The 144,179-nt window shown below is 38.0% G+C and overlaps 5 protein-coding genes across 11 annotated transcripts; 2 read left to right on the top strand and 3 right to left on the bottom strand.

The window, feature by feature from the left end:
- Positions 1-35,274: 35,274 nt before the first annotated feature.
- Positions 35,275-63,974, bottom strand: LOC127640855 (neutrophil cytosol factor 4-like). Of its 2 annotated transcripts, XM_052123528.1 has the most exons (10): positions 63,627-63,974; positions 61,909-61,993; positions 60,974-61,127; positions 57,884-57,954; positions 53,715-53,842; positions 52,806-52,854; positions 42,940-43,038; positions 41,071-41,237; positions 40,825-40,890; positions 35,275-35,637 (listed from the first exon to the last, which is right to left on the bottom strand). In XM_052123528.1, exons 1-10 carry the CDS (start codon positions 63,656-63,658, stop codon positions 35,433-35,435), a joined length of 1,056 nt encoding a protein of 351 aa, XP_051979488.1. In that variant the 5' UTR covers positions 63,659-63,974; the 3' UTR covers positions 35,275-35,432. The 2 variants fall into 2 exon arrangements, with proteins under 2 accessions (XP_051979488.1, XP_051979489.1); XM_052123529.1 differs by lacking the exon at positions 61,909-61,993.
- On the top strand, positions 42,959-84,763 carry LOC127640857 (parvalbumin-7-like). Of its 2 annotated transcripts, none has more exons than XM_052123531.1 (5): positions 42,959-43,145; positions 78,839-78,907; positions 79,622-79,754; positions 82,715-82,824; positions 84,288-84,763. In XM_052123531.1, exons 2-5 carry the CDS (start codon positions 78,847-78,849, stop codon positions 84,311-84,313), a joined length of 330 nt encoding a protein of 109 aa, XP_051979491.1. In that variant the 5' UTR covers positions 42,959-43,145; positions 78,839-78,846; the 3' UTR covers positions 84,314-84,763. The 2 variants fall into 2 exon arrangements, with proteins under 2 accessions (XP_051979491.1, XP_051979490.1); XM_052123530.1 differs by lacking the exon at positions 42,959-43,145 and adding an exon at positions 74,241-74,336.
- A 1,777-nt stretch (positions 84,764-86,540) lies between these two features.
- Positions 86,541-99,418, bottom strand: LOC127640853 (brain-specific angiogenesis inhibitor 1-associated protein 2-like protein 2). The gene is made up of 14 exons (XM_052123526.1): positions 99,365-99,418; positions 97,195-97,270; positions 95,834-95,920; positions 93,413-93,474; positions 92,964-93,035; positions 92,778-92,867; positions 91,584-91,715; positions 91,353-91,457; positions 89,559-89,640; positions 89,247-89,454; positions 88,780-88,842; positions 88,296-88,698; positions 87,106-87,152; positions 86,541-86,616 (listed from the first exon to the last, which is right to left on the bottom strand). The coding sequence occupies exons 1-14, from the start codon at positions 99,416-99,418 to the stop codon at positions 86,541-86,543; spliced, it is 1,557 nt and encodes a 518-aa protein (XP_051979486.1).
- A 2,555-nt stretch (positions 99,419-101,973) lies between these two features.
- LOC127640850 (85/88 kDa calcium-independent phospholipase A2-like) lies at positions 101,974-129,610 on the bottom strand. 5 transcript variants are annotated; one of them, XM_052123522.1, is made up of 18 exons: positions 129,499-129,610; positions 128,390-128,604; positions 123,255-123,470; positions 122,667-122,847; positions 120,145-120,332; positions 119,848-119,944; positions 119,587-119,769; positions 117,960-118,068; positions 115,294-115,410; positions 113,688-113,778; positions 112,920-113,083; positions 112,193-112,343; positions 111,965-112,101; positions 111,697-111,771; positions 111,330-111,484; positions 105,175-105,342; positions 104,904-104,977; positions 101,974-103,114 (listed from the first exon to the last, which is right to left on the bottom strand). In XM_052123522.1, the coding sequence occupies exons 2-18, from the start codon at positions 128,596-128,598 to the stop codon at positions 102,970-102,972; spliced, it is 2,460 nt and encodes an 819-aa protein (XP_051979482.1). In that variant the 5' UTR covers positions 128,599-128,604; positions 129,499-129,610; the 3' UTR covers positions 101,974-102,969. The 5 variants fall into 5 exon arrangements, with proteins under 5 accessions (XP_051979482.1, XP_051979483.1, XP_051979478.1 ...); XM_052123518.1 differs by having other exon boundaries at positions 102,984-103,902; XM_052123523.1 differs by lacking the exon at positions 111,697-111,771.
- Positions 129,611-133,425: 3,815 nt separating this feature from the next.
- On the top strand, positions 133,426-142,050 carry LOC127640854 (chromobox protein homolog 6-like). The gene is made up of 6 exons (XM_052123527.1): positions 133,426-133,532; positions 134,173-134,216; positions 134,720-134,785; positions 135,128-135,194; positions 135,855-136,859; positions 137,323-142,050. The coding sequence occupies exons 1-6, from the start codon at positions 133,464-133,466 to the stop codon at positions 137,323-137,325; spliced, it is 1,254 nt and encodes a 417-aa protein (XP_051979487.1). The 5' UTR covers positions 133,426-133,463; the 3' UTR covers positions 137,326-142,050.
- Positions 142,051-144,179: the final 2,129 nt, after the last annotated feature.

The raw sequence follows: 144,179 nt of genomic DNA, 5'->3' as shown, positions 1-144,179 counted from the left end.
AAAGTGCTCAGCAGAGAGAAGCCCACTCAACTAGAGTCAGAGACCTCTCAACTGCACAATGCCTGTCAATGTGTGCATGTGTGTGTGAGAACCTTCAGTGCTGGTGGTCACAGTAAAACACATGCCCATTCTCTCTCTCTCTCTCTCTCTCTCTCTCTCTCTCTCTCTCTCTCTCTCTCACACACACACACACACACACACGCATTGGTGAGGCTATCCCTATGAGGACATAATGATTTTTATATTGTACGAACTATAGATTCTATCCCCTAACAATAAATCAACCCCTAAGCCTAAACATCACAAAAAACAAAAAAACTTTGTGCATTTTTACATTTTCAAAAATACATTGTTTAGTATGTTTTTTAAGCGATTTGAATTATGGGGACACTAGTAATGTCCTCATAAACCACATTTATAGCATTGTAATTACCAGTTTGTAACCTAAAAAATTTCCTCATAAACCACCCAAACCTGCCCACACACACACACACACACACACACACACACACACACACACACACACACACTGCAGTCTTTGCACCTGCTACCACAATTCTCTTATACCACACTTCTATATACCTCACTCTTGCTCTGACAGTTCCTGGCACTGTATACATTTTTTCAAAATTGTGTGCATGTGTTTGTCCATACTTAGCTACAGTTAGGGGCCAGAATTGTCCCTAAAAGTGAGCAAAATCTGAAAAATGTGGGGACATTTGGGGATGCCTGTAACTGGAAATGGATTCAAAACACACGTACACACATGCAGTACACACATGCAGTATACACACACACACACACACACACACACACACACATACCTAAAAAAAAAATCTAACAAAACACACAAAAAAACAAAACAGAACAGAACAAAAAACAAAACGAACAAAGCAAAATAAAAAAAGGAACAGAACAGAACAAAAAACTAAAACAAAAACAAAGCAAAAAAAGAACAGAACAGAATCAAAAACAACAACAAAGCAAAACACAACACATACCAAAAACCAAAACAGAACATAAAAAGCACATAAAACAAAACAATATAAAACAAAACAAAAAACAAGTAAACCATGTTTTATTGCTAAAAGTTTTCTTTTAGGGGTACACTAAAACAAAATCCTGTTGTTTTTACAAAAATAATTATGTAAAAAATACAGTTTAAATATAAACCACTTTACAGATCAACCTGTACATTTCACAGTTTAAAATGGTTGTAATTTACATGCTGGCACTATAAAAACAAATAAAACATTATGTTAAATTTACAGTAAAAAAAAATTCATAAACATGCCTTCTGAAACTGTAAAAAATACAGAAGGTCACATGATGACATGAAGTTCATCAGTAGTGGCTCTTCCAGGTGCAATGACCAATAAACGTATTGAGAGACTCAAACAAACACTAAACACCATCATGTTAACACATGTGAGATTTAAATAATGCAGTAAACATGAACTAAACTACATCAAATATAACACAAAACACCCCAGTGTACATAACTGATATTAAAAATATGATGAAACATAACTATTCCCATAAAATATAATGAAATGTAATGGGTCACGCAGGGAATTGTGGGAACACCCGACCGTTTTTACTGTAATTTTAACAATAATTTACTGTAAAAAAGTACATGTACTCTCTTGTTCTTTTTTAACATTAATTATACAGGAAAATCTTACTTTTTACATTGAAATAATTACATTTTACATCATTTTATTGTAAAAACTACTGTAACATTTTATGTCTGTAGCATTTTTACAGTATTTTACTGTTAAAATTACAGAAATTTCTTACAGTGTAGGATTGGGTTTTGGGTTATTCTGTAGCAATTATAATTAACTTTATATTAAAACAATAGAAGTTTATTGTATTTCCCCATTTAGATCACTAAATAAACTTGTGTGCATGTATGTTTCGGTAAGGGTGGTGTTTTCTCCTTTTACATGTGTATTTTCATTGGATATGTCACAATCACTCACACTCTCCATCAAGAAAATGCTGAATGAAATGTTTTACACTCAGCATTTACTGCAGATTCCCTTTTTTCCTTCCCCTCTTTCGAATACACACCAGCACACACTATCAAAACATATACAATTGAACACCACACATAATGAAACCGGTCTAATGCATTATGATTAAATATCTAGTATTGAAAAAAAAAAAAAAACACTTCACAATGAGGTTTTTGAAGTGTTATTTGTTAAATGCATAGATGAAATGATAGTGCTTTTACACCGCAGGCATCAGCACTTCTGAGACAGGTTCTGGTACCATGGAAACCAGGAAGTAATCACTTTCACATAAACAATGGTGAGCGCGATGCAGAAGTTGCCTTTCCATACATTCAACAACACTCTGAGCTTTGGCCAACACGTTTCAATGGTGGATATGAACAGCGCTGCAGTTTTAATAATCTATACAATATTATATAATGTAATAATGTTTGTTAATGTAAATAACATTTATTATAAAGGGATATCTATGGTTTAGAGAGAAAAAAATATATGTATTTTTTTCCTGCACTATCAACAAAACAAGTTTTAACTTGGTTCAATATAAATGTATGATTTTGTTTGACATGTAATAGGATGATGAATGCACATCCTTATATATTTAACACACGTTACATTATTTTTATTTGCATATTCTTTTACAAACAGTAGCGTATATGCTGTGGCGGTGTGGAAGGGGTCCCGTTCGTCCCATTAGAGCTTCCATGGTGGTATAAGATATTTTAGCATTTACTGTAAATATGAATAGAACTTCTGTTTTGCATGAATTTAAATATTACGCCTCTCTCTAATGTCATTTGCTATTGGTTTCCCACAGTCAGAGGACCATTTAAAAACCCAAATAATCTGGAATACTTCATTGGAATACTTTTTTCACATGATCGCATCTGTCAATTTCCAATCTGTAGTGCACAATCATTTGGTCAGGATCTTGAATTATTGGTTGCCTGTCAAACCAAATAAAATGTACTTGTAGAATGGAAAGTCAGAAGGCCATCTCAGTTTCCTTCTCATTTTGTAGTGTACACTTCCTTTCATCCTGCCATCCGTACTTCTTTGAGAAAGGAAGATAAGCCCTCTCACGCAGTAAACAAACCCTTGTTACAAAAAAGCGGAACGTTTCCAAAAAAAGACTCTTTCGAAATGTTTATTGTGAAACAGTCGTGTTGTCCCTCCAGTCCTTGGCTGTTGTTTTATTTAGATTCAGGTTGCTATAGAGGCGTCTGGCGTTAAAATACGCTGATGGTTTGAGATATTTGAACCTGTCTGAACAGAGTGGCTGGTGTTAATTCTCTGACCTTCTCTCACACTCTCTGTATTTATCTGTCTTGCAGTATTCTTTGTCTCGCTCACTCTGTGCTAAAAACCTCCTCACACCATCACCTCCTCCTCACTTAATCCTGAGCTGTCAACGGTACTTCCTGTTAGTGGCAACATTAGGCTGTAATTCACTCTCCTGTCATCCCTTTCTGTTACTAGGCTATGCTTTCTCTGTTTCCCTTGTTTTCATTTGACCATGTCTGGATATTTCTGGTGTGTGTATTTTTACGTTCACTATGTCACATCCACTCCAGAAGCTAATTATGTGTGTAAATATGTTCGTGCGAGTCTCTCATTGGGCTGCTCATCCACCATCCAGTGACTCAGCTCAGTAGAGCTGACTAATGAAGTGTCTCAGCAAAACATATTTTATGACAGAGTGATTACAGTCATCTCTACACACAACTGTCAAACACAAAGAATATAGGACAGAACTTTCTTGAGACATGCACATTCTATCACTTAAAACGACTAAAGGCCATGGCTAACAGAAAGATCAAGAATCAGATGATAGATGAACAGACAGACAGACAGACAGAGAAAGAGAGATATAGACGGACTGACGGACGGACAGATAGCTAGATAGACAGACAGATATATATAGAGACAGACAGACAGATAAATAGAGACAGACAGACAGATAGACAGACAGGCAGATAGATAGAAAGAGACAGACAGACAGATAGAGAGAGAGAGATACGGACGGACGGACGGACAGACAGATAGATAGAGACGGGCAGACAGATAGAAAGAGACAGACAGACAGACAGATAGATAGACAGACAGATAGATAGACAGACAGGCAGACAGATAGAAAGAGACAGACAGACAGATAGACAGACAGGCAGACAAATAGAAAGAGACAGACAGACAGACAGATAGATAGATAGACAGACAGGCAGACAGATAGAAAGAGACAGACAGACAGATAGATAGACAGACAGACAGACAGACAGAGAGAGATACAGACGGACGGACAGACAGACAGACAGACAGACAGATAGATAGATAGACAGACAGGTAGACAGATAAAAAGAGACAGACAGACAGACAGACAGACAGACAGACAGACAGACAGACAGATAGATAGATAGATAGATAGATAGATAGATAGATAGATAGATAGATAGATAGATAGATAGACAGACAGGCAGACAGGCAGACAGATAGAAAGAGACAGACAGACAGACAGAGAGAGAGAGATACAGACAGACAGATAGATAGATAGACAGGCAGACAGACAGACAGACAGACAGATAGATAGATAGATAGACGGACAGATAGACAGATAGAAAGAGACTGACGGACGGATAGACAGATAGACAGACAGACAGACAGACAGATATATATAGAGACAGACAGACAGACAGATAGATAGACAGACAGGCAGATAGATAGAATGAGACAGACAGACAGACAGACAGACAGAGAGATAGATAGATATAGACAGACAGATAGATAGACAGACAGACGGACGGATGGATAGATAGAAAGAGATAGACAGATAGACAGACAGGCAGACAGAAAGAGACAGACTGATGGACGGACAGACAGACAGACAGAGGGATGGACAGATGGACAGATAGATAGATAGAAAGAGACAGACAGATAGATAGACAGACAGGCAGACAGATAGAAAGAGACAGACAGACAGATAGACAGACAGGCAGACAAATAGAAAGAGACAGACAGACAGACAGATAGATAGATAGACAGACAGGCAGACAGATAGAAAGAGACAGACAGACAGATAGATAGACAGACAGACAGACAGACAGAGAGAGATACAGACGGACGGACAGACAGACAGACAGACAGATAGATAGATAGATAGACAGACAGACAGGTAGACAGATAAAAAGAGACAGACAGACAGACAGACAGACAGACAGACAGACAGATAGATAGATAGATAGATAGATAGATAGATAGATAGATAGATAGATAGATAGATAGATAGATAGATAGATAGATAGACAGACAGGCAGACAGGCAGACAGATAGAAAGAGACAGACAGACAGACAGAGAGAGAGAGATACAGACAGACAGATAGATAGATAGACAGGCAGACAGACAGACAGATAGATAGATAGATAGACGGACAGATAGACAGATAGAAAGAGACTGACGGACGGATAGACAGATAGACAGACAGACAGACAGACAGATATATATAGAGACAGACAGACAGACAGATAGATAGACAGACAGGCAGATAGATAGAAAGAGACAGACAGACAGACAGACAGACAGACAGACAGAGAGATAGATAGATATAGACAGACAGATAGATAGACAGACAGACGGACGGATGGATAGATAGAAAGAGATAGACAGATAGACAGACAGGCAGACAGAAAGAGACAGACTGATGGACGGACAGACAGACAGACAGAGGGATGGACAGATGGACAGATAGATAGATAGAAAGAGACAGACAGAGAGACGGACGGATGGACAGATAGAAAGAGACAGACAGACAGATAGAGGGACGGACGGACGGACAGACAGATAGATAGATGTATTGTCTTGGTAAATACAGTATACATTTTCACAGTTAACTTTTAGGTAATTCATATTATTAACTTTGAAAAAACTACATTTTCTAATATATTTTACAGTAAAAATACTTGTCTTGTCTTCTTAAATATTATTTACATTTTCAACATTTGATCTGGAACCAACAATCATGCCATGCTCCAAATCAGTGAGATCACTTTTTTCCCCCATTCTGATGGTTGATGTGAACACGAACTGATGCTCCTGACCCGTATCTGCATGATTTTATGCACTGCTGCCAAATTATTGGCTGATTAGATAATCGCATGGATGATTGTTGGTGCCAGATGGGCTGGTTTGAGTATTTCTGTAACTGCTGATCTCCTGGGATTTTCAGGCACAACCAGGGGCGATTCTAGGGTCAGAGCTTTAGGGGTGCTGAGCACCCAATGAGCCCCACTGCAACCACCCACCCTCTTTTCACACAAAAACAAAAAATATGTCTATTGAAAAATAACTTTATCATTTTAACATTGGTTCAACTAACTCCAAAATCCAGATTTTCTTTTCTTTTTTTTTTTTTAGACCTTTTCAGAGCACTAATTGTGAGAGTTCACACAGACAGCCCCCTGTAACAAACACAAAACCTTCTTCACTCGGCTGCTTTTCCTGACCGTTAACTCCATGTGCCTCCTTTTGTATCAACAGTCATCAGATTGGTTAGATTAGATTCAACTTTATTGTCATTGAACAAAGTAACAGGTACTTGGACAACAAAATGTAATTCATCTTCTGTAAATTATTTACAAAAAATGGTTCTTGAAAGGCTCTTTTTTGTGTGCCAAACTGAGTATGAGGGTATTGAGACAGTTTTAACTGTTTAGGACCAGTGTCCTTATCCTCTAAGTCTGAACAGCCCTCTTCTGTCTCTGCTGCTTTGGCTTGGTGGTCTCTATGTTTCACTCCCTCTGTCTCTTCATTTCTTTCACTAGTCAATTCCCTCTCATCCCTTATGGACTCTCCCTGTTGTTTTCCTCCTCCTTTATTATGAAAAAATGTGGTGTAAAATAATGTTACAAAAAGTAAATGTAATATAGGCTACTTAATGCCAATAAGTTAGTATAGGAGTATGAGTAGTTACTGTTTTGCTTGCCACTATTCACTATATGTCAATTTATTGTTGTTGTTTCCTCACCTGGTTCTTCCTGCATGCTCTCCCTTTCCCTTTCTCCTTCTCCATCTCCCTCTCTTTCCCTTGGCACTGACAATCATACACAAATATATTGTAGGCAGGAGAGTTGAGGTCAGTTTGTCATGTCACAAAAACTTTTATGGAGACCATTTACAGATTCTAAGGATGTGATCAAAAGGCACACAGAGGCGTGCCATTTTAAATGTCTTTATTATTATTGGGCTTAGAAACTTTTTTAAATCACAAATTCCTTTCACAAGAGAAGCTGTATTCTCCATTGTAGGTTTGAAATAAATAAAAAAAATAAAAGCAGGGGACCATTGCCTAGATAAGTAATTTGATACAACAACAGATAGCTGGTTTGCATTATCTGTTACTTTAGCTTAACACTTTTCAGAAGAAAAAAACCACAAAAAACAAGACAGAGGTCATTATGGACTGTCCATAGTCTCTCACCTGAATCTGTCTTTTTTCTTTTAAAGAACTGTCCTATGTCCATTGCTCACTGGCAGGCCACACACACACACACAGAGAGAGAGAGAGAGAGAGAGAGAGTAATGCTAGGAGTTCAGGAGTTAAGCCTGGTTCAGGTTAAATCCTCTGTGTGTGAGGAATGAATCAATACAGCAAAAGAAAAACATTAAACTTTCTTTTATTGTCTAGTTCAGTGGTTCTCAACCTTTTTTGAACAAACGCCCCCCTGACTTCTTCATGATCCTCTTAACGCACCCCCCTAAAAAAAAACAACAACAAAAAAAAACACTTCAGAAATACTATTACAGCCAAACAATTGCAACACTGATACCTGAAGCCTGAGTTTTTGGTAAAAAAAAAACTGAAACAGAAGTTTCTTATTGTATTTAAACTACATGTAAAAGCCTCAAGTTGAGTAATATTGTGTTTGGAAAAAAATGCAAAAACACATGGATTGTTTGAAAGGTATTGCAAATGTATTTAGAAATTCAAACAAATTCAGGCTCACACACAAATTTTTTTAAGATGAACCAATCACGTGAACAATAATGTAACTAACCTAAATGGCCAATGAAAAAGCAGCGGTCGTTCGCGCACTCAATTAGGCAATATATACTAGGCTTCAAATTTGAATAGCCTACAAACGGAATTTTAGTTAGGTGCTCCTTTAGACGGGACGGTTTCATTGCCTCGTTAGAGAAAACCTGCTGGCAAAGCAGGCACATCGGGAGCTGGATGTTCGTTGGTGAGGGAATAAAGCCATACCTAATGTACTCAACACTATACCGTCTGCACTTCTTCTTGTTTTCCGCCATGATGTTTAAATGTGTTTTGATCAGTGTTGGCAACTATTTTCAATGGAAAGTAGCTAAAGCCTGGTCGAAAAGTAGCTAATTGTCGCCAGATGACGTCATGCGTCATTAGCATATTAATGACGTCATCGCGTCGTATTTGCATTCTGCCTAATTTGTCGGTACTGTAGCCTACTTCAGTTTATAATAACGGTTGTCTCCCCTAAACCGTGCTCATACTGTTTTTATATAAGTATATAGCCGAATGTCCAGTAAAACGGTTCTCAATTACATATTTTCTGTTAGACAACGGAACGGAACTTAGCTAACGTTACGTTTATGAGTTTGAAGAAGGTTTATTGTTGTGTTTGGATAAGTAAAATGTATAGAGTCTGTAAATATACGATCTGAAGTCGGAGAATTCAGAAACCGAACCGGAATAAACTAAAACTCTGATTAGTAGTGAATATAAGCGCATGCCAAGAAAAAAACGGTCAAATTAAATGTTTTGAATTAAAACAAAGGAGAAGGCAGCTGCTATGTGATCACTGATTGGTTCCTGCTAACACAGCGTGCACATGCGCAGCTCATTCATGCCTATGTCCGCTGCCAATATTTCAAGTCTTGATTTAGAGTGCTGGCTTGAAGACATGATCACACTGAAATGACATCTGCACTGTGTCAGAATCTACAAGGTAATGGAAACAACAACAGTAAAGGTGAATTGAAATCGCTCACAGCAACAGAGGAGAGTTACGCAACAGCACAGGTGCTACTGTTCCACACCCTTATCTAATGCACACACACACACACACCACATCTCATGTCCCAGCTGGGTCACATATTTACACCAACTTTTAGAAAAACAGGAACATTGTGCTCATGAAAATATCTGCTTCCCTTTTCTCCATCCCTTCCAGCACAAGACAAAGGCATTTTTCATGAGTGCGCATGAAGGATGTGAGTGTTCAGACATTTGGGGAACTTAGATCTAAGCAGAATGTTGAAGAATGGGGGCACAATGATGGCCCTTTTTGTGACCACGAGGATGAGAGATGTCGCAACCCGCCATAAAACCTGTTGTGCAGTAAGATTGTGTACAAAAATATTTTGTGACTGAGTCCAGTGTTTTCCGTTTCTTGGACAGGAAATGGTACCTAGCGACAAGATGAAAACACAGGAAGTGCAAGCTGCATTCCACACATTCCAGCATTGTCTCAGTGTGCAGACACACACACACACACATACACACACACACATACGCACACACACACATACGCACACACACTTGTATACTACAGGACAAAAGCAGACACACGTAGCATCTGAAATCACGATAAACATCAAGTGCATGAAGTCTTAGGAAGGTGGGAGTCATTAGGTTTGCTTATATTCAAAGTGTATGTGACTATAAACTAATTATAATAACATTTCATCTTTAGAAATCACAGACCAGACACATTTTTTTAAAGCTGAATTAAGTAAATGTTTTCACTGTTAAATACTCACTAAGTAATACTGAAACTAGAAAAAAAATGACTAAACTTAATAAATAAATATATTTTAAATATTAACGTATTATAACCCTGGAATGTGATCGAATGAAACTCTAATCTGAACATGTATTTCCATATCATTAACATAGAATTAGCATATAGTCCTTGTAATATTAATCCCTTTCTAGATCTCTGTCTCTCTCTCTTTTAATGCAGTCAGGTCATCGGCATAATAAAGAGATGACATCACAATTTAAATCTTTCTAATGAAGTTGACCCCAAAGCTTGTATTTCCACACATACAGGTGAAACTCGAAAAATTAGAATATCTTGCAAAAGTTCATTAATTTCAGTAATTCAACTTAAAAGGTGAAACTAATATATTATATAGACTCATTACAAGCAAAGTAAGATATTTCAAGCCTTTATTTGATATAATTTTGATGATTATGGCTTACAGCTTATGAAAACCCCAAATTCAGAATCTCAGAAAATTAGAATATTACATGAAATCAATAAAAAAGGGATTTTAAATACAGAAATGTCGGCCCTCTGAAAAGTATAATCATGCATATGTACTCAGTACTTGGTTTGGGCCCCTTTTGCATTAATTACTGCCTCAATGCGCGTGGCATGGATGCTATCAGCCTGTGGCACTGCTGAGGTGTTATGGAAGACCAAGATGCTTCAATAGCGGCCTTCAGCTCTTCTGCATTGTTTGGTCTCATGTCTCTCATCTTTCTCTTGGCAATGCCCCATAGATTCTCTATGGGGTTCAGGTCAGGCGAGTTTGCTGGCCAATCAAGCACAGTAATACCATGGTCACTGAACCAGGTTTTGGTACTTTTGGCAGTGTGGGCAGGTGCCAAGTCCTGCTGGAAAATGAAGTCAGCATCTCCATAAAGCTTGTCTGCTGAAGGAAGCATGAAGTGCTCTAAAATGTCCCGGTAGACGGCTGCGTTGACTCTGGACTTAATAAAGCACAGTGGACCAACACCAGCCGATGACATGGCTCCCCAAACCAACACAGACTGTGGACACTTCACACTGGACTTCAAGAATCTTGGATTGTGTGCCTCTCCATTCTTCCTCCAGACTCTGGGACCTTGGTTTCCAAATGAGATGCAAAATTTGCTCTCATCAGAAAAGAGGACTTTGGACCACTGAGCAACAGACCAGTTCTTTTTTTCTTTAGCCCAGGTAAGACGCTTCTGACATTGTTTGTTGTTCAGGAGCGGCTTGACAAGAGGAATACGACATTTGAAGCCCATGTCCAGGACCCGTCTGTGTGTGGTGGCTCTTGATGCAGTAACTCCAGCCTCAGTCCACTCCTTGTGAAGCGCCCCCACACATTTGAATGGCCTTTTCCTGACAATCCTCTCCAGGCTACGGTCATCCCTGCTGCTTGTGCCCCTTTTTCTTCCACACTTTTCCCTTCCACATAACTTTCTATTAATGTGCTTTGATACAGCACTTTGAGAACATCCAACTTCTTTTGCAATTACCTTTTGAGGCTTTCCCTCCTTGTGGAGGGTGTCAATGATGGTTTTCTGCACAACTGTCAGGTCAGCATTCTTCCCCATGATTGTGAATTCAACTGAACCAGACTGAGAGACCATTTAAAGGCTCAGGAACCCTTTGCAGGTGTTTAGCTGATTAGAGTGTGACACTTTGAGCCTACAATACTGAACCTTTTCACAATATTCTAATTTTCTGAGATTCTGAATTTGGGGTTTTCATAAGCTGTAAGCCATAATCATCAAAATTATATCAAATAAAGGCTTGAAATATCTTACTTTGCTTGTAATGAGTCTATATAATATATTAGTTTCACCTTTTAAATTGAATTACTGAAATTAATGAACTTTTGCACAATATTCTAATTTTTCGAGTTTCACCTGTACATGCACACATTTGCATGAACGCTCTCTGTATAGTGCTCTTTCTGCTCAATTTAATGGCAAGCAAATCTCTGTGGACTTGCATAACCCTCTGATCGCTCTCTCTTTCTCTTCTCTCTCTCTCTCTCATCTGAGTACTGTGAGTGATGTTATTTTCTTAGAAAGCCTCCAGTGAAGCATCTGTTCTCTCACCTTCCTTAACATCACCTTTTTTCTTTGTGATTTACCCTATTATACATATTCAATCATCATTTGAGAAAAGCCCAAACCCTTACACTTCTGAGCAAAACCATTCTTAGACATAAACTATACCTCATATCGTACTGCTTTTTAAGGGGAGTCTTTTGAATTTTTTAATCAATCAGACTTACAATTTTTGCTTGGCTGATAAAAAAGGGTGAAAGAAATATCCATAGAGTTACATTGAAGGTTGGACTCCACAACTTAACTGCACACTAACATGATGAAAAACACCTTAGCAACCACATACCAATGTGCTAAAAACACTAAGAACATCCAAGAGCCACACAGCAATGTGCTAAAACACTCAGATCACATTAGCAACTGAATAACAACACTATGGAAATCATATTGAACAAATCATATTGAACACCTAAACCACATACGTAGAAAAACCCGGACAACCTCCCAGAACGGGAATGCATCTATGTTCCCAGGGTCTTAATTCCCCATTTATTGTGGTCAGGTAAAATTTGACCAGTTTCAAGTTAAAATATTTAATAAATATCATCCATATAAAATATATTTCATTGTTTTTTTCTCCTCAATTTGGCATGCCCAATTCCCAATGCGCTCTAAGTCCTCGCAGTGGTGTAATGACTTCAATGCGGGTGGCGGAGGATGAACCTCAGTTGTCTCCACGTCTGAGACAGTGAATCCATGCATCTTATTTATAGTGGCTTGTTGAGCATGTTACAGCGGAGACATGTGGAGTCTTCACGCTATTCTCCGCGGCATCCATCGCACAACTCACCACACATTATTGCGACCACGAGAAGGTTACCCCATGTGACTCTACCCTTGCAACCTGGCCAATTTTGTTGCTTAGGAGACCTGGCTGGAGTCACTCAGCAACACCCTGGATTTGAACTCGTGACTCCAGTGTTGGTAGTCAGCATCTTTACTCGCTGAGCTACCCAGGCACCCTTATATTTCATAAATATTAACCCTAATCCCTATCCCTATAAATCTGGGGAACATAGGACCCTTTGTCATGTGTTCATTATGTGCCATATAAATCTGGGGAACATAGTAAAGACCCCCCCGAACCGTCCAAACCACTCAGAACAATCTAGAAACCACATAGCAATGTGCTAAAAACAAAACAAAAACCCTCAAAACACCTTACCAACTGAAAAACAACACTCTGGAAATCATATTGAACACGCTAACCACATAGCAAAACCCTGACAACCTCCCAGAACAACCTCAAACACTCAAAGCCACTCAGAACATTCTAGAAACCACATAGCAATGTGCTGAAAAAACACTCAAAACACCTTAGTATCTGCATAACAACACCCTAGCAACCACAAACACCACCATAGCATTTTTAGCAGCACGTCTTGCATGAGCAAGACCACCATTTTGTTCCCCTTCATAAAATGTAAAAATTCAGTTTATAATTATTCTTTATCTGCAAATTTTTTTGGTTTATGTACTGTAGGTGTAGTCATCCATATGTTTTGAAACTTTATTAATTAAACTTTTAGGGGTACATTTAAGTTTCTAGGGTACAAGTTTTTGGGTTGCATCTGATGTCCAACATCATAACACTAGTGGGAAAGTTAATTGAGTATTCACTGGGCTTGTGTCTTTCCATGGCTAATGGACCCATTTACATGATGAATATGCCTGCTCACACACAAAGGTCTCTGAGCACCAGACGAACCTCATCAGTCGTTCAGTGGCTATATAAAGAGCTAGTCCATCACTATGATGGAGTGCGCTAGCATTCATGAATACTGCATGCACAGCCTAACTTTAGCACTGCTCAATGCTACAAGGAGACTCCGACCTCAAATTTACAGCCACAACAAGCACAACAATACAACAACAAGACTCTGAAAACTACAGCACATGTATAAGACCGAAAAGAGGGACTAATTAAAACCTACTTCATACAATGAAAGAAGCCCAACTTTTTTCTCTTGAACAAACTAAAAGCAAACAAAGCCTGCGATTATACTAAGTGTAGCGTAATTTTAAAATCGTCTTTGTGTGAAGCATCATATAAAAAAAAGTGTACTTTTGAACAGCCTCAGAGAGAAGGGCAACAAAGTTATACATTTGTAGCATTAAGATAGTAAACTAGCTAGCTGAGATCTCCTCAGTTAGCACAATTTTAAATAATGTCCAAAACCACATCCATTTAATCAGTGCACTTCCAACTAGCCCAGTTCTCCTTGGTCAAGAATTTCAGGGATTTGAACAGCAGAAATATCACCACACGAACACCTTAGCAAAACAATAACGTCGCTGCATTTAGGCGAACTAAAAAAAACCTGTTCACCCAATAAGCATATGTTAGCTTTAACGGGTTTAGCATGAAGTTTGAAGTTTCTCTTTCTTTCTGTAGAAATGTAGCACTTCAACAGCAAGATGAACAACAGTGTAAAGCCATTCAATGATACTATTTTGGAAAAGTACATTTCTGTAAGATTTCAAATATTCTATCAGACAAAGAATGTCTTTACGTGCTGATAAATTGTACTGTGCCATTTCAAGCTAATTATTTAAAAATCCATGTTTAAAAATCTATGTTGTGACAGGACAAAACATTTCAAACAAAAATGGCTGCTGCTCTCACTCAACATTATGGCCTCCTAGCATTAGCATTCAAGAGTCAACAACATGAATTAAAGGTGCACTCAGTCATTTTTCCTCATTAAAAAAGTTGAACTCCTAAAGTGACGAATTGTAATTTTGCAATATATGTAGGAAATCATGAGCACTCCCATTAAAATGAAGACTCCAGTCCTATCAGTAACATTATAAACACTGTTTTATTCTACATGGAGAGGATCCACACATGGGGGCAGCCATTTTAGAATCACATGACCAGCCAAATACTACTCGCTTAATCTCAGTAACTGTCCTGTTATTTGACAATTTCACTCATGGATTAAAAGAATCATGACTGACTGTGAATACTAAATTTCTACAATAGCATATGAAACTTAAAACTACTGATGTTAAATTATGCTGCATCCAAGCCGTTAGGTGTCAGTGTAAGTCCAAGATGACATAATGAGAAAAGTTACTGAGTGCACCTTTAAATCAACAATTTATTAAATTGATTATATACGTATGATGAGGTGGATATGCTATGCTTGATGAATCTTGCCAAGCATGAATAAACAACAAAATATAAATGTAAAATGAGAGTAGAACCAGAGACTATTTAGCAGAGACGGGTCACTTCTGTTAAAATCATTGGAATGGTCAACTGATGTAGAAAGGAAGCAGCACCTTACAGGTAAAAGAGCCAATACATTTTTAGATACAGACATCGATTGTCATTTAACTCAAGAATGCGCATTAGCTATACAGGCAAGGAAACTTAGTTTTTTTGTGTAATCTGTGGTAAAGAAGCACATTTTATTATTCCAGTGTTGTCAGATTTTACTGCTGATTTGAAATATGTTTTTGGATCATAATCTTGTCCAACCACTTTGGAGATTTCGGTCTTTCCTCATTCAAGTAGATTGGAGCTGCTTCTGTATGCTGCTTGTTAACATGGTAAAATAGCTGCCCAAGAGCATTCCAAAGATGATTGCCAGTGGACTGACTTGCTAGAAAGACTTTGGTAGAACTTACCAACATTTAGATATGGTTCCTCTGAAGACTCATGATGTCACTTCCTCTTCATCATATAATTTAAAATGACAGTTAATTATTAGGCTCGACTGAGTTGCCAAACTCCTCACCATGAAAGTAGACGAGATAGGCGGCTGCAGTCAGAGAGGAATGAAATAAGTGCTGTCAAATCGGACAGTTCTCACTTCTCGTAGTGGATCAGCCGCCACAAGATCAAAGTAATCAAACAGGCAAACCAATGTTTAATAGTGCCACAGAGCCACATTGTTGTACTTCTAGTTTACTTCTAGTTGTCTATGCATACAACACAGGGATAAGAGAAATAATTTTTACAGAAAAATGACAAACATCACCTTTTCAAACTTACACCAATGAGCCATATCATTATAACCACTCAAGGGTGAAGCAAATAATGTTGATTATCTCCTAACAGGGCCACATGTCAAGGTCTGGGAATATTAGATGGTTAGCGAACAATCAGTTCTTGTAGTCAACGTGGTAAATGCTAGAGAAATGGGCAGAAGTAAAGACCTGAGCGACTTCTAGAGAAAGCTGTTTTGTTTTGTTGCCATTTTTGACCTAATATTGACCTTAAGACATGCCAGTCTATTGCATACTGTGGCAACTCAAAAACAAACACGAAGACAATGTTAATCTACATTTTACAAACCAATATTTTGATATTTGATATAATGGCAAATTATTTTCTAGTACCAAATTATCAATTTAGCATGATTACTCAAGGATAAAGTGTTGGAGTGATGACTGCTAGAAATGGGGTCTGTCTAGATTTGACAAAAAATGACTTTTTTTCAAATAGTGATGGTGCTGTTTTTAACATCAGTAATGTTCTGACTATACTTTGTGATAAATTGAATACCACTTTGGTGAATTAAAGTACCAATTTCCTTCCGATACAGCAAAATCTGTACATTATTCCAAACTTTTGGCCACCAGTGTACATCACGTGGGTGGCCGGGTAAGTGTGCTCCATTTACTTGGTGTAAGTGATGAAACCAGGATGCACAGTGGGAAGACGACAAGACAGTGGAGGGAGTGTGATGTTCTGGGCAATGTTCTACAGGAAAACCCTGGGTCCAGCCATTCATGTGGACGTCAATTTGACATGTGCCACCAACTTAAACATCATTGCAGACCGAATATACCCCTTCATGGCAATGGTATTCCCTGATGGCAGTGACCTCTTTAAGAAGGATAATGCACACTGCAACACTGCACAGATTGTTCAGGAATGGTTTGAGGAACATGATAAATAGTTGTTTCAGCTGTTGCCCTGGCCTCAAAATTCCCCAGATCTCAATCCGATTGAGTATCTGTCAGATGTGCTGGACCAACAAGTCTGATCCAAGCCAGACATGAAAGATCTGCTGCTAATGTCTTGGACACAGGACACCTTCAGAGGTCTTGTAGAGTCCATACCTCAGCGGGTCAGCACTGTTTTGGTGACACGCGGAGGACAAACAGCATATTAGGCAGGTGGTCATAACTGTTTGGCTCATCATTGTGTGTAACTTAAATACAATATACACTGCTGTTGCTAAATAATATATGCAAGAGGATTGCAAGAATATTTGCATCGAGGCATGCACAGATATTTCACAAGATATTCTGACTGTCACTACATGCTTGAGTCTGGAGATCAGCCAAACTTTAGTCGCGTTACAGGCCTATGACAGGCCTCAGCACAGATCACAAACACACACACACACACACACACACACACACACACACACACACACACACACACACACACACACACAGCCAGAGAGAGAAGAAAACAACTCTTTTCTCTTTTTTCTATATGACTCTTGCACATCTTGCCTGTGAATGGCAGCCCTAAAGAAGATGGAGAGAGAGAGAGAGAGAGAGAGAGAGACATAGAGGAATGCATTGCCGTAGGGGAGCTCACACTCCTTCCTCATCCTTTCTTATTCTTACTTCTGATGGTCAAGGAGGAGGGAGGAGAAGAAAAGAAGGGATGGAGAGAGACAGAGGAGAGGTTTTCAAGTCAAAGGGGTCAAATTCAATGTGTTTGTTCCTTCTTTTCTTTTTCCTTTAGTCAATTTATAATGTTTGAAAACCACTTTAGATATTTTCTAAAACAGTTTAATGACTTTTGTTCAGATAAAGTCAGTTTCATTGAACCAGTTGGATTAGGCCAAAGCAACATACTAAACTAGTTTTAACTCAACTTTATTAGGTTTGTCAAACTCGATTTACAAAGGTTTTTGTTCAGTGGATTTTCTTATGTTGGCCCAAATTAATTTATTTGAGTAATCATTAGTATTTGCCAGGTGAACAAGTGTAAGGACAGTGAGACTGTTGCACTGTAAATTAAATTGCAACTGTTTATAGAGCTAAGCAGCATTCGAATCAAGAATCACTTGAAAGGAAGAGTCCATCCTCAACCCCAAAGAACTCCAGCCTAACAGACACTCTTTTTAAATACCAGTATCCTCGTTTTGCTCAAAAATGCATAAAATAACACTTAATTTAACATTTGTTCACCCTTTCCAGTCCCATGCTAAGCATGCTGGGAAATGCCCAGTTTATCAATGATAAATTAACTTAGGTGTCATTTACGGGTGGGACTGGTGGGACACGTCTCTACCACTTTTTGCCTTTGCCAATTTTGTTCCCACCACTTTTTGAAATAGCTTTCATCATGTAAGTGTCTAATGCAGAAGAAACATCTCCAGTTCTTGATTAGGAGTTTCCATTTCATTTGTGTGTTTTATTAAGTGCCGATCGATTATTTTGAGTGCTCGTTGTGGCTGTTATTAGTGGCGTTGAGTGACAGCTGGCACTCTACTCCCTCCACTGTGCCGCAGCTCACACTACTTTCCAGTTTAATCGAAAGGCAATTATGTACTTCCATTGACGTACAGATGCCATATTTGTTTAATATACTGTATTAAAAAGTTCATCGCTATTAGGGCGGAGCAAGAACTCCTTATACAAGAGGCAAAAACTTTACCATGAGGCCAATCGGTTATATCTGATTAATATTAGGCCTAATGATCCAAATTTACCCACTGGCTAACAAATTCATCAATGGCATACATTTTTTTCTTCTACTGAATACATTGAAAAGCACTATTGTGGATTAAGCATTTGAAAAAATGTATGAGCTGCAAAAACTAACCTAATTAATATTCATGAGTTTCACCATTATGTGACGTCACAACAACCCCCAACTGACTGACTGACCGATCAATGGTCGAGTTGCGCCATTAAGTGACATCACAACACCCCTTGACCGACCGACTCTTACTGTAAATATGGGTCCAGGCTTACACCCTGTCACCGGGCCTGTGCAAAATGCAAACTTCCATTGATGTACAGATGCAATTTTTGTTAAATATATTAAAAAGTTAAATCACTATTAGGGCGTATTAGAAGCAAGAACTCCTTGTACAAGAGGCGAAAACTTTACCATGAGACCAGGGCTGTCCTTTTCTGCATATCGCGGCATCGTTTTGTGGTCCATTCTGCATAATGCGGTGGCTCATTTTTGCTTATCGCGGCCCATTCGGCACGTTTTGCAGCCGACCCACCAGCTCACATAGTTCTCCCGATGGCCAGTCCGCCCTTGATCACCCCCAAAGTGCGTCGGCCCACTGGGAAAATGCCCGGTATGCCAGATTACCAGTCCAGACCTGCATGAGACTAATCGGTCATATCTGATTAAAATTAGACCTACTAATCCATGTATTTACCCACTGACTAACAACATCACAATACTGACAATGTTAATGATGGATCAAGTTATCAAATTAATTTTGCGATATATTTATTGGAGCGCTTGAATCAGTCATCAGGAAGGTCTATTTATCAAAACAGTAGAATATCATTTGACTCTATCTGTATATAACCTATATTAATATTCATAAGTTCAGCAACTTCATGACTTCAAATCTGAATTTAGGGATCTCAAGACGTGTTTTTCTAAGTATTAAATATGTTAAACCTGACACAGTGACCTAAAAATGTTATGCTTACGACGCGATTAAAAAAGTTTGTGTCAATAAAATATTTTATCGATTGACAGCCCTAGTTTTTCTATTATTGTAAACTTAAGCTGCTTTTCCACCTTCGGGCCAAATGGTTCTCGTTGCAAAACCGTGCCGTTCCTTGCTGATCAAGGCCAGTTGGCATGGTTATGGTTTCTTTTTCCACTGAGGTGCTTGAATGTACTGTACGTAACAAATACGTCAGTTGGTGACGGCGTGAGAGGTAAACTTCGGAGCGAGTACGCTACAGCGGATGAACGAATATTCCAGTTTTTAGGACTCCTTTTCCCCCTGGGTTTCACTCTGCTAAAGCATAGGAAAGACATTTCTCATGTTGCAAAATGGAAAGCAAAGAGATAAAGCAAGAGGTTTCCCATTATTTGCTGAGGGGTTGTACATGCCACCAGACACAAACGAAAGGTAAAAATTCAAAGACAAGCTAAAAAATATCAAACAAGTAATATAATGCTGAATTATTTTCGTTTTACTGAGATAGCTAGCGTTATCTACCTCCCTGATCAAAAAGGCATGTAGAATAAATAATGTACTATACTAGATAAACCATATATCATGAAATCATGAATATACACCAAACTTTTTTATAGATTGTATTAACCTCACCATAGCTAACTTTTCCAGCTACCTAGAAACAAATGACTTAAACCTTGGCATTTGCAAACTGACAATCGTGAGTCACCACATACTTAAGCCATTCCACAAGCACAGTTGAGCACGGTTAAGCATGGTTAGCTAACCGTGCCGAGAAATTTGACAACTCTGTGCTCCCAGGCAAAACGTTACCGTGTGGCGCTGATGAATTTGGAATTCCTGTGTATTCATCAGCAGAATCATCTAACATTCAATCAATCAATCAAGACCAAGATGTTTCTTTCCAGACCGCACATCACCCATCAGTTCATACGTGGATGCTAACTTCAGAAAAATAAGGCGGCATTCATGGCCATCGCTTGGCTACACGGTGTAGTTGATGCAGTAGATGGAACGCACCAACACAGCACCAACACAGGATAAAGAAGGGTTCGTCAACCGTATTGAATTCCACAGGATCAATGAAAAAGTTGTTTTTGATCCCCAGTACAAGCTCCTCAACAAGTATTGAACTTTGGTGTGTAACTCGTCCTGCACCATTTACACTACGGACAAGCATTATATCTCATATTGCGTGACTTGTACAGGAGAGGTGAGCTAATTCACTTTCTAAGCAATCGTACATTTTTTCATGATAAAACTATAATAAAATTACATAGACTTACATTGAAGGAGGGACCGAGCCATATCAAGTGACTTGGTGGTGTGCCCTTTTGACCTGGGATAGTAAGTAACCACCTAGCAACCACCTAACAACATGCTGGCAACCATCCACAACACACTAAAGCAGCCTATAGCAACAAATGCTCTAACAACTGCATAACAATCCGCTAAGAACCACACAGATCACTTTATCAACCGCACAGCAACGCCCATGACGGCAAGTTTTACACGGGCTGGTGCCACTCAGAATGTCTTCAGAAAATGCTAAAATCTATTTAATTTCATGCAAATTTCTTTTTTTTTTACTATTGACGTAGAGAAAACAGAAAGCATGTGTATGCATGCGTGTGTGTGTGTGTGCGTGCGTGTGTGTGTGTGTGCGTGTGTGTGTGTGTGTGTGTTTTGGCCTGAGGCCCACAGCCAGGTGCAGGTAGTAGAGGTGAGATATCCATCAAAGTAACTGAGACACATACATCACACTTAAAATATTATTTTCATTGAACTGAACCTAGTAACTTGAGTCCTGAAGTGTGATGTTTTGACAGTGAATTGCTCTGTTTTGTCTTTCATTTTAAAGGGCCATGATGGTATTTCTATCTCCATACCTCTCCATCTCTCTCGCTCTTTACAGCTGTTTCTTTTGACAAGCAGACCCACAGTGCCTGAAGAAACACACACGCGTGAACAGAATGTGTCTAAATAAGAGAGTCAATGGTAATTGCTCATTCTTAAGAGTTAAACAGCTGTTTGCTGCACACGTCTACAGTCATTCAGAAAACACAAAATAAAAGAACAGCCAGAGGGGTGACGACACAAACAAGGTTATTATAAATCAAAAGGGCCTAGGCATCGCAAACCAAATATAAAATATCAGATACACGGTAGAAGATGTCTTAAGAACATTTTATTGCTCAAATTTTCATAGCTCTTTAAATTTCAAGTCAACTTTAAATGTGTAATCTGACATATTTCTGAGTGAAACAGGATGTACAACAAGAAAAAAAACGTAGGTTGAGACTTCATTGCTTCAATGTTGAATTGGTTGAATTGGGATTAGTGGGCATTACATATCACAAAGGCGCCTGAAGGGTTTGCTGATGAATGTTTGACAAGAGACAAAGTAAAAGTCTCAACTTAATCTCATTATCTCAATAATAGACATATTAAAGTCAAGAGATCTCATTTTTGATTTGTCAGCTTCGATGTCAGCTTAATTTCAATGGCTGAGGCAGTAATATTCTACTGAAAAATATCAGACAGGTTATAGTTAGTCACGGTTTGATCACACTTTCTACGAGCGAAGCGTGGGACAAAGACTCAAACAAAATCCTGTAGTGCCCTCTAGTGGTCAATCTCGAAAGATAAGAGCAAACATTTGTGGGAATTCTCAATACAAGTATAGCTCTAGCAACACCATCTGTGGCATACTGTTGAATACTACCGAAAATAATTTAGATTTGTAATAACATAAATTGCATTTACAGTAATGCACTGACAATGGACGTCTATGGGCAATGTATTTTGGAGGTCTTAATAGCGGTAATGTGCAGCTTGTATTTTTGTTAATACACTTAGCTAATGTTATTTGAGCTGTAGACGTGTTTAAATCATCCATTAGTTGTGGGACTACTGTTCAAGGTGGATACATTTCTGGTTTTGTGCAGTCGACATACTCCCTGTGGGTGCAGTCCCTTTTCTTGCACATAAGGTGTAAACGTTACTGTTATTATTCGCTTTACATGGTCATGACAGGAGTTGAAAGATAACTTTGCAAACGTGGGGTAAGTATGCAATTTCATGATAATAGTCCTGACTTACATCTACAATACATGGTACAATACATCTGTCGCTATACTTTTAAAATGGTGTGTATGTTAATGTTTATTGTGGTGCAATGCAAGTGTAGGCCTACCTATTTCAAGTGTATTACTTCCAATGTAAAAACATTACTTAAATGTGAACTGAGAACCTGAAACATTAACTTAAAAGAGTAGTTCCCCTAAGAATGAAAATTCTGTCATAATTTACTCATCCTCACGCTGTTTCAGACCCATACGACTAACTTTAAAGCTTAAAAAGCACCCAAAAGTGTCATAAAAGCAGTCCTTATGTGTCATATTCCAAGTCTTCTGAAGGCATACGATCGCTATGTATGATGAACAGACTGAAATGTACATATTATTCACTCTCAAAATCAATCAAGTCAATGATCGTCTCATGTATACATGGTGACAAGTCAATGAAATCAAACCTCATTGGTTTTCGTCGCATCAGTGAGGTTTGATGTCATCAAAGTAGCAGCCATCTTTGATTTCAGCTCTTTGTTTTACGACTTAAAATGAGTTATTACACAAAGTTTTTAAACGTCTTCAGAAGACTTGTTTGTTTTAGCTTGACAGACTGGAGTCACTATTCACTTGCATTATATGTCAAATAAACCCTGTGAAACATTTTAAAAATTCAACTTTTATGTTCAATGAGAGTAAAATGGGTTGGAGCGACATTAAGGTGAGTAAAAATTAGCAACACAGAACTTGAGTCTTCCTGGAGAAGTACAGAAGGTGGAGGAAGTGGCTAGAAAACATCACTGTTTAAATCTCGCTGTGTATGGAATTAATGAGTAGTTGTCTTTCTTTTGGGTGAAATCCAATCAGGCCCAAGGCAATTCATGTAACCGTCATCCATTTCAACATTCGAATGACAAGAAGGATTCTGCATGTATCCCCCTGATTATGGCAGAACTGCATCATAGAATAAAATAGAAATCTTTATTGTCATTGTACACGCACAACGAAATTGGATGCAAGCCTCACCAGTACACCGGCCCTGCAGCCTCGCTTTTGCTTCCTGTCCCTGCGCTACCTCTGTCTCCTGCCTGAGTGGATCCACAAAGAGCCCGGGCGCCTAACTTTGTCCACCGGGATGTCATGGGAGCGGAAAAACTCGGCTATAACAGTCCACTCACTGTGTAGTCCTATCTTTATGAGATCGTGCTGGCTGTAGATGTTATTTGCCCAGCAGAATGTCATCAGGATGAGTAACAGTACATACATAAACATCCAAACAAAGCACCGAAAAGGAAAGCACTGAGCCACTGCGTCTATGCGCGCTGCCATTGTGACTAAAGGACACATGATGGGATTTGGCGAGAAGAGTTTGTAATGTACTGTCACCATGTAGAACATCAATTCTAATATCACCCTCAGGTAAAGCGGTTCTTGCAGAGAAGGGCATGGATTGTTAGCATGCAGATTCAAAGCATTCCCCTCTGTTAATGAATGTTGACACTGGTTGTCACCATCAAAAGTCGATGTATTTTCTGAGTCACTATGAAAAATCAATCACTGGGATCACCATACCTCAGAGACTGTTGTGGTTTGATTAAAAATAACCTTTCCAGGTGATTTTCCAAACAACTAACCAATAAATTACCACCATCGAACAGTTCAGGCCACGTCCACACAAATCCATTTAGTTTTCAGTTTCCTAACATCATAATTTTCCAAAGAATGTGGTACTAGAGTTTGGTGGAGGAAAACACCACTCTAGTGTGGATAAGAGATGAAAACGGAACAAAATGAATGTGTTTTCAAACGAAAATGGATAAGGCCACGTCCACACTATTTCATTTTCTTTTTTCATCTACCAATTGCTTGGCGTGATTCTGAAGGGCTACAGAGATTGTCATTACTGGCAGCAGTTCCCCATAGAATCAGCTACTGATGCAGCGTCAAAGTGAAAGGGAAAGGACTTCAAAGTGAACTCTTTTTTTCAGTGATCTAACATCATAATAAAGTATGCGGACACTATCAGTAAAAAAGATATTCACACAACTCAGCTTAGTGATATGACATGGTTTACAAGAATAGCTCACCAAAAATGTACAATTCCATCATTATTTACTCAACTCTATGTAGTTCCAAACCTATATCCTGTTATTTTTTCTGTGGAGCACAAAAGAAGAATTCTATGACAGTACTTAGTGACCATGATTGTCAAGCTCTAAAAAGACCAAAAACACTATAAAAGAATTTTTTCTAGTCTTCTGAAGCATACAATATCTTTGCGTGTGGACCAGACCAAATTGTACTTGTTTTCACTACTAATCTTCCCCTTCCTTCACCAAAGCTCTGAAATCTTATCTGTGTCCGTGTTGAGATAAAAAATAAATGCCATGTTGAAGCAGCACACCAGGTTTGACAAGATCATCCAAATGCCAGAATGTTTCTAGAAACTATTCCTCATTCAAACCTACCTGTGACACATCTGAGACTTTGCTGTGAACAGGAGAGGGAAGAGACACATACCATTCTCTCAGTCTTCTGAAAAGCGAAAGAGACAAGAAAAAGTGGGTGGAAAAGAGAAGACTGAAAGCCAGACAAATGAAATGTATATATATGTAATGCCATTATAACCTCTGAATGTAACCAACATTTTGAAAACTATGATGCAGACAGCTGCCGCGAGAGTCGCAATGAGGAAATACAGGAAAGACAACCACACTGGGCACAAGAGTTTCTGGAACAACCATAAACACAAACACATATTTAGAGGTGTGGTGTGCATCCATGTGCATCTGGCATTTTACTGCATAACAAAAGGGATCACATACACTGGAAGAAAAGCATCACACTCTGTTGCATCACACATAAAACAAAAACAATACTGTATAGCACATAGAGCATGTTATTCTGTATTCGCAAACTCAAGTTCAGTTTCAACTCCTGATGAGATTCAAGATGGGTGTGTTTGTATGAATGGAATGTAAATCGTTATTAAACCAAAGAGTTTATTAAGCTGTTAAATTTGATTAGAATGAGTGCAACAGTCCAGAATGGTAATGTGGCAGGGCGGAGGGCGGGGCCGGGACGTGATCCTACACACCCGGTCCCGTATTAGGCTAATCACGCCTCCGTGAGGGATAAAGGTCAACTGCAGAGGATCGTGCGGGAGAGAGAGAGAGAGAGCGATCCTATGCAAGTGATGGTCTACAATAGACAGCGCAAACTGCTTTTCATCAAGTACTAAGCGAACAAAGTCAGGTTTGCTGTTTCAACCCCAATTCCAAAGGTGGGACCGTATGCAAAATGATAATAAAAACAAAAAGGAGTGATTTGTAAATTAAACCCTTTGCTAAATTGAACGCACTACATCTAAACATTATACGATGTTTAACCTTTTGTTTTTTAATGTATAGTAATTTCAAATCAGATGATTGCAACATGCTCCAATAAAGTTGAGACAGGGGCAATTTAAGACTAATAACAATTTGACAAATTGAATTAACAAGGCGATGTGAAACAGGAGATGGTAAACAGGTGAGGCAATTGTGTAATAATACTGTACACTGTTTAACGAGCCTTCAAAAACAGCCTAGTCCTTCAAGAGCAAGGATCGTTCAAGACTTTCCAATTTACCAACAATTCAGAAAATAATCCAGCACTTTCAGAACAATGTTCCCCAAAGACAAATTGGAAGGATTTTGGGGCATTTCACCCTCTACAGTGCACAAAATAGTTAAAAGATTCAAGGAATCTGGTCAAATCTTTGTGGGTAAAAGGCAAGAAGAGAACCACGTCTGAATGTGTTAAAAAAACTGAATTAATCTGTAATGGATTTCATGAACATGGGCTTGGGATAACTTTAGTAAACCTTTGTCAGTCAACACCATTCACTGCTACATCCACAGATGCAAGTTAAGATTTTACTATGCAAAGCAGAAGCCGTACATCAACACTGTCCAGAAGCGCTGCCGACTTCTCTGGGCTCAGTCTCATCTTAGATGGAAAGTAGAACAGTGGAACCGTGATTTTTGGTCTGAGTCAACATTTCAAATAGTTTTTGAATTGTTATTGACAATAGTTTTTGTTCCCAAAGAGGAAAAGGGTTATGGTTATGGTTTCCACAGGGAAAAAACAGTGCTTGACAGGCCATAAATTCCAAACAATACATTTGACTCAGTAATATATCATTTAGCTGTATTTAAATAGCGTGAAGCCTCCACACACGCTATGTCTCCACGGTAATGCGCTCAACAAGCCATGTAATAAGATGTGCAGACTGACGGTCTCAGATGCAGAAGCAACTGTGGTTCATCCTCCGCCACCGGGATTGAAGCGAGTCACTACGCCACCATGAAGACTTAGAGCTTATTGGGCCTTCAGGAGAGCCTGTGGAACAGCACCCTCTTACTTCAATTCACTCCTCCAGATCTAAGTCCCAACTCACTCTCTGCGGCCAATAAATGAGCAGGCCTGGTGATTATTGGGCATCGCAAATTGGGGAAAAAAAGGGGAGGAACATTTTTTTTCTCGAAAATGCATTCTTCTATGCGACAAGTAGTGTTTTCTGACTCCTGAATAATTGAATCTTTATGTCAGTTCTTTTGAATGTACAACGTGAAAAATACAGAGTGACCAGTGTGGTCTGATTCCCGAACAAATTACTCTCAAAATACAGTTCTTATGAAAAAAGCATTTTATCATCTGCAAACATTACCTCTCAAATAAGTAATTCAGAAGTCATTTTTGGATTGTCTATTATTTTGAATCAGAAATAGCTTCTTTTAAGATGTTTATCAGATGTTTGTACAAAAACATGATGCTTATATTAGTCATGGTGACAGATATGTGCTAATATTTTTTAATAAAAATGGCTGATTTTCCATGTTTTAGGAAGAGTTTTTTCATAGAGGCACTAACTGTTTTCGTAAGTACGGTTGACTGCGTTGGCGTGAGTTGCACCTACATTAGTCCAGGTTCAAAAACAGTCACGACACCAACCATTCTTAACAAATCACCCACATTTATGACCTCCACCTTCTCAACATAGAACCACTCAGACCTGAAAAACAGATATTGATCATGTCAGAACTTAAAGAAACCCTTCACACCCCCAAAAACACTTGAGACGCACACACTCACAGTGCAGAGGAGTGTGTTTGGTAGGTCAAAGTGTAGCTGATGTACTGTGCCAGGTCTTTCGTCAGCTCCCAGCAACAGCTCACATTCCTCCCGCCATAGAGTGCACAGTGTAGGTTAAATGCACCAGGTAAAGTGTCTAAACACAGTATATATTAAATAATAGCCAATAATACTCCAGGACACCAGGGGGCTCCACTGGCCTAAAAATAACTGAGCTCCACTGGGTTTCTCATACTCATACCTTTTATTGTGGGCCCGTCAAACAACACTTTTTTGCTACCTTCATCTTCCATCTCCATCTGCTGTATTGGTTTGGTGTGAATTTTGCTCTCTTCCTCATTACCGTTTCATGACTAATCTCCTCCTCGAAAAGCACAAGATAAAAGTTGGTTTGCTCCATAAAAACACTGTTTCACTTGTGTGACAATCACTACATTGAAGAACTTTTTGTAAAAGGGTGAAGTGAGTTTTTGCACCACCAGCGTTACCAAACAGAATTGAGCGCAAGAGTGCCCACCCACTTTTTAGCCATCTTTGTTTTGAAAGTAATCAAATCCATAATAAAATAGTTGTAAGCCATGAATCAAACCAACCAGCTACTTGTAAATCAGAACATTACAAACATTGATTTAAAGCAGAAAAGTATTTGAAAATTTGACAAAAAGACAAATGTACAAGACTGTGTACTCAACGTCTATCATGAGGGAATGTTTGATGTACTGTTTTTGATGAGGGAGAGTTTATGGCAAACTTGCGGCAAATTGTCCATTGTTGCCAAAGGTTTGCCAGAGGTTCACCAACACCAACTTCTGGCAAACATTTGCAGCAAATCAAAAGCTACTTTGCATGTGAAAATAATGAGCGGCAAATTTGCTGCAAGTTTAGATTTTTTGTAAGGGCAACAATCCCAGGAAGCAATAAAACAATGTAAATAATGTATATAAATCTTGAGATGTGATTTTCAAAGTTCCGTCTGAGGCACGCACATGTAAGTTGAACGCATATTGTGAGAACAGGACACATTGATGAACTTAATCCAAAACAGCTGTCAATTGTAAGCTTGTTCAATGATATGAGAATAAAACAAATTATATATTGAGTTCTTAAAAAATTGCAAAAATAATGTCTGTTTTCAAACAGTTTTCCTGAGCACTCCCACTGTCTACCATTGGTCTAAAAAACAAAACAAAAACAGATTGCCCCACCCCAAAATCCCACCACTGGTTGAGCCAATGTTGCTCAAGAAAACGTGTTTCAACAGAGTGAAAATATTACATACTTAAAAAAAAAAATATATATATATATCTCCTTTTCTCTCCAATTTGGAATGCCCATTTCCCACTACTTAGTAGGTCCTCGTGGTGGTGCAGTTACTCCCCTCAATCCAGGTGGCGGAGGACAAGTCTCAGTTGCCTCCGCTTTTGAGATCGTCAGTCCACGCGTCTTATCACGCCAATTTGTCACTCAGTACATCCTGTATTCGAACTCACGACTCCAGAGGTGGGAGTGAGCATCAAAACTCACTGAGCTACCCAGGCCCCAAATATATATATAATAGAGCTTTTGTTATTCCATTGTTTTCAAGCTGTTTTTTTTTTTTTTTTAAGTTTTGGAAAGTCATGGGGAAGAGACATCTCTTCATCTTAAAGATACCAGAAATCAAAGAAATTCTTATGTCAGTTCAGTGTGACCGTTGTCTTAGAGTGTGGTCATTTTGACACTTACTTGATGTCTGAGAGGGTCAGAGGTCAGACGTTTCATCAAATGACTAGAGGTTGAGTGTGAGAGAGGTGGTGTATCATCCAGCCAGGTAAAAATCCAGTTTGAATCGGCATCATCTACAGGCAAATCATCCAAAACAAGTGAATAAATTACACTGCCTGGCCAAAAAGTATTTAGTTGGACCGCCTTTAGATTTGATTATGTCGTGCATTCATCATGGCATAGTTTCGACAACCTTAAGCAATGTCACAACATTAATTTCCATCCAGAGATGCATTAATTTTTGGCTGAGATCTTGTATTGATGACGGGAGAGTCAAACCACTTTGTAAAGTCATCTTAAGCACATCCCAAAGACTTTCAATGGGGTTAAGGTCAGGACTCTGTGGTGGCCAATTCACATGTGAAAATGATTCCTCGTGCTCCCTGAAACACTCTTTCACAATTTGAGCCTGATGAATCTTGGCATTGTCATCCTAGAATATGACCATGCCGTCAGGGGAGAAAAAATCCATTGATGGTATAACCTGGTCATTCAGTGACTTCATTTTATTGCCACACAACATTGCTGATCCTAGACTTGACCAACTAAAGCAACCTCAGATCACGACACTGACTCATCGTTGATGGGTCATCGTTTCGTGCACTTGCCTTCTTACCCTGATGCACCCATCGCTTTGGATTAGGGTAAATCTGGACTCATCAAACCACATTGCCTTTTTCCATTGCTCCACAGTCCAATTAGCCTCATTAACAAGTGGCTTTCTTGTGGTCACACAGATGTTTAGTCCCAATCCTGTAAGATCTCGTCACATCGTGCATGTGGAAATGCTCTTACTTTCACTATTAAACATAGCCGTGAGTTATACTGTCGATTTTATACGATGTGACATCACCAAGCATTTTTGTGATCTCAGGTCACGATCATTCAAGATTTTTTTCCGACCACATTTCTTCTGCGAAGCTGACGGTTCACCACCATCCTTTAACAATGCATTGGACAGTTCTTAACCCAATTCCAGTTATCTCAGCAATCTACTTAGTTTCTTTGTTTGATGCAGGCCAGTAATTTGCCCCTTCTAAAACACATTAACATCTTTTCCATGACTAAGGGTTTCGTCTTCGGACATGGTCGTTTAAGAAATGTGAAGCTGCACACTGCATCAGTTAAAAGAATTGTTGCCAGCTAAAACATATAAATCACTGCACTAATGATACAATCAATGGCTCTCAAGTATCTTCTTATTTAAATCCAAATGGCAACCTCATTTTTTTGACAGGCAGTGTACATTATTCCTGTTTTTCCAGAAAATGCCAAGGGCCAAGGTTAAGGTATGTCTGAAAAAGAATTATATTTACCATATGTTATGAGTCTGAAAGTTTTGGACAGACCAGGAGAGTGTGGTGTGTTGAAGAAGAACACATCATCAAAGCCGATGGTAAACAGAGTGGTGTTATAACTACAATAAACTCTCCTCGTCCGAGAGGGTTTCTTGGAAAAGTTAGGAGTCTGAACAAAGCAAGACACCCTACAATAAAATGAAAATCAGAAAACCAACCAATCATAAAATGTATTTAAGCCCTACAGCTCATTACATATGCATAAATTATAAACTTTTTACAATGATTGTACATAAATAATCATGTAGGAACACCTGAACTAATACTTCAGAATGATCTAATGACGAATGAAGCCATGCACTCATCAAGAACTACTGATAAGTGGCAAACCCTAAAGATTTTGATCTAGCTTAATACACATCTCGCTGAATTATTAATGAACTCACTGATGGTGAAACGTGATAATCCAGGTCTGTCCAGTGAGCTTTTAAATTAAACTGCAGATGTGATGGAAAAGTTGTTAAGGCATGACAATTAATTAAAACTCTGTGATCAGAGTAGGGTTTGCCACTTTACGTTTTTTGTTATAAGGCCCCTGTGATTGAGTTTATCCTTAACTATTAACCGCCCTACGGTTCAGTGCTCTGATACTTGCTTGAACCATCAGATCCTGCCAGAAGCAATGAATGCAGGGGCGCAGAACTTACCTCTGCCCTGGATGGGACCTAAACTGGTGGTGATGGGGTGGAGGGGGGTGAAAACAACAGAAGTATGCCAACAATGAGAAACACCAAACCGGCCTTATAAAGCGGAGGCTGTATTGTGATTGGATGAGATGCCTGATAGAATGAACCCAGAGATCATCCTGTTAGAACTACGCTTTTGCTTACATTTCTTGATTAGTCCATGCTTTCATTCACCATTATTTACAGTTTTAAAGTTTTAGGTTTAGAACAAATATTTATTTCACAATTCAATTCAGCACATCTTTCATTAAAAAATTGTGCCTAAATCATATATATCATTGTAGATTGTTCGCACAGGTAATTCTGCGACAGTTGGTCAAAAGATTTGCAGCTCAAAACGGTCTTCATGAATTTTGAACGACTACCCCAGTGGCTGAAGCTGGAAGTGTTTTTGAACTCATGGGCACATGTGAGCTCCAGTTTCCAGGTGAAATGTCCACAGGGTGGCGCCGAAAGAGAGTTATATTTTTATTATAAATAATGTAATACAGTCAACAGGAATGCATATTTTATTAACTCTAACCCCAACCCAAACCTAAACATAACCTTCAGTGTAGGACATTTTAGAAATGAAAATGGAAACTTCGAATCACAGAGGGGGGCACCGATGCTGGTTAGCCATGCTTACTTATACCAAATTATACCAAATTACTTATTACTATATTACCACTACATCCATAGTACAGTTCTACTCTGATATATCAATGCCCAGTAATTTAAATGGACATAGCAATATGTTATTTTATTTACAGTTAGTCAAAATATGATTTAGTATATGACTGAATCAACCTATCTACATTGGATTTCACCAACAAAATAGTAAATTATAAGGATAAGATCAGGTAGTCAAATCTCCTTAATGTTATTTTAAAGCAATTAGAAGCTATTATAATTACATAATTATTGTTCTAAAGTAAAAATAAACAAGATAATTTTCCTTTGTGATTTAAATATTCATGCATCAGAGGGTTCATTATCTGTGTATGGTGTTGCACATATGCTAATAAAAAAGAAAAACATTCAAACGAAATAACAAACAATTAAAAAGATGAGTCAGTGACATCTTTGTGTGAAGGAAAAGAGCAGAATAATTTGATCTTACCATCAAACAGCAGTGCATCTGTGGAATCAGGGACAGCTGTCCTTCACTTTCTCCTTGAACCCGAAGCTCTACTGGTCACACTGACATCCTCAAATGTTATGAACTTATTTTAGCGTGTGCCAATTGATCGCAAATCTGTTTACTTATGCCACAAATTTTAAAACTGCTTTGTTTGCAGATTTCAAAGTGTCATGTGATTCCTTGCCCAGATTTAGAAGCTAGATCATCAAGCATTCATCTAGCTATCTATCTACAGTGGCAAGAAAATGTATGTGATCCCTTTGGAATTAGCTGTTTGTTTTGCATTAATTGGTTGTAATATAAGATCTCATCTTCATCAAAGTCACAACTATAGACAAATTCAATGTGCTTATGCCAGCAACACACAATTATAATCTTTCATGCCTTTACTGAACACATCCCATTGAACATTCACAGTACTGTGGTAAAAGTAAGTGAACCCTTTGGTTTAATAACTGGTCGGTCCTGCTTTGGCAGCAATATCCTCAACCAAGCATTTCCAGTAGCTGCGGATTAGGCCTGCACAATGTTCATTAGGAATTTTGGACCATTCTTACTTACAGAACTGCTTCTGCTCAGTCATATTCTTATGATATCTGGTGTGAACGGCTCTAACAGCATCTCTATTCGGTTAAGGTCTAGGCTCTGACTGGCCCACTCCAAAATGGTGGATTTTCTTATTTTTTAAAGCTGGCGCACAGCCACCCTGACATTATCCTGTAGGGTATCTTGATAAAATTGGGAACTCATATTTCCCTCGATGATGGCAATTGGTCCAAGCCCTGAGGCAGCAATGCAGCCCCAAATCATGATGCTCCCTCCACCGTTGGAATATTTTCATTTTGGTATGCGGTGCACCTTTTATGCCATATGTAGAGCAGTGCTGTGTGTTCTTACCAAACAATCCGACCTTAGATTCATCAGTCCATAAAGTATTTCCCCTGTAGGGTTGTGGAGTGTCAAGGTGGTCTTTGGCAAACTTCAGGCATGCAGCAATGTTTTTGTTGGAAAGCAGCAGCTTCCTTCGAGGTGTCTTGCCATGGACACAATGGCTGTTTAATGTTTTTTGTATAGACTAATGAACAGATATGTTAACCAGTTCCAATGATTCCTTCAAGTCTTTAGCGGTCACTCTAGGGTTCTTTTTTACCTCACTTAGCATCCTGCGGTGTGCCCTTAGAGTCATCTTGGCTGGACGGCCACTTCTAGGGAGAGTAGCCACAGTACTTAATCTTCTCAATGTATAGACAATTTGACTTACTGTGTGGACAGATGAATATTTAAGCTCTTCGAGATAACTTTGTAACCCTTTCCAGCTTTATGCAAATCAACAATTCTTGATCGTAGGTCTTGTGAGATGTCTTTTTTGCAAGGTGTGGTCCACATCTGCAGATGCTTCTTGTGAATAGCAAGCTTAAAATGTTTGAGTGCTTTTTATAAGTCAAAGTAGCTCTAACTCACACCTCCAATCTTGTTTCATTAATTGTATGCCAGGATTGCCATCTCCTGACTCAAATCAGGCTTTTGTTATCACTTTACAATAAGGTTGTATTCGTTAACATTAGTATATCCATTAGGTATCATGAACCATCAATGAACAAGATACTTTTAAAGCATTTATTAATCTTAGTTAATGTTCATTTATAAAAATAAAATTGTTAGTTCATAATGCGTTAACAAATGTTAACACATACAACTTTTAATAAAAAAAATTATTAGTTGATATTAACCAAGATTAATACATGCTGAAAAAGTAATGTTGGTTTATGTGAATTATTGCAATCAACTAATGTTAATGAAAACAACCTTATTGTAAAGTGTATCCTTTTTCTCACATAAATACATTAAAGACTTGAAAAGTGAGCAATCATGTTCTTCCATATGGTAAGTGTGTGCAAAATGCATTAAATATGCATGTGATTTAAAATCCCATTGAGAGATTTTGCATCAAATATAATACATATAATTGTATAATGTATATAATTTGTGCATATATTGTGTGTCTGTGTTGCTCAAGTCGAGCTGAGCCAGCCGGTGGTGTAGTGGTCCAAGCACATAACTGGTAATCTGGTAATCAGAAGGATGCTGGTTTGAGCCCCACAGCCACCACCATTGTGTCCTTGAGTAAGGCACTTAACTCCAGGGGGATTGTCCCTGTAATAAGGGCTCCGTAAGTCGCTTTGGATAAAAGCGTCTGCCAAATGCGTAAATGTAAATTCATAATTTTTTTTTTCTGTTTAAAATCTGCAAAAAAAGGAATCGCATAAGGAAGTTGGCCAAACAAATGCCCTCAATAACCAATATCATCAATAACTAAACAAAAAGTAAAAGGAATTCAAAAGGATAACCATTTTTATGCCACTTTGGCAAGAATACTGTAAACCTCACTTAAATTCTTTTTTTATGTCGCTGAAAGAAACTAGACATACCAATCGTATGTTATTTTGCTTCTCAAGTAAATGTAACTTATTTTATGAATGTTTAGATATTTTTTATTGGAAAACAAGACAAAAATACTGAGAATATACTTAAATACATATTGTACCATTTATACATAAAATCATTATTTATTAGCACTGACATTTTTCAAATGTGCACCACACTGTGAAATAATGATTACGTTTAATAACCGAAAATGTTTTCAATTTGAAAACAACGTAAAACACTGAACACTGTATAATGATTCTGAAATTACATGGGACATAAAAAGAGGTCACAGACAAACACACTTATGTTATTACTCAGTGTTGTAGACAGTGAGATCGTTGGCATGCGTGACCAGCAGCTCCCATGGAAACTGATTTACGGGTCTTTTGACATTTGACCCTGCTGTTATGCTCTCGTGCACCATGAGACCGATGTCTTCATCATCTAATATCCGTATCAGATCACCCGCAGGATCTCGATAGTTCAAAGCAATATTATCCACTTGAAACAAATCTCTGAGGAAAAGACAGGGGAGGGAGACAAATTACTTAGCAGTTTAGAGGTCACATTAAGTGTGAATATAATTAGTATATAACATTGAGGACTCCTTGTTGTGTCAGCAGTCTTGTGACCTTAATGCAAATGGTTGAAAATGAAATAAATAGTATGCAGTTTAGGCTTATTATAGTGTAACAGTATACAATATGGGCAAGGAGGAGGCGGGAACCAGCTGAACAGTCAAATTAATGTTTGATGAAAACTTAAAAAGACATAAATATAAACACACACTCCTAAAGTCCTAAAGAGTATATTTCAGTTGTCTGCATTGTTGATCGCTCTGTGCACAGTATGCGTGACGCAAATTTCGTCATCAGCATAGTCTGCGCTCATCGTTGGTGCATGTGCCTGCCATTGACTGTACTAAAAGAGTAGGGTGACCAGACATCCCCGTTTTCCAGGGACATTCTCAGTTTTTGGTGGCCTGTCCCCGACTGGAGCTGTCCCCGTAAATGTCCCAGTTTTTCCCAAGCGTTTAAGACAGCATTCATAGTGAAATGTTACATTGCAAGAAAGCCCCAGCAGCAAAGCCTAACGTGTCATGTTCATTTTGACCAACAGAGGGGGCTGCTCGCTGTAGCAGCTTCAAATCATTCATCTTCCTTTGCTGATTACTTGGTTGGGCCAGATTTGCCATTAACGACCAGGCAATTGAAGAGAATTATTATCATTGTTATAAGCTTCAAAGTAAGGCAAACACTAGCTGTTTATGTTGTAAAATTATATTCTGAATTTGGCACAGGATTGTTTTGCACAGTGTAAAACATTCCTCAAAGTTTGGCCTTCATAATTCGGGAATTCCCACACAAACTAACAAGCTGGTGAAAAGTAGTCAAATTAGTCCCTGCAGATGAACAAATAAAATCAATAATTTATCTTTAATCAGTATGAGTTGTGTATATCAGTGCTATCGGCCCACCACCCCCTCTCTCAGCTGCAATAGTTCCTCATTGTTTATCCATGTTTGTTTAGTTCAGTTTTGTTAACTTTAGAGCATAGAAATGAACTTATTGAAGATGAAACGGAAGACTAAAAATTATCAACTTTACCTCCGTGTTTGAATTTCATTGAGACATATATTCAATAGAGCATGATATACCACACTGTACAAAAAAATAATATTTCCATGATTTTTTTAACTGTATATTTTCAACTTAGATTTACTCATTTGTTCAGATAACATAAGAATCTGTTTTTATTGAGTAAACTAATGGCACAATGGAAATGCACTGATATCATGTAAAATAAAAAAAGAAATACAAAAAAGATAATTCTGCTTATTGTTAGTTAACTAGACCTTTTTATTCAAATTATGAATTACTTTATTTTGTTATCAAATTGTATTTTAAACAAACTTTTTAAAGCAGTTATGTTACTTTAAGTTTAACCGAAATAATTTCTTACAGTGCATAGTTTAGCAGATTACCACATTCACATGGTCAAGATACATAAAATCCAATTTGTCCCCTTTTTTATAAGTAACATGAAATTTCAATGACCTATTGAACACTGAACTTGAAATGTCCCCGTTTTTCATTTCAGAAATCTGCCCATATATAAAAAAAAAAAGAGTATCACAAAGCAGGTCAAAAGAGTATATTTTGAAAGGCAATGCAGTTGACCATGTGTCCGATCTGGACCGCAGAAAGTGCAGCTGATGGATGTAGCACAGCTTAATCTCTACAGGCAACATGCAACTGTACAGACAACAAATCGATGGATGATTAAAGCCAGCAGGACGAAATAATCCAAACAATACTGAATTCCAAATCTACAGGTTACGGGAGGAATGTGTCACAACACACAGTGCATCGCACCCTGCTGTGTATTGGGCACGACCGGTCAGAGTGCCCATGATGACCCCTGACCACCATCGAAAGCGCCTACAATGTAGTGTTAATTTTGTCAGTATTTTTTGATTTAGTCTTAGTCCTGTGTCAAATGTCCTTTTTAGTTGTTATCATATTTAGTCAAGCTTATTCAGTTTTATTAGTCTAGATTTAGTCAATGAAAACCCTCAGTATTGTAGTCTAGATTTAGTCAATGAAAACCCTCAGTATTTTAGTCTAGATTTAGTCAAAGAAAACCCTCAGTATTTTAGTCTAGATTTAGTCAAAGAAAACCCTCAGTATTTTAGTCTAGATTTAGTCAACGAAAACCCTCAGTATTTTAGTCTAGATTTAGTCAAAGAAAACCCTCAGTATTTTTGTCTAGATTTAGTCAATGAAAACCCTCAGTATTTTAGTCTAGATTTAGTCAACGAAAACCCTCAGTATTTTAGTCTAGATTTAGTCAAAGAAAACCCTCAGTATTTTAGTCTAGATTTAGTCAATGAAAACCCTCAGTATTTTAGTCTAGATTTAGTCAATGAAAACCCTCAGTATTTTAGTCTAGATTTAGTCAATGAAAACCCTCAGTATTTTAGTCTAGATTTAGTCAATGAAAACCCTCAGTATTTTAGTCTAGATTTAGTCAATGAAAACCCTCAGTATTTTAGTCAAGATTTAGTCAAAGAAAACCCTCAGTAATTTAGTCTAGATTTAGTCAAAGAAAACCCTCAGTATTTTAGTCTAGATTTAGTCAATGAAAACCCTCAGTATTTTAGTCTAGATTTAGTCAATGAAAACCCTCAGTATTTTAGTCAAGATTTAGTCAAAGAAAACCCTCAGTATTTTAGTCTAGATTTAGTCAACGAAAACCCTCAGTATTTTAGTCTAGATTTAGTCAACGAAAACCCTCAGTATTTTAGTCTAGATTTAGTCAACGAAAACCCTCAGTATTTTAGTCTAGATTTAGTCAATGAAAACCCTCAGTATTTTAGTCTAGATTTAGTCAATGAAAACCCTCAGTATTTTAGTCTAGATTTAGTCAATGAAAACCCTCAGTATTTTAGTCTAGATTTAGTCAATGAAAACCCTCAGTATTTTAGTCTAGATTTAGTCAATGAAAACCCTCAGTATTTTAGTCTAGATTTAGTCAATGAAAACCCTCAGTATTTTAGTCTAGATTTAGTCAATGAAAACCCTCAGTATTTTAGTCTAGATTTAGTCAAAGAAAACCCTCAGTATTTTAGTCTAGATTTAGTCAATGAAAACCCTCAGTATTTTAGTCTAGATTTAGTCAAAGAAAACCCTCAGTATTGTAGTCTAGATTTAGTCAACGAAAACCCTCAGTATTTTAGTCTAGATTTAGTCAACGAAAACCCTCAATATTTTTGTCTAGATTTAGTAAAAGAAAACCCTCAGTATTGTAGTCTAGATTTAGTCAACGTTTACTTGGGGAAGTGATTGAACCAGGATGCACTGTAGGAAGATGACAAGCCAGTTGAGGGAGTGTGATGCTCTGGGCAATGTTCTGCTGGGAAACCCTGGGCTATTATGTGGATGTCAATTTTACACATGCCAACTGCCAAAATATTGTTGCAAACCAGGTACACCCCTTCATGGCAATGGCATTACCCAATGGCAGTGGCCTCTTTGAGAAGGATAATGTCACACTGCACACATTGTTCAGGAATGGTTTGAGGAACATGATAAAGAGTTCAAGGTGTTGCCCTGGCCTCCAAATTCCCCAGATCTCAATCCGATTGAGCATCTGTGGGATGTGCTGGACCAACAAGTCCGATCCACGGTGGCTCCACCTCACAACTTACAGGACTTGAAGGTTCTGCTGCTAATGTCTTGGTACCAGATACCACAGGACACCTTCAGGGGTCTTGTAGACTCCATGCCTCGACGGATATATATTTACATATACGTATATTATTTTTATGATTATATATTGAATTGTCTTTAGTTTGGGGCCTTTTTCAGCAAATATTGATGCATGCAATTAATTGTGATGAATTAATCAGCATTTCATGTCATTCATTCGATTAAAAATGTTTTATAGTGATTTACACTCTCTGGAACTTGGCCACAAAAAGAATTGACAAACAAGTACAAACTGGCCATTTAAGTGAGGGTGCGTTTGTATTTTCTGATGTGTATGTGTCACCGGTCCTCCTCAACCCGCTCCGGGCGGAATTCGAACTGTCAATACCCAGCATGGGAGTCAGTCGTGCTAGCAAGAAGGCTATAAAAGCCTTAACTTCCTCTGTCTACTTTCGTATTGCATACCAGCTGGCTACAGTTACATATCAACACTCAACTCAATTCTCTTTCACTTCTGGATCTTGGTCCAATCCTTTTATTCCCATCTGTTTCTTCCCCATGCATGAAACACAGTTGTGTGACACAAGCCCTCCTCACAGTGAAAAGAACAACAGAAATGAGAAAATGAATACAAGTAGGAGCTGATTATGAGACTTAAAGTTAAAAAGATAGTTCACCCAAAAATGAAAATTCTGTCATTGTTTACTCACCCCTCATGTCGTCATTTTTGGGTGAGCTATTCTTGAAATTTAAGTGTAAAGGACAGATAAAAGCGTGAATGATGCTAAAATTGAGAAAGTAAAGAGCATGTTTTTTTGTTTTGTTTTTCGCAGAAATGCCAAACTATACCTCATCCGTATATGTGCAATCAATCCATTGTTGTTATGGCTTGTTAAAACATGGCTGTACAGGCAGCCATATCACCCTACAGCTCTTGCCTGGTTGCCCACTAAAGCTAAGCAGGGTTGAGCCTGGCCAGTACCTGGATGGGAGACCTCCTGGGGAAAACCAAGGTTGCTGCTGGAAGAGGTATTAGGGAGGCCAGCAGGGGGTGCTCACCCTACTGTCTGTGTAGGTCCTAATGCCACAGTATAGTGATGGGGACAATACTGTAAAAAGGCACCATCCTTTGGATGAGATTTTAAACTGAGGTTCTGACTCTCTGTGGTCATTAAAAGTTCTCGTAAAGAGTAGGGGTGTAACCCTGGTGTCCTGGCCAAATTCCCCCCATTGGCCCCTATCTATCATGGCCTCGTATTAATCTCCATCCCTGAATTGGCTACATCACTCTACTCTCTCCTCCCCACCAATAGCTAGTGGATGTTCTGGTGCACTATGGCTGCCGTCGCATCATCCATATGCTATGTAAAGCGCTTTGAGTGCCTAGAAAAGTGCTATATAAATGTAAGGAATTATTATTATTATTATTGATTGAATCTAGTTTTCAGAATATCTATTCCACATCATATAAAAGTTTCAACTGTTTTGTACCTCATTCGGGAGAGCAGATCCTCGTAAGACGGCTGAATTGTGATATCTTCCTCAACGCAAATGTCCCTACAGCAGCATCACATCAATTGAGAAACATTCATTCAACATCATGTCTCATAAATAAGTGTTTGTATTGACTTTAACATCACAAAAAAGAACAGAAAGACAACTATTTCTTTGAAATTGTTTGATCAAAAAGAAAATATTCTAAGATCAACTATGCATCTTTATCTCACTATCTCTGACCTTGTATCAATGCCATCTGGCTGAAGTAGATAGCAACGCAGGCAGCTGTATGAACCCTGAGCATTCTTGGAAGCTCTGCACTCTTCATCAGAGTCACTCTCGGGAAGAGGTTTTATAATCTTCACGAACGACTCTGGAAAGATGCCGGTTCTGTCCCTCACTGTGCCCTAGAGATAGTACACACTGCATAAGAAGATGAAGACTTGTTCTTACTGTCTTCTAGATATGAGTCTAGAGTAGATATGCCCACTCCAGACACATCAAGCTTATACAAACCGTGTGTGTGCGTTCAGATCAGATTTGCTTACTCTAAATGTTCCACTCTTTAACACACAAATTTCTCACATCTTCTCCTCCATCCTTTCTTTTGTACAAGTATCCTGCATTCATTCATTTCTTTAATGCCCCATCCTTCATCTCTTTATTGTTTCACTTCCCCTCCTTTTCCTTTCTTTATTTAATCCATCTCCCCTCCATCCATCAATCCCACATCCATTCCACATTATTCCATTCATTTATCATCCATCCATCCTCCATCCATCCCTTCCTTCATCCCTCCATCCATTCCTCTATCATCCATCCCTCAATCCATTCCTCTATTCATCCCTCCATCATCCCATATATTAATTCAATCCCAGTTTCCAAACATCCATCCATCCCTCCAACTATCAATCCCTCCATCTACCTTTCATCCATCAAGCCATTCCTCCATCAATCCATCCCTCTATCTATTCATTCCTTCATTAAGCCATCCGTCCATCCATCCATTCCTCTATCATCCATCCCTCATACTCTCCATCCATCCCTCTATCCATCCATCAATCCCTCTTCCCATCCATCAAGTCCTCCATCCATCTGTCCATCCATCCATTACTTCATCCCTTTATTTAGCCGTCCATTCATCAATTTTTTCATCCATTCCTCTATCATTCATCATTCTATCATTCCATCCAATCATCCAATTAATCCCAGTATCCATCCATCCCACTTTCCCTCCATCTATCCATTCTTCATCTATTTATCCATCAATCCCTCCATCATCCATCCATCAGGTCCTCATCCTTCCATCCATACATCCATCCATTCATCCAACCATCCATCCCTCCATCCAATCGTCTATCATCCATCCTTCCATTCCATTCATACATACATCCAGTCAATCCCTGTATGCATCCATCCCTCTTTCCCTCCATATATCCATCCTTCATCTATTTAACCATCAATCCCTCCAAACATCCATCCATCCATTCATCCCTTCATCCATCCCTTCATCCATCCATCCATCCACCCATCCATCCATTCATGTATCCTTGCTTGATATGCTGGGGTTTTAACATTATTTTGGTACTCAAGACACATTTGACTCTTTTTAGAGTCAGAATCCTTTTTATACTATGTCATGATTTTATCACATTTAAGGCTGTAACGGACAATAGGAATAATTCCCTATTTTTTTATTATTGGTCTATGGCTTGATGTTTGGCAACACTCGCCTACTGTATTGATCTTAAAAAAATAACCTGTGAGCTTAATTGTTACTGGATCCACTGCCCCAGATAACTGGAAGTGGCATGGTTGGTAAGGCTTCATTTATTAATTCTCTCTTTCCACCCTTAAACTAGAACAACTCCCTCTCTTCTTCTCTCTTACAAACCCTCCTCTCTCTCTTCCCTGCTAATCTATCCTCTACCTTTTTCTCTCCCTCTATCATGTTATATTTCTCTCTCTTTCTCTCGCTCTCTCTCTCTCTCTTGCAAACCCTCCCCACTCTCCTCTCATACTATATATCATCCTCTACTTTTCTCTTGTTATCTCTCTCTCAATCACTCTTCCTTCCTCCTTCTCACTCGCTCTCCAGTTCTCTCTCACCTCCAGCCAGTCTTTGTTGACTCTGCGCAGGAGGAAGATCACATCTCCAGCCTTCAGACTGAGCTCCAGGCGCCCGCTGCCACTGAAGTCAAACACCACCTAACATACACGCACACGCAGAAAAGGGCACACAAGCCAGAAACACACACACACATACACACCAACGGGGAAAAAGAGAACGGATCCTGAGTAAAACCAAACTGCAGGTAAGAGACTTGTTCTTTAAAATGTAGAGAATGGATGAAGGAGAAATGAGGGAAAGAGTGTGAAAAAGAAATCAAGAGATAAAAAAGTGTGTTCATGAGACAGTACTTTTCTTTTCAACACAAAAAAGTAACACGTAATACCATGTATTTGTAAATATACCATGGTGTAATTGTGTTTTTTTCAATGTTTTTACCATGGTATTCTTTGAAGAATAAAATGTCCAAAAGTCCATGGTTTTGGGCATGTGCAATGGAAATACTTCAAACAATACCATGGTATAAATATGTTATATGATCAAAAAAAAATTAAGAAAACAATAGAATAAATCTATTTGTTAAAAGAACTCAGAGGTTGCTCTCATAGCTTGTGCAGGTCTTAATGGAGTTCTGTTATGTGTTATCAAAGTATCAACTTTGTCTCGGACTTAGGCGATATAAGGACAATTGTTGACATGCATTAAGAATATTAAGCTATAAAATGAATGTGGAAAGCATAGCTCAGATAATTTGGACTTTAAAGAATTTGATGAGGAATGTTTGAGTTCAAATTGAAACTTCTGACTTTTCATTCCCAACCTTTGTGTCTTGGCAAATCTGAGTTTGAGACATTGTTAAGATCACTTGTGTGTCTCCAAAAAAGTTTCATTCGAGAGAACCGGCAGAATGATCAGTCTGTGCTTACCGAAATACAAACCACTGCCCCCAGTGGCCAAAGCTGAAGGTGTTTGAGTGAAATGTCCACAGAGGGGTGCCAGAAGCGAGTAGTTGTAGTTGTAAATGAACCGCCAACAGCAATGCATATCTTATAAACACTACACTTTAACCCAATTCCCAACCCTAAACCTAACAAAAAAAATGCAACCTCTGAATTGTGCTCAACATTGTTTATGTGAACGCAACATGGCGATTTCCAGTGTCATGTTGGATCTTATGCAAAAAACTCTATTTAATTTCACATTGCTGAGAAACTAAACACACCACAGATCACTGTAGGCAAACTGGTGCTTACAAGCGAGGCGTGTATGCATGTGTGCATGTGTGTGATGGTCATGAGTGGGCATCTGTTCTATAATGCTGTAAATCTGCTGAGCTGTGGGTCGCTTGGTTTGTTTGCACGAGTAGGAGTGTGTAGGTGAGTCGTGTTAGATGTTACCAGCTAATTACATCTTGGCAGCATTAAGTGTGAGCGTCCATGCATGTGTTTGTCTGTTCATGCTCGTAGGCAGCGTCTGAGCAGAAAGATACCAGTCGAGGCAAAACTCGATGTGATGTTCTCTATGAAGTCAACAATAAAGACCAAGTATCAAAGCGCAGAATCAGTACGTCCAGATGAAGAAACTATTTCAGTCCCACAGCTGCTAAGAGACCCTAAAAATGGCATTTGGGTCATTTGTGTGGGCTAAGTTTGTTATATAGTGCAGAAAAGTAACTCAGTACAATAATTGGCTTTTTCAACCACACCATGGTAAAGTAAAATGAGATTAAACTATTTTTAATGCCTGAAGATTAATTTAAGTGCTTGAAAGATTTCATCTAAAAATAAATCTTTACCAATATACTTAACAAAAAAGGCGCTACTAATTAACAACCAGTCTGCACTGAACAAAACTCAAATGCTCCCCTTATATATAATGAAGCTGTCTACAACGCAAGTACAACTGCATTTCATTGTCTATGCGTACATTACACAATGACTATAAAGTTTAATCTGATTCTGAAGTGTGCGATGTCAACACTATATTACAAAATAACACGTTTATTGAGCAATCTTTCATTATAATGGGCTGCGTTTTCTCTCTTGCCTTGTGTCTATATGATTATTTTTGATTACATGGTTTAATCACCCAAGAAATTAAACAAGACTTGAGAATGTAGTTCTAGTTGCCATAAACACACACACACACACACACACACACAGAGAGAGAGCTCTGGGGAAAAGTGACAATGCAATTTCCTCCTCTGTTTTCCCAGCGTAATATATGTGCTTATTAGGCTAGCGCTGAGAAAATCTCTCAGTGTAGCATTCGTGTAGTGTAGTCATGTGTGTACTCCCACAGAGGTTTACTTCACTTGCAAAGCAGCGGTATGAAGTCTAAATATTTAATATATATATATATATATATATATATATATATATATATATATATATATACAAATATAAAATAAGTTTTGGTCACTGTAGACCTCTTTTGCTGCACTTGTTTGCCACAATTTTCTGATTGGTGGGTGTTTTCTCTTAACCCTTTCGCACGTACGGTCAAACTGGTGTGATTACACTAGGCTGGGCTCAGACGTGTACGATCAAACCGGTGTGATTACACTAGGCTGGGCTCAGACGTGTACGATCAAACCGGTGTGATTACACTAGGCTGGGCTCAGACGTGTACGATCAAACCGGTGTGATTACACTAGGCTGGGCTCAGACGTGATGCGATCAAACCGGTGTGATTACACTAGGCTGGGCTCAGACGTGTACGATCAAACCGGTGTGATTACACTAGGCTGGGCTCAGACGCGTACGATCAAACCGGTGTGATTACACTAGGCTGGGCTCAGACGTGTACGATCAAACCGGTGTGATTACACTAGGATGGGCTCAGACGTGTACGATCAAACCGGTGTGATTACACTAGGCTGGGCTCAGACGCGTACGATCAAACCGGTGTGATTACACTAGGCTGGGCTCAGACGCGTACGATCAAACCGCTGTGATTACACTAGGCTAGGCTCAGACGTGTACGATCAAACCGGTGTGATTACACAAGGCTGGGCTCAGACGCGTACGATCAAACCGGTGTGATTACACTAGGTTGGAAAAATTTATGGGAATTTTACTTCAATTATACAAAGCCATCTATAGCAATATTTACACTGTGAAGATGGTGGCATGTTGTTGGTAGGGCTGGATATTGAGTCGGATTTATCAATATATATGGGTATATATATATATATATATATATATATATATATATATATATATATATATATATATATATATATATATATATATATATATATCTAGATCAATGCATCGTGAAATTGATATTTTTACCCACCCTTAGTTGTTGGTAACGCTTAGTGACATGACAACAGCGAAGCGGTTCTGATGCAGTATTTCATTTACGTAGAAACTAAGCTTAAAAGCAGATCCCTTTTTGCTATCTTACAAGTGTTTCTTTCTAAAAATGCAACTTTATATAGTATTGAGTCTACAGAGCTGAAACCTACAAATTAAGTGCTATAAAGACCTCAGGGCTTGGGCTGCACTCAATATCGAACTAGAGAACTAAAGTAGGTCGAGAACAAACAAAGATAGATCAACTTAAAAAGGTCTAAAAAGGAATTTAAGAAGAAAGTGTGAGCTATGGTGGCAATATGAGCCAACTAATGATACGAACGACAAAAAACGTAAAACATAAAAAAAAAATAAAAAAAATAGCACAGCACACATACTTTTGCAGCTCTAAACTAAAGGGGACTTTCATAGTTTGGACACATTCAGTGAGTTATTTCAGCAAAGGATCAAAAGGCCATTGAACATACCTAATTAAAGAGCGACTCTGGGGGTCACAAAGCACTCTGATTTCAATTAAGGAGTCAGTGACCTCTGAAATGAGCTCATTAGCACATGGACAGCCAAAAGGGAGGAGAGGGAAGTCTTTTTTTCTACCTAAATGAGTGACCCAATTTGGCTCTCCTCAACTGGGGGAACAGAGCGGGATATAAAGAGAAGAGATCGGTCTCTAGGGCCATGACATTTCGTTTGAGATTCAGACTACATTGGTCATGTTGTATGTATCATGCTGTAGATTAAAAAGAACCGACTCATAATAGTCATTCGTTCGGTAGTCAGACTATACTGGTCGTGCTTTATATTTCTCACTGTAGATTCAAAGAACCTAAGAGTGACCCAATTTGGCTCTCCTCAACTGTGGGACCAAAGCGGGATATAAACAGAAGAGATCGGTCTCTCGGGCCATTAGTTCAAAGGAGTTTAACAAAGGAGGGATGTCAGATAATATACTGCCTATCAATGTGTTATAAATGGTCGAAAACAGTTAAAAAGTCATTTATTTGCAAATGAATAATTTGTACCACTCTAAAATGTAATTACTGCTTTTAGTAGCAGATTTCAAAGCACATGTAGGTTATTCATTCTCCTGCAACCAGCTGTGGTGAACCTGCATAATGTCTGCTGAAATCAATACTTCTCTTATATCAGTTCTTAAAAAGTGAAAACTACATTATCAACTCTGGGACTTTCTACACAAACCATTAGTTCAGACTGGGTGTGAAATGGTTGTTCTTTGGTAAACAGGAAATCAAAATGATGGGCATGTGACATCATTACTATTATATTGTAGATATCTCTAATTGAACAGTTTTCTAGCATGTATGTTTTCATACATTTGGATAGACACTGACATGTAAAATATCAATGTATAGACAGCTTCTAAAACTTTACCCTTTCACAAATGTACAACATTAGCCATGTGTAATCTTTTAACGTTCAGAAAACATTCCTCCTGAATATTCCTCTGCTGTATTTTTCGTGCTGTAGATTCAAAAGAACCATCATTAGAGTAATTTGTTCGGTAATCGGACTACACTGGTCACGCTGTACTGTATATATCTTGCTACAGGTTCAAAGAACAGACGTGTGAGTCATTCGTTAAGGAGTCTGACTACACTGGTCACAATGTACTGTATGTATCGCACTGCAGATTCAAAAGAACAGGCTCATGAGTCATTTGTTATGGAATCGGACTACACTGGTCACAATGTACTGTATGTATCACACTGCAGATTCAAAAGAACAGGCTCATGAGTCATTCGTTAAGGAGTCTGACTACACTGGTCACAATGTACTGTATGTATCGCACTGCAGATTCAAAAGAACAGGCTCATGAGTCATTCGTTAAGGAGTCTGACTACACTGGTCACAATGTACTGTATGTATCGCACTGCAGATTCAAAAGAACAGGCTCATGAGTCATTCGTTAAGGAGTCTGACTACACTGGTCACAATGTACTGTATGTATCGCACTGCAGATTCAAAAGAACAGGCTCATGAGTCATTCGTTATGGAATCGGACTACACTGGTCACAATGTACTGTATGTATCGCACTGCAGATTCAAAAGAACAGGCTCATGAGTCATTCGTTAAGGAGTCTGACTACACTGGTCACAATGTACTGTATGTATTGCACTGCAGATTCAAAAGAACAGGCTCATGAGTCATTCGTTATGGAATCGGACTACACTGGTCACAATGTACTGTATGTATTGCACTGCAGATTCAAAAGAACAGGCTCATGAGTCATTCGTTATGGAATCGGACTACACTGGTCACGATGTACTGTATGTATTGCACTGCAGATTCAAAAGAACAGGCTCATGAGTCATTCGTTATGGAATCGGACTACACTGGTCACAATGTACTGTATGTATCGCACTGCAGATTCAAAAGAACAGGCTCATGAGTCATTCGTTATGGAATCGGACTACACTGGTCACAATGTACTGTATGTATTGCACTGCAGATTCAAAAGAACAGGCTCATGAGTCATTCTTTCAGGAATCGGACTACACTGGTCACAATGTATGTTTCGCACTGCAGATTTAAAAGGACTCCTAGGAATCATTCTTTCGGGAATCAGACTACACTGGCCACGATGTATGTTGCGCACTATAGATTCAATAGCAACGTTGCAGTGCAGCCGAATGGCAGTGCAGGAAGCACTGAGTATTTTAGCACGGTTTTCCTTCTGCATCTGTGGAAAAATGCACGTTTGAGAACTCGGGTCTACCTCTATCCAAAATTTACATTTACATGCTACATACAAAACCTACAAATTGAAAAATATCACTCTGACCTGTGACCATGCATATAATCAGTAATAACTGACAATGTTTAAAAAAAGCCTCTCCCAAATTACACCTCACAGAAAGCTCATATCTGTAACAGTATTTTAGCCAAAGTGAGAGACTATAATGGAAAGTGATCCATTTAAAGAGTATATGCAATCTCTGTTTAATGGCTCTCTCTTACTGTCTAAACTCATTACAGTGATATAGAAGGCTTTGATTTTCAATAAAACTCCAATCTGATGTTTTATGAGCCACAGGCAATGGCCATACACTTCTCAGAGCTGTCACATGGGAAATGAAGCAGTAGATAACACTTAATCCTTTAAGTTCCTCACTCAAGGGCCTTATAGTGATAACTCATGAGTCATCTCTTCTGAGCTTCAAACCCACAACCTTTCGGTTTTCCAGCCCAGATATTTACCCACTAAGTCACACCACCCACATATTTGTCGCTTGATTTCCCCATCTTGCTTTCCAAATTTTTGTTGTTCTTTCTGGTGTTATAAGAAAAGTAAAATCTGTCACTTTCACTCAGCCACACGTGAGCATAAGGCAGGTGTCTCTTCAGCCGCTGTGATCAGCGTGCTTTGGATCACGTGGTTTAATGTTACTCTCACACGAGCATATGAAGACAAATGTCCAGCACTCTGTGAGATTTATCAACACACCTGCTGCATTCATTTATGGATTCATCTCATTTGCATTCATCTCAGCACCAGGATCACGGGAGAAATCTTTTGAGGAGATGGGTGTGTGTGTGTAAATGTCGAAAGGTCAAGGAAAAGAAAGAAACATTTTTACTACATTAATAAAAAGCAATGTTATAAAAAAATAAAAAATAAAAAAGTAATCCACTACAAAATACTTCTAAAAACTGTAATCCGATTACTTTATATATTTATTTATTTTAAGTAATCACATTACTGATTAGTTTACTTTGAAGTTACTTCCTCAAACACTGTTCTCCCATAAACAAATTTAAAATATGTATAATTCCACACGTTTATTAATTCATGCTTTGAATGTATTCTACATAATATCATTTTGGAAATATATGTGCCCAAGTAGTTTACGTAAGTAAGTAACTTTAATTAGAAATTACAAGCATTTAAAATGTAATACATTACATTACTTTTTTATTACTAAAAAGTAATTACATTACAGTAACTAAATATGTTGTAATCAGATTACACACAACATTGGAAGCAAGTGGACCCTGAAGGGAAAACTTTTGGTCAATTAAAAGAATTGTGAGCTCTTTGCTTCAGTTCATTCTGAGTACACACGCTTTGGCTATGTGTTATGGTTTTGTAATTGTCAATAAGTGCACGTTTTGGATGCGTGGAAACTCTCTCCCTCTCTCACATATTCACTTAAACACACACACTTATCTGCCTTTGCCTACAGATGGGCGTGGGAAATAAATTTGTTGTTGTTTTTTATGGTTGTTGCTTTGGTGTGAATAGAATGATGGAATGGAGATGTAGGGCTGGTTTTTACAGACCGGTCTGACAGCATCCAGAGAAAAAAAGAAAGAAAGAAAGCATCCATCTTTGAAGGATGAAACAGATTTATAGATTCAAAGTACTCTGGAGGACAAAGGGAGAGTGATAAAGGAAGGTAAGGCATGAGAAAATGAAAGAAAGTAGTAAGACTGATGGATAAACTCGAAGGGGAGTGAGGGAGAGATAGAGTGAACAGTGAAAAGAAAGCAGAAAATATATTAAGACAAGGAGAACGATAAGGAGAGAGGCTGAAAGAGCGTGACTGAGAAAACAAAATAGAGATGTAGGTGGAAGAGAGAGGAGAAGATAAAGCACTTAAAGGAATATGTCACCCAAAAAAGAAAATTCTGTCATCATTTACTCACCCTAATGTTGTTCCAAACCTGTATGACTGTCTTTTTTCTGTGAAGCACAAAAGGAGACGTTTAGCAGACTGTACTGGCCACTCTTTTCCATATAAAGGAAGTCAAAGGGGACTCGGGCTAACATGACCAATCTTGATTGATGATTGCAGGTCACATGACCTATTGTGATGCAGCAAGTTTACAAATATATACATTTATGGTAGTTTGTGTGATTTGGAGCACTACAGCTCCCATCCTCTTTCACTTACATTATAAGGAAAAGAGTAGCTAGTACATTTTGCTAAACATATCCCTTTGTGTTCCACCAAAGAAGAAAGTAATATAAGTTTGGAACAGCGTGATGACAGAATTAGCATTTTTAGTAGCACGATTTCTTTAAGAATTGCTCAGAAAAAAGTTAGATGGAGACTATGATGGAGAAGATGAATATTAATTTGTAAATATACAATGTAACCCAAGTAATGTACTTAAAAGTAATTCAATTAATTCAGTAACTGCAATCTGATTACAAGAATTTTAAATGTTATGCAATATGCTACTTTTTTACTAAAAAAGGTAATTAGGGGGGCCTGGGTAACTCAGCAAGTAAACACGCTGACTACCACACCTGGAGTCGCAAGTTCAAATCCAGGTTGTGCTGAGTGACTCCGGCCAGGTCTCCTAAGCAACCAATTGGCCCAGTTGCTATGGTGGGTAGAATCAAGTTGGGGTAACCTCCTCATGGTCACTATAATGTGGTTCTCGCTCTCGGTGGGGCACATGGTGAGTGTGCTAGGATGCCGCGGAGAATAGCGTGAAGCCTCCACACGTACTATGTCGCCGCGGTAACGCGCTCATAAAGCCACGTGATAAGATGCGTGGACTGACGGTCTCAGACACGGAGGCAACTGAGATTCGTCCTCCACCTCCCGGATTGAGACGAGTCACTCCGCCACCACGAGGATTAGAGCGCTTACATTTTACCCCCAAAAAGTAATTATATTACATTAAAAATACTTTGTAATCTGATTACTCTCAACACTGCTAACAAGTGGACCTTGAGGGCACAACATGGCTAAATTAAAACAATCATGAGCTCTCTGCTTCAGTTCATCATCTCTTTCTATATCTGTAAAAGGGAACAGTACAGAACCATATCTTGGAGAAAATTAGATTTTTAGTGAATTCAGCATGACTAACCAAAACCACAAAACTACAGTGTGATAGTATGAAATCACCAAAGAATATCTAGATTTCTACAGTTTCTGAAGAAAATGTGAGTAATGCTTGCCTATGCGAAATTGTCAAAATGCTAGGGGTGTTTTGGGTGGTTGCCAGTGCATTGCTATGTGGTTGCTAGGGTGTTCTAAGTGGTTGTTAGGTGGTTAGTTACTATTCTAAGTCATAAAAGCCCACCCTCAAGTCTTTCTTATATTCTGGTCCCTATCGCTTAGAAAAGTACTAGCACACCTCTTAACAAGCCACACGATTTGTGGAGGTATTCATGCCTAGAACAAAATATGCAGGATAAGTTAAAAGTAATACTTTGTACATGATCAATAGTAATAGCGATGCCACTAATGACTATGCAACAATCATTATTTGTTGGCTTTTTGGAAATGACATAGAAACATTTCAAATCTTACTGATAGAGCCATTTTCAGGTTCCTAATAAAATAGAGAACTTGGAATCATGCAAATGTCAGTGGAGGTATCAGTAAGAAAAGTGTGTGTTGTGGAAAAGTACGAGCCTCCACAAAATTTTGCGTGTCAAAATCCTCAGTAAAATGTGAGTGTTGTGTGTGTGTTTTGTGTAATAACCTCCCGACCAAATGTCAGAGCTTTGTGTGGATATTGCATGCTTGAGTGTGTATGTGATTGTGTAGTATGTAGCGTGTAGGCTGATACTGAAAGCGTTTCTAAGGCAACGCTAATGTACCTCTGCTCTTGGAGCGGAGAGAAGTTCTGTTTTGGGCTTTATGGTTTTCCTAGTAAGAGAGAAGAGACAAAAAAAGAAAGAGCATTGTGAAATTCTAAAATGTGAAAGTCAAACAAACCCAAAGGAAGATCTGAAAGTTCATAGCTCAGGAGACTTAATGGATATCATAGTTATATTGAACTCAAAGTCTTGAGGTGAAATAAAATAGACACAAATTAGATCATTTTTGACATACAGTAAATTTTCAGAGCTAAACGATTAATGTAAATAACATAGCTCAGGTCTTTGAAAAATACAAAAATGTAGTCTTGGCAAATCTGAGCACAGTTTGAGACATTGTTAAAATCTAGAGGCGACACATTTGAGATTACTGGGATGCAGGCAGTGTTGGGTACTAAAGGACTACATGTAATCTGGATTACATATTCAGATTAAAAAATTGAAACACTTGTACTTAGATTGCATTACAATATTTTTTTACTGTGTGTAATCAGATTAGTTACTTCTTATGATTACATGATTACATATGGATTACATACAAAAAGTAATCTGATAGTAATCCAAAAGTAATCAGATTATGTTTAATCTAAAAGATTAAATGAATGATTACAATTTGTAATCTGTACCAGATTACATTTTAGAAGTAATCTACTCAACACTGAATGTAAAAGTCTCCATTTACTCTCATTGTTGTCTAGGAGAAACAAATAATTTATTTATTTGTGATTTTCTTCTCTCTAATGAGAAGAGCTGCTAGATAAAGTAGAAGAACTGTAGTTTTCATACATTTAAATACTGTATACAACATAAATGAAAAATGGCATTAGAAAGTTAGTAGTACAGCAGTATGCTGCAAGTATCCAATGGAGAACTGCAAAGAGAAATGAGGCATTGTGGGATGGCTCCTACACTCTGCGTGTGGGGGGCCTCAGGCGGCGCAGGGCCCGGGGGACCAGTTGGCTGTCCGACTCGATTTGATAGAAAAACATTCGTATCAGATCATCCAAGAGAACCCAGGTAGGCAGACACAGCAACCTCTGATAGAGGAAAAAAAGACAGATAAATTGAATTTTTAGTATCGGTCACGGAATGGGTTAAAAAGCGAGGACTCAATCGCAAAATGAAATTATGGGCTTTTATTATAAATCGAAAAATAAACACAACAAAAACCACCCCATAGGGGAGAAAAGAAGTTCCAGGAAAGGACGGGAACTTGGCGGCAGGGCTGGAGAAGGGGAGCCTCAACAGGAATCTCCAGTGATTTGCGGGAGCACAGACAGACAGGACCGAACACTAACACCGGGAGAACATCTACATGTACATTTAAACAATGAACTAGCACAGGACAGAGCACACAGGGAGATTAAATAGGGAAGGAAATGAGGGGGTAACGAGGGAAGACAGGTGAAGCAAATGAACTAATAACAAGGGGGTGGGGTCAGGACGTGAGACAGGAGAGCACATGGAAAACAATCCTGACAGAAGCCATGTGCTCACACCAAACACAATAGATAAGATAGAAGAGCACATGGTGAACGAACACGATCATAAGCCATGTGCTCAAACAAAAAACATTGTACAAAAGACTGACAGAACAGCGCATGGCAAAAGAACCAAATCTGAAGCCATGCGCTCAGAAAGACACGACATGGAGCATGAGTGTCTGGAACCCGACACCATTACCGAGACCAAACTAGACAGAAGTCAGGATCCAGACACCATGCTCCGAACATGAAAACCTAAATAGACTGAGAAGCGCAAGGAAATCAACCCAAACCGTGCACACACACACAGAGATACAGACAAAGTCAGAGCACATGGTCAGGAAATAAGCACTGTGCTCGAAACACACATGGAACTTGGATGTCACGATCCCGTCATCAACCGATTATCATGACTGACCAAGGTGACAGGGTCCAGAGAGTATCAATGTTTTTCCTTGTAAATGAAATGCTATTGATAAGTGATAAGCTTGATCATCATGAAATCTTATTTACATGATGCTGGTATTCTCTAATGCAGTCTTGAATAATTATTTCATGTAGTGACAAAAGAGCAAAAGAGCACTTTAATACAAGTGTATTTTTGACTACACGTGCTGTTGCATACATTTGTTTGCATTTGGCAGCAAACTCGGCTCTATGTGTGTTTTTATCATTTAAAACTCCAGTATACTACAAGTCATAGCCATAAACAAAATAAAACTGCACTTTTATATACTATTAAATTGAGAGCTGGTCTAAAGGGTTAACCAGCCATATTGAATGCGGTGTCGGCAAACACCTGCAGCTGCGCACATTATAAGCACTAAATTAGCTTTTTGTTGGCAAACATATATGACAATTTTTTTACTTGTGAACACCTTTAAAGATAAACAACAGGGAAATCTATCCAGTGTGTATCATTATAACGATTACACATTTCTCCCTCCGGTGGACAAAAAATACTATTTACAGTATATCCCAATTCAAACTGCATTCATTACAGTAATTTTACGTTATAGCAACTGCCAAATTAATGACATTTTGCACGTTACCTCAGAATGTTCTTTTGTGCATGTGTACTGTTTTGTTACGTTCGAAAAATTGTGCTCACATGATACGGGTCAATTAGTCATTATGGGCCACAGTCCAAGATGTACATTATTTGCTTAATCTTTGGAATGATTTGACATATCAAAATTCTTTTGACAAAGTTTTGTCAGGAGGGTCTGTAGATGATGTATACCAAGTTCTGTGTGAATCGGTCAAACATCCTAGGATGAGTTCGAAAAAGTAGGTGTGGTAGCGGGGGCATGGTCAAGTGCCCGTCCGGGAGAGAAAAGCGGTAAGGGCGCTCACACCTGAGCTAAATTATGTCTAACACCTGTATCTAATTGCAGTAAAAAAAAATAATTCCCGGGTTTCGGCACTAGTGTGAAGCTTTCCATTAAGGAAGACACGGGAAACAGCGTCGGCTTCAAAGGTAAGTTTCTTTAATTTTTATAGACAAAGTCACTACACTGTGTTTCTCTTCTTTCGCCTTGGTGTCGGGTTCTCTCTCTCGAAGCTCTCTTGCTGCTGCTCTTTATGCCGCTCTCCTCATGCTACTGCAATTAGACACAGGTGTTAGACATAATTTAGCTCAGGTGTGAGCGCCCTTACCGCTTTTCTCTCCCGGACGGGAGCTTGACCACGCCCCCGCTACCACAGTAGGTTTTTAAAAAAATGCAGAAATGGAAATCCATGTGACCATATCATTTGTGTGCACTGAAGGATTTAGAGAAACTAAAAAGAAATATTCTAGCCTACATGGTTCTGGAGTTAATAGCAAAAGCGCAAATTAGCTTATTATAGCACCACAGCTTGTACATAACAAGTTTAATTTCCATCATCCAACGCAAGTTATTAGGTGCTGAAATTGAATTTGCTGCTGGTTGCCATTTTTGTTGATGTGTCGAATAGATATGTTAATGATATGTTAGGACTTAACCCAAAGAAGGCGCATATTTAATTTGAACTTAGTCGACCAAACGACTGCTGAGTTATGGCATTAGTTTTAGTTGTACTGCCCCCTATAGGCAGAATTGAACGAAAATGTGCGTGCATCCTCAACATAGCCTGTATTTACTGAGTTTTGTTAAGTTTGGCCTTTGCGTTGAGTAGATATTGATCAATTAATCAAATTGGGTTCTACCGAATACATTTTATCGCTAATATCTTCATGACGATTTGAAATATCGAAGTGCTTTTGTTAACGTTTTGTCAGGAGTGTCTGTTGATGATGGTTGCATCCGAAACCAAAGGTAGCTGTCTTGTTGCCTCGCTGCCCTATCAGTCAATAACTCAATTGACAGCGTTTGCGTACAAAGGTACCTCCAGAAACTGGTTTTGGACAGGCTTCTGAGGCAGCATAACATCACATTGTTGCAAGAATACCAGCAACTGATTATCAGTATCTGATGTCCACTAAAGTTAACGCGTCTACTTCATTCATTCAACTGAACCACAATGGTCTTATAATCTAGAACAAAATCAAGAGAGTTTTGCGAAAAGCAAGTGTACATTTCATAACTACAATACTAATTTCTCGCAAGAAATGGAATCAAAATTTGGAAAAAGTGGGGAAAAACAAACATTTATTCACAAACTGGCTATTAACCGCCTCTACGGTTGGCTTTTTTTTTCTTCGGCTCAAATGCCATGGATCCACATGCACAGTATTGTGGGATTTCATAGGCAGCGAAGGATACATCTATGCTGCCTTCAAAAATGTATCAGATGAAGGTATCTCAGTAGACAGGATGTGACAAAAACTTTGGATTCGGACGTGCCTTGATCCCTTCCTACCTCGTTATACAGCCTCCGGAGGCAGCATTTTCCTAGTTTCGGATGCAGCTGGTGTATACCAATTTTCGTGAAAAACTCAACAGTACTTATTATCGCGCCACCTAGGGGCGGACGGGTGTGTGTACGGATGCCTGTGGGAGATTTTGGACCATCCTGACATATTTTGTGTCTCTAGGGCTTACAGTTTTTGCACGTTCCTGATCCAAATGTCTAGCTGTAGATTTATTTTTTCCCACCCCAAACTCACACCATTGATCGAGTCAATGTTTCTGTGTCAGGCTGGCCGAGATTTTCAATCAAACAGCAATGTTTTGAAAGCGACACTTCATGTTTTGAGGAAATAAACCCAATGAATAGCTTATTTATAGTTATATTTGCATATTAAAATGGGGTAGGACTAAGTATTTTAATATTGAAATTATCGAAACATCCTTTTTAAGACAAACTAATATTGATTCCATTGAAGCTCATATTTGCATTCATAAAAGTCTGTCAATTCAAAAGTGATTTCACAAGTTTGAAATTAAATCTAAAACTGAAAAAGATCAGATCAGTGACTCAGGATGCACAAAAGGGAACTAACGAAAAAAGGGAACTGCTTTTTTTCTGGTAACTCAACAGTGTTTGCACTACATAGTTTACAACAACCGATACACATGAGCCCAGCAATTTCCAAACGCTACTCCCACAACAACACAACATGACCATGAAACAACAGAAAACATTTGAGAAATTGCCAGACTGACTCACCTTCATGTAATTATTGAGCTCTGGGATTCTGCTCTCTGCGATCTCCTTTTTGTTTCCCATAAACACTTTTCCTGTAGCGAAACAAAGAGATGAACAAATGGCATAAACGATTAAATAAGTAGTCTAGCTATGTCTTGAAACAAATTAGGTAGTAATCAAAACAATGAAAAGCTAGCCAGAGGTTCGCTAGCATCCTCTAATTAGCACTTGCCTTAGAAGGAGCCCAAGTATTACAGTAAATTGCTTTCTCATTGCTATTTTTTGATTTCACCCAATGGAAATTTTAATAATGTGATGCATGAGGTCTCAGAACATTGGACAATGACCTCCAGAGGGAAATAATTTTATGATATTTTTCTACAGCACTTTCAGGGGGGTCGTGGGGCATTCTGTTCATTGGAACAACTGCAGCTAAATACAATTTTACCATTTACAATTATGTAATTCCCTCTTCAATTCCCGTAAGCGTTATTATATATTTGCACACAAAATAAGTGCCAGAGGGGTCAAAGAGATGTATGACTACTGCAAGGAGACATCCCTTTATTCCACAACAGAACAAACAATGCTAATGCCCTCAAATAAACTTTGCAATTATCTTCCTAGTGCATAATACTGCATAATCATTTTATACACTGTGCCGAGAAATCATTTGTCATGAAGAGTGTAACATTCAATGCTAATTTTTTTATATAATTAGCCTCCATTTCACTTCAATCTTAGGGATGCAGGTTTAGCTGGTGCTTTGAAGAAGCTTCGATGAAGTCACGGAGAGCTACTGAGGCCCGTCGGCTTGAGCTACATGGTCCTAATGTAACAGTGGGTAGTGTGCCAAACAAACTAACCTTCCTACTGAATTCAATTATACGCATACTCATCTGGTCATAGACAGAGAAGAGGACAGACAAAGACTATGAGAAAGAGAGAGTCAGAGAAAGGCAGATTAGACGAGGTATGAGAGAAAATGTTCTAGAGGTTAAAGAATGTTACGAAAGCAACAAGTAGGAAACACTAGGGCAGTCAATTGATTAAACAATGTAATTAAATTAATGAATAACAACATTACAAACTTTGATTTGAAGCTAAACGTATTTACAATTCAGACAAAAAGACAAAGGAACAAAACATCTTTAATGAGGGAATGAACCACAATCCCATGAAGCAAATTATATATTCAAATAGAAAATAATGGAAAAATATAAAGCTATTTATTTAAAGTGGTTGATTATAAGTATATAAACAATATGTTTTAAGTTTCTAGATAAATATTTAGATATATACATATAAATAAGTCGTTTTGGTCACTGCAGAGCTCTTTTGGCGCGCTTTGTTTGCTGCAGTTCTCTGATTGGTGGATGTTTTCTCTCTTTAGGATCATGGGTATTGTAGTTCTTCAAAAGGAATTCTGCTATTTACACATTTAAAAAAATATATAAAGACTTAATAACACGAACTGATGGCTTCAAAAGAAGTACATACCATTGATTATCAGCCTCTGAGCAGACGGTAGGTCTGTCTTTAACAGTTTACAAGTTAATTCCCATTTAAAATCAATTCCCATATGAAGAAAATGAACTGAATTTATACTTCCGGAACCAAACTGTTGCGCTCCGTTACTTCTTCTAGCATCAGAAACGGCAAAATGCTAACTCAGCTGACAGACAAGAAAGGTTACATACATTTGATGTCTTTCAATCACACTTGAACCTAACCAGCATGAAAACTGTATATCTTTGTCAAGCTAGTCTCATTTAAATGTTACTATAACAAAAATGTTTAAATTAACACTAGAAGAGCTACAACAACTGTGCGTTTTATTCACTTTCACACAATGCACGGGTGCTTTGGCTGTTTATGACTTTATAAACACTTATTTTTCACTCTGTTCCTCAAACCCTGCTTTGTTATTGTATAAAAGCACTTTTACACTAACGCATCTTTTGAAAAACTATACATTTTAACACTTGTATTACAGACTCAACACACTTTTCCCAAAATGATTAGCTTCCGTGGAAGTTCACCTGATAGAGTGTTTAACTTTGGACTCAGAGACCGAGCCTTGAGCCCAGCCAAGGATGCTTAATATGAAAGTGTCTTAGACACAAAATGACGTCCTTGCTTCAGTAAATGTGCTTTTCACGTTGCATTTGCTTTTAGGACACTATTGATTAGGTTTAGATGTTGGTTAAGGCAGAGGTTCCCAACCCTGTTCCTAGAGGTCCCCCACTACTGCACATTTTGTATATCTCCCTCTTCTGACATACCCAATTCAGGTCTTGGAGTCTCCGAGTGTAGTGTAATGTGTAGTGTAGGGGGCCTCCAGGAACAGGGTTGGGAACCACTGCTTTAACCAACATCTAAACCTAACCAATAGTGTCCTAAAAGCAAATGCAAAGCGTGAAACATTTACACGTTTACATTGATCATATTCTAAATAATGGAGGGGGGGGGGTATTCTTGAGGGGTTTACCTATGCCCCTGCTCATTAAAATATCCATCTCTAATTCCCCTTAAAAATCTTGTCTGATTACAACACCATTTCACGCTTTTATAGCGCACTGGACATTTCACTAGGAAAAAACAGCCAAACGTGCAATGAAGCATGTACATTTGGTTTGCAAAAATGTTCCTATTGTAACATAATTTGATCTTCATGTGTGATGTCTGGTAGATAAAGAGGAAGTAGATGAGGACAGGAAGAGCCAGAGAGTGGTGTCAGTCTTCTGGGAATGATGTCTAAATGATGCAAATATCTAAACATAGCAAAGTCAACACTGTCTTCACTCTATCTTGTTCTTTCTCATTCCCCCAGTAAGGAAACATGTTTTTGATTTCAATTACATAAACTGAGCTCTAGTAACGCTGTGGGAAACACTGTCCAGATTTCAAAGGGTGAATTCCATCCAGGGAGTGAACTTTGACTTGAAGAGAATCGGAATAAATTGACTACACTTGACTACAATATTACTATCAAAATAAAAATACCACATTTACCCTGACTAATTTCCATGAGAGTGAACCTAGATGTCCCCAGAGCTTTACAAATCCATTTTGTAGTTGTGGCTTTGTGGTAGCTGCTTAGTCACAGACCTGGCAGGGTAGGTAGTTGGCAGGTGTAGTATCCCTTCTGGGATTCAGGGCAGTACTTCAGCTCCAGACTCTGGTGCAAAGCAAAGAACTGCCGATATCGGCGGTAGATCAGGTACTTACTGCCACCTTTGGTCTTCACCTCAATTACAAACATCTGCGAGAAGGTGATAAAGAACACATGAAGGTCAAAGACTTGGTTTGTAGGCACCGTGTATGAACACATTTAAGGAATAGTCAACCCAATCCCACAAGAATTTGTTACAGTAGTTTGAAGTGGCAAATTCATACCATTTTATAGTTCATTCGGTCAAAATCTTAGGAGTTATACACCTACCAATGAGAGAAGCATCCCTCATGACCTTGTTGTTCCTGATATAGTTTTTGCTCCATGTTAATCCAAAACTTTGTTTTTTCATAACTTTGCCTAACCCAATCCCAAACCCCATTCCTAAACCTAACCATAAACCGTAAACATAACCATGATGTTAATGTTAAAAGGCCTAATGTGTAATACAGAATAAAGGGACACCTTCCGGTTACTGGCGCATTCGTGAAGTGTATGCAAATGGTTGATGAATAAGTCATCAGTTTTCATACGGAAAACGTTGTAAGAATGCTATGAATTCGCCACCTCGTAATATTGTGACAAATTCTCATGAAACTCTGTTGGGTCTAGTTCACCCAAAAATGAATATTCAGAGCAATTGAGCACCCTAATGTTCTACCAAATAACATGACATTCTTTCTTCCATAACACATAACTCAGACTGATATTTTACTGTTATCTTTAACATAATCTTTTAAAGTTGTATGCTGCTGGTTAAATATTAGCCACTGTTAATAAGCAGACTCTAGGATACAGGTAATTGATCAAAGAGAAGTAGACAAGTGGAAAGGTCAACTACAGGAGATCAAACGGTCTGGGGAAAACTCACATAGTAAACAATGAAGCCTTTATTCTCCTCAATATCAGCAATCGTCGCAATGACCGGGATGTTGTCTGGAAGCTGGTCGAAATCACTGAAAGGTGATTAAATGTATGAAAAACTAAAAATCATATATATATATATATATATATATATATATATATATATATATATATATATATATATTATAAAAATTTTTACATTTTTAAAAACATATTTGGGTCAGGTCAAATGGAGTGCACAATATATATACACCGATCAGCCACAACATTAAAAACCACCTGCCTAATATTGTGTAGGTCCCCCTTTTTAGGCCGCCAAAACAGCTCTGACCCATCGAGGCATGGATTCTACAAGACAGGTGGGGTCTCCATTGATCAGACTTGTTGGTCCAGAACATCCCACAGATGCCCATTCGGATTGAGATCTGGGGAATTTGGAGGCCAATCAACACCTTGAACTATTTGTCATTTTCCTCAAACCATTCCTGAACAATTTTTGCAGTGTGACAGGGTGCATGATCCTGCTGAAAGAGGCCACTGCCATCAGGGAATACTATTGACATGAAGGTGTGTACGTGGTCTGCAACAATCTTTAGGTAGGTGGTACGTGTCAAAGTAACATCCACATGAATGACAGGACCCAAGGTTTCCCAGCAGAACATTGCCCAGAGCATCACACTGCCTCCGCCGGTCTGCCATCTTCCCATGATACATCCTGCTGCCATCTCTTCCCCCGGTAAATTACACCCACGCACCCGGCCATCCACATGATCTAAAGGAAAGCGTGATTCATCAGACCAGGCCAACTTCTTCCATTGCTCCATGGTCCAGTGCTGACGCTCACATGCCCATTGTAGGCCCTTCACACAGGGTGTGATGCACTGTGTGTTTTGACACTGTTCTGTCATGGCCAGCATTACGTTTTTCAGCAATTTGTGCTACAGTAGCTCTTCTGTGGGATCGGAACAGACGGGCTAGCCTTCGCTCCCCACGTGCATCAATAAGCCTTGGGCGCCCATGACCGTATTGCCGGTTCACCAGTTGTCCTTCCTTGGACCACTTTTGGTAGGTATTAACCACTGCATACCAGGAACACCCCACAAGATCTGCTGTTTTGGAGATGCTCTGACCAAGTCATCTTGCCATCACAATGTGGCCCTTGTCAAAGTCGCTCAGATCCTTGCGCTTGCCCATTTTTCCCGCTTCCAACACATGAAATTCAAGAACTGACTGTTCAATTGCTGCCTAATATATCCCACCTCTTGACAGGTGTCATTGTAACAAGATAATACATTTTATTCACTTCACCTGTCAGAGGTTTTAATGTTGTGACTGATCAGTGTGTTTATATATATATATATATATATATATATATATATATATATATATATATATATATATATATTTAAGTCTTTAAAACGTAAAAAATAATAATGATTAAGTTGTTTAGAGTCTCATGTATCCAAGGTGTAAGAAAGGTATTTTAATACCTTTAACTTGATTCTCCATTGGATCAGTCGTTTCTTTTTAAACAAACAAATCGAAATCTATATTGGGTTATACTGCTTGTTTGTAAGTCACTTTGAGTAAGCGATATTAAAGAAGAATGCAAGTGTAGTAAATTGGATAGTAATTAGTGAAGTAGAAAAAATATATTGCATAGTAAAGAATCGCTGTTTTTCAATCATGAATATTCATGAGTAAATATATAATGATTCCGCTCACCTTTCGTCGCGCAGTTGTTGCGGGAGAGACATCGTGGATGATGCGGCGATTCAGAGATCTTCAGACGGACAGATAGACAGACAGAAAAGAAGCCGAGAGAAAGAGAAGTTCAGTGAAGTGGAAGTGAAGCTACTGGTGGTCTTCTGAGGCGGGTTCAAAGTTGAACATAAACTGTATCAATAAAGAACTGAAAAAGTCCCGATGGCAGGTGCTACAACACAAGAGGATGATCAAGGGGGGTTCACACTGGACGTTTTTGCGTCCAAACAACAGCTAGACAGCGCGCAACGCAATTGAACCGAACGCAACTAAAAGCTGAAATGTTTTAAACTTGACACGCCGTCTTAAAAACACTCAGCGAGACACGAAGACGTCAACGCAGACGGAACGGAAGAACGCTGTTGTGTGAACGCCCCTTAAACTTTCTACAGCTAGACTGCGATGTGCCATAAAGCCATGAGAATGAAAGTGACAGGTAGAAATTACTTAACATGTATGTTTAAAAAGAAAGAAAGAAAGAAAGAAAGAAAGAAAGAAAGAAAGGAAAAAAGAAAGAAACCTCTTTTAATATTAAAGGCAAGAGGTGTGACTTTTCTGAAGCACACTTTAACGTGCATGTCATTACACACACACACAAACACATGCCCATTGACTTAAAAAAGGTTTCAAATAGTCAAGAAACCCAATTTAAAGGCATTATTTTAATCTAATCTACCCCTTTTAAATGAAATTGTTTTAACTCTGTATTGTTTTACACATTGATTAGAAAATATAGTAGAATTTTTCAATTCCCTGAAAAAAATCCCATTGTCCATCTCATCTCATACACCAGATCTATGACATTTACTGTTATTTATGTTTAATTTTTACTCATTTTGTTTCAGCATAACTGCAAGGCATAACAAGTGTGCTAAAAGTGAAAAAGTAATTAATCATTCATCAAAATTAGACGTGTCAATGTAACTCATCTTTATTATTATATGTATTATGTACTAACTAGTGTAAGTAAATGTTAGCATGCTAAATACATGCTGGTTGGAAGCTCTAGTTTTGTAACTATGCTATGGTTAGCACAGCAATTGCTCAACGAAAACTTAAAGTATCCCCCTTTACAGCCATCTCGCAAATAAACACATAAAATAACACTTAATTTTAACATTTACTCTCCCTGTTGTGTCCAATGCAAATCATGCTAGGAAATGGAAATCCCCTGCCCAGTTTCATCAATGGTACATTGCCACACACACACAAAAAAGTATTCATGTAGTCCGCTCAAATGGATTAAATAAACGTCCATTTTACTCATTTAAATGGATAGAGCACTATTAAGTTGTGACAAAATGTTCTAGAACTGTGTTGCTTTAGTTTGTTTTAATTAAAGGTGCACTGAGTATTTTTATGCATGTTGTCTTCGACTTACACTGACACCTAGTGTTTGTATGATGCAGCATCATACAAACATAATAGTTGTCAAGTTACAGATGCCATTTTTGACATGTACTAGTCACAGTCAGCCATGACTAATTTAATCTATGAGTGAAAATGTCCAATAACAGGGCAGTTACTGAGAGTAGTATTCGGCTGGCCATGTGATCCAAACATGGCCGCCCCCATGTGTGGACCCTCTCCATGTAGAATAAAACAGCTTTTATAAGGTTACTCATATGACTGGAGATTTTATTTCATGTAATTGGTCCAATAATAAGGTAAAGTGAGTTGTTTTTGGCTTCTCAGCACAGTGACCACCATGATTTTGGACAATGTGGAATAAAACAGCTTAAATTCTTCATCATTTTAAACTTATTGGTCTAAATAACTATAAATGTAATCGTAAACTTTTTTTAAAGTGGATAAATATAATTAGTGCAACTGTTGCAAACATAGCCCTGTGATGAACTGCCCACCTGCCTTTGGCCCGAGAGAGTTGGGATAGGCTCCAGCACTACCAGTGACCCTATATAGGGCAAGTGGCTATAGAAGATGGAAGGATGGATTTAGGGAGCAAACATCACCAGAATAAACCGATATTAAAAGGAATGAAAGTGCAGTATTAACGACTGACCACTAGGTGGCACCAAACCAAACTGGGAACGTGCAGATATACAAGTGACAAACGAAAATGGATACTTTTTCCTAAATGTTCTCTCATTTATATGTAACAACTCTATATGTGTAGACATTGACCAGATATATTTAATAAGCATTCTTCTGTCCAGGCCCACCATCTCTGGAGTCATTTTGTGTTATAGTGTATTGCACTGTAACATCCCTCTGAAAATGTACTTCTAAAGTCTCTTAAGCCTAGGAATGTCAACCATGTGAAGGCAGTTTGAGTTTTAATCCAAGAGGGTGAACCTTACAATCTTGCAATCACATACGTACACACACATAGACGCTACATTTTAGTTCAAGGTCACAGCAGCTGTGTTTTTGTTTTTTTGTTTTTTTCTCCTTTCAGTTCCCGGGATCGTGTGTGAGATGCTATGTGTGTGAGGTTTCACATTGCAACTTCAGTGAGAAATAGTGACAGTGTCATGGTCTCGATTCAAGGCCAGAGGCCAATACCATGCTCAGAAAATGAAACCTACAGGTTACGTACATGCCTGTGTTTATTGGTCACACATACGTTGTCAGAGATTGATCAGAAAAGAGTGTAAAAATGTGACTGAGAGGGCTTCTTCGAATCCCTACACTGTTACGGAGAGTGTTACAGTCCTTGGGGGCCATTCACACTGGACGCTTTCTTGTGTTTCATCTGTGCTATTTTTTAATTGTTGGTCTATCGACACATGCGTCATTGAGACGACTTTAGCCGCTGCATTGCATATAGCTGTTTTTTTTCACGCCGTAAAAGCAGTGTATTTAAGATGCCATGTTAAAGGTTAAAACTGTTTTGTGTCATTTTGTCTCCTATCCCTGCTTAATATGCAGAGACACCTGAAGAGACGATTAAGTAATCTGTTTGTAGGTTGAAGGGTTGTTCCAACTGAAAGTAAGAAATGTAATCTTTTTATGAAGGGCCCTTCCATTAGACTGTTCCATATACAGTAAAGCGACTTACAGGTACAATCCCCCCAGAGCAACCTGGAGTTAAGTGCCTTGCTCAAGGGCCCAACAGTGGCATCTTGGTGGTGCTGGGGCTTGAACCCCCAACCTTCTGGTCAGTAACCCTGAGCCTCAACCACTGAGCCACCACTGCCATACTCACAGAGTACTCACTTCAAATGCTCTTCCCTTCGGAGTGAGTCAGGAATAGGGATGCTCAATTTCGCCCCCTTTTGGAGATAGCGCAATCGCCTTTCGGAGTAGTCCAGCCCCCTTTTGTAGTACCCCGCCCTCTTTTGGAGATTCCACTCCGATTTGGAAGTCTCCGGCCTGCAGCTATACCTACTTGCGAGAACTTACATTTAAAAACACTTCCCGCTTCTGCCACTGGGGGAATATTTCGAACTTCAGTAAGCACAGACCGAGTTTATCTCAAGAAAAGTCAACCTACCATTTCCGAAGTAACTGTGAGATCCGTCTGTATCTATAGACGAACCCTGCCCCTAACAGAAAACATTTAGCATTTTTAGAATATTTTTTGTATTATTTATTTATTTTATGTATGGCTCATTTTTCAAAAATAAGTATGTCCCAATATCTCCCCAGAGGGAGATTTTGTCCAATTTACAGGGTAAAAATGTGTCCCCAAACTATAGCGAAGCAAGTACACACACACACATCTGCAGGCACTCCACAGCACCTGTTCTCTTGTGTAATAATCCACCTGTTATGGGCCTCAGACGCCACCTTCTGACAGACTGTATCAACAACAGATTCTGCTGATCACTGCAAATTTGCATTTCATTCTGGAAATATGGAATTTACTAGCTTACCTATCTTTTTGCTTGGCTTTGAGTCCCAATTTGTTTATACTATACACTAACAGTATGTACTTCGTTGGAGTAAAATGAGTATGTAGAAAGCTAGTACACCATACTGGGAAACACTATCACGTCATATAATTGCATCTGGATACCTCTAGACAGACCCTCTTTGTCACGTACAGTCACAAACTCCTCCTCTTGCACAATGGTTTGTATGTAATATTCATCTAAATGCACTTATCCACACTTTGAAATAGATTTCTGGGTTACAGTGAGGTACTTCCGAGAAAATCTGTAAATGTTATGGGGAGGGGGGTTGTCTTCAGTTCCAGTATATTTCGTTAGGGTTAGGGCCATGATGACTATTCAAACCTTTGCTTCAGTTGCACTTGTGTCACTCACTCCTCACTGTGAAGTAAAAGAGTACCAAAAAGTACAATGGTTCTATCATGTAAAAAATCATGTAATGTGAATGTGGTTACCATACACTACCCTGGTGTATATATGAAAGTACACCAGGGTGGTATTACTATATGAAGTCATCACTGTACCATGGTATCACCACAGTACTTTTTCTAACTGACCAATCACCATCTTAATCCTCCCCTTTGGGTCCTCTCATCACTCCTTATTTATTAGCAGAAGGACAGTCCATTTGCAGATCAGTTTTCGGTCTATTTATACCTGAATCACTCTGTCTTTCTTTCTGCCTCTGTTTTTCCATCTCTTCTCCACAGCTCCATCTGTGTGCATGTGTTTGTGTTGGTATTGCTGAGGCAGAGTAATGTAATAGTGCATAAGAAATAGTGAAACACTCTTGCACGATGAGAAAACAGAGGGTCAAACAGTACAGAAAGGGAGGATCTCAGTCATGTGGTCAGGATCAAGCTACAGTGACAGTATTCATATGTCTGGCAGATGGGAAGTGCTGTGTTTAAAGGGAATCCTGGAGAGGAAGACTATTTGGGACTCCTTTTTTACTTTTTCACAAAATATTTCAAACACAATGCTCTGCCCTTATATGATAAAAATGGGCACATAAAAAGGAATAGTTCAATCAAAAATAGAAATTCTGTCATTGTGTACTCGCCCGTTCTCAACTGAAATTTTGAAGGATATTAATGTAAACATGCAAAAGAAAAAAAATATTGTTAGCTCAGTATAAATACAATAGAATTCAATGTATAGTCCCCATTATGATAGAGAAACAAAAGTGAGTGTGTGTGTGTGTGTGTGTGGTGAGTATTTTTACATCAGCTAACTGAGATGACAGGACTGAGTGCCACTTTCTAAGGTTCCAAAGAGAAACTGCTGAGAGTTGCAAGATGAGACACACACACACACTTATTCACCTTCATGTCTATATAAATCCAGAGGCAACATTGTGACCAAACCTTGTAAAAGGTACATTATATATAAAGTATAAACAATAATAAATGCTTAAACACACACAGAGCCTCAGATTATCACACCATATATCCACAGATCCCTGACAATGTCAGAGAGTGTCTAGATGATTTTGGCCCCTGGCCTTGAGTGCCACTAGTAGAGGAAAACCGATAAATTTTGAACAACAGAGAAAGAGAAGGGGGACGGGGTATGAGAGATGTATACATTGTGTATATACAGGGTTGTGAGGGTTACTTTTGAAATGTATTCCACTATAGATTACAGAATACATTCTGTAAAATATTCCGTTAGATTACTCAAGGTCAGTAATGTATTCTAAATACTTTGGATTACTTCTTCAGCACTGCTAGATTTGTTCACTTGTTTTGACTATAAAAACTCTGACAGTACAGTAAGACAAAATACACATGTTACAAATACATTCTCTGAAAAAACAAAATATCTTATGCAGTGTTTTTTAAAAAAAAAAAAAAAAAAATATATATATATATATATATATATATATATATATATATATATATATATATATATATATATATATATATTTTACAGGAAAACAATACAAAAATTATTATCAAGAATATGATTTTTTGCCCTAATATCAAAGGTCTTACTGGAAAAATAAATTATGATCCAACGTGAATTTTAGTGATAAAATATGACTGTGTCTGGTAACATGTTCATGTAAAATGGCTAGAAATATCATTTTAGCTTAGCGTAAAGCTGACAATTTACACAAGGTTTATTTTTATTTCTTCTGCTCCAAACTTGCTTCTCTGTCTGTTCGTGTGAATGTAACACATCATAAGAAAGTGTTTCACCGCTGTTAAATGCACTTTGGATCACATCATTTATATGTATAAATGTTTTCCATCTTAAAGCACTAAATATTAAATAAAACAAATGACAATAAAATACAAAGTAATCTCTTCAGTAATCAAAATACTTTTTGAATGTAACTATCCTAATTGGCAATGATTTAAATTGTCACTGTATTGGAATACAGTTACTTATATTTTGTATTTTAAATACGTAATCCCGTTACATGTATTCTGTTACTCCCCAACCCTGTGTATAACACAGAATAAACTAAAGATCCTTGAGACCTGCTTTCAGCCTGGAGAAACACATCATAACAAAAAGTATGTGGACACACCCCATTTGTAATTAACGGGTTTGGCTAATTATGATACACCCGTTACTAACATCCTAATTGGTGCATAAAATCAAGCATACAGCCCCTTTACATCTCTTTAGACAAACCTTTTGCAGTAGTACACTGTGAATTTGGCTACAGTACGTCAAAAGTTCTCCTGCTGAAATCGTTCTGTATTTACTCAATTTATAAATCCAGGCCTCCAGTGGCCGAAGCTGGAAGTGTTGTTGAACATATGGGCTCATGCAAGCAAGTTGTATTTTTAGCTGTAAATTATTTAATACAGTCACCAGGAATGTTTATTTAAGTAAGCCTTCTACCTAACCCCAATCCTAAACCTAACCATCAGTGGAATACAAATGTAATCTTAGAGCATGAATGCATGTGAACATGTGTCTCGGATTGAACGTGATTGCTTCCTGGTTCTTACGGGATCAGAACCCATGTCTCAACATAAATGCAATTACTTCCTGGTTCCCATGGGACCAGAAGCTGCATCTCAAAGTGAACGTGATAACTTTTTGGTTTCTACTGGACCAGAACATGTGTCTCAGAATGAATGTAATTACTTCTTGGTTTCTATGGGACCAAAACCCACATTTAGGTGTAAACACGATTACTTCCTGAATTTCACTGGAACTGATCCCGTGTTTCAGAGTGGACACGATTACTTACTGGTTTCCACGGGACCAGCACCCTTGTTTTGGAGTGAACAACCTTTCCACAGGACTAAAACACACATCTCAGATTCAACTTATCACTTTCTAATTTGCACTGGACCAGACCCTATGTCTCAGAGTTTACGTGATTACTTCCTGGTTTCCACAGAACAAGAACCTATGTCTCGGCATGAGCGTGATTACTTCCTGGTTACCATGGGACCAGAACCTGTGTCTCAGAGTGAACACAATTACTTCCTGGTTGCTAAGGGATCAGAACCCACATCTCAACATAAACGCAATTACTTCCTGATTCCCATAGGAACAGAACCTGCATCTCAGAGTGGATGCGATTACTTCCTGGTTTCCATGGGACCAAAACTCATGTCTTGGAGTGAACACGATTAGCTACTGTTTCTACGGGACCAGCACCCTTGTTTTGGAGTGAACATGATTATTTCCTGGTTTCCACAGGACTAAAACTCACATCTCAGAGTGAACTTATCACTTTCTGATTTCCACTGGACCAGAACCTACCTATGTCTCAGCATGAACGTGATTACTTCCTGGTTCCATGTGACGAGAACCTGTGTATCGGTGTGAATGTGATTCCGTAATTTTTATTTGTACAGCGCCTTTCACAACACTTTATAAACTTTAAAAGCAGCTTTACAGGAAATCATGCATTAACAAAATAAAATTAAACTGTAAAATCTATAATGTCTTACTTATGATCATTGTGTAGTTTGATTAAATATGAGTGTAATATGTATATATAAATTAAATAATAATTGTGTTTAGAACCCCAGTGAACAAGCCGAAGGCGACTGTGTCAAGGAACACAAAACTCCATAAGATGTTGGTTATTGGAGAAAATGAACCTTGGGAGAAACCAGAATCAATATGGGAGCCAGTTGCCCTCTGGTTAAACAACATGAATATAATAGCAATATTATTTATTTGTGTGCAGTGCAAGTCATGGTTTTAAATTTATAAATAAAGTAAGCATTAAAGTCCAGTGTTTTAAAACTGCAGAAGTTCATATAGATGCATTGACCTTTGTTAGTTGGCTGATGAAGGCTTTTGTTGGCAATTCATTTATAGTCTATGTATTCCATTTCAAGAGTGTAGTCCAACAATAGACAAAGTTGATGCAGGCAGAGATTAATGATGAGGTGCATCGCAGTACAACCTGCAGGTAATTTTGGTGAGGTTCGTTGGGGTCCAGCCTAAATCCAAGGTTCAGGTAGTGGCATATGAAGTATCCAATTTGTATTTTATTGAAAGCAATTACTTCCTGGTTTCCATGGGACCTGAACCCATGTCTCAGACTGAATGTCTTTACTTCCTGGTTCCCACGAGACCAGAACCCACGTCTCAGAGGGAACATGATTATTTCCTGGTTTCCACAATTCCAGAACTTGTGTCTCGAAGTGAATGCGATTACTTCTTATTTTTTCCAAGACACCAGAACTTGAGCATGATTAATTATTGGTTTCTGTGGGACCAGACCCCACGATTAGGTGTAAACACGATTACTTCCTGATTTCCAATGAACCAGATCCTGTGTCACTGAGTGAAATTTATTACTTCCTGATTTTCCTCAAGACCAGAACCTGTGTATCGGAGTGAACATGATTACTTCCTGGTTTCCATGGGACCAAAACCCATGTCTCTGAGGTTGCTCAGGCAACACTCTATCAATAGGGCTAGCGGGAAATGTGTTCATGCTTGAATTGATGCAAGAATGTCTAATAGGGATGGCGCTTGTTGCTAATTCAGCTCAATTCAAATTTTCGTAAGTAACATGTTGAATTAATTTGTGATTATGTTGAATGGAGCATACCAAATAGGTCAGTGACTTTCATTGGGGTACTAGGATGCCTATATATATATAAATAATTTAGTTTTACTTTGAATTAAGTTTATTTTGCTTAACCAATGGACAAAGAGTTATTTTTCTTGTTTAGCAAAATTTTGTTAGATTTATCCTTGAAAAAAGTAATTTTCTTCCCAAGTAAATATATCTTAAAATACAAATGTTTAGAAAAGTTTACTGGAAAAAAAGAGAAAACACATTTTACTGAATATAGTGTGAAAAAACCTCAATGGCCTGCACAAAGCCCAGACCTGAACCCCCCTGAATACCTTTAGGATGAATTTGAACACCAACTTTGAGCCAGACCACATCACCCAACATCAGTGTCTGACCTCATTGAAGCTCTTGTAAATCTCCAAAGCCTTGTTTCAGTCAAGTCAAAGAAAAGTCAAAGGAGTGGAAGCTATTATAGCTGCAAAGGCAGGACCAACTCCCTATTAATGTCAATGGATTTGAAATGAAATGTTGAACAGATGGGTGTGGTGTTTGGGTGTCCACTTACTTTGGGCCATGTAGTGTATTTATCTCCGAAGAGGAAAAGAAGGTGATGGAGTGATGCTGGAATAGACTATAGAAAGTCTCTGGTGATTTATAAGACATCTGAAACCCAGCTGTTTTGATACAGACACTCTTATTAATAAAGTATCACATTAAGATGGATCACGCAGGGCTATGTATACCCACCATGCACTGGTGTTGTGTGTAAACATATGTAAGGAGGTTCTTACTGTCTTTCATCAAGATTCTTAAATGTTCATCAGTGAAACCCATCCCTGCAGATGATCAGATACACCTCCAGTCAGTCTCAGACAAAGTTATGGCTGGACTTAAGTAGAGTTTTGTGGCTTTTAGTCCATGTCTGTTGGTTTTGAGGTCATATATTTGATGGTGTACTCCTAAAAGTTGACAAAATTAACTTTTTGCCGATATACGGATGTAAAATGTACAGTCTTGGACCAAAAATATTGACGTCTCATCTTGCACTAAACAGAAATTTCTCCAATCAAATGCTCTTGTCCCTTCCCCTTATACAACCTAAAACCAACAAGCAAGTAGAGAATGTTGGTTCATGGCTGTGACGTCACTAAAGCTTACTGCCCAAACGTATTGTTAGGAAACGTGGCGACAAAAAAGTAAAACGGGTCTCATGACAAATTGTAATAAAATTACACAATGGCCAATTATGACTTAGAATATGATGCAAGTGTCGCATCTAATACATTTATGATACTTTGGCATCGTTTTTGAGCTTTAATCTGAGACGCTATCAACTGCTATTGTTAAAAGATGGCCCTCAATGTTCTTAAATCCTTCTCCTTTTGTGTCCCGAATAAGACAGACAGTCATACGTGTTTGAAACGACACGAGGGGTCAATTTTGAATGACTTTTGGGTGAACTATCCCTTTAACACTGAAAACAGAGAAGGAGACAAAGACTTACTGAGAGGTCACAAGAAATCAAATGAGACCTGATTATTAATAGTAGCATTTGATTCGTTAGTGCCACCAAGAAAGTGGTCTCTCTCACACTCACACACACACACACACACACACACACACACACACTCCATTCTCCTACATGTTGCATTATGACCCAGTCCCTCCTGAAATAGACATGGGGTTAGCCAGAGTATATAAGACGCCTAGTGGACTCCCATCTCTCACCTCTGTCTCTCTCTCTCTCTTTCATTCTCACACTTTCTCCATCCTTCTTCTGTCAGCTTTCCCTTCACACAGGTAAGGATAGAGTTTAGATCGTGGCAGGTGATATTCATTCATTCGACTTATTCTGTATTATAGGAATTTGCCCAGAGGGCAATTTTGTTGTTCAACTGTTTTGGTATTAACATTGTCTGCAGATGTTTCACTGAAACTCCTTTAGAAAAATGTAATTGTCACAATTGAGACAACTCCAGTAAGAAAATTGAGCGGATGAATGTTGCTAGCATAGCAAAGCAAACTCAAGCATAGCTGAGTTCATATTGATATCTATGACTTTTGATTGTAGACTTTGGAGACATTTTTGATATCTCGAATCTAGAGAAACTCGATTACTCGAGTCTTGTCTCTCCATTTGATTTCTTCTAGGAGAAAGATTTGAGATATTAAAGAGATCTCATTTAATTTAATGTATTATTATTATTATCATTATGAGCATAACTTGACTTATACCTAAAGTTTTCAGACATCCATGAACATAATTATACCACGTTTGTGTTCGCTTTCAATGTCATCGTTCTCTGAAGTACGCGGTAATTGAGTTTTCTCAAAATTTGGAGGAAAACCGGTTTCTATTGTGGATAGGAGGCATAAACATCACAAAACTAATGCGTTGTCACTGCGTTAAACTATTTGTTAATGTAGTTTTTGTTATTGTTGTTGTGGCATCCTGTGATTTAAAGCGCTGCAAAGCGGCCATGAAGACCTGTTGCACAAGGAAGAATCGTTTTTGAAAACACGTTCTCAGCTGGTACAACGTAGCCTGTATTTTTAAATGCGAGCTTTCCTGTTTGTCAAGTGCTTAGCTAGCTGTACGAATACAATGATATTTCGTAGCGTTCTTTCCATTCTGATGGCAGCACTTTTTGGCCAAATGGATAATTTTCGTAAATTAACTTTTAGTAGGAAGATTGGTTAAACATCTGGTTTTAACAATTGGGATCTGATTGGCTGCATCAGTGTGTGTCGTACATTGTCCATACATTATGTATTTTGTGTGTTCGAAGCAAATTCAAAGTGTTTGTTGAGGTCAAGCAGTCTGATTTCTAAAACTTCTCAAAAGTCACTTTACTTTATAATCTGTGATCTCACACACACACACACACACACACACACATGCACGCACAGTCAAAGTACAGAAGGATAGAGTTTCTCAAGAGGGCAAACACATTCTTATCAGAAGGCCTTTCTGCCCAACCGACTTGGATGAAACATACCTCACTTAAATAGACAAACATACAAACACATACACAGCTGTCATGCTTTATGCATCCCAGCTTTGCAGTGTATGAATTCTGTAAAGTTATTTGTGGGTGAGTGGAACTCTCGCAATCATAAGAGGCCGAAATGGCAGGAATCGAATCTGTTCTCTTGGCAGCATATATCATTGTTGGTTAGTGTTCATTACAGCAGTTGCCGGAGCTTGGACACTAATGGGTTCATCGGTTACCTGATACAGCAACAGGAGGATTTTGTTCAACATCAACACTTTTGGACATTAATTTGAATGTTAACTAGGACTTGATAAATCAAAATCTTTAATAATCATTTGTTGCTAATATGCTCTGCAGAATCAATATTGATACCTGGAATCAAATAATCCACTATTTAAGAGATTTTAATACATTTGACAGTTTTGTTGTACCCCACAAAAATCTAGTTAAGATTAAAGGTGCTGCAAGCAATTTAAGTGATTTTGTTATTTTATACCCTAATGCTGTTAGCGATTTAAGCAACTTTGGTTTATTAGCCCTAATGCTGTTAGCGATTCAATAATTCTTTTGACACCCTAAAGCTGTTAGCGATTTAAGCAACTTTCAATTTTTAAGCCCTAATGCTGTTAGCGATTTAAGCAACTTTCAATTTTTAAGCCCTAATGCTGTTAGCGATTTAAGCAACTTTCAATTTTTAAGCCCTAATGCTGTTAGCGATTTAAACAACTTTCAATTTTTAAGCCCTAATGCTGTTAGCGATTTAAACAACTTTCAATTTTTAAGCCCTGATGCTGTTTTAAGCCCTAATGCGGTTAGCGATTTAAACAACTTTCAATTTTTAAGCCCTAATGCTGTTTTAAGCCCTAATGCGGTTAGCGATTTAAACAACTTTCAATTTTTAAGCCCTGATGCTGTTTTAAGCCCTAATGCGGTTAGCGATTTAAACAACTTTCAATTTTTAAGCCCTAATGCTGTTAGCGATTTAAACAACTTTCAATATTTAAGCCCTAATGCTGTTAGCGATTTAAACAACTTTCAATATTTAAGCCCTAATGCTGTTAGCGATTTAAACAACTTTCAATTTTTAAGCCCTAATGCTGTTAGCGATTTAAACAACTTTCAATTTTTAAGCCCTAATGCTGTTAGCGATTTAAACAACTTTCAATTTTTAAGCCCTAATGCTGTTAGCTGATTTAAGCAACTTTCAATTTTTAAGCCCTAATGCTGTTAGCGATTTAAACAACTTTCAATATTTAAGCCCTAATGCTGTTAGCGATTTAAACAACTTTCAATATTTAAGCCCTAATGCTGTTAGCGATTTAAACAACTTTCAATTTTTAAGCCCTAATGCTGTTAGCGATTTAAGCAACTTTCAATTTTTAAGCCCTAATGCTGTTAGCGATTTAAACAACTTTCAATATTTAAGCCCTAATGCTGTTAGCGATTTAAACAACTTTCAATATTTAAGCCCTAATGCTGTTAGCGATTTAAACAACTTTCAATTTTTAAGCCCTAATGCTGTTAGCGATTTAAACAACTTTCAATATTTAAGCCCTAATGCTGTTAGCGATTTAAACAACTTTCAATATTTAAGCCCTAATGCTGTTAGCGATTTAAACAACTTTCAATTTTAAGCCCTAATGCTGTTAGCGATTTAAACAACTTTCAATTTTTAAGCCCTAATGCTGTTAGCGATTTAAACAACTTTCAATTTTTAAGCCCTAATGCTGTTAGCTGATTTAAACAACTTTCAATTTTTAAGCCCTAATGCTGTTAGCGATTTAAGCAACTTTCAATTTTTAAGCCCTAATGCTGTTAGCTGATTTAAACAACTTTCAATATTTAAGCCCTAATGCTGTTAGCTGATTTAAACAACTTTCAATTTTTAAGCCCTAATGCTGTTAGCGATTTAAACAACTTTCAATTTTTAAGCCCTAATGCTGTTAGCGATTTAAGCAACTTTCAATATTTAAGCCCTAATGCTGTTAGCGATTTAAACAACTTTCAATTTTTAAGCCCTAATGCTGTTAGCGATTTAAACAACTTTCAATTTTTAAGCCCTAATGCTGTTAGCGATTTAAACAACTTTCAATATTTAAGCCCTAATGCTGTTAGCGATTTAAACAACTTTAAATTTTTAAGCCCTAATGCTGTTAGCGATTTAAACAACTTTAAATTTTTAAGCCCTAATGCTGTTAGCGATTTAAACAACTTTCAATTTTAAGCCCTAATGCTGTTTTAAGCCCTAATGCTGTTAGCGATTTAAACAACTTTCAATTTTAAGCCCTAATGCTGTTAGCGATTTAAACAACTTTCAATATTTAAGCCCTAATGCTGTTAGCGATTTAAACAACTTTCAATATTTAAGCCCTAATGCTGTTAGCGATTTAAACAACTTTCAATTTTTAAGCCCTAATGCTGTTAGCGATTTAAACAACTTTCAATTTTAAGCCCTAATGCTGTTAGCTGATTTAAACAACTTTCAATTTTTAAGCCCTAATGCTGTTAGCTGATTTAAACAACTTTCAATTTTTAAGCCCTAATGCTGTTAGCGATTTAAACAACTTTCAATTTTTAAGCCCTAATGCTGTTAGCGATTTAAACAACTTTCAATATTTAAGCCCTAATGCTGTTAGCGATTTAAACAACTTTCAATTTTTAAGCCCTAATGCTGTTAGCGATTTAAACAACTTTCAATTTTTAAGCCCTAATGCTGTTAGCTGATTTAAACAACTTTCAATATTTAAGCCCTAATGCTGTTAGCTGATTTAAACAACTTTCAATTTTTAAGCCCTAATGCTGTTAGCGATTTAAACAACTTTCAATTTTTAAGCCCTAATGCTGTTAGCGATTTAAACAACTTTCAATTTTTAAGCCCTAATGCTGTTAGCGATTTAAGCAACTTTCAATTTTTAAGCCCTAATGCTGTTAGCGATTTAAACAACTTTCAATTTTTAAGCCCTAATGCTGTTAGCGATTTAAGCAACTTTCGATTTTTAAGCCCTAATGCTGTTAGCGATTTAAACAACTTTCGATTTTTAAGCCCTAAAGCTGTTAGCGATTTACATTTTCTGCCTCACAAGACTGCAACTGCATTCATGTAAAGGAGTGTGTTGTGTGATCTATATGCAATTTAATGAATTTGAAATATAAAAGGGATAAAACTAAATGGCAATTTTTCAGTCTGGAGCCCGAGATATTAGTGTTAAATCAAACACATACCGTATTTGACATCTCTTCTGTTTATATCAGCCATAAGCACTTAACATTCCTCTTTCTCTGTCTCTGTCTCTCTGGTTTGCCTAGCTGTCAAGATGGCCATGAAAGACCTTTTGAAAGATGACAATATCAAAAAAGCCCTTGATCAATTCAAAGGTAAGTTCAAGTGATAATTATATTTGTTTAAAGGAATGATTTTACCATTGATTGGTAGAGACAGGATACATTTTCATAGACAATAAAAATGTAGATTTTGTGAAAAAAAAAAATAGAATTAATGTGTTATGAACTTACAATGAAAGTCCATGGGGCAAGGCATTCCGATGGGTCTAAAATCAGAAATGTGCATTTGTGCAATTGTTAAAGCAATTATATGCATTCTTCTTTGCAAAAAAATGTGTGTTATTTGATCTCAGTTTGCTAAATCACACTTTTAGCAGTGGAACTACTTTTCCAGGCGAATGAAATTCTAGTGATGTATAAACAATGTAGTTCCTGTAGGTAAAGTTTGCTTAATTCTAACTGTACTTTGCAGATAGTTACATCCATTTTTAATGCATGTAAGTAATTACTGGCAAATGCACTTGCACTGTCATTGACACAAATTAATTAAGTATACTATTATTATCACTGCAAAATAATATGAAAACACTGCAAATGGCATCACAACTTTTGAGCAAAGCCACAGCAAATTCAGTCAATTTGGTGCACAATAATCAGGAACAAATGTAACTTTTAAAGTGCATTTAAACGTACTAACAGCTTCTGTTGACAGAGCTTAACATGTATTAAACCTGAAACATTCTTTTAAGCACTATGTAGTAATAAAATGTCATCAGCAATAAAAGTGTGTGTGTTTCTTATAAACAGCCGAGGACAGTTTCGACCATAAAAAGTTCTTTGATGTGGTTGGACTGAAGGCTCTGTCTGCTGACGGTGTGAAGATGGTCTTCCAAGCTCTCGACGTGGACGCCAGCGGCTTCATTGAGGAGGAGGAGCTAAAGTAAGAAACACACACACACACACACATAAAAGTTCAAATTCAAATGCGATTTAACCTATGTTATGTAATGTTATGCTTCCTGGCGAAATAAACACTAGATGCGCTACAACTACTATGACTTCTATTCACGAGTAAAACTGTCCATAAATACTTACTTTTCACTCCGTTCCTCACACAATGATATCTTATGACAATAAACTTTTACCATAAAGCATTGTGATACGTTTTAACATTTACGTTACATATCCAACAGCGTTTACAAGCTTATTCTAGTGAGATCAAGTGCCGTAGCTCAACCGATAGTGTGTTGAACTTCGAAGCACAGGACCAGAATGCGAATCCTTAAGTGTATGCTAGTGGACGTGTGAGCCAAAAGCTCATAATAAAAGCCATCATAAAAGCACAACAAAATGACATAGACACTTTCGCAATTGTATTTGATTTTATGTCACTATCGGTTAGGTTTATGTTTGAGGTTTAGGGTAGGGATGTCCGTTTTGTTCATTTAAAACTTAATAGAACGTTACATGAAAAACGTCATATGTTTGGAAGAACATTAAACTTGCTTTTAGCACCACAGTGGACATTTCACCTCAGAACTGCCATGATACATGTAATGAACCACGACAATTCATTTATTAAAAACATTGCCAATGTCACATAATTTTCCTGAGATGTCAATGCTGCCTTTAAGTGCTATCAGAATTATCGTAAATATGTGTTTCCCACTCAGAAGTTGCACATGTCCTAATTACCTCAAGTCCTAATTACGACTGGGATAATTTTGATACTCATGTTTCTGAGATGGGAGGAGTCCGCAATGGGATATTACGTCAAAATAAAAGTTATTATTGCGTCAAAATAAACGTTCCACGAGAAATATGAATGAATGAACCTGACATTGTCCACGTTTCCTGTTCTTTCCAACAACAAAAAATGTGAACATGACGCACTCATAATTACCACTTCAGTATTAGGAAGTAGGATAATTAATAAATGTAACAGAATATATTTAACAGAATTAGATATTTAACATATTACATTACAGTTACGATTTAAATAGTTTGTAATCAGAATACAGTTACATTTAAACATTTATTTTGATTACTGAAGAGATTACTTTGCCTTTAATTTAATTTATTTCTTTTAATATTTAGTCTATTCAGTTGGAAAATATTTATCCATGTAAATGATGCGATCCGAGGAGTGTTTGAATAGCGGTGAAACACTTTCTTATGATGTTTCATTCAAACCAGCTCTTTCACACTGTTGTGAAAAGGTGGAAAAACAGGAAACATAAATAAATCCAATAAATACACAATTACATTACGATTACGTGCCTTGTCAATGTTTTTTATGCGGTTAGGGTATTTTTACAAGAAATGCTAAGAAATGTAGCCTTTAGCATTGTACGGAAAGCTACAAATAAAATATTCTCTGCCTTATTCTATGAACTGAATCCACATACGATCAGAAAAGGATGTTGTTGTGTACACCCTGTGGGGTTTTGAAGTTTGAAGCAGAAATTTTTTTTATCCTTGTGTAAATTGTCATATGAACATTTCCAATACAAAAATCGAGAGTTCATGGCAAATTTGCTACAAATTCACCACTGATCGTTTTCACATGCAAATTAGCTTTGTGGCAAATTGTCCATTGTAGCCAAAGGTTTGTCGAAGGTTCATCACTAGCGGTAAAGAGCTGCAGTTCTGGCAAACATTTGCGGCAAATCACAAGCTCATTTGCATGTGAAAAAATATGTGCATCTAATTTGTGGCAAATTTAGATTGTTTTTGTAAGGGTTAGCTTTATGCTAAGCTAAAATGCTATTTCTTGTTTTAATATGCATCTGTCACCAGGTGTGATTATATTTTATAATGAATTCTATAAAGAAATTTTAAGTTAGGGCATAACCTTTTTTTCCTTTAGTAAGATGTTTATTAGGGGAAAGAAAATTAGGGAAAGTTTTATTCCTAATGATAATTTAAAGTAAAAAAAAATCTGCCAGTGCTAAAGAAGTAATCCAAAGTATTTGAGTAATCAAAGGGAATACATTTTACTGCATGTATTCTGTAATCTGTAGTGGAATACTTTTTAAAAGGTAACCTTCCCAACCCTGGAGATCATGCAGGGCAGAGTAAAAATATTGCATTCAAATTCATTGACTGACTTGCCCTGCCAACTCTCTCTAAGTAAAATCATAGCCCATTTTTGTACATAATATCCTTTGTGCAACATCCATAAATTAGTTTTATTCTTGTGACGTTTGGCCCGTTTTCAAAGCTGGTGTGTCATCTGGTCTTTATTACCATCTCCTGTTGGTCTCAAGGACACAGAGAGAAATTCCCATTTGGATAGATTTGCTCTATATATCTCTCCTGGCAGCAGCCTTGCTCCCCATTACTCATTATCAGCACATGACTGTCCATCATTGGGCAACAGCAGGGGCAGCACAGGGTTGCCAGATTGAGAATAAACAAGTATTCCATGGGGAGCCATCAAGTTGGTACATGGCAGATCTATTATGTAATATAACTCAAAATTTTATCAGGAAGTGCTAATGGATATCACATTAAGTAAATTATTGAAATCTACCTGAATTCCAGCCAAAAGGAAGTCAAAATATTGGGGGGTCTAACAGTATATAGTTAGTGTTGGCTTGACAAAGTATATTTGCTTTTTAAGCTTTTTATTTCTTTCTTTTGCATGAAAGTTAACTTTAAGATGTTTCACTAACTTGTCAAGTAGATGTTTGTCCAACTGTGCTCGGTTAACAAAAAGACAACAAGAGTCTTACTTGATGTGAACCTCAGACTGCAGTCCTTTCTGAAAGTCCTTCTATAACTCGTACACTTGAACGATGTACATTTGTGAAAAGTTGTGTCAAAGCTGTTGTTTTTAAATTCTAGATTAGTTGCCAGATTGATGTTTATCCCACCTGTTTATGTGTTCTTTGTCAGGTTTGTGCTGAAGGGTTTTTCTGCAGATGGCAGAGATCTTACCGATAAGGAGACTAAAGCATTCCTCGTTGCCGCCGACAAGGATGGAGACGGGAAAATTGGCATAGATGGTAAGTTACTCGCACACTAAAAGGAATGGTTCACCCAAAAAGGAAAGTGATGTCATTAATTACTCACCCTTGTTTCAAATGTGGTTAGAAAAAAAAAAAAAAAAAAAAAATTAGAGAGTTATTTTGTCTAATGTCTAAGCTGCTGCGTTCCAAAACAACAAATTTAAGTCAATATTCACTGAAAACCTCTGCCATAGCTCTTAAATCTCATTTGCACATTTGTAAAATTCTTCTTGGGATCAGTCACAAGATGCGGAAGAACGGTTGATGTTTTACGGCAAACCTGGCGTGACGAATCTCGAGTCACCATGTTTGAATGCGCACAAATGTGACTTGAGAACGGTAAATAAGCAGTGTTGGGCAAATTGCTCAAAATAGTAATCTACTACAAATGACAAATTACTTCTCTAAATTTTAATCAGATAACTTTACTGATTACTTTATGGACAAAATTATCACATTACAAATTACTTTTATTTTAAGTTACTTTTTAAACAATTTTCACAGAAACGTTTTTGTTTTCCTGCTTCAAAAATGAAAAAAAAAATGTATTTCCTCCTTGTTCATTGTTGTTGTCCCTTCTGCTGTAACAGAAAGACAAACAGACGTGCACATGAACAAAACGTATGTTTAAAACATTCTACATAAATAATGTTATTTTAGAAATATGTGTAACCCAAGTAATTTATTTAAAAGTAATTAACCTAATCGAAAGTTAGTAACTGTAATTGGATTACAAGATTTTAAATTGTAATGTGTTACATTACTTCTTGGCTTAAAAGTAATATGGTACAACATACACTGCAAAAAATGATTTTCTAGACAAGTATTTTTGTCTTGTATTCCTGTCAAATTATCTAAACTTTCTTAAAACACGATTTATTTACTTGTCAAGCAAAATGGGATAAGATATTAAGTCTTGTTTTAAGATAACTCTAACTAAATTTAGTGAACTTTAGACTCAAAACAAGAAAAAAATCTGCCAATGGGGTAAGCAAAATAAACTTGTTTTCCTTTTAAATTAAGTTTATTTTGCTTACCACATTGGCAGATTTTTTTCTTGTTTTGAGTCTAAAGTTCACTAAATTTAGTCAGATTTATCTTAAAACAAGACTTAATATCTTATCCCATTTTGCTTGACAAGTAAATAAATCGTGTTTTAAGAAAGTTTAGATAATTTGACAGGAATACAAGACAAAAATACTTGTCAAGAAAATCATTTTTTGCAGTGTATGGGTGAGTAAATGATGACCAAAATTTTATTTTTGGATAAAATAACCCTCTAAAAATCAGCGTGAGTGCAAAATGATATCAAGAGAGAAATGCATGTCAGAGGCAAGAAATTGAAATATTTAAGTAGAATTTAATAAAGGAGTCAAAATGTTTTATTTTTTTTGTAAAAAACTAAAATGTTCAAGTGTGAAAAAAGTCTAACCCACACTCACTTTGTGAATCTCTTTCAGAATTTGAGGCTTTGGTGCACGAATAAAAGGTCAATATTTGGCAACACATCACGCCACAACTCTCCTGTGAATACCTACAGCCAGTTGTAGTGTATGTCTCTACACATCATGCCACGAGCCAGGAGCTGAATCCGCCTCCCTTAATCACATTTATTTATTAAAATTTTCTTTTTTATATACAAACTCTGTACATGTAAACCGATTTAGTTCTCTCATAAAAGGCGTTAGATTCCTGCACTGCTTTGACCTTCCACCTTTTATTTTTGGTTCATTTTGGCTGTTTCTCTTTCTGTTTATTCCTCAAAAAGCTTCTTCTTTGTTCTCCTTGTCATCTGTCCTACAGTACCATCCCTGTTTTGCTCCTCTCTTGTGATAGAGTCACTGAGCATGGTGAATTCCAGAAGAGAATGATGAGATGAAATGAGAGAATAAAATATTTAAGAGAGAAATCAAATAAAGCCATGTGTTGAGAAAAATACGGCAGTTTCCTTCTATTTATTTGACTCCTATAGTGCAAAGCATTTAAATTCTATTGTATTAAGTGTATATTATTCTACTATATTAGCATATGCACTGGTGGCCTAAAGTTTGGAATAATGTGCAGATTTTGATGTTTCGGAAGGAAATTGGTATTTTAATTCACCAAAGTGGCATTCAACTGATCACAAAGTATAGTCAGGACATTACTGATGTTAAAAACAGCACCATCACTATTTGAAAAAAGTCATTTTTGATCAAATCTAGACAGACCCCATTTCCAGCAGCCATCATTCCAACACCTTATCCTTGAGTAATCAAGATAAATTGCTAATTTAGTACTAGAAAATCACTTGCCATTATATTAAACACAGCTGAAAGCTATTTGGTTCATTAAATGAAGCTTAACATTGACTTTGTGTTTGTTTTTGAGTTGCCGCAGTGTGCAATAGACTGGCATGTCTTAAGGTCAATATTAGGTCAAAAATGGCAAAAAAGAAACTCTAGAAACTCATCAGTCAATCATTGTTTTGAGGAATGAAGGCTATACAATGCTTAAAATTGAAGATTTCCTACAAAGGTATGTACACTACAGTCTTCAAAGACAAAGGACAGCTGGCTGTAACAAGGACAGAAAGAGATGTGGAAGACCTGATGTACAAATAAACAAGAGGATAAGTACATCAGAGTTTCTAGTTTGATAAAGACGCCTCACGTGTCCTCAGCTGACAGCTTCATTGAATTCTACCTGCTCAACACCAGTTTCATGTTCAACAGTACAGAGAAGGCTCAGGGGTGCAGGACTTATGGGAAGAATTGCAAAGAAAAAGCCACTTTTGAAACAGAAAATACAAAAGAAAATGTTAGAATGGGCAAAGAAACACAGACATTGCACAACAGATAATTGGAAAAGAGTGTTATGGATCTTAACCCCATTGAGCCACATCTATATCAAGTGCTACAGGAAGTGTGGGGTGAAATGTCACCTGAGTATCTGGACAAACTGACAGCTAGAATGTCAAGAATCTGCAAAGCTGTCATTGCTGCACACGGAGGAACTCTTTGATTGATTGATTGATTTTTTTTTCCGAATTAAATTAATAGTAATTTTTCATATTATTAATGTTGTGACTATACATTAAGATCATTTGCCACACAGAAAGTCAAATTTCTTTCCATAAGAGCAAAATCTGTACATTATTCCAAACTTGTGGCTGCCAGTGTACATCATTTTCTAAACTAAAAGTAAAAAATAAATACAAATAAAAATAATCAAATAGCAACGTTATGCAAAGGTTAAAAAAAACGAGCAAAATTAAACTATAAACACACATAAACTAGACATCATTTCTTCCGTTGTAATAAACAAATGATTTTCACTCAAGCATTCGCCTAAACATTTTGAAACATTTCTAATAGGTTAAATCAGATAAAGCTCTGATAAACAAAACAGAACTGAACTTATTTAAAAAACAAAACAAACAATTTCATAGATTTTAATATCTAAAAAAAATTTAGTGTTCACAAAATGCAGACACAGTTGCACACAAAAAACCAAACCTAGCTGTCAAACTTAACACAATTTAACTGTATTATATCTTTCAATTTTGAGGTAACAACTGAAACTATTCTGTTCTTAAATGCAGAACTTAAGGTTCAATTTAGTTTAAAAAGTGCTCATTACTTTTTAGTTCTAATGTTCATGGTGATTGAAATTGTATACTTAATGACTGACAGATAACCAGTCAGAGTGCAGGTTTTTGTTGTTGGTGGCTGTCAGTGAATCCGTGGTGCTGATTTGTCATTGGTAACTGTGGGGCGGAGCTTCACGGTGGCAAAAGGATTTGAGCCTCTAGAAGACAGGAATAAAAGACAGAGAGAGAGAGAAAGAAAAAACATGGTACAGTTGAGGGTACACAATATATCAACTCAATATAAATTAAAAATTCATATAAAAAATAGGAAATTTTATTTTGTCTGTTTTTAAGATATTTTGCATTGTGACATTATGTTCATGAGAATTAAGCACATTTCCCCCTAAATGCTTATTAACGCAATACATCTGAAAGTTTTACTTTTGACTTGTTTTGTAATTCCCATTATTTTCAATGGTGATTCTCATTACCGTATTACAGTATAAGTACTGTAAGACAAAGATATTTAACATAAGTCACTACAACAAATACTGAAATGGTGTATCCGTGCTTTTCAATTTAAATAATATTTATTTTCTTTTTTCTGCGTTATGGTACCGAGAATGAGATTTTGATGCCTTACGGTAATTATGGGCAATACTTTGTAAAAGCATGAATAAAAGTAAACTCAAAGACGTATGTAATACCTGGGAAAAAGAGGGTGCTCTGGTGGTTGTCCATGAACAGTTGACCTCTACAGACATGGAACAGATTTAAAATTACACTTGAAAATACACAAATTACAACTAATACATTTATAGACAACTGAAACATTTCTTAGCCAATAATTTTGACCAAGATGAACAGGTCAAATGAGGCTCCCAACCAAAACCTTCAAAGGGTAATTCTGACTCCGTTTCTTAAGCGCATCCATGCTGTGCGAGATTCAAATAAATATTTATTTAAACTTTTTTATTTTACTGTAAAGAACAGAAAGGATATTCAAAAACATTATTCAATGAAAGTAGAGTGTGCCTCATCTTTGATGGACACACATTACACGGAGGAAACGATCCCTTTTAACCTTAAGCACTTTTAATCTAAACAAGACGAATTTCTAGGTATTCCAGTACTTACATTTCTAAAAGCTAAATTCAAGCACTTTAAGCATTTCAAGAACCCTGTGTGAACCCTTTAAACAAGTAGGGGTATAATCAAGCGATAGAGAGATTTTGTTTGATGGGTCATTTCATATATGATCACATGGACCGAAAACAATGTTGCAAATTTCAAAATATTGAGTCATGATAAGGTTCGTGATCTATTTAAATTCTCTATATTGTCCCATACCTAACATATACACTAAAACCGGCTAAGCACTGAATGTTACTTGACAGATTGCATGATATGACTCCAATGATATATTGGGTAAAGCTTGAAGACTCATGAAGACAACATAATTGAAATGATTGATAGTGTTGAATGGGAATTTTACATGCATCACATTTTAAAATTGAAATAGTGCCATGCAAACAAAAGCAAACTTTTGTCTGGATGGCAATGTTTTTTACGGAAGAGAAAAACAAAAACAGTATGTCTGGAATCAGGTGTGGATGGGCAAAAAGAGGACTTCTCTGATTTGTGGATCTCGCTTCAGTATTGTGGGTAGTGTAGTACTTCACTAGGAATTCGACATAGTTGATCGTAGTTCTATTGTATGTTGCATCATGAATCGCTCCTATAAATTCTACATTTGATTGTTGCCGTACAAGTCACAGAGCATGAATATAATCTAACTTTTCAGACAATACCAGAATAAAAAAAGGAATGTAAAATTTGAAATTTTTTGTCTACGACTGCAAAATCCCGGCAAAAATCGTACATTGTGTACTCTCACCTTCAAACTTGTTTCCACCTTTCGTTCAGGTAGAGGAGAGTTTGGAAGGGGTGGAGCAGGAGGTGGGAGTTCATTGTATGTTTTGTGCTCCAATTTGCTATCAAAATGAGACTCCGCCCTCCTGTCAGGCAGAGGAGATATCGGACGAATATCAGCTGATCCCCGGCGGAGTGGTGCCTCTGGGGGTGGGATTTCATTGTATGTTTTCTGATTGGTCATGCTGTCATTGGAAGACTCCACCTTCTTGTCAGGGAGGGGAGAAACTGGGCGAAGATCTGCTGAAGCTCGACGGATAGGTATTGTTGAGGATGTTATGTGGTTATAGATCAAGGTGTCTGAAGATTCTGATTGGCTGGTTGGTTCAAGGAGGTTATTCATGCTGTGACTTCGGTGCGATGCCCCACTGAAAAGTACAAGTCACAAATGATCTAATCCATCTAAATAATCTATGGATCATTACAATTCAGCACATACTCATGTTTACCTGGACCCTAGGGGTAGAAAATCTTCAGTGGAAGCCACATAAGCAGCAGGAAACCAACCTTGACTGAATAAAATAAATCAAAATGCATATCACAAGAATGATTTAATGGACAGTATGAATTAGATGACAAAGGATCATTTGATTTATTAGACTAATGACTGAATTTATGAGGATATCAAGGCATTTATTCCCAATGACTAAATTAATCTTGAACTTCAATCTTCCCATTCAAAAACAATCAAACCTCAACAATACCTCAAAAAGCTACTAATGAAAATCAATGTGCTGGATGACAAGGTTTTAGTGCATTCGAATGGATGAGTGTTTACACTACAAGCCCAGTGTGGTCATATGTGTTTTCGACCACTTCTGAATGTGGTTGAAGAGGACAAATCTCCCATCTTTGTTATCAACTTAAGTGTAAATGGGATATTTGGTAAACCACAAATTACTCTAGAATTGCTCACCGAAGGCTTGAGTCATGGCGTCCATACAGCCAGCCATTCCGGGGTTCTGGTATAAGTACAGTGACCATGTCACCACGGGAAAACGGCAGCAGGACTGGATTGGATGAAGGTGGGTGGGATGCAATGGCCATCATAGAGCGGCCGCTACCAAGACCCAAAGACTCACCAACAGAACTAGAGCGAGAACGACTGGGGAGAGGAGATGGGGCTGTGGAGAGACATAGGGAGAGAAGAAATGTTGGCTGTTCTTGATCTTGATTTAGTTGAATCAAAGTGGAACAACAGGTTGTATGTGAGGCTGAATTACCAGACCTCTAGAGGGCACTCTGCCCAGTGGCTCTCGGTCCATTTCTCGGTCTCCAGTCTGCAGCAGAGAGCCCAGAGAACTCCTTAACTGTAAGGGACATCAAAAGAGTAATTGTTGACAGATTTTGAATGACATGGATGTCTGTCGAGGACAAAGTTCTCATCAAACTTTGTATGTACCCTCAGATCATGGTCCTTACGAAGCAAACCAAGTTTAGTTGCGATAGGACAAAGCATTTCTGACAGCCTAACTCCTATTTCACGTCAACATCATTCAATTTGCTTTAGCGTTACTTTTCAACAATTGCGTAAATCAAAATGGGGTAAAGTTATGTCTGTATGGCTATGTCTGAAGATTATCATAATCCAAGATGGTGGCTACTGTAATGCAAGATTAAATGTAAGGCATCCATTAGAATCATCAGAGGGAGAATAATCAGATGCAAAAATATTTTGTTTCTAGGACAAAAGGTTCAGAAGATACATGCAAAAGACAGTACATTTTTATACTGGTGGTGGTGCAAAGGAGTTTGTCCTAGGGGTCCCAAATATGCAATGGGGGCTAGTCATGCCCACCCCTGTCTGTGTACCAAATTTCAGCATATTCCAACATACGGTTAATAGGGCTGCCAAAGACTCTATTGGTGGAATAATAAGAAGAAGAATAGATTTAAAAGCAATAGGGGCCTGTGCCCCTTTAGGGCTTGGCCACTAATAAGCCATTTGTAGTCATTTTTTTAAAGAAAAAATGTAATACAGTAGTTTTGTGACACTATCAAAACAATGCTGTTTGTTTGAGCATCCTGACCATCCCAAAACAGCGTCACTATATTCCACCAGTGGCGTTTAACAAGGAACAGTCTGATTGTTTAACCAATGGCAGACTGGTGAGAGTGTTTGGGAAATCTGTTTGAAAGCAATTCCATTTGGTATTGCAAGTGGCACACAAATTACACACTTCAGCTTTATTGTAATTATGATAAATATAGTCTCATTGCCAGTTTAGAAATAGCAGAGTACAAAAGTCTGGTTCCGGAGGCAAAAAGCCCATTCATTAGAGAGTAGATTTTCAACAACTACTTATAAACTTTCAAAGACAGACCTATTGTGAGCCCCGATGTTGTTAATCGATGGTATATGCTTCTGGTGAAGCCATCATTCCACATTATTTCAACTTCATTCAAATAAAAACAATTGCATCTAACAAAGTGCGCGAAAAGAGCTATGCAACGAAACACTGCAAATTATGTTAAGTTGGTCTCCCTACACTCTCAAACTACACTCACTGAGCACTTTATTAGGAACACTATGGTCCTAATAAAGTCCCCAATGTAGTCTTCTGCTGTTGTAGCCCATCCGCCTCAAGGTTTGATGTGTTGCTATTCTGCTCACTACAATTGTACAGAGTGGTTATCTGAGTTACCATAGCCTTTCTGTCAGCTCGAACCAGTCTGGCCATTCTCCACTGACCTCTCTCATCAACTGTAGTAGATTGTAGTTCATGCCCTCATAAGCCACATAAAGGATTTTATGAAATCCCAATTGAAAATAAATCAGTGGGAAGAATACTCATGGAACCCAGATGGTTTGCTATAAGGGCCGATATATTTTCTCAATTCACCTGCCATTGACAGGTCTGGTTAAAAAAGTTCATTTGGAGCCTACTGTGTGCTGTTCATTGTGCAATTTTGGAAGCTTCTGGGGATCTGGCTGTTGTGAAGCTAGCTGAAAAGGGCAAGAGAAAGAAGAGTAATACAGATAGATAGTAAATACTCCACATTCTCATCATTCCAGAATCACCTGAGCCTCTTGATCTGATGAAGTGGGCGTTCGAGGTCTCGAAATTCTACTCTCACTGACTCTTTCTTTCCATCCATCTGCTCTCTGCTGCAGAGATACTCCAGTCTGTCAACACATGGGAAAGATGGGTGTGCACACGCAGTGGGCTGATAAGGTTTAGAAAGTACTGAATAGAAGGTCTATATGTCTGAGTGCACACAGCTAATGAACTCCAGTAGAAAGAAGCTGTACCTTGCTGATAAGGTACAGTAGCGACTGTGTAAGTCCGCAATGTCTCTCGGCCAGGAAACGATACCTCCTTTCTTCCTCTTTGAGAATTTCATGCTGGCTCTGCCTCAGGTACTGCATATACTCACTGCCCTCCTGCACACACACACATAATTTACATGTGCAATTATAATTGAGGTTTGGAACAACATAAGGGTAAACTAGATTGTAGTTTTTGTAGGTATTATTAACCTGACAAAGCCTTTGTCTGAAAGTTTTAAAAAAGACATATAGGTAGTCAAGCAGACCTTCAGATAAAATCTTCAGAAAGATAGACTGATGGATAGATTTTGTATTGTAACCTAAAGCCATTATAGCAGGCCTCTTGTGGTTTTTTTTTTACATTTGACAGTTGGAGTTTGAATTAATCAGCATTCTGTTGGGCCATTTAAACCTGTTAAATCTGTTAGTTGAAATCTATGGGATTTTTTGAATATTTGAATGTCCACTATGTGAAATACCATTATGCAAAGATGTAGCAACGCGAGTCAGAACAGTATGAAGGGCTGTGTCAAGTTTGGTGGATGTACTGAATTTTTTGACAGTTGGAGTTTGAATTAGCCCATTCGAACATTCTGTCAATGTAAGTCTATGGGATTTTTCAGATATTTGTTTGACCGCTGTGCAAAAAACGTTATTCCCCTCTGTTAGAAAAGATATAGCTATGCAAATCAGAACAGTATGAAGGTCTGTGCCAAGTTTGGAAGATTTATTACATTTTTTGACGGTTGGAATTTGAATTAATCAGGATTCCGTTGGCCCATTTGAACATTCTGTCAATGTAAGTCTATGGGATTTATTACATTTTTGATTGTCCGCAAAACTGTTATTCTGATAAGTTTGAAAAGATATGGCAATGCGAGTCAGTATGAAGGTCTGTGTCAAGTTTGGTGGATGTATTTAATTTTTGGGCAGTTGTAGTTTGTATTAATCAGCATTCTGTTGGCCCATTTACTATCCCTTTAATATTGACATTTCTGATCCCAAAACTAGGTTTAAGGCTGCAATTTTTCAGCCTACTGTAAAAATAGCTTGACAGTATCAGCAAGTTACTGCTGACTGAAATACTTCTAGTGGATGAAACATGGCAAATCAAATCCAAAATAACATCAACCCAAATATGCACACAAGCACACATAGAAACACTTGTGGCCTTACCAGTGTGTCTCTGAAAGCTCCACGTCTCAACTGTCTCTCCAGTGCTCCAGCCTGATTCCTCACCTCCAATTCATATACTCTACGGCTGCCCTACACACACACACATGCAATAAATCAGCTTAGCTATATCCATAAACTCCTCTGTATAAAAATATCAAATCCACAACCACACATATCCAGACCCACTTCAATGTACTCCTCATCTAGCTTCACGTTCTTGTCCATGGCCTGCAGAACCTCCACATGGAACCAGCGAAACTGATACAGAGGGAGATGCTTTTATCCAATCGACTTATAAGGTATTCAAGGTATACATTTTATCAGCATGTGTGTTTCCTGAGAATAAAATCCAATGACCTTGTTTGTTGCTTCTAGCACCATGCTATACCATATGAGCAACAGGAACATTATCTACATACCCTCTGGTCAACATGCCCCATAGACTTTTAAGTGAATTACTGTAAATACGACTTTTGTTCATTTTTACAACCAGTGTTATGAGACATTGTCAAGGCATTGTCCTGTTGAGATATTGTCAGCTAACAGTATCATTATGAAGGTGCATTTCTTTATAGCTTGAGCATGAAGAGCTGGAAGACGTATGAATGGCATCAGACAGTAAGATCTGAACTCACCACGCCCTCCACCTCAGCTGTCAGTTTCCGCTGCATTTCTGATATCTCAATCAGCACGTCACCTGGGAAACACACAAATGCATTACTCATTCGGCTGAGTCAGTTATAGCAGGTGGGCTGTAACAAACTTAAGAGACTGACAACAGCAGTAATAAATGCACATTAGAGTTTAGAGAAAGATCATCTAATGATTATTATTGATTTATTTCACAGCACTTATTCATAAAATCTAAATTCAATGATTCAGTTGAACAGCTAATAATTGGATGAGAAACAGATCAATAATTAAGTCCTTTTTAACTATAAATCTCCACTTTCACATTCTTCTTCTTTGGTGTTTGGCAATTTGCATTCTTCTTGCTTATCGCCATCTACTGCACAGGGAGGAGAATTTATTGTAAAAAAGGACTTAAATATTGATCTGTCTCTCACCCACACCTATCATATCTCTTCTGAAGACATGGATTAAACCACTGGAGTCATATGATTACTTTTATGTTGCTTTTATACGCTTTTTTCTACTTCAAAGTTCTGGCCACCATTCACTTGCATTTTAAGGACCTACAGAGCTTAAATATTCTTATAATCTTCGTTTGTGTTCAGCAGAAGAAAGCAAGTCATACACATCTGGGATGGCATTTTGGGGTATTCCTTAATTTAAAATAATTAATAATTATGTAGTTAAATATATATCATTATTATTATAATTGAGTGTTTCTTCAACTTCAGGCACTTTCAGCAGCAAAGTCTTGATAAACATTTTTCACACTCTCACTAATGTATTATTTACCTACTAACAATGTCCAGCAGTATATGTACATGCTTCAAAGGAGATGTCATTTTAAAAAAAAAAATTCAAGTTCTGTGTTGTGTTTAATTTAATTATTAAACCTGACCTGTTTCTCACCCACACCTATCATATCACTTCTGAAGACATGGATATAACAACTGGAGTCATATTGTTTGCTTTTATGCTGCCTTTATGTGCTTTTTGGAGCATCAACATTTTGGCACCCGTTCACTTGCATTGTATGGACCTACAGAGCTGAGATATTCTACTAAAAATCTTTGTTTGTGTTCTGCAGAAGAAAGAAAGTCATACACATCTTGGATGGCATGAGGGTGAGTAAATGATGAGAGAATTTCCATTTTTGGGTGAATTATTATTTAAACAAAACAGGTCAAGACTACATTACTTAAATCAAAAGTTTTTTTTATATATATTACCTGTTGTCTAAACAAGATTTCTTTAGTTTAAAAAAAACAACTATATTTTTATATCAGTGTAACTAGAGTCAAAGCAAAGAGAACACAACTAAGTTGAGTCAATGCAACTTTCTTTACCACAGGAAAAATTACAAATTATATTTACCTCAAATTTTCACTTTATATTTAATCTCAAGCACGCTCTTCACTGACAATTATGTTGACTTTAACAAGTACACTAAATTTGAGTTATGTGCGATATGACTACGCTATTAACAGTGGTATTACACTTGTAAAACGTTATTTTATTTTTCCATCATTAATGTAATTAAATATATGCTATATACCATGTTTATGTTCACATTTATGTGTAGTATGCAATGCAAGTATAGCAAGTTTCTATTCAGCAAATGCTTTTTATTCAAATGCTGTTTGTTTGTATAAAAATCAACCCCTTGGACATGAACGCTCTGAAGTTGTAGAAACACCCAGTTACATAATAATAAAAAGATTTATTTAAAAATGGTAATACATTAAAAAAAAAAAACATGGCATTAGCATGTGTACCAAGTCTTTTCTGTCAGTGTACACGTTAATATGTGCACTGAGGTGAATCAATGAATTTAGAGGGGTGAAAGAATGAGACCATGCATCTATAATTTAAGTCTCAACGATCACATCGCAACCCAATCTCTCTCACACACACACACAAACTTGTCTTTTCACATAGAGGTTCTAATGACTGGTAGTGACATTATAATTACATAATAACAACATTATAATAACATAAAATAATCAAAGCTGTACCATTATCAAATTCATGCTGTTCCATTAGCAACCCTCTAAAATTTTTGTTGTGTCTTACATCACTGCTACTCTGTGCATACACCCGTAATGAAAACTCATTATACGGGCACTTAGCCGAGAGCTTCAGTGAGCCAGATCGTGTGTTTTATGACAGAGCGAGGAAGCATCTGCCACTGCACACCGTTTGATGAAACATCAATTGTCTGAAGGACCAACAAGCTCTGTTACAGCCAGAAAAGACAGATTAAGACTTATAAGACATCTTGCCACGCAGTCTGTCCAGTTGGCACTGCCTAGTGAATTACACACACACACACACACACACACACACACACACACACACACACACACACACACACACACACACACACACACACACACACACACCACACACTTTTTGAATCTTACCAAGTGGTCTGGACGACAATGTGTTGAGAGCTTGCTCACCCATTTTAGCAAGAAAACTGAAGTAGGCCTCACTCGTCAGTGCCAAGGCTTTGATACATACACACATGCACAAAAATACCTTCAATTTAGGACAGAAATAGCTCAAACTAGTCCCTGCTAAAAACAGCTGAAATCAGCCTAAGGTGGTTTGCTGATCTAGCGGTTTTCCCAGCCTGACCCAAAAAAACCTCTAAAACCATCTAAAAATATCAGTCTGACCACTTGGGTAAATTACTCAAAGTAATCCACTACAAATTACTAATTACTTCCCTAAACATTGTAATCCAATTACTTCATCGGAAACGTTAGCACATTATGAATTCTGTTACTTTTCACAGAAATGTCTTCGTTGTTTTGCTCAACCACTTCAAAATGCCTATATTTCTTATAAACATTTCCTATATTTCTGAACTTCTAAAAGGTTATGTCACAGAAACACAAACAGACGTACATATGAATTCATATTTTAAACACATGAATGTATGCTCAAACATTGATGGCCAGCAATCATATCACCCTGTAGCTCAAGACTGGTTGTGCACTAAAACTAAGCAGAGTTGAACTCGGTCAATACTTGGATGGGAGACCTCCTGGGGAAAACTAAGGTTGCTGCTAGAATATCTGTTAGGGAGGCCAGCAGGGGGTGCACATCTTGTGGTCCGTGTGGGTTCTAATGTCCCATTATAGTGATGGGGACACAATACTGTAAAATGCCACTGCCTTTTGGATGAGATTTTAAACTGAGGTCCTGACTCTATGCGGTCATTAAAAATACCAGGGCACTTCTCGTAAAGAGTATGGGTGTAAATCCGGTGTCCTGGCCAAATTCTCCCCATTGGCCCTTATCAATCATGGCCTTCTAATAATCTCAATCCATTAATTGGCAATTTAACTCTACTCTCTCCTCTCCACCAATAGCTGGTGTGAGTGTACTGGTGCATTATGGCTGCTGTTGCATCATCCAGGTGGATGCTGCACACTGGTGGTTGTTGAGGAGAGTCCTGTGTAAAGCGCTTTGAGTGTAGTGTCAGAAAAGCGCTATATAAATGTATTCATTCATTCATAATATTTTAGAGATATGTAACCCAAGTAGTTGAAAGTCAGTAACTGAATGTAACGTGGTACACTACTTTTTGTACTAGATTACAATAACTAATTATTTGTAATCATATTACACCCATTTTAGGTTGGTTGAAGCTTTTATTTTGAGCAGGGTAGGCATTTTATCTGTTTATAAGTTATCTGTTTATAAGATAAATTATATATTTTAAGTTAATTTACATTTAAGTGTCTGACTGTGAAAACACACAAAATAAACTCACCTTGAAAAGCCTTGATGTAGCTGTTTCCTAAAGTAACCAGCTTTTGCAAACCAGGATTAAATTGATCCATGAGGTTCTGAATAATCCCAAACAACAACATCAAGCTGTCAATATCAACTCTGCGGTATTACAAAATATACGTAATGATAATGTACAGTCAGGCAGTCAATATAGCAAAATAAACCTCATAAGGCCATTCAGGACTTGTATAACCCTGAAGGGCTTTATTTTGCAATAATGACTGGCAGACTGTACATTATCTCTTAGTACATGTTTACTTACCAAATAAACAAACAAAACAAATATTTCATTAAGGCCACATCCACACTAGTGTTTTCAATTTCCTATCATCATTGTTGTTCAATTGGGTAATGTAGAACATTTTAGAAACGCTTCATTTTCGGTGGAGGAAAACATTGTTCTCGTGTGGATGAGTGGAGTAAACATAGCGAATTTGATGCATATTCAAATGAAAACATTTTATGGCTACATCCACACTAATTTTGAGAGCGGTAGTTCTGTGGGTGATAACGGCTTGTTAATGACAGAGGTCGGAGGAGAATGGCCAGACTGGTCCAAGCTGACAGGAAGTTGACAGTAACCCAAATAAACACACATTACAACAGTACCATGCAGAAAAGCATTTCTGAACATACAACACGTAGAACTTCTCAATGTTGGGCTACAGCAGCAGAAGACCCCCTCCGAGTACCACTACTGTCAGCTTAGAACAGGAAACTAAGGCTGCAGTTGGCACAGACTCAACAAAACTGGACAGTAGATGATTGGAAAAACGTCACCTGGTCTGACAAATCTGGATTTCTGCTGAAGTACACAAATGGTAGGCCCATTGCAGCCTCAGATTTTCTGTTTTGGCTGACAGAAGTGGAAACCAACGTGGTCTTCTGCTGTTGTAGCCTTATATGATAACATATCAGAGGCCGAGATATTTGATGAAACATTGGGGGTGGTGCATGAACTGAAAATAAGACTGAATGTCTATGGACGAGAACATCTGTGAGTGCTAAAAAAATGTTAAGAGCACCACCTAAATGCATCAGAACAACATTTTGTGATGGAAGGTGATAGAGGAAAAATTATTTTGGTGAAGGACATCAATATGAATTCGAGTTGAGAGAACTGATGTTTCCATGACTGGTTCGTTCTCACTTAATTATTCTTATTTTGGATTATGTAAAAAAAAATTTGAAGTGAGTGATTTTTAATGTCTACATATTTTTGTAATTTGGTTGTTGTGGTTGTTTTATAAACTTCAGGTTTTGTATGATCATGATGATTTTGGGGGGTGAATAATCATGTAAATGTTTCAATCGTGTGATCTTTTAGGCACTGATTGATAATGTAGGGATACATGATGACGTCATGGAAATGCGGTCTGTATATGAAGGTAGTGGTTAGGTTAAGAAGGCCTATATGTTTTCCCCACAAATATGACATCTGCCAATTGGTTCACAAGACGGGTTGGTAAAAAATTACTTACTGTTGAAATTTGCTACTTTTATGCTTCTTCTCTACATCAGAACATTGTTTTCCTCCACCCAAAATGGAGACTTTCAAAAACGATACGCTATATACCTGGAAGAGAATTCGCCATTGGTTCCCTTTGGATTTTCCCATGGGTTTATGGTGAGGGTTAGGGTTTTTAAATGTATGTTGAACAAAATGTCCACGTATTGTAAAGTAATGTTTACCACAAATCTTATTTAACTTAAAGTATCGTAAGTAAAAAAAACTATTACAAAAACCCATAGAAAAATCCAGAGGGAACCCATGGCGAACTAGACTTCAGGGTTTGCCTACAAATTGCGGTCACAGCTGAATAGCTCTGTCACATACTTTGAAAAATCATGACGTAAGGAAACTGAAAAAGGAGGTTTCAAACTTTAACAGTTTAGTGTGGACAGGGCCTTTGGAATAAAGACATTTTATTGTCCAACGGTCATTATACAAAACATTTGACCACAGAATGCCACAATTGACCAAACACAATTAACTATTCCAGAAAGCTATAATATATGAATAGTCACAATAAAACCTACTGTATGTTAATGATTTAATGGACAGCTTAAGAGTAATCGATTCTATGTAAAGTTGCTTTAAATCTATCGTCAAAAGCACTATACAAACAAATTGATAATATAAGACTTACATTATAAACACTCAGGGTTGATCTATGTAGAAGGTCACTGTTAGCACCAGACATCCTGCTTCTGATGAAAAACACACTTAAAAGCTACGTAAAGCATGTAACGTGCATTATAGTGCTAAATGTACATTAACTGAGAAACACTGAAGTGGGGGTTTGGTTGATACATACCAGTGATAGTAAAAGTTTTCACGCTGTAGTTATTCCTTGGTCCCTGTTGTTGAGGTATCAGACACTGTGTGTTTTTGTGCGTTTGTGATGGCACACTCAGTCTGTAATGGGTCTTTTCAGGTCTTCGCTAACGTTTGTTAAAGGCTGAGAGACTGAGAATGAGTGAGGGAGAGCCAGGAGTTGACATTCGATACGCCAGGGTTTTGAATTATTTACTTGTCTCATGACAGGACGTGGAGAAGGGCAGCTGTCTGACAGGCGGGCAGAAGATATACACTTTACCTGAGAGAACAGCTGTAGAAGAGACACTTCACCTGCTTTCACCACTGACCTGCCCTAATGAGACACTCAACGACCAGAACCATGTAAAAGAACTAATTTTTCCAGGTTAGACAGCAACAATTCAAGAATACGTATGACAAATATACTCAGTATATACAACTGAAGCTCCAGACCCGTATCTTCTTGATTATGCATTGCACTGCTGCCACATGATTGGCTGATTAGATAATCACATGCATATATGTAGATGAACAGGTGGTCCTAATGAAGTGCTCCGTGAGTGTATTTACATTCATATACTGTATTTTCCAAATAGCCATATCTGATGGATATTTACCATCTTTACTGTTTTGTAACAATAATTAAAAAAATATACAAAAGAAATATTGGACAGCAAAACAATTAAAAGTCATTAAAATAAATAATGCAGGGTTTCCAAACTATTTGACCAATTAATTTCCATGACTTTAAGTAAATAATCTAGGCCTAGAAATTAGTTTTAAATTTCCCTGATCTTTTCAATGTTTCCAAAACTGTGGAAAATCTGCTTTTCATTTTTTTTTATTACTATTGTTATAATATTGCTTTTACACTGATGAGCCAAAACATTATGGCCACCTGCCTAATATGCTATTGGTCCTCTGTGTGCCGCCAAAACAGTGCCGACCCGTCGAGGCATGGACTCGACAAGACCCCTGAAGGTGTCCTGTGGTATCTGGCACCAAGACATTAGCAGCAGATCCTTCAAGTCCTGTAAGTTGTCAGGTGGAGCCGCTGTGGATTGGACTTGTTGGTCCAGCACATCCCACAGATGCTCAATCGGATTGAGTTTTGGAGGCCAGCGAAACACCTTGATCTCTTCATCATGTTCCTCAAACCATTCCTGACCAATGTGTGCAGTGTGGCAGGGCACATTATACTGCTGAAAGAAGCTACTGCTATCGGGTAATACCATTGCCATGAAGGGGTGTAGCTGTCCTGCAACGATGTTTAGGTAGGTGGCACGTGTCAAATTGACATCCACATGAATGGCAGAACATTGCACAGAGCATCACACTCCCTTCACCAGCTTGTCCTTTTCCCACAGTGCATCCTGGTGCCATCACTTCCCCAGTTAAACGCCGCACAAGTATACAGACGTCCACGTGATGTAAAAGAAACGGGACTCATCGGACCAGGCGACCGTCTTTCACTGCCACATGGTCCAGTTCCGATGCTCACGTGCCCAATGTATGTTCTTTCGACGGTGGACAGGGGTCGTCATGGGCACTCTGACCGGTCTGCGGTGTGTTGTGACACATTCCTCCTGTAACCATAATTATTATTATTTTTTTTTATCCCTTTTTCTCCCAATCTGAAATGCCTAATTCCCACTACTTAGTAGGTCCTCATGGTGGCTCGAATCAATCTGGGTGGTGGAGGACAATTCTCAGTTGCCTCCACTTCTGAGACCATCAATCCACGCTTCTTATCATGTGGCTCGTTGTGCATGACACCGTGGAGACTCACAGCATGTGGAGGCTCATGCTACTCTCCACGATCCACGCACAACTTATCACGTGCCCCATTGAGAGCGAGAACCAATAATCGTGACTACGAGGAGGTTACCCCATATGACTCTACCCTCCCTAGCAACTGGGCCAATTTGGTTGCTTAGGAGACCTGGCTGGAATCACTCCATCGAACTCGCGACTCCAGAGGTTGGTAGTCAGCGTCAATACTCGCTGAGCTACCCAGGCCCCTCCTATAACCATCATTAAAATTGTTCTGACAGTTCGGATGGGATAGCCTTTGTTGCCTTCGCACATCAAAGAGACTTGGGCGCCCAACAACCTGTCAGCGGTTTGTGGTTTGTCCCTCCTCTGACCACTGTCGGTAGGTACTCACAACTGTTGACCAGGAGCACCCCACAAGTCTTGCCATTTCAGAGAAGCTCTGACCCAGTCGTCTGGCCATAACAATTTGGCCCTTGTCAATGTAGCTCAGGTCTTCTGCCAATTTCTCCTGCATTCAACATGTTGACTATGAGAACATTAGTATACTTCTATTAAAAAATTATAAAAAAACAGATATATTTCTAGTGCAGGACATGCATTTTGTTATTTCACATTTAACCAGAATGCCAGTTAGAATAATTATCATAATTTTTATTTTCTTTCAAGGTTTATAAAACTTCATGTATACACAATGTTTCAAATCAGTGCCATAGCAGCAAGTTATGGGTATTAAGTATATTAATGGTCACTTTTGTCTCAAAACAACAGATTTTAAGCTCCAATGTCAAGTTATCAACAAAAAATAACAAAGTCTGTAATGGTAGACAAACAATATTATTAATTTAACAAGGCAGACGAAAATGTGCAGGAGGTTTTCAGTTTATAAATTGTTTAAAATCTCAATATCTCCCACTAGTAACATCCCTTGTCTTCACAGATTGTAACACAAACTTTCAATGCAAAGCAAGGCTTTTCCTTCAAAGAGCAAACAACATACAAGACAATGAACACAGAAATGTCACAAAGATAATTTCCAAATGTCAAAAATGCTGTACTTCACCTGCGGTATGATAAACCCTTAAAATCATATTTGCGTTTTTTTGTTGATCCTGTTTGACCTTAAGAACTTGTCAGTTACGCTTTAAATGTTTAACATAATCAAACAGAACAAAACTCAAGAATAGACACATGTTAGATAACTGTTAAATGCAACCGTAAGATTGTAGGAGAAAAACACATGATTAAAGCGCCTAATGAGCACTTTCCATGTAGTTCACCTTTAACAGTGCAATTACAAAATAATGCAATTACAAACATAATTAAGTATTTTAGCATCCATAAAAATACAAGGTATTGTAAAAATATCTCCACAATGGTGCATCTTGCTTCAAATATATGATTGTAGTGGAAGTTTCCATACAATGACACTCTGAACTTGGTCCAATTTGTTGTATATGACACATACACAATCTGTAGATATTTAGATATTTTTTAATGTATATATTTATTTTACTTAAAAAGGTTAAATCTATCATAAACAATGACTTATAAAATATATACACCACTGTAAATGAACCCCTTATTTATATTAATATAAATTAGTTATGGATATTAAGTAACCCAAGCTACCATTCATCTCTTTCATTGTTTGCTCTGTTGTCAGAGCTGCAGCAGCTGCTGGCAGAGGGTCTGTATGATGTCTCTGTGCTCGTACAGGTACATCTGAGTCTCCCACAGCATGTCAACTAACACAGCATCACTGACCTCATCCAGCATCACCTCCTGAGACAGCTGAGGACTCAACCTGTGAAATAAAAGGGAGGAAGGTAAGAAGAAATTGCAAGCAAAATGGAAAAAGAACAAAAAGGTATGAAGCATGCAGAACAGAGTGGTGCAGAGTAGAAAGATAGAAAATTAAATATAGGGATGAAAGCAAAATATAAAGAGAAGGACAGAAGGAAGGAAGGGAAAAGAGGAAGGAAGGAAAAGAAAATGGAAATGACAGGAAGCAGTCAAACAAGGAAGGATAGAATGAAGGAAGGAAAAAACTAAACAAAAAGAAAGCAAAACAAAGAGGTGCAAATTAGAAAGAAAAATGAAATGAAAGCAAGCAAGAAAGAGAAGGATAGAGTGAAGGAAAAAAGGAAGGAGGAAAGGAAGAAATGCAGGAAGGAAATGATATGAAAGAAGCAGAACAGGGAGGTGCAAAGTAGAAAGAAAGAAAATAAAATGAAAGAAAGAAAGCAATCAAAAAATGAGAAGATGGAAGGAAGGAAGGAATGAATGGAAAATAGGACGAGAGGAAGGAAATGTAGGAAGGAGGTAGAAAAAAGAAAAGGAAATGACATTAAGCAATCAAACAAGAAGGGATAGAATGAAGAAATGAAAAACAGAAAACAATAGAAAGCAAAACAAAGAGGTGTAGAATTAACAAAATTAAATAAAAGGAAGCAAGCAAGACAAGAATAGTAGTAAGGAAAAAAGGAAAGAGGAAGAAAGGTAGGAAGGAAATGACATTGAAAAAGCAGAACAGAGTCATGTGAAGTAGAAAGAAAGAAAAATAAATGAAAGGAAAGGAAGCAAGCAAGAGAACTATAGAAGGAAGTAAGGAGGAAGAAAAGAAGGAAATTACATGGAAAAAAAAACAGAGCAGAGTGGTCCGAAGTAGAAAGAAAGAAAATGAAATGGTTGGAAGCAACCAAAAAAGAGAAGAACAGAAGGGCAGGAAAGAAATGAAGGAAAGAAGGCAGGCAGAAAAGCAAAAGGAAGAAAATGACAAGTACAAAGACAGGTAGCAAGAAAGAGAAGGAAGCCAGGAAGGGAAAAAGGGAGGAAGAAAGGCAGGAGGAAGAAAAGAAGGCAGGAATTAAAAAAGGAAGGAGGAAGGCAGGAAGGAAAAAGGAAGGAGGAAGAAAGGAAGGAAAAAGGGAGGAAGAAAGGAAGGAAGGCAGGAAGGAAAAAAGGAGGAAGTCAGGAAGGAAAAGGAAGGAAGTCAGGAAGGAAAACGGAGGAAGTCAGGAAGGAAAACGGAGGAAGTCAGGAAGGAGGAAGAAAGGAAGTCAGGAAGGAAAAAGGAAGGAGGAAGAAATGAAGGCAGGAAGGAAATTACATGGAAAAAAGCAGAACAGAGTTATGCGAAGTAAAAAGAAAGAAAATTATATGAAAGGTACCAAAAAAGAAAAGGAAGTGAAACAGAAAATCAAAGGAAGGCAAGTGACAGAGTGGTGTGGAGTAGACAGAAAGAAAATGAAATGAAAGAAAAAGCAAGAAAGCATGAAAAAAAGAAGAGGATGGAACGAAGGAAAAAGGAAGAAAGGACATAAAAGACATTGAAATGAAGAAGTGATTAAAGACAAATGAAAAAATGGGGGCGTGAGGTCATGAGCAATAAAAGAGATTAAATGATAGGAGAGGGGAATTTAGAGAAGAGAAAGACAGAGAGAAGGAAAGGTCAGCATTGTCTCACACTTCATGAAAGCCTGAAGATTTGCATAACGCACCATTACTGTTGAAATGAGACTGTGAATGAGATTCTCCACATGGCTCTTTATAACATCTAACTCAATATTACTGAGAGAAAGAACAGCACTGACCTGTGATAGTTTATATCGGTCATCTCACACCATGCACGAGCTCGGTCAACTGCACAGCCATCAGAGTCCGTGCACTGAGAGACCAAAAAAAAAAAGAATTTAACTAAAAATAACACAAGTGCAATGCCCTACTACAACCACAAAAATGATGCTTAACTGTGAGAATTTCCATCCATCCAAAAGAAATAAATACAGATTGTTTTCGCTAAAACAACTCTTTAAATGTCAGATTAATATTCAGTGTGAGGTATTTTTATGTGTGTAAACTCACACAGTCCACGAGCATCTTGCCCAGTTCTCTGACGCCAATGAAGGTCTTGGCCAGCTCCAGAGGGTTTGAAGGCCTAAAAACATCGACAGAGTTCACCGCTACCTGAGGGGGTTTACCAGTACCCAGCGAGACGACCACACCTAACCTGCACACTTCTGCCTCACGACCCTGAGAGATAGAGAAAGAAATAGATTAGCCTATATTTGGAATATATTTTTTTTTAAAAATACAAAAACTGTATGTAATACATTTTATATATAGATATTATGGTTAATTAGGGCTGTCAAACGCTTAAAAAAATAAATAAGAAATTCGCACAAATCTATCAAATCAATGCATCCTAAGAAAGAAGCCCCCAAAACACAATTCAAAACAAATAACACATAATAATTCAAATATTTATAAATATAATATATAAACAGATTTTCAGATACAGTATATTGCATTATTGTGGCAGACGAGTAATGCATTGATTAGACCAGTGGTTCTCAACCGGTGGGGCGCGCCCCGGACACTCTCCCGGGGGGGCGCGAGTAGGCTACGGTGGAAGGGGAAACAAAACGGGAAAAAAAAATTTTTTGGGCACTTTTTTTTTATCACTAAACTACTGTCATAAAAAGTTATAGTTTTGTATATACATTACTCCTGAATAAAAACTTAAATGTGTTTGGACTGATTTAAAAAAAAAAGTTTTGAACAAATTTGATTGGTTTGTCGATAGTGAGCGCAAATGCAGGTGATAAGCATAAGCGGTTTCATTAAGCGAGTCATTGAGTCGTTCATTCAAACGATTCGTTCAAACGGCCGATTCATCAAGAATGAGACAGATGTTTGTGAATGGGTCATTGAATCTTTGACTCAACCGATTCGTTCACAACACTGAATCATTCAAAACACGATTGAGTATTGTGAGATGCGCTATGCTAAATAAATAACAATATATTGTTGTAACAGCAATATTTCCAAGTTTTGTTTTTCACTGTAAAAATTTCATGATTTGCCAATGCAAAGAGAGTGCCGCCACCTTTCCCCCCCACTTCAAGCACTGATTATAACACAAACAAATCATCCTCCTGGCGGCTTTTTTTTTGTTTGTCAAAAGCGACAAATCCAGCGACTTTTACTGGTGTTTTTGGAGACTTTTGTGGTGTTTGGAGACTCGAAAGCACGAATCACTTTGCAGTTAGGCCTACTGTGCTCAACGAACAGCGGGTGCTGCCGTGAGCCCCTCTCCCGTCCAAAAGCACTCACAGGCGGTCAGTCTCTCAGTAGCCTCGCGCAGCAGTCAGAGCAGAGAGGAGACACACACCCCTCCGCGTCCAGGCTGCAAATGAATCGCGCATGCGCATGGCCGCCGCCGTTCCCGCCCTGGCTTACAGAGCGGGGTATAAATGTAAATGTTCACTCACTCTCACACAAAAATAAATCACTGCATTTAAATTGACTCACGACATAGCTTTCCATTCACTCTAGTCCAGTCTCTTGCCAAGTTCGCTTGTGCCAGCTCTCGCTAGTCTTATCAATCTCGATTTACATAGGCCTTTACTACAAAACCCCAACAGTCTTTTTAAAGACTAAACCCACAAACATTCTTTTTTAAGATTAGATCAAATCTCAGCCCTAGCCAGTATTTTTTTTTTAACTGCTAGGCAGTTGCTACACTTAGCTAAAACTACCCACATGACTAAGAGACACACACACGCACACACACACACTGACGAGGACAACAATCGTAAAGTATTAAAATAAAATCTGAATTGTCTGCAAAACAATTATTTTGTTCGTTTAATTAAAGATTGTGCCTAAGTCCCGACTGATTAGCCCCTGATACGTCTCTCAACATACACCACACACACAGTTACATATTGCCTAAACTTTATTGAAAACACATCAAAATGGAGAAATTTCTAGTGAGGACCAACAAGCCAACCGACGCACCACCAGCTGCAAAAAAGCTTCGAAGGTACGATGAAGCATACCTGCAATTTGGGTTTACAGTCACGCCTGATCTGAGATCTGTGTGTCGTGTGTACCGAGGTGCTGGCAAACGACAGTATGAAGCCCTGCAAATTAAAAAGGCACCTCGAAACAAAGCATGCTGGCATTAAAAATAAACCAGCTGAATATTTTAAAAGAAAGCTTGATGGCCTCCATCAGCAACAGGCAACCATTTCAGTGCACAGCACTGTGTCTAAACAGTGTTTGGAGGCATCGTATGTAGTGGCAAAAAGGATCGGTAAACTGGGTAAACCGCATACAATCGCCGAGACTCTCATTTTGCCGGCAGCGCAAGACATGTGCAGAATAATGACAGCAGCCAAACTCGGTGCAGTACCACTGTCCAATGACACAGTCGCTAGGAGAATTGTAGACATGTCCAATGATATCAGAGAGCAACTGATAGAGTTTGTAAAAAAGAGTCCTTACTACGCGCTGCAGCTGGACGAATCCACTGATATTGCTGGGCAGGCACAGCTCCTCACCTATGTCAGGTATCTGCGGGACAAGGCGATTGAGGAGGATGTCCTGTTTTGCCGGCCTCTTCAGTCGCACACTACAGGAGAAGCCATTTTTAATGTCCTTGATATTTTTATCCGTGAAAATGGTTTGGCTTGGGACCGATGCGTTGGCCTATGCACGGATGGTGCGCAGGCAATGACGGGGCGTGAGCGTGGCCTAGCTGCTCGCGTTCAGCAAGTAGCTCCACTTGTGAAATGGACACATTGCATGGTCCATCGCGAAGCACTAGCTGCTAAAAAAATGCCGGTTCTCTTTGACTCCGTGCTGAACCAATCCGTGAAAATAATAAATCTCATCAAATCACGGCCGCTAAACTCTCGCTTGTTTGGGGGTCCTCTGCCAGGAGATGGGGTCAGGGCACGAACAGCTGCTTCTGCACACTGAAGTTTGCTGGCTCTCCAGGGGGCGGGTGTTACAGCGGTTGTATGAGCTGCGAGAGGAGGTGAAGTGGTTTTTGACAGAAATCAAATCAAATCTGGCGAAGCATCTGGATGACACTATGTGGCTTGCGTCTCTGTCCTATTTGGTCGATATATTTGACCGCTTGAATGGCCTCAACCTGTCTTTGCAAGGCCACGAAACTCATATTTTGCTCCTTGCAGACAAAGTGCACGCCTTCACACAAAAACTAGACCTCTGGCATGGCCGCATCAGTCGAGGGAACTCCGACATGTTCCCCAGCCTTGCAGACTTTATCACTGATGCAGGCACGTCACACGATTTCTCCTCCCTATTTCAATCAGCGTCTGAGCACCTGTCAGCAATGAGAAAACAATTTGCGACGTACTTTAAAGAGGATTATCGCTCTTTTGCGTGGGTTCGAGATCCGTTTGTGTGCACAGCAAACGAGCTATCAATTGATATGCATGAACAGCTTATTGAGCTGAAGAGTGACAGTAGACTGCAGGAACTCTTTAGCTCCTGCCCTCTTTCGTCATTCTGGGCAGCATTGATGCAGGAATACCCTGAACTCTGTGACGTCGCCTTGAAGATTCTCCTTCCTTTCGCGTCGACATATTTGTGTGAGGCAGGATTCTCAAAAATGACTGCACTCAAAACGAAATACCGCAATCGTGCACAAATCGAGGATGATTTGAGGCTATGTTTATCAAACATTGAGCCAAGAATTGAGGATCTTTGCAAGGCAAAGCAGGCTCAGGTCTCACATTAACATCACCTACCAGCAAGCTTCTGTAAAAAATGCAGATGATGCCTACTATTAGGCCTAGTAATAATAACAATAATAAAGCATAAATTAATATCAGAGGTCTGGTGCCAATTCCCAATTATAGCAATAGCCTAGTAATTATAATAGGCCTACTGATGATGATAATAATAATAATAACAACAACAATAAAGCATGTAACCTCATATAATTATATAGCAATAGCCTAGTAATGATGATATTATGAGTTACTACTACTCATAATAATAATAATAATGCCTGCAAGCTCACATTAGAAGTCTGGTGCTACTGCCAATAATAATAATAAAAATAATAATAATAATAATAATAATAACAACAACAACAATAAAGCATGGGGCGGGGCGGGGGGCACTGGGGCCCAACTGCAATGAACCAGCTTTGGGGGGGCCCAGCTTGCAAAAGGTTGAGAACCCCTGGATTAGACAATACAATAAAGTGGATTTAGAAATCAAAACACTGTTTTAGTCCCACATCACTGAACACAAGCCTATAGTCGACAGCAATCCATTTTGCAATTGAGTTTGTCAATCGTTCTTCAAAAGTCCTGTTGTTCCGATAGGTTTGCACAATGATGAATTATTTTGTCCACCTATGTGCATATGTATCAGACAGATGCTTTTCAAGCATCTCATTGGTTTTCAGCATCATAAATTGTGCGTTTTAGTAGAAGTAGACCGATATATCAGTTTTACCGATTAATAGTTGCTATTGAAACTATCGGTTTTCGGTGAAAATCAATGCTTGCCGATATTTGCTGTTGCAACTATCTATTATCGGCGAAGATTAATGATTGCCGATATTTGCTGTTGCAACTATCTATTATCGGCGAAGATTAATGATTGCTGATATTTGCTGTTGCAACTATCTATTATCGGCGAAGATTAATGATTGCCGATATTTGCTGTTAGAACTATCGGTTATCGGCGAAGATTATTGATTGCCGATATTTGCTGTTGGAACTATCGGTTATCGGCGAAGATTAATGATTGCCGATATTTGCTGTTGGAACTATCGGTTATCGGCGAAAATGAATGCTTGCCGATAGTTGCTGTTGGAACTATCGTTATCGGCGAAAATCGATGCTTGCCCATAGTTGCAGATATTTTTTTGTTTTGTTATTATTATTTCTCTGTGGCTGGCTTGGTTCTACAGTATAAAAGTGGCCTCTAGAGGTCAAATAAAAACAATCTAAATCTTTCATCATTGACAATATTCATCCATGATTTTATCCTCACTTCAATATATCCAGTATTTTGGTATTTTGACTGATAAGACAATCAAGTTTTTTAAATTGAAGCAAATTAAATTGTAAATAAGAATAAACCTTATTACTCATTAAACATGGTATATCTAATGAAATATATGCATATATACAAAACCCTTCATCTGGTGAATATATTTGACTTTTAGGGTGCTTTCACACTTTTTGTGAAAGCACGATTGCTTTGGACCGAACCAGAGTTTGTTTCTTTCCCCCTCCCTGTCCACATCATATTTTTTGAGTCCGAACCACAGTCTGATTACAACATAAACTTGAGTATAAGCAGCAGCTGTTTACCACTTTATCTAGGTAACAACTCGAGAAGACGTCACTGTGTTAAGTGAAGTATTAAAGTTTGTCTCTTTGGATTTACCACGAAAACTTGCCATGCACAGAACAACACTTGTGTTTGTCTCCCGCAAATGCATTGAACGTGCAATGATGTGATGAATATTAGCGTTTGTCTGCCGTGAGCCTGCGGATGTGTAGCAAGAGATGTGAAGAACGGAAAACAGCGTTCACATTATCCAAACAAACCGAACTTCGACGTCAGTCGACCCTGTGTGCGCATCAAAAGTGCTAGTGTGAAAGCACCATTTAAGGCTTCATTTGGAAATATAGACCAGTATAATGAAAGCAAGACTCATAGATGTTAAAAAACAACGACTATCTTCCAATTAATCGGTTATCTGCATTTTTCACCACTTTAGTCATCGGTATCGGCAAAATCCACTTTCGGTCAACCACTAGTTTTTAGGATACTGTTAAGTTAAAAATAGTTAAAATTATGAAAATCACGTTTTGAGATTCCTGCATTCTGTTGTGCTTTGTCTACCTGTCAAGTATGTGACCTGACTTGTGGGGCTGCACTGCTTGTGAGATTTGTTGAGGCACACTGACTGCCTCCTACAGACGCAGCTCATAAAATCATAAAGACACAAAGATACATGTACTTCCAGCTTGAATTGCTCCAATAGTAGGAAAATAAGTACTTTTATTACAGAATTTATTGACTTGTCAGGATGCATGATTACTTGCGTAATTTTTAAAAATGCGTTATGTTTTATATATATATAATGACACTAAAATCGACGGCACTAGATTAAATATGGCATAGTCAATTGAATTTGTTCATTAAAGGGAGTCATGAATAGCGGTATAACAGACCTGTGCCTTCAAGTCTTTGTTGAACTGGTGTATTTCTGTCATGGCATCAAGCGTCGGGTTATTGGCCAGCAGCGCTCCGTCCAGAAAGCGACCCATTGGACGAAAATACGTTGGAGCGGCTCCACTGGAACGGGCGGCACGCCAAACTAATTGCTCTAAGAGAAAGAAAGAGAATGAACAAAAACTAATGAAAGCAAGAGAGACAGAGAAAAAAAAGAAAGATAAGAGAATGATTAAGCAGACAATTTGTGCTATTAAAAGAAACGAACGACCAATTAGCTCCAACGTGGTGTACGATTGCACAATATAATCACCAAAAATCTTGCATACAGTGACCCTTCCATTTCACACACACACACACACACACCTTCATCAGTCACCTTTCTACGCTTTCTGGGAGGTTGAGAATATCCTATTATCAAAATATCTTCATCCTCCCATCCTGCAACAGCAACAATACAACTTTATGCATCAGTTGAGATAGATAACACCAGCTAGAAGATAACTAACAAACCCTGAGCGTGTGAGACTCTGCTCATAAAGAGCCGGAGAGGAAGATAATTATTTTTACTGACACAAACATAATTAGTGTAACGAGATTCCAAGAATTAATGCAGGCAAGAGAGTGAAGTTACCCTGTGGCACAGTATGGGGTTGAAATGTGGCCGTAGACCTATATGGAGGGTCTCTCTGCAGGGCTGGCGGGTTGTAATTACGAAACAGATGCAATTCTCCAGGGTGTCTGTCAGCGAGAACGCTGGTCACCATCACCCTGAGATAAAGACAACAGAGAAATTAAACATAATAACCTAATATATAAAAATGCAATAACTATTCATCTGAATATGTATACACAGCAGTACCTGGGGTGTGTGACATCTGTCATCTTGGTATTTTCTCCAAATTCATTCTTTAGAAATTCCTCCAGAGGGCCAGACTCATATGGCCGAGAACCTTTAAACACCTCTTCCTTCATCCTGAAGTACAGGCAGCGCAGATACTCAACCGATTTACCTGTATAGGTGCACAAGCATGCAAAAATGATGCTGCTGGAGCCACGGCAGTGCGTTAGTATATTTACAAGGGTTAAAGGGTGTTGTTAGGCATAAGCAATATTATAATTTGCAATGTGATAAGAAAAAAATAATAATAATATATATATAAAAAAAAGACTTTTGAAAGACCAATTTGGAATGCCCAATTCTCAAAGTCCTCGTGGTGGCGTAGTGACTCGCCTCAATCCGGGTGGTGGAGGACGAATCTCAGTTGCCTACGCATCTTAGACCCTCAATCCGCGGATCTTATCACATGGCTTGTTGAGCACGTTACAGCGGAGATGTAGCACGTGTGGAGGCTTCACGCTATTCTCCGCAGCATCCACACACAACTCACCACACGCCCCACCGAGAGCGAGAACCACATTATAGTGACCACGAGGAGGTTACCCCATGTGACTCTACCCTACCTTGCAACCGGGCAAATCTGGTTGCTTAGGAGACCTGGCTGGAGTCACTCCACAACACCCTGGAACTCAGGACTCCAGAGGTGGTAGTCATTTTTTAATTTGAAGTTTTTGATATGTCTACCCACCGTGAACAATGGCTAAGGCCAGTATGCCACCAGTGCTGGTTCCAGATACCCAGTCAAAGAGTTCCCTGATGGGCCGTCGTGCCTCTTTCTCCAAAGCGATCAAAATCTGGATCAGAACCAGACCCTTTATTCCTCCACCATCCAGACACAACAATTTGTCTGTTCTTTAGAATAGAAAAGACAGCGAGTGATTATTCTGTGTACACGTGTTGTCTTTTAATGTATGTTAACTAAATGTAATCAGACAAGCCAACATGTCCGAAAGAACACGAAACAAAAAACGCTGATACATGGATATAAATGATCAATACAAAAAAAACTGAACAAATCAAAAAACAAAACTTATTAATACAGAGGCCTGTTGCACAAAGCTAGTTGAACATCAAGTTTGACAAACCAGATTAGCCAAACCGGTTTAGATCAGTTTCAGCGATCTCAAGAATCTTGCTATAAACGGTCTGTGTCAGCTCTACAGTTTGATTCTGAGTTTGTGATTAACCCTGAAGCTCGTGCACATGTATGAGGAGGGAGTCGGTGCGATTTACTTCTCGTGAGAAATTCAGCGTGATTGACGTCTCCACTGAAGATCAAGATATCATTATGAAAATATGAAGAATTTAAACCGCTGCTGTCGAAAAAATATAATGTACAATTTAACTGATATACAGTGCATCCGGAAAGTGAAAGTGAAAAGACATTCAAGATATAAGTGGTATCTTTACTCCACAAACAGATAAGTCGAGCATAAATACAAAATCAAATACATACTTCCCGCTTCCTGTTTTGAGTCCATCCACCTCTGCAAACCCCCGACTCATTGCCGTAACAGCTGCCACCCCATACATGATGTCATCAAACCCTGTAGGCCAATCACAGGCAAGATGTGAGAGTACTGAACCGATCAGATGCATGGAGAAGCTACTTCAGTCAGGGGCGTTGAAAACGGGGGGTATAGGTCTACATGGGTCAAAGGAACTATGCACACGTCTGGTGCATGCATTAATAGTAGTTTAGCATGGGAATTGACTGATAAGGAGTGACTACTAGCTGTCTTGAGTCATTACTTTCCTAATCTTGATAGAAAAAAGGTCAGGCTTCAGCAAACTTTAACAAGTTATGGGCGCTTAAGAAACACAGTTCATAAAGCTTTGAAATCTTGAACAATTTGTTTCAATCAAATGCTTCGAAGCGTACATCACACTGGTTAAGTCATATTATTTCACCAGCATTATGTCAATCACAGCTAACTCAAAGGAACACTAATCTCACCCATAGTAACTAAAGAGTAAACCCATATCATAACATTAAATGGAAATTAAGAACACCCCAATACAGTCCCCAAAACCTGCACAGATGTGCCTCTTACATTATGCAATGACAACAGCCAATAGCAAGTCCTCAAGCATAAATAACTACAGACGTTACAGTATATTCCTGATAAGGACTATAATTCAATGTAGTTTTAGCATCTGATATTCATTTATATGTGTAAATGTGCCATTTTGCCCTTTGCACCAAGAAAAGTGAAAAAATGCAGACGTCTGATCGATCCATTTAACCACTGATCTACAAAAGCCCCAGAACCTGAATAATAAAAAAGCAAGAACTGAATGAAAGTGGATGAGGGTGCATTGTCACGGTCATTCAGTGTTGTTTGTAGATGCATGTTGACCCATAAGATGTTTCATTACACACAAGTCCAGAAGTTTATGTAAGTAGTTATAACTTGCATGATATGACTTATGTGATAGTCGCAGAATGACCATTTACTGTTTGTACAATGTTATCAAGCTTATCAAGTAAAATAACGTTGTTTTAAAACATATGTGGGTTTTGTGTTGTTCGTTCAAGAGCAAAATTTGACTTAATTCACAATAAGCAGAGGGGCACAACTACACATTTCCGAGCGGGTAAGCAAAACTACATTTTGTGCCCCATGTAACTGTCAAGCAAGGGGGGAGGGGGTATCTTGTTACCTTGGTAACTTGATATTGAAGATCAGTCATAAAAGTCAGCAGAATTAGACAAAGTAGGATAATGATATATCTATATTGCTTTATATCCTATTACTGGGAATGAGTAAAATTATCGGTACGTTGCTTAAAAAACATGGTAATAATAAAGGATTTAAGTCAAGTATTTTAAGAAATTAAGAAATGCTGAAGGTCTTTTTAGGGAGTGAGGAAAATTTCTGAAAGAGTGAAAGTAGGATAGAATATCATCCGAGGAGAATACGAAAATGTCACATTTCAACTTAAAGGAAAAGGGAAAAAAAAGAAAACTGTCTAAAAGTACAAAGGAAACAGGGACTGATGGACAGAGGCTAAAGTGTCAAGACTGAGAGGAAACCAGAAGATTTAGGGCGGGGCTTTACCTATCCCATGAGGTGGAGCTTTATTGACACTGGGGGAGGGGGTGTCAAAGTAGGATGGATGACACCGTTCAGCCCCTACACTACACAGCATGTTCAAGAGCACCTTACGGTTGGGCCCTTCAATATGAGCGAAGGATTAGACACATGCACCACACCACACCATGCACACAAAAACAAGAAAGAGATTATGAAATGATTAAATGCACAAATGAACAAACAAGAGCTTTTTGTTTAAAAAATGGCATTGCATTGTTATACAAAAACACACAGACATGCAAACAACATCATGTATGCAATGCATTTATGCAGAGAAGCAGATTATCTTACAAAAATGGTTAAACATCAGGAGTTATCAGCCAGCTTTTGCCAGTTTTTCAAGATAATAGTGATAGCTGTCAACTGTATATACGCACACGCACACACACACACACACACACACACACACACACAAAGACAAAGATCCCCCATTAAGCCTTAACAGACTGTAGGGGCAAGTGCTGTTAGCGAGCACCTCTGAAGGCCGGAACGGTACACGAGGTGGTGGGTGGCCAGCACCACGCCCGACCGCCTTTGTCTCCCCAGTGGCGATGTTTACACACCACACGCACCAAGTACTCATTTTAGTCGACCTAGGGGAGGACCAGGACCGGTTCAGATAATAGTCACTGGTGTTGGCCATGAGCAGGAATCGAACTCAGGTCGCCAGGTTCGTAGCACAGCGCGCTAACTGCTACACTACCGCTCCCCCCATATATATATTATATACGATCAGAACTGCCTAATATTATGTAGTAGACTTTGTCAGTTCAAATCAGTCTGGCCATTCTCTATTGACCTCTCTCATCAACGAGGAATTTCCATCCACAGAACTGTCACTCACTGGATGTTTTTTGTTTTTGCCACCATTCTAGAGTAAATTCTAGAGACTGTTGTGCGTGAAAATCCCAGGAGATCAGCAGTTACAGAAATACTCAAACCAGCCCGTCTGGCACCAACAATCATCCATGCGATTATTTAATCAGACAATCATTTGGCAGCCTTGCGGTGCATAAAATCATGCAGATACAGGTCAGGAGCTTCTTTTAATGTTCATATCAACCATAAGAATGGGGACATTTTTTGATTTAAGTGATTTGGACCATGGCATGATTGTTGGGGCAGTTCTGTGGAAGGAAATGCCTTGTTGATGAGAGAGGTCAACAGAGAATGGTCAGACTGGTTAAATCTGACAAAGTCTACAGTAACTCAGATAACCAATCTGTACAATTGTGGTGAGAAAAACAGAATCTCAGAATGCTATTCTATTCTGGTTGGCACTGTTTTGGCGGCATGAGGGAGAAATACACAATATTAGGCAGGTGTTTTTAATGTTGTGGCTGATCTGTATGTATATGCACTGATGAGCCAAAACATTATGATCACCTGCCTAATATGCTGTTGGTCTGCCGAGTGCTGCCAAAACAGCACTGATTCACAAAGGCATGGACTCTACAAGACCCCTGAAGGTGTCCTGTGGTATCTGGCATCAAGACATTAGCAGCAGAACCTTCAAGTCCTGTAAGTTGTGAGGTGGAGCCGCCATGGATCGGACTAGTTGGTCCAGGACATCCCACAGATGCTCAATCGGATAGAGATCTGGGGAATTTGGAGACCAAGTCAACACCTTGAACTCTTTATCATGTTCCTCAAACCATTCCTGAACAATGTGTCCAGTTCCGACGCTCACATGCACATTGTAAGTGCTTTTGACGGTGGGCAGGGGTCATCATGAGCACTCTGACCGGTCTGCGGCTATGTGTGATGCACTGTGTGTTTTGACACATTCCTCCTGTAACCATCATTAAAATTTTCTGTGACTAGTGCCAGTAGACCTTCTGTCGGTTCGGACCGGACAGGATAGCCATCGTTGCACTAATGCATCAATGAGCCTTGGGTGCCCAGCGCCCTGTTGTCGGTTTGTGCCTCCTGTCATTAGATACTCATCACTGCTGACCGGTAGAACCCAACAATCCTCGCTGCTTCAGAGATGCCCAGTCGTCTGGCCATAACAATTTGGCACTTGTCAAAGTTGCTCAGGTCTTTCCTCCTGCCCATTTCTCCTGCATTCAACACGTTCACTACGAGAAATGACTGTTCACATATCATCTAATCTACCCAGACCTTAACATGTGGCCTTGTTAGGAGATGATCAACATTATTCTCCTGTGAGTGGTCATAATATCAGTGTATACATTTAACATTACAATGTTAGTGAATTAAAAACATTTTAGAGTTGTTTTTTTCCCATTAAGTGTCTTAATTTGTATAAGTTAAATACTTTCTTCCATCCAAGCTTAAAATGCAGAGACACCTATTAGTAAACAATTCATAGGTTTATATCCACGAACAGTGTAATACTATTCTCCATTACGTATATATATATATATGCATTTCAACAAAATATATGATAGATACATTTAGATAAGATTATGGTTCCATCTTGCACACATCCCAAATTATGTCATGCATCACACTTATATAGAGGGCTCTGAAAATCTGTACAACTATAAATTGAGAGAGCTTGAACTCATTGGAGACTGTTTTACTAGTCTTCGAACTAATATGCAATCTCACTTAAACCTCTTATACCATCCCTCTCTCTCTTTCTCTCTCGCGCTTTCTCTCACCCTTGCTGGTTCGGGCAGCTATGAGTCCAGGTGTCTCTCCCAGGTCATTGTGAATCTCCACATCTGCTCCAAACACCATGAGAGCTTTGATCAGATTCATGTGGTCCAACTGTGAGACCAGACATTACAGTATGAAAGAAAGTTTATAATCTATTTGAAAACAATAAAAAAAAATGTTTCTCACACCTGGAAGATCTGAGGGTGTTTTTAAAGATTTCCTGTTTAAGTGGCATAACCAATATTAAAAGCTAAACGAGTCAAGTGTCTGGTATAATTTAAAGAAAACTTAAAAAAATAAATAAAATAAAAAATAAATAAATCTGATTTGACATTATATACCTCAGGGAGTAAATAAGGTGGCAAACCAATCAAAAGTAAAAGCATTACAAAATTTTTTTATCCTAGTGTCTTCCAAGTATCCAAAAGCCTCTCCAAACAAATAAAACATAATAATTGTACACAATAACTAATTACACACCAATGAACTAAGGTATGCTCTCTCTCCAAAGCATGAAATCATGAGTAACAAGATCTCATTCAGTTCCATTCTGCGTTATTTGAGTCATCATTGAGTCAGTGTCATGTACTTGGCGCCATCTCCTGGTGGCAATATGTAATTACAGTGAACGATCCTCTCTGCCCATATTTGGATGACTTCCACCTCTGCAGTGATCTGAATCTTAATACGATTGGTTTAGTATTCCATGATACTGGACAACCTAATACCTCATTTCCAATGTAGTCATCTGATCGAGGAAAGCTAATGTGTTGTGTGCACATTGTGCTTCGTGTGGATTATTTAATGATATCCGCATTTGATTACGTTGTGTGTGGGCTTGTTTTAAAGATAATCTCCTCTTCTAAGTACTGGTATATGATATTTTTGGTTCCATTTATTTTCATGTAGTTCTCGCAGCATATATGGAACACCTGTTTATATGTAACATGTATGTCAAAGACATATATTTAGCTATTACTCGCTTTTATAATTTTTTTGTCTGTGAGTAAAACAAATAGGCTGGTTTTATTCTACTCTTTGGATTAAACCACTGGAGTCATATTGATTACTTTTATGCAGCCTGTATGGGTTTTATGGAGCTTCAAAATTCTTTTCAACATTTACTTGCATTATAGACCTTCAGAGCTGAGATATTCTTCTAAAAATCTTTGCGTTCAACAGAAGAAAGTCATACACATCTGGGATGCATGAGGGTGAGTAAATGATGAGAGGATTGATTCAGGTCATAAAGAAATTATATAAGAATTTTTTTATTTTTTTTATTTTGCATTAGGGAAATTAAACCCATTTTTATATTATTTTATTTATTGCAGAATGGCATTCTTTTCAACACCATTAGGCAAATAATGCATCTAAACGCAATTATTCTTAATTATTCTCCAAACTATAATACAAAAGTTAAATAAAATCAGCATATCAGTCATGAGAATTAGTGTTGGGGTAGGGGAAACGTATGCAGTTTTGCATGAAAAATAATAAAAACAATTCCCCAAATCTTAATGGACATAAAAATAGGCTTCATTTTCTTTCTGCAAAGTTTTTTCTTTTAATTTTGCTGTGAAACATGACCCTAACAGCTTCTTGATTTCAGGAGATTGACCATCATACCTTCATGGCAAGGTGGAGGGCTGTGTTTCCATCCTGTCCCTTGATGTTGGGGTCGGCTCCATGTGTCAGCAGTTTCATTGCAGCCTCAAAGCGCCCTCTCTTGGTCAGGATGTGTAACGGACTCTCTCCCGTCTTACTTAGGTAGTTAAGGTTACACCCTCGGTCCAGCAGTAGACGACACATCTACAGAGAGAACGCATCACAGTCAGAGGGCTGAATATTCTTCAGGTGAAAAAAGAAAAAGCATGAAGTATTCCTAACCTCTGCAGTCTTGGCCCAGTGAAGAGGTGTTCCACCATAGAGAGGATCCTCTGCCAGAAGTTGATTCGGGTTAATGGATAAAATTGCTTCAGCACAACTAAATAAAGAGGATTTGAAATGAAAATGTCTAGATGGATTTTAAATGTACTTTAAGTTGTAACACAGCAATGTCAATCTGTTGGAATTTCTATAGTAGATTTTCATTACATTTGATGATCAGTTAACTCATTCATTGCTAATGTTAATGCAATTCACCCCTAAACCTAAACTGGATTTTCTGGAAAGATTTGCACACACCTCTTCTCACTAAACTTCATGGCAGTGTGGATTGGATAGCCATTACTTCCCATGATGTCACAACGGGCTCCGCCCACTAGCAGGCCCTTGACTGCTTCCACCCTGCCAAGACGGCATGCTATGTGTAGAGGTGTTTCCCCAGCAACATTCACCTCGTTCACACCAGCGCAGAGCCGAGCGCACAAAGCCTACAATAACCCAGAGGAACAAAGAAAAATACACAATCAGAGACATGCAAATACCTGAATATCTGTGAAAAAAGACTTAAATATTTTGCAGGTAGTAAGCAGGACTCAACTATAATGAGGACCCGATTGCCCAGAGCCAGTGCGAGAGAGTTTCTGGACAGCTGAAGGAACTATAAGCTTACGCTCTAACATTTGCTCATGTCCATATGTACAGTATTCAACATATGGTTTTCTGTGATGATTTGAACATCCTTCTCTAGACGGCAAACAGCAAGGTTTTCTGGAAATTGCAAGAATGATTGTTATAGTCATACTTATTGTTATAGTATGGATGCATTAGTACGAATGAGTTGGAAAATTACAAACCAATCAGTGATCGTTTGCACCATTTCCCATCATTTTCCAGCAAAAATGTGTCTATAAATTGATAGCTGTTAAAGTATCGCATTGCAGCAGTACAATTTCCAGCTATTATTGATATTTAGCTTTTATTTTAATTAGAAGTATAAAACTAGTATATTTTTGTTTACAATTTAATTAAACATATTTCTGACATATTTAGCTATTATTGTCATTATTTTAATTTAGTATAAAAATATAATTTTTTTGTAAAGAAAACTTACCATTATTTTTTATTACATATTTCTATTATAGCTATTGTTTTAATTAATTAGAAACTTAGTATTATTTTTATTTTTTTACAAAGAAGAAAAATGTAATACATTTTTTGACAGCTTTTATAGCTTTAACTTAATTATTAATTAAAAATCTATTATTTTTTTGTAAATAAAACATACCATTTAAGAATTTCTGGTAACACTTTACAACAAGGTTCCATTCGTTAAAATTTTTAAACCTTTGGGTATTATGAACAAACAATTAACAATATATTTGTATATGATTTTTGTTTTTTTTAATGTTAGTTAATAAAAACACTATTGTTCATTGTTAAAGATCAAAGTGCATTAACTAACATTAATAAATACAACTTTTGATTTTAAAAATAGATTACTATTTGTTCAAATTAACATGATTTAAGATGAATAAATGCTCAATAAGAATTGTTCATTGTTCATTCATGTTAACTAATGTTAACAAAGGGAACCTTATTAAAAAGCGTTACTACTTTTTTTTCTCTATTATTTCTACATATTTAACTTTTATAGCTATTATTTTAATTAATATTATTCCTGAATATTTAAATAAAAAAAATAAAAAAATTAAACTAACTTAACCCAGTAATATATTTAAGTAAAGTTAACATTTAATAAAAAATGTGTGAAAAAAAAACTTTTGTGTTTTTCAAAAACAGAAGTGCAAAAATGTTTTAAAAGTACAAAAAAACTTTTTTCATATCAATCATCGTTTTATCGTAGTTAAAATTTTCTTTCTTTAACATTTTGGCCTTTCATTTGTTCAACACATCCAATCCGTGTTAAATGAAGGTAACTTATTATTTAAACAGTAAAAAAGATTTTGAAACTCTTTGTAAATTTTTAAAGCATAATTCCAAAGTAAACAGTGATCTGAGGACAAAATAAGGTAAGTGACAAAATATCTGTTTCGGTATTTAGCTTATGTATTTATTTTTTGTTAAAATTGGTATCGGCCATAACATTTCATATCGGTGCATCCCTGGAGTCACGAGTTTGAATCCAGAGTGTGCTGAGTGACTACAGCCAGGTCTCGTAAGCAACCAATTTGACCCGGTTGCTAGGGTGGGTAGTCACATGGGGTAACCCCCTCGTGGTCACTATAATGTGGTTCTCTCTCTCGGTGGGGCACGTGGTGTGTTGTGCGTGGATGCCGTGGAGAATAGGGTGAAGCCTCAACAAAATTGATGTCTCCGCTGTAACGTGCTCAACAAGCGACGTGATAAGATTCATGGATTGACGTCTCAAACGCGGAGGCAGCTGAGATTCGTCCTCCACCACCTAGATTGAGGCGAGTTACTACGCCACCACGAGGACTTAGAGCGCATTGGGAAGTGGGCATTCCAAATTGTGGAAAAAAACAACAACAAAAGACCAATCATATTAATGGTTGTAAATAAAACTTTCCATTAAATAAACAATATTTTTTCACACATATTTAGCCATTATAGCTATTATTTTTATTTATTATTATTTTAAAAACCTAGAGATTTTTTTTTTTTTAAGAAATGTGTATTTTTTTCTGGAACATATAACAAAGCAATGTTAAGAATAAAAGCATTTTTTGTGGAAGGCCTGTGAAAACAATAGTGCAAGTACAAATCTGAACTACTAGCCCAACTGGGTCTACACAAAAAGTCTTGTTGAGCCCTGGTATCTAAGCTCTCTGTTTGCCTCTCACCTCTATAATCAAAGTAGAGTCTTGTTTAGCGGCGCAGTGCATGGGCGTCTCTCCGTTTTTGTCTTTGACATCTGTGCGCGCCTGGCATTCCTCCAGCAGTTCACGCACGCAGGCCACATCTCCCCTCTCACAAGCCAGGTGCAGAGGAGTCTGACCCTGACTGTTACGGGCATTCATTTGGCTGCAGGGGCCGTCAACAACAACATGGTCAGTTTGGCAAGATGTACAACATGAAAATGATGAACGCCTATGCTCGGAATAGCATACCATTCATCCTATTCTTGTAGTATGCAGTATGTATGATGTACATAAGAGTCAAGATTTATGTGAGCATAGAATACCTGGATAATCTACTACAAAATACCCATATTTAGTTACAAGATAACCAGGCGCTGCTTGCTAAATTAAACATGACAAGCCTTTCATGAGACCACGTCACAACAACGTAATATATTACCATTTCAAATGATTATTGTTGCATATTATATACAGCTTTGCATACTAGTTTGAGAAAATAGTAAGTATATTCTATGGAACATGCATGCATTTCAGTTCAAAAAAGACCTTCGACCTTTCAGGATCTCTCACCTCAAAATATAATTATGTTTCAGACAGTCTCTCAGTCCAATTTCCACAGTGATGTGAGCAGAGCTCCAGTCTGGGTGATTCCGCAAACAATCTACGATTGCCTGGAATGTCTCGGGTTTAAGTGGTGGGCGGAGCATCTCATAAAATGGGCGGAGTTTGAGGGCATATTGAGGAAACCAATTCATGGCGTCTCCCTCTGAAGCTACCTGGAACATCCTGAGAGCAACAAATAAGAGAACCAAATCACAAATAACTTCAGGTCTACTGCATGCATACAGCTACCTTTGGTTCTAAAAATCTGCATACACCAAGATAATGAAATTGTGGTTGATGACAATGAGACATTATATTTAGCATGATAGCATTGTTTAACAAGCGTTTGGACCCACAATGGCTCTTTGTGGCCAAAGCTTTCCACAACTGGTTACAGACATGAGCTGACAGTGAAGCGAATCAATTCTACAAACGGAGTTTCCCCAATATTTCAAACAGTCTGGATCTGGAAGTAAAAATATCATAAATATTTTCCAAAGGCAAACTGATTTTTAACGATAATTTATAAACTAGAGGTCGACCAATAGTGTATTTGGCCAATACCGATAACTTAAGGTGGTGGAAAAATCTGAGCCGAACCAAGTAATTGGACAATATTTTTTTAAATAGATTTATAGTTTGTTAAATGTCTTAAAAAACGGATAAAATATGGATGAATATAGTCCAAGATGAAAGATTTAAATACAGAAAATCCCCACGAGGTGTCAGTATTTGTTTTCACCTCTAGAGGCTGCGGTTATACAGCAGAATCCTGCAAAACACAGTTGAAAAAAAAAAAAAAAAACTAGCGGCAACTAGCGATATGAGATAACCGATACTTCCAAAAAAGCAACTATCAGCACAGATTATTCTGTAAAAACTGATATGTTGTTGAGTTATAAACCCTTAAAAGCCGACCTCCCGTGAGCTCCGGGGTTGTTAATCTATAGTAAGTGATGGGCAGTAGAGAAGCTAATAGCTTAACTACATTTCTGAGTAGCGAGGTGTTACCAAAAGCTACACCACTACATCATGCCTTGTACCCTGTGTTTACTATTGCCAGTTTTGAATCAGAACTAAAGATGTCCGACTCACAAATGAATCGCCCATTTGTGACGGTTCTTTACAATGAATTGGTCACACGTGATATCAAAGCGGTCTGAATCGGTTCATGATTCCACCTAAATAACTCAGAAAGTTGATGTGCGCGCTGCTAAATAATTTGTGCGCGCTCTCACTTGCCAACAAGCTAACAGAATATTTTAAAACAAAGAAAATAAAGACAATGCTGGTTGCAGTGGATTACAATCAATGGAAACCAAACCTGCAAATGCATGCTATCGTTTACCAGTGATGAAGAAGGCTTAACACTGGTGCAGCTTGTAAACGACTTCTGCAGGTAAAGATATTTTCCAACCAATAGAGTATTAAAACACATGAAACACAAGCCTACATGAAAACACGTAAAAAAGTACCATGGCATTACCATGTTTTTTGGAAATGTACCATTACCATGTTAATGCAAAAGTTTATGAATATGGTAATCATATAGCGAAGTACCGTAGTGTTCTTTGAATAACCTTGAAGAATCATTTAAATACAAAAGTGTATAACTATGGTAATCATATATCACATTATCATGGTAGTACCATGGTATTCTTTGAAGTACCTTGCAAATACAGAATGGTAAATAAATATGGTAATTGTATATCAAAGTAGGGTTGCAACGGTATGAGTTTTTCACGGTACAATAACAGTCACAGAAAATATCATGGTTTCACGGTACAGATCATTAGCAGGAGCTGGTTCCGTTACACAAGTGCAGATGAAAAACCTTTAGCTGATTGCGAGATTATCAAATAATATAAATAAGAATCTTATAAATCTGCCTCGGCAGCCCTAAATAGGTTATCACTTGGGTGGCTGCCAAAATATCTTCAATGGGAGAACCATGACATTGCTCTTTCCCTGCTGTCTGCGACCCGGTCCGAATACACCTGCGACCCACCGGTTGAGAAACACTGATTTCACACACACACACACACACACACACACACACACACACACACTTATGTGAGACCCCCTCGCCTTGCTTATCTCTGACATTTTCTCCACTACACGTGTGTGTGGCACAAGTTGACGAGTCTGATAGACAGTCGAGGAGGAAAGGAGATGCACACACGCAGGTCAGATTCTACGTCAGGTTGCATTTTTTTCTCAATACCGCAACATGGTATGATAACAGTCAATTTTCAAACCGTGGTATACCGTGAAAGCGGCATACCGCTACAACCCTATATCAAAGTACCATGGTATTACCATATGATACCATCAGTAATCACATTGTTATTGCCCAAATGTGCACGCACGCACACACACGCGCACACACAGGCACACACACACACACACACACACGGAATTTGGCCTCTGATCAAAAGCTTCCAGTGCAGACAAAAACACAACAGTGAGACACAGAATTACAGGATAAAATAAGCAGTATACGTACACAGAGTTTTATACATGAATGTCCAAAGGAAATTATGTTCAAATGGGTAAGGGTTTGAAGAGATAGTAGTGTAAATATGAAAAATAAAATGTAAAAAAAGTAATGTATGGGTATTGTAAAAGTAGCATGTATAAATTTGAATTAACATGTTATTTACATGAACATACATTTTGTATTGCCCTATACTGTATACTTGTATACTGTATTGCACTATCATTACATGACAAATCACAAGCTCATTTGAATGTGAAAATAACAAGCGGCAAATTTGCTACAAATTTGTGTAAAGTATTTGGCAAGTTTGCGGCTGCTAGTTTTGATTTTTTGTAAGGAATGCCATGGGTTTGATAAACATTATGTAAATAAGTATTTTAGATGCTTTGTCTATGACAGTATGCTCCGTGCATCTGGTGGACAAAAAAATTAAGTAGCTTAAACGTTGCAAGCTACTTTTGCCATGTAGCTTGTAGTGTAACTTGCGACTTTCTCTGAAGTGTAGCTTTTAGCTTACCTAATTTTTTTGTTGAGTAGTTGGTAGCTTAGCTACCAATTTTTTTGCATAGCTTGCCCAACACAGTCTATGGTATATGCTTCTGTTGAAGCCATCAGTTTAAAAAAATCATGGATGGGAAACAATCCACTAATCAGAGATTGTCCCAAAAGAGCTCTGCACGCAACCACCCATTTGCACGATGTACTGTACTGTCAATGATGCAAACGCGTCGGTCTCCCAACACTCTCAAACAACTTATATATTTGTATACATCTGAATATTTTGCCAAAAAAGGGCAATATATTCTTTCTATTCTTATAATCAACAAATTTAAAATAAATAGTTTTATATTTTTCCATAGTTAGTTATTGATATTTGCAATACTTCATTGGAATGTACTATAGTTCATTTCTTCATTAAAGATGTTAAGTACTTGTACCATTGTCTTTTTGTTTGGTTTTCGAATAATCTTTTTGCTTCAAAGTTTATAATATTGTGCTTATCCTCGGAGCTGGTTGGTTTAGTTCATGGCTTAGAACTGTATGAAATCCTTATAGGTAAAATGAATAGGAAAAATACTTTCTGAACCAAAGCGAAAGTGGGCAGGCACACTTGCGCTCTATTGGAAGATTAAAAAAATAAATAAAAAATAAATAAAAATAAAAAAAAAAGAGAGTACACACAGAGCTCTTCTGTGTAATTCAATTTGAAGCAAGCTAAGACTTTTTGCAAGATCACTGGAAAAAAAAGCACCTGCTACTACCGGAAGTCAATATAGGCTAGTTATTCAAAATAGCACATCTGAAAAAGTCCACAAACCAGAAAGGCTCAGTCTTAAAATAAGCAAGTTCCGAGAGGCCATTTTGTGAAAATTACAAAAATCTGTTTTCTTATTAATGTTCCATAATGGCCAGCTCAGATTATTTCACCACTAGAAGTCTAAAGCCCAAAGTATACTACAGTGAGAAGCGAACGCTGAACGTCCACTTAGAGGACATCGTGACGTGAATCATGTAATAAGCAGAGTGTGCGAGCACTCTAAACGTGCGTTGAATGCACATGCACCTGGAGTTATTTGCACTAACTAGTGGGTCCACAAGGTGGCAACACTTACATTTTGAGCCTTTGCTGTCACAAAGAAGCGCTAGAAGAATATATATAGTCGCAGCTACACATCAAGAGATGAAGGTGAAAACAACACCAATGGATGTGCAAGTCAGGAGCATGTGTGAGGAGGTCTGGAGATACATGCATTTGTATAACTTGAGTCTGAAGGACTATAAAGACATCTTTATGGGTCAATGTGACAGGGTGTAGGGCGGGGCCGGGTCGTGATTTTACACACCCAACCCCTTATCAGGCTAATCAAGCCTCCGAGAGGGATAAAGGCTGACTGCGGATGGTGGTGCGACAGAGAGAGAACGTTTACGGGCAGCTGTAAACAGTTTAACCTCCACCCTTTCAGAGTCTAAACTCCTGAAGAGAAATTCCGTTGTCTCATAGCAGTCATAGCGCACATGCCCCAAACACCTGTGTGTGTGTGTTATATGGAGTGTACTTTGACAGGCTTGTGTTCGACATTACGCAGACGCTGAGCATTCGCATCAAAATGGAAGTATACCCAGGGCTTAAGGCCACATCAACACTGATCCGCTCATTTTAATATTCCTAACGTCATCGTTTTCCAAAGTGTGCAGTTATGGAGAGCATTTTCAAAAGTCTCCATTGTCGATGAATGAGAGGTGTAAATGTAACAAAACTAAGTAGGTTAAGTGTGGACATGGTCGATACAAACGTTTACATTTATGCATTTGGCAGACACTTTTATCCAAACTGACTTAAAGTGCACTTATTCCAGGGACAATCCCCCTGGAGCAACCTGGAGTTAAGTGCCTAGCTCCAGGACACAGTGGTGGTGGCTGTGGGGATCGAACCAGTGTCCTTCTGATTAACAGTTATGTGCTTTAGCACACTACGCCACCACCAAAACCAAAAACACTACAGAAGGTCTTGAATTCCCCCACCTTACAAATCTAAAACTAGTCTAGATTAAATCTTGATCTTTTCTAGACTCTAGCAGTGAAGCACACACTCAGGGCTCACCTGAGAGCCATGGATGGGGTCTCGGGACAGAGTAGAAGGCAGTCCCATGACTGGCTCTTTTGGTTCCTGTACAGGGCCAACCTCCCCTCCTTCTTCAGCAGCACATTCCCATTATACTCCGACAGCTGCACATCCCTCACACGGTACGGGTTGGAGAATAGGCTCGACACGGTGCTCACCGTGTCCAATAAACGGCCCAGGAACTGCATGGTGACCTGGGGTAAGAAAGAGAGAAAAGTAGATTAATTTATCAGGTTCCCACACCTTTTCACCAATGCATTTCCATAACTTTTCCAGTCTGGAATACAGGACAAGTAGTGTGCATTCACTAAAGAAATTTCTATGACTTTTAATTGTTTATACTGCAAATCATGTTAAAATCACCCAATATTTCCAGGATTTTCCATAACCTTGATTCATTTTCTTCTGCTCTGAATGGCCTGTAATGATCCTAGCTGATAATATGGCTGCTCAACATGCATCAGGTACTTGCGTATCTGAAAATATTACATTTGTCTGACACGTCATCAGCATGAAAGATATGAACCAGGGACAAACAGAGCTTTTTACAGATGCAAATTGTTGTTCTGGACTGTAATCTGACAATGTGTGGCATTAATGTGAGATTCAGGTCTTTAAAAAATCTTGATAAAACTGTTGCTGCAAGCCTATGCAAATTTTTGCAATATTACTGTTGTTCAAAACTGCAACCATAGCCACCCCCAGTAACCTCTGCATTGGCTGCACATGTTCGATATTTGACTGGTTTAAAACAAATGAATGCATTGTTAGCCGCGTGAGTGCACACTTATTTATCTCAAAACCGAAAGTAACACCTAAAATGTGTCGCCGTTTAATCGTCCGATTCTCGCAATCACGATGCAACTGACGCAAATCAACACTTTTACATCTCAAAACAGAACCACCAATGAGTTAAACATTCACAAACGATCAAAGCTGACTGTTATCCGTGCACGCGACTTTGATAAGAGCCACCAAGAACAGTCACTCATTTAAGACATAATTACTCATTTATGCGTTCATTCCCATTTAATTATAAAGCCTCTTAATCAAATATTAAGTCTAATCATTAATTTTAATCACATTACCTTTACGTTAATTCATTCTTCCGCACGGTTATCGGTGTTTAGACTGAGCAGATCGGGGACGGGGACTTTTGACAGGACATCAAAAATTACTTGGACAGCATCACAACCAAGCATGGGTACGCGTGATTGACAGGCGCGAGAGCCAATCAGCATCCGTGTTCCGCCAACGAGGGCGCTTTTTTTGGTCGAGGGGAAAACAATCCAGAATTAATTTAATGTTTAATAAAGGGTTTAGTTGGGCGAATAGTTACATGCTTAAATCGATTTTGTAATATTACCAAACATAAAATATGTATATAAAATAAGTATGTGTGTGTGTGCGTGCGCGCGTGCGCGTGTGTCTTAAACTACTTCAAAGAGTTCTCATCAAAAAATCGTCCTCGTGCAGCAATGACATTTTGCAGATCCTTCATTCTAGCTATCAATTTGTCCAGATACTCAGGTGACATTTCACCCCACACTTCCTGTAGCACTTGCCATAGATGTGGCTGTCATGTCTGGCACTTCTCACACACCTTACAGTCTAGCTCAGGGGTTTTCAAATTGGGTGAAAGTGAGCCTCCCCTTAGAGAACTTGAAGGCAGCAAAATAGGTAATATTTTTTTCAAAACATTTCAAACACTTTTGTCTTTCTTTTTAAACCTTATTGTGAACACATACTTTGCAACACATTTTTACCACATTCAAGCAACTGGGAAACTGTTAAAATTAGCCTTCTGAACAGAATCCTACACAGTCAAAAAACTAAACAAAGTATTCTCAACAGCCCTATAACCAAAGAGCCAACAAAATCAGACATAGAAGGAAATCCGCACGATGGGCAGCTCTATTTTCTGATCACTGAACTGATAACCCTCGACGGTCAAATAACTAAACTGGAAACATGTTCATTAACAGCCACAGGCTACTAATGTTATCTCATTTGAATAAGAGCTATTTTGGATATTTTAGGCTACTTAAGCCAATTAAACTTTAAGAACATCAACATCAGACATCAAACAACATCAGCAAGATGGACAGCACTGTTTTGTCACAGTATCAATGTGTAAAAATAATTTCCATATAGGTCTACGTTAAGCAAAAAATTTGATTGCTGATTTTGCCTTTTTGTTTTCATCGCCCCTACATCAGTGGGAATAGTGAGTCCGACATTTTGATGTGCACAGGTGATCGATGCGGGGCTGCACGGTAGAAAGGAATAAACATAAATCGTTCTCCACCTGCAGCCTTGATTGTTTTTTGCTTTTAAGCAGGGTCAAAGCGGAAAACCCGCACTCACATAAGTAAGTGGAGGTGAAGGGAATGAGGATTTTCATAGCCTTTCGAGAGAGGTGGGGAAACTCAGTCCTATACGTAAAGCAACGCGATATGATGCTTCAGTTGCCTTAATATTAACAGAGCTAAAAGTCTGGATTACTCTCTTTTGTGTTTGCAAATTTTCTGTCAAAAAAATCCAGTGGCTTGGCCATCAGACTAAAGTGCTTGGCCTCAATGTGATGCTGGAGATTACAGGGTCTCATACTATAATTTGCGAGCATCCCTAAGTCTTCACTTTACCGTTGTACATGAAGCTGGTGTTGAGCGGGTAGAATTCAATGAAGCTGTCAGCTGAGGACATGTGAGGAGTCTATTTCTCAAACTAGAGACTCTGATGTACTTATCCTCTTGTTTAGTTGCACATCTGGCCTTCCACATCTCTTTCTGTCCTTGTTACAGCCAGCTGTCCTTTGTCTTTGAAGACTGTAGTGTACACCTTTGTAGGAAATCTTCAGTTTTTTGGCAATTTCAAGCATTGTATAACCTTCATTCCTCTAAACAATGATTGACTGACGAGTTTCTAGAGAAAGCTGTTTCTTTTTTGCAATTTTTTTTTTTAACCTATTATTGACTTTAAGACTTGCCAAACTGTTTGTAAACGATGTATTACTTTTAGAAACAAAACAATACTTATATACTTTTTTTACAACAAATGTTCGCTTCCGTAAATCTCTGTGATGTGCGCTCATGAGAGGGATGATGTAAGCTTTGTAAGTTCATGCGTCATGTGGAGGAGGCAGGAAGCACGTCATTTTTTACAAGGATACCACTTATTTTCACTTAAGTACTTTTTGGCCAGTATCACTGATATAAATACCTATACCGATATCTCTAATAAATGTAATTTTTACGAATTCTTTAGATAAAATTAGTAACTTCAATTATTATTTTTGTAAAATATATTTATAGGCCTAAGCAGAAAATTATTAGGCTGCTTTGTTTTTCTTTAAAAAATGTGTCAGTATACTATAAGCAACATATAAAACCACAAAATTAACCATAGCTATTGTTATATATGTTGCTATAACTAAAACCAAGTTACAATATGTATACTACAATAATGCTGTAGTAAAAACATGGTTAATTGTATCAAAACCTTGGTTACTGCCAAAAAGAAAAGGGGGAGGAACATGGTTACTATAGTCCTTGTTCCTAGTCATGGTTAATACAATATTACTACAGTAAATCCATGGGTAGTTTCCATGAGGGTATACTTTCTTAATGAGGATTAAAGATCATTATCAATGTTTTAACAGCTGAATTTAAATGTAAAAATGGTCACACAAGCCCATTATACTACATGTAATGTCTAGGTTTGTCATTACTTGGTCTGAAAACTCCAGATGCTGTTTTTCTGTCCTTACCTCAGGAAAACACTGCTCCCTCTTTCAATGAGCGCTATGACTGAAAGGGTGAGCACTGTCTGCTGGGGTATTTTATCATTTCTGCGTCTCAAGATGAGCGGAAGAAAAAATTGTTCCGGTGCCATGCAACTATTCGCTCATATAATTATTCTTTTCCACTTCAAAGCTTATGAGATGCATTAATATTCATGTTATCTCAATAATAACATCACTAGTTAAAAAAATCAGAATAGATATTTTTATGTGAGGATCGATATTCTTGATACCACATCAGTATTGGAAGTATCGATCCACCCATCCCTACAAACCACAGAACAAGTGCCGTTCACAAACCAAAACAGTCCAATACAATTTCAAACACAATGTCCGAGGATTTTAATTTTAGAAGAGAAGAGGAGATGGAGTTTTTCGCCCAACCCTACCTATCTGACCTTGAATACACCTCTCATTAGCGAGCGTCACAAACATGTACTGAAGCAAACATTTCTACTTAGAAAGCATATACACAAGTATTGTATTGTTTCTAAAAAATAATCAATCGTTTGGGTTCAGAAGAACTTTATTGAGTCGAGTGAATTATTTTGATGCACCCTAAATATGCATTTTGGACCATCAAAAAACTGGAGTACATTCACTTGCATTGTTTAAAGGAGGAGGCCTGAAATGAAATCCTAAAAATCTTAAATTCTGTTTTGATGAAGAAAGAAACACAGATACATCTTGGATGTCCTGAGGGTGTGTAAATTATCAGCAAATTTTCATTTTTGGGTGAACTATTCCTTTAAGCGAGAAGTGTTTGGCTGGTCATGTGATTCTAACATGGCTGCCCCATGAGGAGACCCTCTCCATGTAGAATAAAACAGCTTTTATAAGGTTACTGATATGAATTGTGTCTTCATTTTAATGTGAGTGCTCATAATTTTATACATATGTTTAAAAAAAGCTATTAATTTATTTTGGAGGAAAACGTTTTTAATCAGGAAACAATGACTGAGTGCACTTTTAAGGATACAACCAAAAAACACCTAAATATCTTTTATTAAAATGAAAATGTGCTATATAGTAGGAACGACCCACTTAAGACACGGTCGATTAAAAATGTATCTCGAATATAATAAATAATATAGTTTATGTTGCAATATTTGACTAACCCCTCCAGCCGTTTCCAGGACTAAAGGGGCTGGTTGACCCGGAACACGTGACGGCGCAAGGGTTTGTTGCTGTCACAGATTTGTAAAGTGCAGCGCCGCGAGACAGCAGTGTGGAACGCGCGCACCGAAAAAAATGGAGCAGTCGGCGGGAGGAGACCGAGTTTTCGCCGCGGAAGCCATCATGAAAAGCCGTGTTAGGAAAGTGAGTAATTAACGAAGATGTTTAGGGGCGTTTGGGATCATTTTTTTTCTTTCTTTCTTTTTTGGTTGTTGATATACAGCACAGAGAGAGTGTCGTCTTTCATTTGTCTCGCGATGCGGAGCTTCAAGGCGCCTGCAATGACAAGAGGGGGAGGCCTACTTGCAGATGTTTTTCGATTAGCGACCTAGTGCATTTGTTTTCTTGGTCATATTGGAAATAACAAGTAAACTATGGTACAATTAGGTGTGTAACTTGTGATCCATGTCATACAATTAGAGTAGATAGAACTGGGCATTGAAAACAGCCCTCTAAAAGAGCAACAAGACGAGGAGAAAGAAGGTACAAAGTGTCTGGCATGAATCCATGACCAAATCAATGCATGCTGGCTGACCCAAGATTCAAAGATCTCAGTAATGCACGAGTACAGAGAAGATTTTTTATATACTGCATAATGTCATACAACACTATTTAAGATGTTAGCTTTGCTGTATCAGACAGACTTTATTTAGCACCCCCAAAAATGCACTTTTTGTGCAAATGTGCATTTGTATTTTTGTTGTTGAAACAGAGTGAACTCTTTCATGCATTATTTAGTCAGTGCTGAACCAAGAACATTTCCCTGTTTCTCTTTTTGCAACAGGGTCGAATCGAGTACCTGGTTAAATGGAAAGGCTGGGCATTAAAGTAAGTTAAGAATGTATTGATGCCCACAGGCCAGAATACAACAAATATTGAAATAGAGATGTTTGACCCAACAAAAGTACATTTGAAATCGTATTATCAATGCACATTTTGTCATTATCTTTGGTTTGCAAAGGGTTACCTTTGGTTTCACTTTATCATCGTAAAAGTGCATTTGGTAGTTGACTTGGTAGTGTCCTTAGTAGTGCATTTAATTTACAGAGAGATTGCACAAACACATTTTTTAAGCAAAACATTTAACATAAAAAGTTAGGTTTTAATCCACTTAAAATCACCTTTTAGTTATTAAAAAATAGTTAAGGAAAATGTTAGTTCAGATATGTTCTAAAGTATTGTAGGTTTTGTTATTTAATACAATGCCATGTATAAGTGTGGGTTTAGTGGCCAAAAATACCTTATGTGGCTACTGTATATAATGATAAAAAATGTCGATTATCTGTAAACTTCCCATTACTCTTTTATGATTAAAATGTTTTGCAACATAGACACAGCACATGGGAACCAGAGGAGAACATCCTGGATGATCGACTCATCACAGCCTTTGAGCAAAAGTGAGTTTCACTTGAAAGTTAATTATGTAATTTTTATCTCTGTCTCTCACTTTTATGTATAGGCTTTTGATCTATGTGTCCCAAACAATGTCTCAGATGTTAAAATATTTAATGTAAGAGCCTGGAAAAAAAAGATTGCATTATTTTTCTTGTAACCACTTGCTTTAGTAGCTTGTTTAATGCCAGTTAGACAGGAAACTAGCCTTTCCTATTGGAATTTTAAACAAAGATGGCTTGCATGTAGCTTCAAAGGGTTTCATTTCGATTGTTATGGTTTGGGCTTGACTCTAAAGTGATGTCATATTTTCCTTGGCTTAAATAATGCTATCCCACAATTCACAGGGAACGGGAACAGGAACTTTATGGCCCAAAGAAACGTGGGCCTAAACCAAAAAACTTTGTACTGAAGGTTTGAGTTTTCTTAAAAATGTTCTTATATATTTGCCATCTAATTTTTTATGGTTTAATATACACTCACTGAGCACTTTGTTAGGAACACCATGGTCATAGTAAAGTTCCAGACGTGGTCTTCTGCTATTTTAGCCCATCCACCTCAGTTTTGACGTGTTGTGCTATTCTGCTCTCTACAATTGTACAGAGGGGTTATCTGAGTTACCGTAGCCTTTCTGTCAGCCCGAACCAATCTGGCCATTGTGTATTGACCTCTCTCATCAACAAGGCGTTTCTGTCCACAAAACTACTGATCACTGGATGTTTTTTGTTTTTGGCACCATTCAGAGTAAACTCTAGTGACTGTTGTGCGTAAAAATCCCGGGAGTACAGCTGTTACAGAAATTCTCAAACCAGCCTGTCAGGCATAACACATTTTTCCCCCATTCTGGTGGTTGATGTGAACATTAACTGATGCTCCTGACCCGAAATTGTATGATGCATTGCTGTCACATGATTGGCTGATTAGATAATCGAATGAATAAGTAGGTGTACAGATGTTCCTAATAAAGTGTTTTGAGAGTGTTTATGTTCTATTTTGATTCATTTGAAATCCATAAAGTTCCTTCTTGATACTTTAGTAATCACTCACTCACATTTGTTTTTTTTGCCTTTCTAGGCACGAGCACAGGCAGGTGAAACATCGCGAAGCATAAAAACCAGACGCACTCCACCTCGCACCGCTGCGAGGCCTCCCACCTCCTCCTGTTCTGCAAGTACAGCAGCTCCTCAGCCTTCATCGTCCTCTTCCTACACTAAAGCTCCAACCCCCAGAGTGCACTCCCTAGCTGCTGCTCATAAACTCAAGAAGGACATCCACCGTTGTCATAGGATGTCTCGTCGACCTTTGCCCCGTCCTGACCCCATGGCTGACCCCACGGGATCCATGTTTTCATCCCGTCCTCCAATCTCTCCGTTCTCCGAAACTGTTCGCATCCTCAACCGCAGGGTCAAACCACGGGAGGTAAAGCGGGGTCGCATAATCTTGAACCTGAAGGTCATTGACAAATCTGAAAGTGGTGGAGTAGCCAATAGGAGGACGCCACAGTCGTTTGTGGGGCGGGCGAAAATCCCATCCCGAAATCGTGTCATAGGGAAAAAGCAAGGGGACATGCCCTACAGGCCATTCCAGCATCCAATGAAAATGTTGGGTTTTCCAATGTATGGTCAGCCTTTTGGGCTCCATCCCTTTGGGCCATTATCTTCCATGGCCAATGAAGGGTCGGGCAATGCAGCCAATCAAAGAGGTGGAAACTTAAGTGGTAGTCATATCTCTGCAAATGGGCAGACATTTCAGTACCAACCTCCACCATCACTTTCCAGTTCCAGTGGGTCTAATGGCAGCTCCTCTTCCTCTCAGAAACAACTAGCTCCTCCTCAATCTGAAGTTCCTTCTTCTGCAGCTGGTCCAATATCCCGTTCCTGCAACGCCTCCCAACCTCTAAAAGCAAATAAGCTCAATTCCAGGCCGGCACAATTCCTTCCTTCCTCGCCTTCTAATTCGTCCTCTCCACTGTCCTCTCTTGAAGATGAAGACCAGGGCTCTTCGAGTCTCCCTGCATTTCGGGTTGGAAAACGAAAGCTTCGCCATCGAACTCAGACGGCTCGAGCTTCGGTCTGCAAGGTTAGTTACTGCTGTATCGCCCCACTTCAAGAGAAAAACAGGGTACCTATAGAGGGGGACCCTGATTGCCACCCTGAAATGTGCAAGTGTAGTTGTGACTAACGTCACCACAAACCTTCTCACTGTCACCATCTAGGAATCCTCCCATTCAGGAGCGAGTTAGAACCCTCCTCCCCTTGCCAAGCTGAAAACCCACCCTCTTACTCCCCAGCTGCCTTCTAAAGGTCCCCTTAACTGCTTCAACAAATATATGCCCCTTAACCTTATAAGAACTTGCTATAATGATATTCAACCACTTTAAAGTTTCTATTAATACAATTTAAATGTATGTTTTGATGAAATTGAGATGAACTGAAGTAATATTTAAAATGTAAAATTTTTTTAAACAACTGTTTTTGTGGAGCAGCATTGTTACAATGGTTTTGTAGTACTTCATGCTCTTCTTCCCCCTTTTTTTCCCCAGTGATCCTGTCTTTCAAAAGCCTAGCCTTTTTGCCAGTAAATGCGCCTTCTCTTGTCACCTGCAATCCAGTAGAGACTACCATTCCCATACTTCCAGAGCTAAAGTTCAGAATCCAACCTAGAAATCATCTCATCAGCAGCTTTCAAACAAATGTTATACAATTTTCTTGACTTGGATGGACTAATGGCATTGCACCAAGACATTACCATATCTCTTTCATTTTAAGGTGGGTTTTCAATTATGATTAAACAAAAGATGAAGTTCAGCTAGGTGACAATTGTGTATTATCTGCACACGCACTTGTTAGATAATACTTGACATGGCAAAATGCCCATTTAGGCCACAGCATCCGTAAAATGCATTGAATAGATCTTGCCAAACTTCTCTTTTGCTCACAAAGAACCAGAGTCATGGCTAAAATTCTCGGGACCTGGGACAAACTTTTTATAGGTGGACCCCTTCTTCCCTAGACCCAATAATTGGCTATTGCATAGAGGACCTTAGTGGGCTCCCCTCATAACAGGGCCTGGAACAACATTCACTATTCAACTGACAACGGTTCAGCGAAGAATCGAAGTCATCTTAGATATCACTATATCTCACATGCGTAGAAACTACTGTATTTATATGCACTCACAAAGCTGCAAAATCCCAAGGACTATTACGTTATTTCCCTATTCTTGAACTCCGCTCTGATCCAGATGTCCACCAAGACTCTAAACTGATTTATTTTCCAGTGTAAATGCTGAGGACTGCATCGAGAGCGTGGTACTGTATGTTAAACCTTCCACTTACACAACTACTCTCTTCCCTTATTTTGCCTTCTGACTACAATAGTTTGTTTCATCTAATAGTTAAATACTATATCTTTGGGCCTGTATCCAGCAGTAATTTCTCACAGAACTTGATTAAGGAGTTGAAACACCTTTTTTAGGAGACCCTTGGGTTTCTTTTAAACCTACCAAATATAACAAATTGCCTTGGTTGATGAAACTCTTTCGCACTCTCAAACGATATAGTCTGGGACCATGTATATTATGTGTGTGCTTGTGACAGCATGTAGGTGGCTCCTTAAGGTTGAATTATAGTTTGGTTTTCTGCAAATGTAGTCATCAGCACAGTATGCTGCCCAGTTTGTCTAGACACATGGACAGTCCACATCTGTGTGCACCATCTGCAGATGCGTCTGGCGTTTACTGTACTAAAGAGTATGACAAAGCAGTCATTGTGTGTATGTGAAGAATGCGTCCATACAGGCTTGTGGTCAAAAGAGTTTTCTGTCAAAGGCTAGAGCACTCAACTGTGTGTGGGATGTAACATCACGTGGATAAATAGGTATACCCTAGTTTGCATAGGAAAGACTGGGTGCTAGCAACGAGAAAGCAAACCTGGGATAAAGCTAGCTTAATTTGTTTTGGGTTGCTTGTAAATACTAGGGATTCACCAATACCGATAGGATTGGTATTGATAAAATCAAGTTCAATTGGTATTCATACTTGTGCTTTAAAAAATTAGTGCATCCCTAGTAGACATATTACTTGCTGTCAAATTTCGCTTGGGTTGTAGGGTATAGGTACAAAAGATGATAAATCAAACTATATTGAAATGCTGGAGATAGCAGCATTTGTGCGAATGTAACTCATGTTGGTGAAGAGTTTGGATGATTATATCCTTTTGCTTATGTACGTTAGCCTTAGAGAGCCATTATGTACACATACAGTAATAACTACATTCTGAAGATTTGGTTAAAGGAATAGTTCACCCAAAAATGAAAATTCTGTCTTTTACTAATCCTCAAGTAATTCCAAACCCAATTAATTGTTTTTCTTCCATAGAACAAAAAAAACTTTCTGATAATCTTTCCTTCCATTGTAGCTCTCACTCTAGACATTCTTTAAAATTTGTGTTCTGCAGAAGAAAGGCATACAGGTTAGGAAAAACATGTTGGTGAGTAAATGACAGTATTATTAGTTTCTCAGTGAATTATTCCTTTAAAGTTTAGGTGTAGGGTAAAGAAAGTGATGCTTTCCACTAGGAAATGCCTTTTCACGGGAAGTGCAGCAACCAACATTGAGAGTGTCTTATTAAAGAGGCTGCATGCTCCGGAGGTTGTGTTTGTTGGCGACATACTCACCGAGGCTCATTAAGGGAAAAGCAAGTGGAACACTCCGAATGAGCCTCCAAATGTGACAACCTTTTACAGGAATTCAGAGGATGCTGGAGGTGTATCCTTTGTTGGCACTCACAACATACAATGATTTTTAAACCCATGTTTTGTTAATTCCCAATAAATGTACCAATGTAAGTGGGTATAAAATGTATAATATGATTTTGGCAGCGGGGGCGTGGTCAAGTGTCCGTCCGGAGATAAATTATGTCTAACACCTGAGAGCAGCATAAAAGAGCCACACCGCCAGCAGATGAGTGAGAGAGTCTGTATCTGAAGCTTATTATTAATCTAAAAAGTTACTGTGAAGCTGAAGTCTATGTAGAATCTGAAGTTTATTGCCAAGATACTGTGAAGCTGAAGTTTTGAGAAGCTGGCGTATCAAGCCAAGCCTTATAATAAAAGCCTACTCATCTGAGTGAAGGAACCTGATTTCCCATGTCCTCCTTTAAGTATCTCCACGATGATAAATAAAAATAATAATATATAATAAAAACGTAAGTATTATAAAGTAAATTAAAAAGTACAGATTCCATTTTCTTTTCTCTCTACATCGTTATTACTCTCCAAAAGTTTACCTAACAGATTCTCTTCTCACTCAAGTGCTCGCAAGGGTTGAGAGTGAGACATGCTGTCACAGCAACCATGATATGTTCTGTTTTTGTAGGCTTTCGCTTGTCAAACTAAGGCCAGTTCAGGTATACCGCTGCCAACAGCGGATGTGTCCTATCTTGCAGACACACCTATAGATAATCTGTCACATTAGGCCTGAAGAACCAGGTTAACACAGTTTATGGCAGCTAACTAGGTGTATGGAAGGATAATAAAAGGTCAGAATCCACCAGAGGACAAAGACAAACCTCATTATACTATTTAATTATAGAACATTATTAAGTTCTGTATGTAGTCTTCTAATGGAGCGCTCTTACTCTTTATTGCTGTGCCTTTAGGGAGGAATGATCCTTTATTATGAACGTACTGTGTTATGTACAAAAATCAAGAAAATATGGTATATTATCTAATTTACATACATACTGTATGCATGTGTATATACACATGCATACAGTATATATGTGTATATACAGCTCTGGAAAAAAATTGAGACCACTGTAAATTATCAGTTTCTTTGATAATTTTCTTGGCATTATTTGAGGTCTAAAAACACTGCATCTTTTTTGTCATTTTGACCATTTGTCATTTTCTGCAAATAAATGCTCTAAATGGCAATATTTTTATTTGGAATTTCGGAGAAATGTTGTCAGTGCTTTATAGAATAAAACAAAAATGTTAATTTTACTCAAACACAAACACCTATAAATAATAAATCCAAAGAAATGTATAATTTTGCTATGGTCTCTTGATGTTTCCAGAGCTGTATGTGTGTATATATACATATATACAAACACACATTACATACACATTCATACAGTTTATATGTATCTTTTTAACTTTTTCTAACCTAGAATAAAAACTATAAATCTTTTCCTCGATCATTTCCATGTAGTAAATGAGTTAGTACAGGCTTCCACAAAACAGGTCTTTATTTACCTTTAGGTCGTTCCATACCTATGCCATATGCTATTTTTCCGTGGAGCACAAAATAGTTCTTAAGAGTCAGTTCCATTTAATTAACCAGTTGATCCGGTTTAGAAATCGGACTGAATGATTTGTTTTGGGATTGGTTTTTTGGGGTTGGTTGGGTCATTTTGGAACTGAATGTCTGTGGTGACGATGAACTAACTGTCATTGAATGGAAAAGACCTTTGTTCTGTGGAACAAATATATTTGATATTTAGAAGAACGAACGATGACAATTCTGGAAAAAAAATCTGTGGTGCTGCCCCATTCAGGGTGTCATGTATGGTGCATTTATAAAAATTTATAAAAATATTGAATATCCGAAGCATGTGTGGCCTTTAGCTGCTCGGTTTGACCCCATGATGTTGTTACCTTTACCTACAAATTGTTCCACATACAAACGTTCAAGTCTTTTGTTTATCTTTATATTCAAAATGGTTGAAAATTGATGTCACTATGTGTGAACCAGTGCAAGATGGTTTCTTCTATGGAGTTAGCTTAGTACTATGAAATGTGGCCTACATTTCATGCAATAGGGCTCGTGTTAGGGTAGGATGTAGCCATCAGGGCCCATCGCAGATTATGAGATTGTTTTTGAAAAAAAGGTGAAGATGAAGATATACTGTAAATTGTGTCCTCAAATAGCAGATCTGATGTGTTTTTGAGGAGTTTTATTATTATTTCTGTTCCGTAGACGTTAATGATATGTGGTGCCTTTATTTTATAGCCATTGTTCAATTTTAATTGTCTAATTTGGGTATGAGAGAATGGATAACCCAAAAAAATAAGTGTAATTTATATAAGTCATCTATTTAGTATTGTGTAAGGTTGAAGAATCTGATGATGATTACGATAATCTTGTTGCTATGGCATTGTAATGTTATGGATGCATGATTTGCGAAACCTAATTGTACAGGTCATTTAAATGTCTTGTTGTCGTTGCTTTGTGTTTCTTGAAAAATGCTTTTAATAAAATTACTTAAATGACACCGTCTCTTTGCTATCTATTTAGTTGCATTGATTGTTAAAATAGCGATTTGCCATTTTAGGGCAATCAGTCTGTGAACATTCTTTTGCCACCCACCTGTTTGGAAGCATCTGTGGCATTGCTCTATGTAATTGTGAAGGAAATGTGACATAGGTAGTATGTGCATCATCAACGTTTTTGTATTTGAGATGTAAAAGATGAAACCAAGATAAATCATGAACAAACTGAAACATATTCTACAAAAGTCTTGGTTAAATAATCCAATGTTATGTCTCAGAAGTCCAGAACAAAATATGCATTCCAGCAGAAAAAGCATTGATAAAAAAATAATCTGCAAAATATGTTCTCGACTATTGATGATAAAATATTAAACAACATTGCAAATCTGAAGATTCCAGATTTTCAATGACACCTAGGTTTAGCTTCTAGTCCACTCAGAGGCCGCGATATTTTGAAACATTAGGAAAGATGTGTAGGATCACAAAATTGACTGAATGCCTATGGACGAGCACATGGTGAGTGCTCAGCTGTGTTAGAGGACCACCTGCATTTCAGATCTGTCTGTTGTGACGGAAGTTGATAGAAGAAAATTCCTTTGTCCTTTGCGTTCCATTAATATGTGATCATCCTTAAAGGAATAGTTCACCCAAAAAATTGAATTCTCTCAGTATTCACTTACCCTGATGCCATCCCAGACGTGTATGACTGTCTTTCTTCAGCAGAACACAAATGAAGACTTTTAGAAGAAGATAGAGCTCGGTCAGGTCCTTATAATGGAAGTACACGGGTGCCAGCATTTGACGGTACTAAACTTGACGGGTCATATTTAGGCAGCATAAAAGTAGTTCACAAGCCTCCAGTTGATCAATGAATGTCTTCTGAAGCAAATAGATAAGTTTGTGTAAATAATAAATCGACAATTCAAATGTTATTACATTTTAAAAAGCACTTCCTGCCAGCAGCTGACGCATCACATAGCTGACGAGTGGCGTAAGCACGCTGGAGAGTTCACACGAGAATTCTGAAGCGGCGCTTATTTAAAACAGAAGAATGAACGTCATGCGAGAATTCGGCCATTTTAAACAGCATCAGAGCTCTAGCTGGAAGCAGCAATTTAAAGTTAAATAAGTTTTAATTATCGACTTGTTTCTTACATAAACTATTCACTTCAGAAGACATTCATTGATCGACTTTTGTCGTATGGATTACTTTTATGCTGCCTAAATATGAATTTTGAACCATCAAATTCCTGACACTAAATACTTTAATGTCATTTCCTTTTAGTTTTTCTGAATATTGGAATGGGAATTACAATGAAATGAAAAATAACAATAATTGTTTTATTTTTTATTATTTATGGAACTTTTGAACACATGAAAAGCGTATAACGTAGAACAATATCTGCTAAACTATTCAAATATGAACAAGTGCAAGCTAGTACAAATAAACAATGCAGTGTAGATTACTTCTCAAATGTAATCTGGTATTACAAATTACATAAATTAAATTGTAATCAGCAATCTTATCTTTTAGATGACACTTTACACAAGTATTTCCCAATTACTTGTTGCATTTTTCTTTAAATAAATCTGATCATTAATTTTAAATATATTGATATAAAATATTTATTAAATAAATTAAGAATAATTTTCCTAAACATGAAATCAAACAGCAGCTTGCCTAATAATACATATTTCTATGGATGAGGAACAGTGTTGGGTGTATTGCATAACTACGTAATTAATTACTGTAATTAAATTACTTTTATATTGAAAAAAGTTTTTTAATTATAAAAGAAAAATTTCATGTCTATCTTTTTATTTTTCATCTGGTTGAGCTGGATAAGGGTTTTAGAAAGTAATTAGTAATAAGTAATGCAGTTACTTTTCAGACAGAGTAATTAGTACAGTAATCTAATTACACTGTAGAATATGTAATTAGTAGTTAGTAATTAATTAATTTTTTTGAGTAACTTACCCAACATTGATGAGACACAACATCAAGCACTCTGAGTTTCTGGATATATTTGTTTAATAGATATACATTATATGTATATGTGTGTGTGTGTGTGTGTGTGTGTATATATATATATATATATATATATATATACACACATACACAAAC

Source organism: Xyrauchen texanus, chromosome 50 (assembly GCF_025860055.1).
Source record: "Xyrauchen texanus isolate HMW12.3.18 chromosome 50, RBS_HiC_50CHRs, whole genome shotgun sequence".
NCBI classification, from domain to species: domain Eukaryota; kingdom Metazoa; phylum Chordata; class Actinopteri; order Cypriniformes; family Catostomidae; genus Xyrauchen; species Xyrauchen texanus.
The sequence above is the reverse complement of the archived record's forward strand: the minus strand, read 5'-3'. Positions and strand labels throughout refer to the sequence as shown.

Bases quoted from the DNA above. Each gene is read 5' to 3' on its own strand.
- LOC127640853 (XM_052123526.1), bottom strand. From the start codon at position 99,418: ATGTCTGGTGCTAACAGTGACCTTCTACATAGATCAACCCTGAGTGTT. The intron at 97,271-99,364 runs GTAAGTCTTATA...GGGATTATTCAG, and splicing joins CAACCCTGAGTGTTTATAAT to AACCTCATGGATCAATTTAA. The intron at 95,921-97,194 runs GTGAGTTTATTT...TATGTATCAAAG, and splicing joins CTACATCAAGGCTTTTCAAG to CCTTGGCACTGACGAGTGAG.
- LOC127640857 (XM_052123531.1), top strand. From the start codon at position 78,847: ATGGCCATGAAAGACCTTTTGAAAGATGACAATATCAAAAAAGCCCTT. The intron at 78,908-79,621 runs GTAAGTTCAAGT...TCTTATAAACAG, and splicing joins AGCCCTTGATCAATTCAAAG to CCGAGGACAGTTTCGACCAT. The intron at 82,825-84,287 runs GTAAGTTACTCG...AATCTCTTTCAG, and splicing joins CGGGAAAATTGGCATAGATG to AATTTGAGGCTTTGGTGCAC.
- LOC127640850 (XM_052123518.1), bottom strand. From the start codon at position 128,598: ATGCAGTTCCTGGGCCGTTTATTGGACACGGTGAGCACCGTGTCGAGC. The intron at 112,344-112,919 runs GTGGGTAGACAT...GCACCTATACAG, and splicing joins GGCCTTAGCCATTGTTCACG to GTAAATCGGTTGAGTATCTG. The intron at 111,772-111,964 runs GTAACTTCACTC...TTGCTGTTGCAG, and splicing joins ACCCCATACTGTGCCACAGG to GATGGGAGGATGAAGATATT.
- LOC127640854 (XM_052123527.1), top strand. From the start codon at position 133,464: ATGGAGCAGTCGGCGGGAGGAGACCGAGTTTTCGCCGCGGAAGCCATC. The intron at 133,533-134,172 runs GTGAGTAATTAA...TTTTTGCAACAG, and splicing joins TGAAAAGCCGTGTTAGGAAA to GGTCGAATCGAGTACCTGGT. The intron at 135,195-135,854 runs GTTTGAGTTTTC...TTGCCTTTCTAG, and splicing joins CAAAAAACTTTGTACTGAAG to GCACGAGCACAGGCAGGTGA.
- LOC127640855 (XM_052123528.1), bottom strand. From the start codon at position 63,658: ATGTCTCTCCCGCAACAACTGCGCGACGAAAG. The intron at 57,955-60,973 runs GTCTGTGACTAA...GTTTCGCTACAG, and splicing joins CCAACTACCTACCCTGCCAG to GAAAAGTGTTTATGGGAAAC. The intron at 41,238-42,939 runs GTGAGAGAGAAC...TACTATCTCTAG, and splicing joins TCAACAAAGACTGGCTGGAG to GGCACAGTGAGGGACAGAAC.